This window comes from Pezoporus occidentalis, unplaced genomic scaffold, assembly GCF_034315485.1.
Source record: "Pezoporus occidentalis ecotype Australia unplaced genomic scaffold, CSIRO_AGI_Poc_V1 ctg121, whole genome shotgun sequence".
Taxonomy (NCBI): Eukaryota; Metazoa; Chordata; class Aves; order Psittaciformes; family Psittacidae; genus Pezoporus; species Pezoporus occidentalis.
Genome location: NW_026913006.1, coordinates 2,007,725 through 2,151,903, shown reverse-complemented (window position 1 = coordinate 2,151,903; position 144,179 = coordinate 2,007,725). Strand labels below are relative to the sequence as shown.

Below are 144,179 nucleotides of genomic sequence, written 5' to 3'. Positions count from 1 at the left end.
AGTACTCCAGAGGACACCACAGCCAACCCAAAGTAGCAGTGAGCCAAAGGATCTGCTGGATTTCCAGAGGTTACCATGGATCACCTGAACTGGAAATGTCACGTAACAGAGGGGAAGTGTTAGAAAACATGGTAGTGATGCCATGATGCCATACATAAAAAGATAATGGCAGAAATTATGGGTAAAGAAAATGTGTCCCTTACCTGAGTAATAGCAGTAGTAGCACCAGCAGCATGGAAGTAGGCAGCACAGGGTTGGAAATGTAGTTTGGCTCTTCACCAAAAGCTCAGTTAATCGCATCTTTCAGAAAAGTGACCTTAAAATATTTTAACAGGTTTCACGTGATTATATCTACTTATTTCTCTTAATGAAGTTACTAAAATACTGCTTAAGATCTCAATTTCTTCCTAGAGCTTTTCTATTATGACAACACATTGCTCCATGTCAAAACTCTGAAAGGGATTAAGCTCCATACACTGATGGAGACAGGAATAGAGCTCCCGAAACTGCCACAAGAGTGAAGACCTAACTTATTTAAATGCTTTTAAAATAACACCACCAAAAAAACTCTAGAAACCAAAACATGATCTTTGAGCATTGATGTGTGTATCAAAATGTGTCTAGCAACCACGCATTATTAACTGCAGAGTGCTCCTCAGAGATAACAAAGAATGATTGTTGCATTTTATTGACTGGAAACTGGAATGCAGCAAGTTATTTTTGTGAGGTCACACAGGAAAATCTGTGTCAACACCAGGATTAGAAGCGCGATCATCTGGCTTCCAGCTCCATAAAACCATATTTCCTCTGCAAAAAAAAAAATAAAATAATTGCTTTTCTAATAATAAAAGCCACTCCAGGAAGGGGTGGTCTTCTGGTTTTGTCTTTCAACTTCAGAAATATAAAGGATTCTCAGCTCCAGTCCTCCCTGCATTTGGACCTCCTAGATGCTGCCTGAAGACAGCCAAGGCACACTGAATGCAAGAAAGAAGTTAACAGCATCATTCTCATTCCTTTCCCTTCAAGGTCCCAAACCGCAAGTGACAAACTAGGATCTGAATCAAACTAATCCTTGGCACGCCCATTTTTCTCTTAGGTACCTTTGTGGAATCTGACCACATCACAGTATTCAGTATATTTTTCCAATCTACAAGGCAGGAAGTACTGCTCTGCTTCAAGAGGTGGGCAACAAAGGTATAAACCAGACACAAAGGTAGGCTTTTGAAAGCAGTTTCCTAAATCAAGGCTGGCGCTTTGCCTGTTGGATCCACCTTCATCTCAAAAGGCTGCAGGAGGTAACTGGGACTTGATGCAGATGCCAGGATCATCTATCTTATATTAACTCATCATATCCAGCAAGCATAAAACACCAATTATACATATCTTTTGGACATTCTCAATTACTTTTACTGTCTATTTAATGTAAAATATGCTATATATGTTTGGTTGATTTTCATATTTATGCAAAGTGTGCCACATTGGCATGAACACAACTAACTTCTGCAGGAATTACAGCTGCCATGTGAGCTTTCTAGCAGACCATGGGTATGAATTAAATATTCATTGAAATCTCCTTCTTCACTTTTCTTCACATAACAAACATTTTATAAGTTTGGGATTTTTAAAATAGGAGAAAACCAAAGAGCTTAGAGAATGTACATAAATGTCTTCCACAGAAAACAGAACATCAAGTGTATCATCATTTCTTCACAGGCAACTCTATAGTGCCCATAAACATCGTTAAAGTTTATGTGCATGCAAATGATCTTTGAATTACTTGTCATCGAAGTTAAAATCTCCTGTCTGAAGAGCAAACTTATTGGATCTGAGAGTGCATTTGGAAGCCATTATGGATGGTGCTTGTGCTCTATGTAGGGCACATTGCAGCTGAAGTTGCCATGTGTTTGTGCAAGCATGAAAGAACAGAAAAATATGACTGAAAAGGCAAGGGAAGGCAGAGGAGAAGGGCTGCTGTCTTTGCACTTCCCAAGGACTTCGGGTCTTTCTGCCCAACATCAGGACACTGAAATTTTTCTCATGGCAATAATCTCCAAGAGGAAAGAAAAGGTGGATTAAGAAATCTCCAGTGAACAGGTCCAATCCTGCACTTTACTGAGCACTGTGAAGAACTGTGCCTAGGCAGGAAAGGCAAGAGCTCAGCACTTCCCAGGGAAAGTCAGGGAAGCACAGGCATTTGCATAATATTTGTACAAACTGCTTCTGCCACAGATATTTGAGGGCCAGGGAGGACTTCCTCCTCCCTTCCTTGCCCCCTTGCTCCCAGCAGGTCAAGTAGAAGTCTGCTGCCCTGAGCTATCTTCCTCAGCAATCTGATTAACATATGGACACACTCTGGCTTACTAAAAACAGGAAATCAATCTGAAAGGCAAGACAAATATTATTTACTTTCTTCCCATCTGCTGCAATATGTGAACATGCCTGCTTTCAGCAGTGATACAGCCTTGTTGATTTAGGATATTTATAGGGGATATGCTGTTATCAGGCCAGCTATCAAAGGGCTGTAGGAAAGGCTGTTTGACCCTACACATTATTTTAATACGTAGTTGCTTAAAAAGGTCAGATTTTCTTATTCAAGTTGACAGCAGTACTATTTCCTGTCATGCCTAAAGATACCGTTTCCTGCTTTGCCATCTACTTCCGTTTGATTGCCAGTCAAATTAAAAATAATTGTAAAAGGTCTCTCCTGTCTGCATGGTGACCCCAATGCATTTCCAGGCTACTGCTTTAACCCTCTGGGTCTGCAAAAAGCTGGTTTTCACAGCACTGGTGCCTTTTTACCCATAATCAGGCTGAGTCATTTTGCTAGAGGGAGCACAGAAAGTCAGAGGACCCTTTGCCATAAGCATAGCCTGCCTCTTAAAACAGATGAATTTTAATAAGACCATATATAAATAATCCAATCCACTAATTCTGAAGTGGCCACAGATAGCTATCTAAAAAGAGATAGCACTTTGTGCTCCCAACAGTAGCCTGGGCTGAAATGTGAAATACTGGATTGCTGCTGAGAGTATATTAGCTATATCTTTCCTAATAATATTATATTCAATCCATAATCACTTCCCCACTTCACCCAAGCGTTGCTAAAGCAGCCACAAGTTGTCAGGAAGGCTTATTAACCACTTGAATGTGAGCCTCTGCTCATACACAGCTCCATAGAACAGCATGAGGCTCTGCCACGGGACATGATCCATACACACACAAATCACAGCATCTCCCACAACTATAAGCTAAGACATGCACTAACTTACTCGAGGCTTATGCCCATCTGGTCAAGAAGCAAAAACATAATATGAAATACATGCCCCAGAAAGTTCAGCTTTAGGACAGCCCACACCTGTACGGAAATCTTCAAGACTGCCCCATTTTCCCAAACTTTTGCAAGCATGATTCACATCCAGGAAAATAATGTTTTCCTAATTTGTTGACCCCTCATGCTTCCTACATGGTTAATGGTTCATACGACACATTTTCTGAATGCAGGTATAAATCTCTTCTTCTCCCTTTCCTAACTCCTTCCATGAACTTTTGCCATTTAACTTGCCTTCAGCTCAGAATTACAATTTCAGACTCTGTGCAGACTCAGGCAGACATCCACACTTCGGTGCCCTTCACATTGAAGACATCTTGCTTTTGACAATGCAGCTAGAAACTTGCTTGTTTGAATGAAACCTGGTTGTCTGCAAAACTACAGAAATACTACCAGGGCTTTTCCTGGGTAGTGGCATCTCCAGGGAGGAGTGTTCCACAGTTCCGGTGACCTTTAAAACTGATCTTGCCATTAGCCAGAACAGAGAGCAACTGGATTTGGAACGTTCCCATACCCACTTTGCCATTTTTCTGGGCACCCAGCCCAACACAATCATGGAAGACTCTCTAGCCCAGCAAGTATTCTTCAGAGAACAAGCACCTTTTAGGAACAGATCAGTATGGCTGATGCTCCTGGAAGTACTGGGCTGTTTATGTGATTATCTGTTGACCCTTACAGACCTTTTTCTCTATATTTTTAAGTAGAAAATAACTGGAGAAAATGACAGGGTACTGGAATATAAACTACAAATGAACATGGATTAGTTACTAAGTAAAGCATTCAATAACAATTGTTATATGATTTGCAATTGTGGATAGAAATTAGATATTGAACAAGTATTTCATGTGTCATTCAGATTAAAACACTCAGCTGAGGCACAGAAGATCTGTACGTGGCTCCTGCATATGCCTAGGATTTCCTACAATCATTTAATTTGCCTGTTAGGGTTGTCTACCAGGTGTAGGTGACTTTATCTTAAAAGGCCTGTCAGACCTTCCCTGCCATAAAGGATTTGTGGACCTGAGGCCTGCACACAGGCATGGATGGGAGTAGCCAAGAGAAAAATGTCTCCAGGGGTTCAGAAGAGACCAATGTCAAAGATGGGGCAAGGCAGAGCAAGTGATTTTTGGAGAGAAGCAGTGATTTTCAAAGCCATGTGGCTTAAGGCAACTTGGACAGAAACTGAAGTTTAGGAAGCAATTCTGTGCCTAGAATCTGAAGAACCTACAAGGTCATGATAAAGGGTTGGTTTAGTCAGCTTCTTCCATCTTCCACCTACCACAGCATCTTGCTATCCCCTCAGGCACATGTGAAGGACTGAAGTCTTTAATAATAAGCACAATTTGCAACAAAGCCCCCAAATTCATCTTCAGGGTCGAGTAACCCTCAGGTCTTAAGGGCTCTAAAACATTATCACAGGAACTGCTTCTTCTGACCAGAAGAAGCATGTAATAGGAAATCCTGACATCTGAAAGAGCACACCTGGCAACCATAATGTTTCCAAAATCACTAAGAGTCCTTGTCAGCCTTTTTTACACCAAATTATTACCAATCTCATGTTCTTTCTTTACAAGGGGTGCCTGGATCAGTCATGTTTATTCCATTGAGCAAAATCAATTCTAGAGTAATCACCTGTTTATGCACAGCACAGTGAAACTTAGCAAGATATTCCTGGTGCTGGTGAAAAGGCAAGAAGTTTACAGTAAGCTATTTCTTAGCTGTTCAGAATTATATGGCTGTTGAAAATATCCAGTCCAAGCTAATAAAAAGAGCATAGAAAGGAACATAAAAATCTTATGATTCAGACCTTAAGCCTGAATAGGATAGGAAGATGCCCTCATGTGTATTCAGATGTACTTGACATAAGGTTTCTTGTGTGTTTCTCTGGAGCATTCTGGGGTTGCTGCTGTCAAACATAACACAACATGCCCATAAAGGAATCCCTACGACACTTTTAAGCATCACAAGACCATCTTTCACACAAGGTAGAATAAATACATGGGGAAAGAAAGGATACCTCTAAACAGAGTCTATCAAAACAATGAGGCATTCAAAAAAATAAAGTTTCTGCAGCCCTTTTACCAATGTAAATTGCTTTGGTCATCAAAGGCACCTCATTCACTGGGTTATTGTGACTTTTCCTCTGTTCAAGTCCTTCCCTGTGACCATTTCCGCTTATCAAACCAAGATTCCCCCCTCCTGGCCTTAGAGTTCTCTGCCATCGTAACTCAGAGACTACCACCTCATAAGGGCTTGGAGCTCTCATCCATCCTGCTCCTCGCTGCCTTCCAAACCCTTCTTTTCCTTCATTGCTGCCCCATCTTGCCAGCATTTCGCAACTGGAACTGTACTTCTGGACTTGCTGATAAACACCTAGCACGATGTTTGCTGGCAATTAGCTGATATGTAAAATAACACATAGAAATTATGTCTCCCCTCTCTCTGCACAGCAACAAAACATACTGTTATTGCTCCAAACATAAAAGAAAATATTCCAAATCATAATGCTTTTTGCCAGGTTCTTTTTTGACTCATCTAATCAAGATTTCTCTTATGCCAAAATCAAAGTAGAACTTGAGATTGAACGTTCCCCATGCCTGGTCCAACAAAAATGATTTTTTTAGATGGACTTGAAAGGAAAAGAGCCATATTTACAACATTCTGTGCATCTGTGTGAAGCTCACCTAAAATTACAATACCTATGTGATGCTGACTATTGAATCACAGAGCCCTGAACTAACCATTTGGTTTCTACTCCACAATTCCAGAGAATTCTACTCACACGTTACCTTCAAGCCTCCATGCCTTGACATTTCGAGAAATACCAAAGATCCTTTACTTAACTCCCTGTGTGTTCCCTGTACAGACAGAGGGCATTTCACAGGAGTTGCTGGAACAGAAACATAAACAAACCCTGGTGTCCTGGTTAGGCCTCCCAACAGGAATGCCAGACACCTCCCCCTGCTCTCTGTCACTGATACCTCCATCCCCATGGGTCACTGCTGGCGGCCACAGCTTTTAATCGCATGCTGAGCCTCCAATGATTTATCACCACTTAATAGTTTTTGTTGAAGATTCCCAGTTGGGAGCTCAGCTTGCCTTCACCCCCACCATGAAGCATTACCCAAGAGCATCAAAAACAAAGCAGGAAAAGATGTTCTCCATGTGGAAGCAGAATTAACACTGTTTAAGAAAACTATCTATTACTGACAGGCATTTTTAGCAAATAATTAGTGATACCATCAAAGAGTTTAGGAATTATGCAAAGGTTATAAAGTTAGGCTGGAAATCTAGTATGGCATTTCCAACAGGCTACACGGCTTTCCGTTGTTCTCTGCTTGGTGCATTTAAAAACAGTCTTGCTTTTGATAGATCCTTGCTATGAGATTCACTTGAGTTTTTAGCCACAAACTGTTTCAGTAGAACTTCCTTCCAGCTTGCAGCAAACAGAAACACTGTGCACAGGAAAAACTCCAGCACTTACAGAGTGCCAGCATGCAATGGGTTGTTTCTGACCGCAGTAGATAACCAAGGTTTGCCTCACAGGGAACAATGATGTAGCATTTTTGATTTTAAGTCTCAAAAGTTTCATGCACTTACCACCATTTAAAGCTGAGCTGACTTTCCAGTTACCATCGAACCACAGAATGGTTTAGGGTTGGAAGGGACCTTAAAGCTCATCCAGTTCCAACCCCCTGCCATGGGCAGGGACACCTTCCACTAGACCAGGTTGTTCCGAGCCCCATCCAGCCTGGCCTTGAACACTGCCAGGGATGGGGCAGCCACAGCTTCTCTGAGCAACCTGTGCCAGTGCCTCGACACCCTCACAGGGAAGAGTTCATCTAAGGGTATCTAAATACAAACATGATTTATCTGCAACACTGCCTTACAAACAAGGGTGCCCACTACACAGGAGATGACTTACACAGGATAAAAGGCAATCCATCTCTTAACACAGGATTACAATCCAAGGCTTCCTTCTCGCATTTTTCTTATAGTTTTACCACTTGCCATAGACTGTGACAGAAGTGCTAAGATTTAAAGCTAATACACAGAAGGTTTGTTTATGGACATAAAGAAGTTCCTGCATATGACGCTGAAGGCAGAGTACACAAAAATTCCTCTGAAGTCTGCAGAGAGCATTGAACAGACCCTCCTCTGTATGAACCTCTCTCACATACCTGTGTTTTGAATTTTAACACAGCTGGGAAAGGCAAAAAGAAACAAACATAAAAAAACACCACGAATAAGCTTGCCAATTGGGCACTTAAATGTCAGAGACAAAGGGAAGTTTGGTAAGGAAATGAGTTTGCTGTGGACATTGACTGTGTCAGCCAGCCACTGACATCACTCCCTGTGCTGTCTCCATCACGATTTTCCAGAACAGGATTACAACAATGACAGATTCCATTCCAAAACTCCCAGGCAGCTCTTCACATTGATGTTAGCAGAACAAAAGCATTACACAAGATTTCTTCTCTCCATCAAGCAGCATTTAATGTTCTCTAATCCTCACCTTGGGAAAAGCACTTGAGACCCATATGGACTTAGTGAAATGACACAGGATGTCCTGTCTCATTGCTAAAATTCAGGAGTTAAGGAACCTCTGTGGGGCAGAGAGGGCAGGGAAAGCAGGCTGTGGTATTTATTTCCAAGAGGAGGTAGGGATAACTCCCAAAGCCGCACGCATCACAGGTGCAATTGCTACATGCTCCACAGCCCATATTCTGGTGATTTATAGAGGCATAACTGGGGGGGGGGGGAAGTATGAAGACTATCTGGTGTATTAGAGAATTCTTCAGTAACCAGAAATAAGTAACAAAGATTTAAATATTTCTTCAAGTTTCACCTTTAAAAGTTCAGTTCTCCGCTTGTACAGAATTTTCACCATAGCTGCTTCACTACAGAAGTGTAGGAAGTCACAGCACATGATATTTGGATGGAAACTTTGATTTAAAATTGGGGCTGGATGATCTTTGGAGTCCCTTCTAACCTAAAGCATTCTATGATTCTATATTCAGCATTCTTATGCATTTTAACCAAAACTGACCCATTATTTAAGAATTTATAGCTAATCTAGTAATCAGTTAATCTAGCTCCCATTTCTAATTCAATTATCAATTATCTTCTAGCACTGGCAGGAATCCATTCATATGTTTACTTTGCATATGGAAACTCAATCCTACTTTTACCTATTGCCAATTCAGGTCATCTTAATTAATGTAATCAGCACCAACTGTCTGCAGTCTGCTGTGTCACCCTTGACCTGAGCAGAAGTTCTTGCTTATCCTTCACAGAATGACATCCAATGAGCAAAGGAGCACTCTAAGCCACACTTTCAAAGTCTAATGTATGTAGTTGGGCACAGAATATTTATCCCATTTTCATGCTCTGTGTATTACAGGAATGATCAGAAGCTAAAAACAAATCAAAACAATAGCACACATTCTTTTAGAGTTACCATTTTTAAAAACTACCCTTAAAATGTTATAGAGCTCTCTTTTTCTCAGCCTTCCGTACTCATGCCTCTCTGCTGGTATTTTGTTAATGGAAAATCAAAGGAAGTTTAGCAGGTGTTATTGTAAAGAACCCTTTACACTTGAGACAACTGCTTCATAGTCATTATCTATGTATGTCTTGCAGTTTGGAGTCACACTTCAAAGTTTAGATTACTTACCTGACCCCGTGCTCCATACCCTGTGCCAGCCTCTGGTCTATTAACACCAGTGAAGACAAGCTGGATGTTTCAGGCATGCACTCACAGGAAAGTACCTCCTAGTTCAGACTGATTCAGGCCCATCTCTGCTTATTGTATAACTCTTTTGTCCCCTGTTGTATGCTGGGTGTATTCTGGTATTTCTGCAGAGGGATGAAATGAATTTAGATTAAGAGCACAGCTACTGGCATGCTGCCCACCCTAAGTGACTCAGGCACTTTCTGCTTTGCCACAGTGACCTCCCAAGTCCTCAGGAGTTATCTGTGTAGACAACACAACTATAATTCAGTGCAAGAAATAAGCAGTGTATTAGGGAAGATTTTTACTTTTAACTGAAAGCAAAGGGTTGTAATAAGAAAGTGTTACATGGCCTGGCATCAACAGGCATGTCACTGCAAGCAAAAACAGTTTTACATCTTGGGTAGATTGAGAAGCAGACAAATACTGCAACTGCCTCTTTCCTCTTACTGTCCTTGTGTAAATGATCTCAAGCTAGGAATTTTGCATTCCAGCAGAAGCCTGGATTAAAAACCTAGAAGAACAACAGTCAGCCATCAATCTTGAGGCCGTCTATCCTATCTGCAACCATTAACTATTTAGTAACTCTAAGTCTCCAGGCAGGGAGATCATCTTTCAAAGAGAATAAACGCTTGGTGCATATCCCCATTCATTCCTCCTGTTCTTTTGCTAATGTCCATCTATGACTCCCTCAGCACTTGCGGTAAAATCTCATGCCATTCCTTCAGTCATATTTATATACCACATCACTAAGCCTCAGAAAAGAACTAATTGTCTTCTTTTTCCAGATGCAATTTCCAAATTAAGTATGAAGTTTCCAAAATAATGCAAGTTAGAATACAGTAACACCTTCAGCATGCACCACTTCTCCCAACACCACTCCTGATGTGCAATGCAGCACCAGTGTTGAATAACTCCTCACAGTAGTGGTCCTTTCCCACTGCTGAAGGAGTGTAACACAAGAGGTTAGTTAACACAACCTTTCTACACTGAGACATCTTCCAGTAGACTGGATTAGAGCGCATGATCCCAAGTTAGTAGGCCAGGTCTACTGGGGGCTGGTGGAGCTGGTCTAGGGAAGAGCAGTTTTGGTAGAAGGCTTGCCAAACCGGACAAGGAGGCTTTAAACTAGATGCGCTAGGGGAGGGGGGCGTCATTCCATCCCAACACACCCAATCAGTTGCCAGCACCTATAATAAATGCTTGGAGCAATGTAGAGATATTCCAGCCACACCAGCCAATGAGCCGGCTCCATTTGGAGCGCAGCTCAGATGCCTCTATGCAAACGCACATAGCATGGGGAACAAACAAGAGGAATTAGAGATGTGTGCACGTCTACGGGGGTATGATATAATAGGCATCACAGAAACATGGTGGGATGGCTCCTATGACTGGAGTGTTGGAATGGAAGGTTACAGGCTCTTTAGAAAAGACAGGCCTGGCAAGCAGGGAGGGGGAGTTGCCCTTTATGTTAGGGATAGGCTGGAGAGTATGGAACTCTGTCTGGGGACAGGTGAGCAGTCAACGGAGAGTTTGTGGGTCAGGGTTAAAGGGAGAACAGCTCTGGGAGACATTACTGTGGGGATCTGTTACAGACCGCCTGACCAAGAGGACTCTGTGGATGAAGCACTCTATAGAGAGATAGGAACAGCCTCACACTCACAGGCCCTTGTTCTCATGGGGAACTTCAGTCACCCTGATCTCTGTTGGAGAGATGGTACGGGCCGGCACAAGCAATCCAGGAAGATCCACGATTGTGTGGAAGACAACTTCCTTCTGCAAGTAGTAGAGGAGCCGACAAGGAGAGGTGCCATGCTTGACCTCGTGCTCACCAACAGGGAAGGGCTGGTTGGAAATGTGATGCTCCAGGGCAGCCTTGATTGTAGCGATCATGAGATGGTCGAATTTGAGATCCTCAGGATGGTGAGAAGAGCGTACAGCAAGCCCATTGCCCTGGACTTCAAGAGAGCAGACTTTGGCCTCTTCAGGAACCTGCTTAGTAAGGTTTCCATGGGATATAGCCCTAGAGGGCAGGGAGGCCCAAGACTGTTGGTTGATATTCAAGAATCACCTGCTACAAGCTCAGGAGTGTTGCATGCCAACTAGAAGGAAGTGCAGCAGGAGGGCCACAAGACCTCCTTGGGTGGATAAGGAGCTCCTGAGGAAAATTTGAAGGAAAAAAAGAGGCTTATAAAAGGTGGAAGCAAGGACAGGTGGCCTGGGAAGAGTACAGGGAGGTTGTCTGGGAAGCCAGGGACCAAGTTAGGAAAGCTAAGGCCCAGTCAGAATTAAACTTGGCTAGGGGTGTGAAAGATAACAGGGAGGGATTCTATAGGTACGTAGCGAATAAAAGACAGACTAAGGACAATGTAGGCCCCCTTCAGAAGCTCTCAGGAGAACTGGCTACCCTGGATTGGAAGAAGGCTGAGGTTCTTAAAGACTTCTTTGCCTCGGTCTTCACTGGCAAAGGCTCTGACCAAACCACCCAAGTCTTGGAAGGCAGACACAGGGACTGTGAAAATGAAGACCTTAGGCCCACTGTAGGAGAGGATCTGGTTTGAGACCATTCTAAAAACCTGAACATGCACAAGTCCATGGGACCTGATGAAATCCATTTGCGGGTCCTGAAGGAGTTGGCGAATGAAGTTGCTAAGGCACTGTCCATCATATTTGAAAACTCATGGCAGTCAGGTGAAGTTCCCGATGACTGGAAAAAGAGAAATATAACCCCCATTTTCAAAAGGGGAAAATGGATGATCCAGGGAACTACAGACCAGTCAGTCTCACCTCTGTGCCTGGCAAAATCTTGGAGCAGGTTCTCCTGGAAGGCATGCTAAGGCACATGAAAAACAAGGTGCTCGGTGACAGCCAGCATGGCTTCACTAAGGGGAAATCCTGCCTGACCAATTTGGTGGCCTTCTATGATGGGGCTACAGAACTGATGGACAGGGGTAGAGCAGTTGATGTCATCTACCTGGACTTGTGCAAAGCGTTTGGCACTGTCCCACACAACATCCTTGTCTCTAAATTGGAGAGACATCAATTTGATAGGTGGACCACTCGGTGGATAAAGAACTGGCTGGATGGCTGCATGCAAGGAGTTGTGGTCAATGGCTCAATGTCCGGCTGGAGACCAGTAACAAGTGGTGTCCCTCAGGGATCAGTGCTGGGACCGGTCTTGTTCAACATCTTTGTTGCTGACATAGACAGTGGGGTTGAGTGCGCCCTCAGCAAGTTTGCCGATGACACCAAGCTGTGCGGTTCAGTTGATACCCTGGAGGGAAGGAATGCCATCCAGAGGGACCTTGACACGCTTGTGAGGTGGGCTGATGCCAACCTCATGAAGTTTAACCATGCCAAGTGCAAGGTCCTACACCTGGGTTGGAGCAATCCCAGGCACAGCTACAGGTTGGGCAGAGAAGAGATTCAGAGCAGCCCTGAGGAGGAGGACTTGGGGGTGTTGGTTGATGAGAAAATGAACATGAGCCGGCTTCAGTGTGCGCTCACAGCCCAGAAAGCCAACCGTATCCTGGGCTGCATCAAAAGGAGCGGGACCAGCAGGTCGAAGGAGGTGATCCTGCCCCTCTACTCTGCTCTCATGAGACCTCACCTGGAGTATTGTGTGCAGTTCTGGTGTCCTCAACATAAAAAGGACATGGAACTGCTGGAACAAGTCCAGAGGAGGGCCATGAGGATGATCAGGGGACTGGAGCACCTCCTGTATAAAGACAGGCTGAGGAAGTTGGGGCTGTTCAGCTTGGAGAAGATAAGGCTGCGTGGAGACCTCATAGCAGCCTTCCAGTATCTGAACGGGGCCTACAAGGGTGCTGGAGAGGGACTCTTCATTAGGGACTGTAGTGATAGGACAAGGGGTAACGGGTTCAAATTTAAACGGGGGAAGTTTAGGTTGGATATAAGGAAGAAATTCTTTCCTGTTAGAGTGGTGAGGCACTGGAATGGGTTGCCCAGGGAAGCTGTGAATGCTCCATTCCTGGCGGTGTTCAAGGCCAGGTTGGACAAAGCCTTGGGTGGCATCATTTAGTATGCGGTATCCCTGCCTATGGCAGGGGGGGTTGGAAGTACATGATCTTAAGGTCCTTTCCAACCCTAACTATTCTATGATTCTATCCAATGTGTGTGTTTAGCACATCAGTGCTCAGCACACATGGCCCACTACTTCCTAAATAATTATATCACTCAAGCTAATCTTAATTGTTCAGATAAAGTTTTCCAATTGTTCCCAGTCCTCTGAGGTTTCCTCATCAGAAATCTTGTTCCTAAAGAGCAACAATGGACTAAAGAAGCTTTTATTACTTTGGGACGGCTCATTAACGTTGCCACATTGTTTTTTCTTATTTTTAGATAACAAGTACAGGCTCTAAAATGTTATTTCTTTTAAGTATATTACACTGAGTCTGCAACATTCATTTTAATTAGCTTAGGATGTTTCCCTGAGTGAACCTTGTTGAATAATACCTCTGAAAGCACACCAGAAGGCACTGGCAGCACAGGGAACAGGACCTGGCTCTCTCACATGGAGACTTTGCTCCTCTGAATGCTCACAAGAGACACAACCAGGCACAACACTCCCATCTTCATCCTGCAATTAAGTCAACAGACACAGATCAACAATAATCAGTACGTTAGAAGTAAATCATATTACATTCACACTTCTAACTACATTTCTAAGGCATCAGGTTCACAATACTTCCTGTTAAAGCTAACAAATTGCTTCAAGAGCTGCTTTTCAGCTTGTTAGAAATTGAAATCAATTTGATAAGCAATCAGCAGTACTACGTAAAACATAGCAGAACATGTAGGTTGATTTATATTATATATGTGTATATTGATTTATATACATTGTGGCTGTGCCATCCCTGGCAATGTTCAAGGCCAGCTTGGAGAGGGCTTGGAGCAACCTGGTCTAGTGGAAGGTGTCCCTGCCCATTGCAGGGGGTTGGAATTGGATGATCCTTAAGGTCCCTTCCAACCCAAACCTATCTGTGATTCTATGATGCTATGATCAGCCCCATGACAGATGCAATTTTCAAAGTGAATGCAAATAATCTGGCATCTAACCATGTCAAAAGAGTCAAATCCAGCAGACCACACTTTAAATTCCCCATCTACACAGTCATATTCTTAGCCAGAAACACCAACAGTGGAGTAAGTAGGTGTAATTTTTTTTTATAACATGATAAAGCAAATTGATTTATTTTTTCATATAAGCAGCACAGATTTTCTGGCTAGCTTTACTTTCAAAGCATTTCATAGACGCAATTAAGATACTAAGCATGGACCAAACCATGCTGTTCATAATTTAAATGCACCAGAACTGACAATTCATTGGCAATTAATGGTTCTCTCTTTAAAATCATCATAATTTGACTTCAGAGCACTGCAAAAAGCTAAAAAAAGATTTTTAAGAGCTGGAAAATGACTTTTCTTTCCAGACTGTTCAGAGTACTGTACGTTCATTGTACTTTTGAAAGCAATGTGACTTGTGAAACTGGCAACCTTCCCATCCATAGCATCTTAGAGATGTTTATAGCACATGATATTTTAATTGCCTGACAACAAAATTATTTGGAAATACATCAGTTTCACAATGCATTTGCTTCATACCTTAAACAAAAAGTAAGATGTTTGAATTACACTAAGATCTGGGTATAAGCCCAACAAAACAACATAAACATTAAGGAAAGGTGTCTATAATCCATTACCTTCAATACATGCATGAACCTCTAAGCAAGCATAAGCTTATGTGTTGCTAGGGATTCAATCTGCCCAACACCCATCCAGGTGCTACAGACAGGAATCACAGGTGAAATTCATGGTCCCTCATCCATGCTTATTCATTAGGCATGAAGTTTATTCTAGGCCATGTCTTCTTAACAGTGGTCTGCTCAAGGGAGCTGCGGCTTTCAGAGACCAGCATTTCTGTATTCTGGTGAACAAATCCCTAGTAACTTCTAAACAACTCCTGTTGTTTAAAACAGGGAGTTACCGAACAAAGACAACAGAGTTACCCAAGAAATATATCAAGTCATTTTACAGTCAAATTACAAGAATATGGTCTGATTTGTATAAAGCAGGTAACAGAATTTCATCCAACTGCTCTTTTGCAACATATACAGAAGAATCCTTATTAATAGAGCCTCTCCTTAAAGGCTTTTTTTATATCTGAAGTGGGTGTCTACTGCTGTCTGAGCAAAGTTTCCATCTTTGTTTAGATGCATAAAATCCTAAAATGTTTTTTTCTGACTGACTTAAACTCTTGTTGCATTCATAAACCTGAAGTCTTGCTTTATAGAAACTAACTGACGTGATCATGTAGACAAACTCCTGTAGCTTTGGAATTAATTCCTTATTTTCTACAAGCACACACATACAGATAACTCAAGCTGTGAACCCCTCGTCAGTAGATTTGCTGCTAATATCTCACCTTTTCAGTTGGGAAAGCCAACTAGCTTAGCGAGTCCATTCAACAGAGAGGGGAAAGGAAAAAGAAAAAAAAAAAAAGAGGAAAACATTTTAATGCTCACATGTCGCTGCAGCTTTTTAATCGGGAAGCTCCTTCCATTTCCTGTGTTTTTATTGTCTTTCCTTTTTTCAATGATATTATCAGGGCAGTAGGTAACCTTACAAGACAAATTAAAGGTAACAATAAGGAAAACTTTCAATACAGCCCCCCATACCTTTGGAACTGTTTACACTGTATCCTGTCAGCACAAAGGCTAATTTCATGGAATCATAGAATCAGCTAGGTTGGAAAAGACCTTTAAGATCATCAAGTCCAAAGCTAATGGATTTTTTTATTTTACAAAGCACATGTAACATATACTGTAGTTAATACACGTACAACTCAAGACATCTGATCAAGTCCTATCAACTGCACTTAGCAACTTGCAAATTTAGATCTGCTGAAATAGCTGTAAAAGCAAATCCAAAAGCAAATCCTCTTGTATAAACTTGGTTTATAGCAGCTGAAGTTCCAACCTGTAGATGAGTCTCTCATAATTATTTTTATGTAGGAAAAACTTGTAAACTGAGATTTTACTGGAATGCTATTGTGGAAAAAGAATTACACCAGTGCTCCTTACTATAGTAGAAATCATGTCTTTTAAATGAGGACTATACCAACACTAGTAGGTGTTACTATAATTTATCCCTTAATAGGATTTCCTCCCTGTGGCTTCCTTAAGTCAGTGTCCTAGTTTATGTAACAAAACATGTACATATAGTCTACAATGTCCATCACACCCTTATGAGAAGCAAGGGTAGCCAGACACCCTGGAATACGAAATGTGCATTAGCAAGCATGGTCCATAAAATTTCAAAGCCTAAGATCTTTTCACAGCCTGACAGATTTTCCCATATAGCTTTCCACATTCCTAGTGTAACCCAATACAGGCACTGCAGGCTGAATGATAAACAGAGACTCCTTCAGGAAACCTTGGGAAAGTGGAGCCTCTGAATATTACCCTTTGCTCTAACTATTCCACAGGTGACTGTTAAGGCTGCATACCCTGCTTTTTCAACTCAATAGAAGGCAGGCAGAAAAAGGGAAAATGGGACAAAAAAGAAGACAAAAATGTCTGGCAATGAACTGCCACTGCCCTTGAACACTATCTTTTATGGAAAATAAAAATACCTCAGCACCTTCCAATCCTGGAACAGCCAGAAGCAGTGTTTCAGCAGATATATGATTTAATACTGCTTTTGCCTTAGGTGCACTGGTAAATGTTATTGTCAAATGAGGTAATACCTACAAACCACGAGGACTGTGAAAGCACATTTCTAGTACCCAGTTGTCTTCTATTCCTTCTATTTACCAGCTGTGCGCTTGCCAGCTATAACTTATACATATATTCATTGCAGCCCCAGCCACAAGCAGTGTGCATGCAACACATCCAAGTACTCAGAAAAGTAGAGCCTGGCCGTAGCCAGCACACCCTCACTGAGCCAAGCTCTCAGCAACATTCAAACTGCACAAGAACCCAGAGTGAAGCCAAGGCAAGTACAAAGTACTGGACGCTGCCAGGAGCATGAGGCTGGCTACCCTCCAGGTCAAATCCTAGTGTGAAGTGGAGCGTCTTCAGAGCTGTTCTGCTTTTCACCACCTGTCAGTGACTTCGAGCTAGTGCAGGTTTCAGGCATTGTTGAAATGTTTTGACCATAGTCCCTTTGCTTACAGCTTTGCGCCCTATGCAGCATAGGAGCTGTTAGGCAACAGAGTGGCCACAAAGGATTACCTTGCTCATAGATTGCCTTTCATGGTATAGATCCAGTAGACCATTGCAGACTAACTACAGCACAGCCAAGAACCGGGGCTAGGATGAGTATTAATGACCTTCCAAGCAGCCACAGCATGTATGAAGAGCACAAAATACAAACAAAATAATGCATAATATAGCACAGCCACTACATTGTGCCCATATTAGAGCTGGGAAAGCAGACTTTAGCTGTTAATGTTTTCAATAGCTGTTGCCATCAAATGAGGGAGTACGTAGCTCCCCATCTTACAAAACCTGTTATTCGAAATTATCTGTTAAAAAAACATATTTCTGACAATGGAACTGAATCAGAGTTCTATCAGCTGTTATTCTTGTTTATGAGTGGATAGCAGAATTGGACAGTATTTGCTCAATTCCCTCCTGTGACATGAACAGGAAAGTTTTCAAGATGGCTAAACAGTATTTCCAGGATGGATCTTTAGGCAGCCACAGTCTGCAGATTATTTTTAAAATTTATGCCTTTTTTTTTTTTTTTTGGTGGTTAAACAATGTTTGCAGGATATGAATTAAAATGCTGTGAGTGTCATTAAAAAAAGATATTTCTGTTCTTGAACATTCACTTCGCTTCAACGTTTATGCAAATGGAGAAAACAAGTTCATTCATTGTTAGATACCAAGTACAATTCTTACATACCCATGCTGGTGAGGTCAAGATGCTAAATGGCTAACCCAAAATTCTAATATTTAGTACAAACCATGGGTATGTCAACATCTGATTTCATCTGGGAAATAATATTCCATATACTACAAAAATTATTCATAACAAGAAGGAATCTCTCATCCCTCCTAGATATATTTCCTGTTCTGGATGAAAAATAATCCTGCTACCATCATCGACACAACACTGTTGTGGGAGGTTATTTATCTAACTCATGAACTGTCTAAAATACTGCCTGTGGTATATTAACATGGGAGTAAATATTGGGAAGTAACTGACAATTCAGAAGATATCTTTGTCAGTGATTTTGCTCACATAAGGAATGCAATGAGCTATTACTTGCATAAGAACTGACAGGATTTCCAGCTCTCCTCTAAACTATAAGAGTGTAATCTGCAGGCAAGGAAACTATTCAAGGGAGGTTCCTCTGTTGAAGTAATGGAAAGAAATATCACCACAGGCTGTCTAAACTATGCCACAGACTGCAAATGGCCAATATGTATTTGTACATATAATTAGAGCAAAAGGTTTTACACTTTAGAGCTGCTATGTACTGCTGATTTTTTTTTCTTGTTATTAATATTACAGTAACACTTACATGACAGAAACTGAATTCTTCAATGATACTCTTGCACTATTTTGCACCAAAAGTAAATTTAGCTGTTTTCACGGTATAGAACTACACTTTGAATAACTATATTTTTGGAATCCAGCCTAAAACCTAAAGACTTTCACCAAATGAAATTATGTTAATAAAAATCTCAAGCTCATCAGCACAGAAGTTACACATACTCTCAGTTAGAGAAAAACATAATGAGTAGAATTCAGGGAGATTAATTCCCAAAACACACCAAAAACACAGTAAGCATCTTTATCTTCATGTTCAGTAAACCTTTTTCCGTCTTACTTAAGAACAATAATCATTCTTGCACAATTGAAATAAATGTGAAATAGCATTTTTTGAAGTAATCCACTACTTGAGGTTTCCAGTTAATGCATGACAGCCATGAAGATGCCTCACATAGTTAACATTTTTAAATAATCTGTGGTCACAGAAGTGAACCAAATTAACATGTGTGCACACAAACCCCACCAGCAGTTGAAGATCAAGCGCCAGAACAGGTGATACCACCATGTGGAGCTTTGACTGCTAAACAAGGTCAACGGACAGGCATTATTCTGAAGCAAGAGGACAAAATGGAAAGAAGAGCTAAGGTTGGAGAAGAAGCTTTAGGAAGCTGAACAGCAGCATCATGGGCAAGCTTCTTTTGTGCTTGAAAACATTAAGGATTTGACATCTTGACTTCTCCTCAGAGAAACCCAAGCAACATCTCCAAAGTAGGCAGTGAAGCATGGAACTGCGCTACACAGACAACAAAGAACAGATGAACTAATTCACTCTGGAAACATAGATAAACAGATGCTTCCTGAACATCTTTGAGAAACCCCAGAAGATTCATACTATGAGAAATAATCCTTCTATCTCTCATGAAAGTTCTGAACTATCACTGAGACTGCTCCTAAACCCTTCCATTTCACAGCTCTCTCTTGTGTCTTCCTATAGTTTCTTGACCCACTTCTCCGTAAGACTTAGCTACATAAGATTTACTTAGCCAGGCCATTTACCCAGGCAGGTAGCATTTCCTTGGGTCCACCTAGGGCCAATCAGGCCATTTTAAGAGAGCAGTTAATGAACGCTCTTCCCCATTAGTATGGCTGATAAACGCCTCAGTCCAGAAGAAGAGGTGGAAGCATTCACTACAGACATACCCACTGAATCTTAACAAAATCCACGTTAATCCAGAGTGAATGTTTATTCTTCTCAAGCTACGTCCAGTGAAATGAGCCCATTTGTTCACCAACACACAACTCCCAAACTAGGTATTTTTCATTCAACAGATTTATGCAGTAGGGATTGCTTTGCTTATGTGGAAACAGTTACAACCACACTGCTGTAAGCTTCCTTCAAAGCAATTTATTTCATATTTTAACCATCATCCACTGAGCGCAAGCCGAGCATCTTCAGCTCCTCTGAAAACCAGAGGAGTTTTGGTACCTGAATTGTGAAACAAACAGGATTTGAACACCTGGATCAAGCAAAAGTACCCAATCAATAAAAGAATCTGAGCAGAATTGAATCCAAGGTCCTCACCCGTTTTTGGACCAGAAGCCCAGTGAAAAGCAAGTGATCAAACTCCACCACCTAGGGCTCAGATGAAGCAGACTTCAAACTGGAAGGCTTCTGAAAATGACTGGATTTCCTGCACCGATGTCTTTACTAGTTCTTCTGTCCATCATGTGACTCAAAGGCCTAAATGACCGAAGACTACTAACAGTGATAGAATGGTACAATAAATACAATACAATGATACAATAAATCTTCTGTCACACAGATTTTACTCTAAGATTCCTCTTCACTGCATTGCAAACATTCCCATACAGCCTGAGGAGAGGTAAGTAGGTTTCTTTCCTTTTTTTCCAAGTACAGTTGGCAGTGGATCCTACACATGGTCAGTTGCTTGGCAACAAGTTTCTTTGGCTACAAAATAAATATTCCACATCTGAAATATCTGAGAAAACACTGTTTTTCCTAACTACATTCCATAGTAGTTGGACCACAGGATTTCCCAGAATAATCTAAAATGTTAACAGGGTTACACAAAGGATGACCTCCAATTAGACTGTTACTCTAAGACAGGTATGTCCCACTACACAAAACTATTCACATAGTTGTAAAATAGTGATGTTAAATCTACTCCATGGTCTGGAGCTCATGTCAAGTATTTTAGCCACCTAGAAACAAATTAGCTAAGTGGATCCTGCATCCTTTCTTAAACGTAGGTGTGGTGGGAGACATTTTGCAGGGACTAAAAATCTGGAAGTCACTATACTCAGTCTGAGGTGTGTGCCAAAGAAAGCATGAGTAAAGAAAGAGTCAGAAAGCACAGACGTAAAGTCAGGTCATCAACTACCAGAGCCACAGAGGTATGCTACTGGAAGTGCCTGCTCTGGGATCGGTATAGAAAGTGTTAAATTCAAGTCACGCATCTTCAGGTACCTCATAATTCTCACTGATACCTTCCTTCTCACCCTTTGAGCATGACCTTGCTTTGTTAAGGACACAGGTAGTAAAGCTGTTTTTTCCAACCTTTGGAAAGCATTTGTCCCATTGACAAATTCTAAACAATATAAGGGACAGATTCTTATTTTTCAGATGTTCTAGACCAGTAGAGAAGAACCCTGCAGAATCAGCTAACTCTGCGCAATTCCCAGTCATGATTGACAGAGGATGTCTAAGAAGAAACTAAGAATAGGACAAGCATATAGTGATGCCTCCTTAATATCCACCTCAGCTTCCAACACTCTGGTGCACAAGGATTTCCTACTTTTAATAGACCGTGATGAATCCTTCCATGAATTTTAATACAAAGACTAGGGAGGAGAACCATTCCCAGTCACTCACCCCTATGCCTTAGAACTTCCTCAACGAAGAAGAAAAGAAGAGTAATTGTGGTGGGTGACTCCCTTCTGAGGGGAGCAGAAGGGCCCATTTGTCGACCTGATCCATCCCACAGGGAAGTCTGCTGCCTACCTGGGGCTCGGATTGGAGATGTTAAAAGGAAACTCTCTGATCTGGTGCAGCCCTCTGACTACTATCCACGGCTGGTTTTTCAGGTTGGCAGTGATGAAATTATTACAAGCAGGGCAAGGGCAATGAAGAGAGACTTCAGGGCCCTGGGACGGCTGGTTAGAGGGTCTGGAGCACAAGTGGTGTTTGCCTCCATACCTGTTACAAGGAAAGGTGAAGAGATAAATAGGAAGAGACTGCAGATCAATATATGGCTACGGGACTGGTGCCAAAGGCAGGGGTTTGGGTTTTTCAATCATAGGCTGCTATATGAGACATCTGGTTTGCTGGTGGCAGGTGGGATACATCAGTTGCAGAAGGGGAGAAGGTTTCTGGGGCAGGAGTTAGCAGGGCTCATTGACAGGGCTTTAAACTAGGTAGGAAGGGGGAAGGGGAGATAACTGGGCCTGTTGGGGATAAGCCCAAGAGAAACATGCTAGGGCTTGAAGGATGGTGGACTAGGGAGAGCTCTCAATCTATTGTTTCATTTGAGGGAAAGGGTAGTTGTTTAAACCCTGTCCTGCAGGGGAAAAAGGGTACCTGGGCAAGAGTTAGTAGAGCTCACTCACAGAGCTCTAGGTTCGATTCGAAGTGCGAGGGGGTTGTAGCTGGGTTTGAACTAGCAGGGCGATGTTCTAGTATGAATGAAGACCAGAAGGCCTCCCGCCTTCCAAGGGTGCCACTAGCGTGCTCAGCTCACTCCCTGAAATGCCTGTACACCAATGCACGCAGCATGGGGAATAAACAGGAGGAGTTAGAAGCCTGTGTGCGGTCTAAAGGTTCTGACCTGGTGGCAATTACAGAGACATGGTGGGACAGCTCACATGACTGGAATGTGGTTATGGATGGCTATGTCCTTTTTAGGATAGATAGATCAGCAAAGCCAGGTGGTGGAGTTGCTCTTTATGTGAAACAGCAACTAGAATGTATTGAGTTCTGTCCAGGGACAGATGAGTACCAAGTGGAAAGTCTGTGGGTGCGAATTAAGGGACAGGCTGGTACGGGTGGCACAGTTGTGGGAGTCTATTATAGACCTCCTGATCAGGACGAAGGAGTTGACGAGGCTTCCTACAGGCAATTGAAAGCAGCCTCACGACTACATGCCTTGGTCCTTATGGGGGATTTTAACTACCCCGATATTTGCTGGAAGACTTACACAGCCAGTCATTCACAGTCTAGGAAGTTCCTCCAGTGCATTGATGATAACTTCTTAATGCAAATGGTGGACGAACCAACTAGGAGAGGAGCGCTGCTGGATCTGGTACTCACCAACAAGGAGGGTCTGGTTGAAGTAGTGACGGTCAATGGCAGCCTGGGCTGCAGTGACCATGAGATGGTGGAGTTTAGGATCTTGTGTGGGAGGAATAAAATACCTAGCAAGGCCACATTTCTGGATTTCCGAAGGGCAAACTTTGGCCTCTTCAATCAATTGCTAAGGGAAGTATCATGGGTACTTGGTGGCACAGGGTACTAGATGGTAAAGGGGCTCAAGATAGTTGGTCAGCATTCAAGGACCACTTCTTCAAAGCTCAGGATCAGAGTGTCCCAATGAGTAGGAAGTCAAGTAGGGGAGCCAGGAGACCAACATGGTTAAACAAGGAACTGCTGGGCAAACTCATACAGAAAAAGAGAATCTATGGATTATGGAAGCAGGGGCTGGCCACTTGGGAGGAATATAGGACAGCTGTTAGAGGATGTAGGGAAGCAATTAGGACAGCTAAGGCCTCCTTGGAACTTAATCTGGCAAGTCGGGACAAGGACAATAGAAAGGGCTTCTTCAAATACATAGTGAATAAAACTAACACAAGAAGCAGTATAGGCCCACTGCTGAATGAGGTGGGTGCCCTGAAGACAGAGAATATAAAGAAGGCAGAGGTGTTGAATGCCTTCTTTGCCTCTGTCTTTACTCCTGCAGACTCTCCCCGGGGGACCCAGATTCCTATAGCCCCGGAAGGAGTCAGGATAAAGGAGGAGTTTGCTTTGGTAGATGAGGATTGGGTTAGGGATCAGTTAAGTAATCTGGACATCTATAAATCGATGGGTCCGGATGGAATACACCCTCGGGTGCTGAGGGAGCTGGTGGAGGTCATTGCCAAGCCACTCTCCATCATCTTTGGTAAGTCGTGGGAAACAGGTGAGGTGCCTGAGGACTGGAGGATGGCAAATGTCACGCCGGTCTATAAGAAGGGCAAGAAGGAGGACCCGGGTAATTAAGACCGGTCAGCCTTACCTCCATCCCTGGAAAGGTGATGAACAACTTATTCTTGACACCACCTCTAGGCATATCAAGGATGAGGGGGTCATTAAGAGCAGCCAACATGGCTTTACCAAGGGGAAGTCATGTTTCACCAACCTTATAGCCTTCTATGAGCAAGTAACTGGGTGGATGAATGACGGTAGAGCAGTAGATGTGTTTTTTCTTGATTTCAGTAAGGCATTTGATACTGTCTCCCACAGCATCCTCACAGATAAGCTAAGGAAGTGTGGGCTTGATGATCAGGTAGTGAGGTGGATCAAGAACTGGTTGGAAGGAGGAAGGCAGAGTTGTGGTCAATGGGGCAGAATCTAGCTGGAGGCCTGTGACTAGTGGAGTCCCTCAGGGGTCGGTGCTGGGACCAGTGCTGTTTAATATTTTCATCAACGACCTGGATGAGGGAACTGAATGTACCCTCAGCAAGTTTGCTGATGATACTAAACAGGGAGGAGTGGCTGACACACCAGAGGGCTGTGTTGCCATTCAGCGAGACCTAGACAGGTTGGAGAGTTGGGCGGAGAGGAACTTGATGAAATTCAACAAGGGCAAGTGTAGAGTCTTGCATCTGGGGAAGAACAACCCCATGTACCAGTACAGGTTGGGGGCTGACCTGCTGGACAGTAGTGAAGGGGAAAGGGACCTGGGGGTCCTGGTGGATAGGAGGATGACCATGAGCCAGCAATGTGCCCTTGTGGCCAAGAAGGCCAATGCCATCCTAGGGTGCATTAGAAAGGGTGTGGTTAGTAGGTCAAGAGCGGTTCTCCTCCCCCTCTACTCTGCCTTGGTGAGGCCGCATCTGGAATATTGTGTCCAGTTCTGGGCCCCACAGTTCAAGAAGGACAGGGACCTGCTGGAGAGAGTTCAGCGCAGAGCTACAAAGATGATTAAGGGAATGGAACATCTCTCTTATGAGGAGAGGCTGAGGGAGCTGGGACTCTTTAGCTTGGAGAAGAGGAGACTGAGGGGTGACCTCATCAATGTTTACAAATATGTAAAGGGTGAGTGTCAGGATAATGGAGCTAGGTTTTTTTCAGTAATGTCCAGTGATAGGACAAGGGGCAATGGGTGTAAACTGGAGCATAGGAGGTTCCATGTGAACATCAGGAAAAATTTCTTTACTGTGAGAGTGACAGATCACTGGAACAGGTTGCCCAGGGGGGTTGGGGAGTCTCCTACGTTGGAGATATTCAAGGCCCTCCTGGACAAGTTCCTGTGTGATGTACTGTAGGTTACCCTCCTCTTGCAGGAGGGTTGGACTAGATGATCTTTTGAGGTCCCTTCCAACCCTTAGGATTCTGTGATTCGGATTAGACATTAGGAAGAACATTTTTCTTTTGAGGGTGCTGAGGCGCTGCCACAGGTTCCCCAGAGAAGCTGTGGCTGCCCCACCCCTGGCAGTGTTCAAGGCCAGGTTGGAGAGGGCTTGGAGCAACCTGGTGTAGTGGAAGGTGTCCCTGCCTGTAGTGGAAGGTGTCAACCAAGGCCTCATCCAAGCTGGTCTTGAACACTGCCAAGGATGGAGCATTCACAACCTCCCTGGGCAACCCATTACAGTGCCTCACCACTCTAACAGGAAAGAACTTCCTCCTTATATCCAACCTAAACTTCCCCTGCTTAAGTTTTAACCCGTTACCCCTTGTCCTATCACTACAGTCCCTAATGAAGAGTCCTTCTCCAGCATCCCTATAGGCCCCCTTACAGATACTGGAAGGCTGCTATGAGGTCTTGAACAGCCCCAACTTCCTCAGCCTATCTTCATACAGGAGGTGCTCCAGTCCCCTGATCATCCTTGTGGCTCTCCTCTGGACTTGTTCCAACAGTGCCATGTCCTTTTTATGTTGAGGACACCAGAACTGCACACAATACTCCAGGTGAGGTCTCACAAGAGCAGAGCAGAGCCGAGGGGCAGGATCACCTCCTTCGACCTGCTGGTCACGCTCCTTTTGATGCAGCCCAGGATACGGCTGGCTTTCTGGGCTGCGAGCACACACTGAAGCTGGCTCACATTCACTTTCTCATCAACCAACACCCCCAAGTCCTTCTCTGCAGGGCTGCTCTGAATCTCTTCTCTGCCCAACCTGTAGCTGTGCCTGGGATTGCTCCAACCCAGGTGCAGGAGCTTGCACTTGGCATGGTTAAACTTCATGAGGTTGGCATCAGCCCACCTCACAAGTGTGTCAAGGTCCCTCTGGATGGCATTCCTTCCCTCCAGGGTATCAACCGAACCACACAGCTTGGTGTCATCAGCAAACTTGCTGAGGGCGCACTCAATCCCACTGTCCATGTCAGCAACAAAGATGTTGAACAAGTCTGGTCCCAACACCCATCCCTGAGGGACACCACTCGTTACTGGTCTCCAGCCGGACATTGAGCCATTGACCACAACTCTTTGTGTGCAGCCATCCAGCCAGTTCTTTATCCACCGAGTGGTCCACCTATCAAATTGATGTCTCTCCAATTTAGAGACAAGGATGTTGTGTGGGACAGTGTCGAACGCTTTGCACAAGTTCAGGTAGATGACATCAACTGCTCTACCCCTGTCCATCAGTTCCGTAGCCCCATCATAGAAGGCCACCAGATTGGTCATGCAGGATTTCCCCTTAGTGAAGCCATGCTGGCTGTCACCAAGCACCTTTACATCATTTCCTTCATGTGAACAAGAGTTACACATCCTTGATGGAGGAAGGGGGGATGGGAAATCATCTCCCAGAATGGGACAACTACATCTTTTCAGAGAAAAACATTGCCAGTATTTTTTTTTTAGAATGTGTAAAATAATGTATTTTTCTCTAATCTTGCGCTTGGAAGACATTAAGCTGTTCTGGCTGAAACTTTCTGAAGAGAATTCAGCCTGAGGCAGACACCCAATGCAACATGGAAAAATTTAGTTTGAAAAGCTACTTTGAAAGTCATGAAGACCTGAAAATAGGCCTTTACAGCTGGAAGTGCCTGGCAGCCTCAGTAATAGATGCTGTTACTAGTCCTGCCTGTAGTGAGAGTCAAAGGGCCGCCCTATAAAGTCACCCACTTTGGTGACAATCAAACACAAACCAGCTGCATTTGATGGAGTAACTCTGGGTTCCTGTGCACAGACTCAAGCCAAGATTTCTGCCATTTAACTGTCCAACAACTCGATGCCTACATCAAGTCTGATCCTAACAACACTTTTCCATTCCCTAGGGTGTGCTATTGAACATGAACACGGGCAGCAGCACTGGTTACAAGGTTTCCCCTGAGCCTCTATTTATGATGTGGCAGCTCATTATAAACACTTGGTGGACAAGCAATTGGGATACCTGCTGTTTAGATCCTTGTTTCTTCAGCTTCTCAGCTCTGAAGTTTGCTGTAATGGACCTACCTAAAGTAATGAGACCAATCTGCTGTATTGCCAGATACATTTAAGGGAGTCCTCCTGCCGTTTGGCTTATGTGATTTGACAGTAATTGTTGAAGTGGATGCCATTATTATGGCACTGCAAAACAAAACTGTAGAATTATTTTATCAATAAATATAATTACATGCTCATCAGGCCATGAGCTTATGTGCAATTAGTTCTCCATACCATAATGCAGTCCATAATGCCAATTTTTGCATGTTAGAGGATGCTGGACAGAAATGACACTTGCAGATCATAGTCACAGAATCACAGAATGGTTTGGGTTGGAAAGGACCTCGAGATCATCTAGTTCCAAACCCCCTGCCATTGGCAGAGATGCCTCACATTAGATCGTTATCACTCAAGGCTCTGTCCAACCTGGCTTTGAGCACTGCCAGGTATGGAGATAATGGCTATTTACAATCAAATGAGATTTTACAGCTCAAAGATTGTCTGTCACCATAAATCAAGAGTTCTAACATATAGAAATGCAAATAGCATCCTGTGACTTCAGTTACTTAAGCACCTAAATCCATCGCTCTTCTTTCAGTACTACACAAGATTGAGTAGCATGAAGTGAGAAGGGCTGTTACCATAAGTTACTCAAATATTAACACTGCTAAATGAAAATAAATGTGCATACACACACATACAAACATACATACTTCTACACACTTACTGCTAAGTGCGTGTAGCTAACATTCATCAACTCCCTACAACATTTATAAACTGACCCTAATATCACATTGTAATGCTGAACTTCTGGAGGAGGAAATTCAGACATGGAAGTCATGACAACCTTTCTAAGGTACTCACAGAATGAGAAACAGTACTTACATAAAGACTCCTATACTTCTGTTTAAAACACTGGCTAAAACCAAACCAAAGCACAATCCTATAAACATAAACATCATTACATTATCACAGTAACAGTTCTGCATCCATACATCAGTTTTACTCTTGGTTTATATGTATAAATATAAATGCATTGTACATACATATACAGACCTCTAGATAAGAAAAAAAAATCCAAAAATCATTTCACACAAAGGAAAATTCTTACGAGTAACAGTGGAATATTAGAGAGGTTTCTTTAATGGCATAACAAGTGGCTCATAAGCTTCTGTAATTACATATCTACTTTTAGTAGTGCCTCAACAGGTCCATGTCAGTTGTTGGTTACAATGGTACTGCAGTATCAAAGACAGCATGAGACAAAACCTGCAGTTAAGTCTGTTGGCAGAATAACAAAAATCTGATTTTCCAACAATAAATGGGAACAGAATCTAAACCCATCTTTGAGGTTCTTTGGGATAATGTCTTAAAGCAAAAAGTACGGTTTCTTGCCAATAAATTACACAGTAATTTTAGTTACTGTTTAGCATCTTAATGATATAAATTAGTAACACATACAAAATATATTTATATGCAGTGGATTTTAATCTATGTGCATGAAATGCAATTAATTTTACATTTGTAAGGACTTTATTATCACCACAGTATTTAGCTATTACTTTTTCATTTTTTAGACATACCTTTGTGTCACATCTTGAAAGAAGGCTCCATACTGCAACCTGCATTCCCACTGTCCACAGTGCTATTAAACACAGGCTTACTTTTAAATACATCCTAAAATGCAAACAAAATCAGTGGGATGTAAGTGCCTTCTTAAAGGTACCTAAATGAACATAATAAGTAAATGAAATGGAACAAATTCTAGAAGACTCCAAAGTGATTTCCAGTCAAGGCCATTGAAATGCCATTGAAATCCAGGCTTCAGGATGAATCTTAAATAAACATTAATTGACATGAAGCAGTTATTCTTCAAAATGTTTTCTCCTGCTGCACTCCATTCAGTAAAATAAAAGTTACTTGTAAGCACAGACACAAGCTAAATTTTAAATTAAAAAAATTAAAAATTGCTATTTAAACTAATACCTTTTTATTATATTTTCCTGAAGGAAAAAAAGTACAGTTAAATCAGAGTATAACAGCATAAACCCAATCCATTTATGACAAAATTTCTAATAATCATAAAGATACCATTTCAGATGTCAGAATTCTCTGAGGATACTTCAGGAAGCACAACTCAGCACTAATCACACCATTTGCAGTGAAAAAGAACTCCAGCCTTAAGTGTGGCTACTTTAGGTGGAAGGCAGAACAGAAGCTAGCTTCAGATGAGCTCCCTCCAAATCCACAGACCAGTTCTGGTTTGAATTCTGACTCCACACCCCGGCTCCTGGGAATACTGTGATGCTATCAGTGCCAGCGTCTCCCCACACTCCTGATGAGTTGGCTTTGCTTTTTGGGTGGTGGTGCAGAGAGAAGCCCCTTCCAGTTGTTTGCAAAGCCCCAAGGAATGCTCCTAAAACCATTTCTATTCTTTGCTACGGAAAACGGATGTGGGTCCTCAGTGCAGCAGTTCACAAGTACAACTGGTACTGACTAGAGGGCAATGCCAGCAGAAGCACAGTGGTGGCTTAGCACTGTGGCACAGTCCCAAAGGGACACAGCTTCAGGGCCAAGATTAGTCAAGGCACATTAACACAAACTAGAGGGAATAGAGCTGTATTGCTTTCAGCTCTAGAGCTGCCTCTCTCTCTCTTAATTCAGGCATCTTACCACAGTGCTCCATCAGATCACACCAGGATATATTAGTAGACACTCACATCACACCAGACCAACACTTAAAGAGACTAGATTTTTATTATCTCCATGAGAAGAGAAAGGGCAAATGCCTACAGGAATAGAGAGAATGATCATCCCTTCCTTTATAGTTGCACTCTTGAAGGTGTGATAGCCCCAATTTTGTAAGGGCAGCCTCCCATGCTGAAAAGGTCCTGCAGCACTGAATATAAACCAATCTGAATCCACAGAAGTATTAAAATTAGTTTGAACACATAAGGAGTTTAGTAGGCAACAAGATCCCAGGGAATTCTTTAATCAAAATATGTATTTTTTTTATTAAATTAAATGGGCGTCAAAACTTCAGTGTTCTAATAAACTCCTTAGGGCTCCAGCCAGTTTTATGTGTATAGGATGCAGAGCAATATTACGCCAAACATTGCCCAGACCAATCTTTTATAATCAATATAACCAATGAATCAACAATCAAAATCAATAATCAGAGTGAAATTCACCTAAAGTCACCTAATCTCCAAATCAAATTATTTAAAGAGACAAATCCCAACAGACCCAGCCCACTGATTGTTCACCCTACTGGGCCAGAGGTGAGTTTTGGGACAGGAGTCAGCTACAGAATAAACACCTAGCACTCACTAAGTCCCCAGACAGTAAGTTCACCCAGTAACAGCCCTCTTTTTCCCCCATAGTCAATAAGGGGAATGGTTAAGACATCTCAGGCATGACAACATTCTGAAACATTCCTTACTGACCATGCCATGGAGATCAATGAAAATTCAGCTTCTGTAAGAATATGGTCCATAACAAGACCACGCTCTCTGATTTGCATGGAAAATTTCAGATGCTGCTCTGCAGGGATAAAGGAATCTAAGCTGTGAATTCCATACCAGTGTTGGTTCTGTGCATCACCAAATGTTAAAGGCATTAACCCACAACTGTATCATTTCTCATTACTTTCACCGTTTTAAATACTTAATATATAACACTGTCAAATACAATTTCAACATTACTGAAGTAAAGGATTAAAAGGCTTGCTTCTTCAAGACACTATCAATTTATGTACAAGCTTTGTTTTGCATACAACAGCTAAGAATAGCAATGATTAACTTAAAAAAGAAGAAAAATGGATCATTCTGCCTGTTTTTCCAGCTACTTATTATCAGAGGTATGTCTGCACATCAAGTAGACAACATTTCACTTTTCTTTTGTGGTCTGCTGATGCTGGGAAACAAAAAAAAAAGAAAAAAAAAAGGACAGCATCATCACTAAAATTAAGAACCATGGAAACAGACAAGTGGGTTAGTTACATCTACATTTAATTTATTGTCATCTGTCTCGATTTCAGGTCAATGACATGCATCTTCAGGCATTACAGGCTGGTTTGCAGATTGGTCATCCACCATAAATAAAATCTGAGGCTGAAATCAATTGACCTGACATTTACCCTGTTCCACAGCCTAAACACGTAACAGTCCTTAGGGCTGAATTTTAAGGAGGCTTCAAAAGACAAAATGATAAGGGCTGATTAACAGTTACTAACAAGACAAGCCTGTGGGAATGTGAGTCATGAATGGGCCAGAAACATAGGCTTTTACCCAAGCTAAATTCTGATGTCATCATGCGAGCTACCAAAAAATACAGAAGCCAGGTTCTGAAGTAGCAACCTTCACTTTTAGATGACACAGAAAATTATCCACCCAAAAAGGACTCTTTATTTTTTTTTAGTATGTTTTAAAGGTGACTGGGACAAGGACACTGCATCTCTCATGCAAGGCAATACAGATTTCCTACTTTTACTGTAGAAAAATACAGTTCTTAAAAGTGGATGTTAAATTCATGTTGTGGTTTAAACCCAGTCAGGTAATTCGTTTGCTCACTTCCCCCCCCTTTCTTGCCCTCCCCCTGCTCTCGGAGGGACGGAGAGGAGAATTGAAAAGAATGCAACTCCCACGGGTTGAGATAAGAACAGTTTAGTAACTAAGGTATAACACAAATCACTACTGCTACCACCAGTGATAATAATGATAAAGGAAATAACAAGGGAAGAGAATACAACACCTCAGCACCAGCCAACCGATAACTTGCCACCCTCAGCCCGACCAAGCTCCGACCGATACCTCCTCCAACCCTGCAGTCTCCCAGCCCTTCCGGCTAACTCCCAGTTACATCCTGGGCATGACGTGCTGTGGTATGGAATACCTCTTTGGTCAGTTTGGGTCAGGTGTCCTGTCTCTGCTTCCTCCCAGCTTCCCCTCCTCCCTGGCAGAGCATGAGGCTCACAAAGTTCTTGGCCAAACCAAAACATCCTTGTTATCAGCTCTGTTCCCGAGCTGAAAGTCAAAACACTGCACTGCACCAGCTACCAAGAAGGAGAAACATGACTGCTACTGCTGAACCCAGGACAATTCAGCTGTATATATAGGAAGATTTTTGGATGCCTCTCTTAGTATAACATCTATTTGAAAGCAGACAGTTCACTTGGAACTTTAATTTTGCAAGACAAGCTAACCAAACTATCTTAAGTCATTATGGCCTTGGGAAAGCAGCCAAATCCTTTGGTGTCTTCGCTCCTTATCAAAGGCTAGAAATGAAAGTACCTTGCAAGACATTCAAGTCAAAACTCACTGCATGCCATGCTGTCATGTGCCCTCCTTGCTACTGAAGCACAGCTAGAGTCAGACAATCTCTGTGGCACAGATAAGTTCTACATGAAAGAGATTATTCCAGTGGTATCCAGCTCCTTCTGGCATTCAAATATAATGCTTGCTAAGAAACGTGAATATTCAGCAGGTCAGAGTCAGTTCAAAACATTCAGTCACCTTCAGATCCAACTGACCAGGAGGAACCACAAGGAATTTTAACGAACCAGCCAGTCAGGTAAAAAGCCACTCCTGCAAGTCCACGCAGTGGCATTTGGGTACTGAGTTTGGCCAGTGATCTTCAGCTTCCTTCAGGAGCCGTAAGTTGTTGCATCCAGGCAGACTGTGCAGCTGACAATGTACAGACCAGCAGTCAGTCCAGCAGGCAGCACACCATCACGTGCCACAGGTCAAGACCGGGCCACTGGCAGTCTTGGACTGCCCAGTAATAGGATTCCTTCCAGCTTGTCCAGAGCATTTACTTGGCACAAGTCCACAACTCTGGTCCCAACAACAAATTCATGCCTGAGTTTGATAGGAAGTTATCTGACTCAATCAATTGTAGTTTTTCTCCCCTCTGTCAGCATGAGGCTTTCTGAAGAATTTTCACTTCTGTTGCAGCCTCAACAGGTCATTTCTCTCTCATCAGATCCCAAGGTAAAATCTGCTGTACCTCTATTTACCTTACCCAGTTCCCCCCATTGTCAATTGAAATCCCAACAAGCCTTTTGATGTCTCTTAGTCCTCTTTTCTTGTGTCAGGAAACCTTCGGGACAGTTTATAATCTATGTAAGCACTAAGACAGGACCACAAAATGAACCGTATTAATATAATGACAACCAGTAAAATCATCAAAAGGGCTGATTCCATATTTAAGCTAGAATAATGAGGTAATGCAAAATAAAAAAATCTGGGAGGTCTAATTATATAAATGCAGTATTCAGTTCTGTGCGGCCAGCCCAGCAATTCCTGTAGCATTCCAACCAAAGTGATCTCACTAGCATGTGAGAGAAGAGTCCAGCTGACAGATTTGGGACATGTAACGTACTATTTAGTCAAGAGGCCCCATGTGCTATTCATAAAGAATTAACAACTCTTATATTGACAATGACAGTATTGTCAGAAGACCTTTGGAAGGGGAAAAAAACCCTCCATAAACTCATTCTCTGTGAAGTTGGACTTCTCTCTTCTCCTTTTTTTTTTTTGCCCCTTTTTTCCAGTGCTGATGTAATCTCCAAACATCTCCAGCAGCAGCTGCTTGGCGAAACCAGGCACCTTCTCCCCAGTCCCTTTCAGCAGCACACGCAGCACTTTCCAGCTCCCTCAAGACAATCAGGGCCTTTCTTTCACCAATTAGCTATCACTTCAAGAGCCCTGTGCTGTCCAACGAGCTCTGAAGAATGGTCTTTGCAGGAAACAACACTGGAGGAGCTGCTTTTTTTTTCCTAGACAAATTAAAAAGGGAAGAAGGGAGGGAGGGGGGAGATAAAAAAAGGCACAACAAATCAGAACATAGAAGCTGTCCAAAATCGCTCATTTAGTACATTGATAAATGCAGAAATGTCCTCAAGAGCCACTGCTGGAGCAAGGCGCACATAAAAAAATGCTCCTGCTTTCTTTAAGAGATAGTTTGTTTAGTTGAATATGTTAAACAGGTTTGATAGAAAGAAAGGCTTTTGTTACAGCAAGTCTCTGAGCTATAGAAATAAAAGGGAAAGAAACTCCTGTGAGATTCTGTTCTATTTCCTTATTTGGCTCTACAAGTGTTATTTAAAGTAGACATTATACGAAAGAACTCAGTGTACTTCACTTTAAATATAGATGGTCTGATGAAATGAGTAATTATCGGAACTGCTAAGATCTTTCTGAACACTTTTCGAACATACTCAATTAGCAAGCTCCTTTCCACAGAAACCACACTTTCCATCTAAAAAGAACTTAAAGCCTCTTTCAGAGAAAAAGCTCTGTGAATTTTGCATTCTTTTTCCTTTAAAATCAGGGAATAGGTACAGGAACACTTGGAGATCCTTGCTGAGGCCAAGTCCCTATTAGAACAAATTCAATCTCTAGGAACCAGTTCAAGAAGAAACCAAAGAACTTGTGTAGATGTTTGAACCTTTCCTGGACTTCATGAACTGGACCTGGGCAAGAGGAGTTGTGAAGACAAAAAATGTGAAGATGAGCACGAAGTGAAATGACTTGAACAAGGTCCAAGCAATACCACAGTGTCAGGACTGCTTTCCCAATTGTCAGAACTCTGCCTTGAACCAAAATGTCATGCCTAAATATTGAGTGTTAGTATTCTCTTACAGTACTATTTGCTGGTCAAATTTGTCCTGATTGGGTAACTTCACAAGATTACAACATGTTCTACAAGGGCAACACAAATAAATTTATATACATAAAAATTAATAGTCTGTTCCTTTTTATGACTGTGTATCAGAAGCAAAGATCCACGCATTGTAAACAGTTAAATGGCATGGCAAAGCAAATACTTTGAGGAGTTTCAGAAGTTTGTTCACATTAATGGGGGCTCTTAACTACTATGGGGATTTTTTTAATGGAGTTGAATTCACAACTGATCAGATTGCTTAAAAAGAAAGAAAGTGGGATGTATTACCCTAAGCGCATTTATGAAAGAATGTGAATGAACTCAAATTCTTCTGCACAAGAAGGCTCAACCAAAGGATGAGTACACACAATTGGGATTAAGAAGGAATCTTTGTGGAGGTGCACTGAACAATGAGTGTCTTTTTATACCTACAGACTTCAAAAGATGTTGAGTTTAAAGGGACTACTCCTTTCAACTAGCAAAGATGTTGCTGAAAAAATGCAGCAGGCAGGAGAGAACAAACATTTACACAGAGATGTTACTAGGGCCACCTCCAGTTACAGGAAAAAGGATGAAAGGGACCCAAAGGTCTACCAGCTTGCCCTGAAGCAAGATCAACTATGCCATTCCCGACAACTGTTTCTCTAACCTGCTTTTTTAAGAAACTTATATCCCCACAGGTGAGAAGAAAGGAAATCTTTACTTCATCTGAAAGGGATTCAAGAAGGAAAAACAGTTTGCCAAATTGTTTGGTGGCTTTATCTGTTACACTACAACCACTGTGAGCCCACAGCCAGGGGTTCTACTGTACATACTCACTTGGGCAGCTGGCTCATTCTGTAGCTGTAATTTTTTGGTTGAGGCAATGAGATCTGCTTTTTTCCAGAAAGCGCACACCTGTGCGTCTGTCTCCTCTGGATGGATGCGATTGCTATACCTGACAGTGCATCTTTTGTGGCAACCATCTTCCTTTACCCTGCTGCTGTCCTGCTGTCCACTCTCAAGCAGTCACTGACAACCACTGACAGGATTTTAGAATCAGGCAGGTTGGAAAAGACCTTTAAGATCATCAAGTCAAACCTTTACCCTAGGACTGCCAAGTCCACCGCTAAACCATGGCACTGAGGGCCTCATCTACATGGTGTGTTAACACCTCCAGGGACAGTGACTCCACCACTGCCCTGGGCAGCCTATTCCAATGCCTGAACACCCTCTCTGTGAAGAAATTGTTTGTAATAGCAAGTCTAAACCTCCCCTGGCACAACAACTTCCCCTGGCACAGTCAATGACAGTCCAATGGGACTGTCAGGTAACTCAGCACATCTTATGCCTTGGCCATCAGCTCCAGCTAAATCTGCTGGCAGTGAGAAGCCCAGTGGTTATTTAAGGGCACATGAAGTATGAATTGGGGGTTCACTCCAGTGCCAAGTGAACAGGTGCCTCCTCTCCAGCTCACAAGTGGTTCTCAGCTATGCCACCTCCAGCATTGCCCAAGAGGTGTCAAAGCCAGAACAGAAACTGGACAACCCTCACACCTGGTGCTTGGCTCTGCTTGGGACAGGCTGACAAAGCCGGGTAAGCTTCCACGATGGCTGCCTGCTCAATAGCAGGTTTATGGCTCCATATGCCACGGCTGTCAACTTGGCACTCTTCGTAGGTACTCCAGTTATTCACACAAAGGAATACTGCATTTCAGTTGCTGAAGATGGAAGGAGAGTGCTTTCCTGCTTAAATTTCACTTCTGAGGACAGATTTCCTCCCACAGAAAATGAATGGCACAGCATAAGAAAGACGAATCTACATGACAGATAAAAACACTAGGTGGCTAGAGTTTAAAAAATGCAGCTTGATATGGAGAGTTGCTCTTCCCTCTTTTGTGAGGTAGCTTGACAGTGAGTGAGAAAGAGCACTATGAAAGCCTAGATGTTGAAAATTATTATTTGGATTTCCCAAATTCTACTTCTTCACACAACAGATGTTCCTAATACCTGGCACTGCTTTTTCTGATTTGCCATTTTGAAGAATGAATGCTGTCTCACACATAAAAGCATCCTCTCTGTTCAGAGTTTATTTTGCTACAATCATTTTACAACTAATCATACCTCTAGAGAACAATGGCACGATAGAACAGTATTCCTGATGGGTGATATTTTATTACTAACATATGTTTTCATCGCGTAACCAACACTATTACTTCTGCTATAAATGTTTATTAACGTCCTTTCATTTGAAACTATGTCTGAGACAGATTCCATATTTTGCTTTTAAATTATCACATAATTGATTGCCCTGGTAATCAGTGCCCAATGAAGGGTAAAAAAAGATATTATGCATTCGTGCTGACCTTTAAAATGCAAGGCAACAGATTTCACATCTAATTTTCCAGTTCCAACTATAAAGCAGTCTATCTCCTAAAATATCACTCCATTCCTAAAATCTTAAAATTATCAAGTGAATTTACAAGCAACAAAGCAGACAATAACAATCACAAAACACCCTTATCATCAGTTGAAATATACCCCAAAGCATTATTATAAATTAGAGGTAAAAAACAGGCTATTTGACTTACTGTTTTTACCCCCCATTCAGAAGTCAGGATATCTACAAAAGAAAAACACAAAGAGTTGCAGGTGTTGGAATGGCTACTGAAGTTCTCAGTTCACTGCTAAGAAAAGGAGCAAAACCCAAGACCAGCACTTATCTCTCAGAATCACATGCCTCCTATAGTTATCAGGGTCAAAAAGGCACCTTGCTACAGTTTACATAGGTGAAAGCTCCTGAACAAGCAGTTCTAAGTCACATTGAAAACAAAATGCCACTTCAAAGAGGCCAAATCAATGTATTCTTACCTTTAGAGGACAAAATCTGGCAAAGTCAATCACTGTTTCAAATAACTTGTATTAATATGCACATATCAAGATCATTCAATGTTGCATTGAAACAAAGGAAAGCAAACACCTGCCTCACTGGTTTTCTACAGGAAAATCCCCAGCAAACATACTCCTCCCTCTACAGTCAGTTCCAAATGCCCACTGCCATGATCAAGAAAAAACAAGAACAGAAATAAGATACTTCATTTATTACAGATTCTTCTTTTAAGAATTACTTTAGTGTCCATAAAACCAGAAGCATTTGTAAAACTCTAGCTCACCCTCAAAGGCCTGACAGTCAAAAGTGAGATTTAAAGGCAAGAAAAGAACACAGATCATAGAAGAAACAATAATAAAAGTGAGAAAAGGACTAGGAGGAAATGGATTAAAACCTTACCAGTCTTAAAAGTGACTACCCGAGGACATCTGTATTTTAAACAAGACTTGATGAGACTTTCACTGTTACTGTTGCCACCTCCATACGTTGCTGCAGTGCTCAGCAGTAGGATCTTGCTTCCTTTTCACTGATAGGAATTTCTCACTAGGAGTGGGATCAGAACATGATCTACAAGTAGCAGAATAGACCACATGCATGCCATTATATTTAATCGCACTGATTAATTAAGAAGTGTATTCATGTCCAAAAAAAGTCCACCTAATGGTGAACAAACAGAAAAATACAAAAGTATTTAGCCACTCAAAGGAAAAAACAGCATAAATATTTAGAATTTATGTTTCCAAGTTCAGAATAGCTTATTATCAGGCAATTACTATATCCATTTCTCTCTTTAGCAGTCAGAGACCAACACAAGTTGCTAAGTCTTCACACTCAGCTGCATACCTTTTTGGTTGGAGAGAACCTCTGGAATTTTGCTGGCGAAATAAGGAATTCTCACTGAATGCTATCAGACATAACGGATCTAGCCCTAAACCATCCTTTCTCAGTGCTCTCATCAACGGGTTTTGGTTTGTTTTTTTTTCTCCCACTAAATTAACAGAATTTACATCAATCTACTAAAGATTATTTTTGACAAAACAGCATTTCAACCAAAATGCCAGTTTTTCAAAACTAGAAATATGGGAAAACATGCTCCAGCTCTGATGAAATATTTGCCAAGAGCTGCTTTTCAGACCCATAAAATTCAAGATCAGAACAAACCAGAAAGAAAGATCCAGCTCTTCAAAACATTATCCAGGCAAGGCACTCATGCAGCAAACCACAGCTTGAGTCTTTTGAGGAGTGCTGTGGCCACCTATTTTTGGCCTATTCCCAAATCTCTCATGACTTAAAAACCTTGCTTCCTTCTCACTGTGTATAGAACCAGACTGGGGCCTCAAACACAGGATGGAAAACCCAGTTCCCTCTCATCTGCAATGACATGTCTTTGGCAGATTAAGCCCTCACGGAAGAGGGCTGCTACATGCTGCATCTCCTCAAGCTCCGCTTGGACAATGCTCCTTCCATGCTCTACTAAGAAGAGATCAGATCAAAAATGTCTCTGGTCTACAGTTAAATTTGCTGTTTCTAGTCATTTGATTTGACAGCTTAAGCCACTATTGACAGAAATGAACAGTGACACAACCACCATTTCCACGCAAGGTCCAGCATGTGATAAACTTAACTATTAAATACAAGTTCAAGGGTAAAGTTTCATCTATATGTCATAGGCAAAATGTGCTCTGGCAAAATACAGACTTGAGGATGGTATCACACCACCCACAAAACTCAAAAAAACCCAACCTGTTTACTTTCTATCACTTATCAAGGATAACATTTCACATGCTGCACCGACACAGCTCCCAACCTCATTTTTCTCTTTCAAAATGCAATTAATTTCTTGAAAGGTATATTTGAAATATTTCTTATAAAGGTCTACTTGGAAATTAACAGATTTTTGGAAACTATGAAGATAGATGATCAAAAAATATGTCTGCATTCAGCAAGGTCCTTATTAAGTATGTGTGTAACTAGAAAAAAAAACCCTTAAGTTTATTTAAAACCATGCGAATAATAACGAATGATCAGACCTACTATTATCATACTAAATAAAAACAAACAAAAAAATGATGTGGGATTGCATGGTTTAGGCTTTATGCTTTGGCTTTGTCTCCTTACTCGTTTGCTTTCTTAAGTCTCCTTTTTGATAGCCACCCAACACCAGGTTTACAATAAGTACATGCTGCTCTGACTAGCTCTGATTTTGGAAGTTTCCATATTCCAGTCTGAACTTTGTATTAGAGGCTTTGTGGCCAGAGCAGAGTCAGGCATTCAGCAAACTATATTGTGTTTTGAACACGTTTTTCATTCTCCTAACAGGTCCTCCTGTTATTTTTCAAGTCTCTTTGCACACAAAAAGAAGGGGAGCTGAGGCAAACAAGGGAAGAAAAGAGTCCATTTGAAAAAATTACACTGCTAGATTACAAGAGTTGAAAGCTGGTATGTAACTTTGCTCCGGGTGATCAAACTGCTAATCAGGAATGCTGTCGGGAACAGAATGGAATTCCAAATAAATTAGCCATGTCCAAGAAGCCAATACAACACAGGATTAAGGCTCACAAAGAAAACAAATTTATTCAGCCTACTTTATCAGAATTCTTAATAACGTGTACTAGTTTTTCTCATCGCAGGCTGAGCTCTTCCACTGGAATAATGTGGAGAAGGAAAAATGAGTCACACTTCATAAATCTCCTACTTGTACAGACACCTAAAAATGTTATATAGCGCGAGACACACAATACCTTTATATAGAGATACATATGCACACCAGAGCTGCACGAGAAATGCGCATATTTATATCTCCAAATTTATTAACAAGGCACCTGACTGAAGAAAAGACACTACACAGTTGTGTGAAAATCCACAAAGTTGAAGAAAAAAGATTAGAACTGTATTTATTGCCACAACAAAACAAGCTTTGACACCATAGTACATAAACCATTGAATTAAATCACCAACTATGAAAATAAATCTCTCTCCTGCCTGAGCATCACTTTTTTATTAAGAATCAAGAGAAAAAAATGCCCACACAGTGCAGTGAGAAATACTATAGAAAAGGTACTGTCTGCAACTCAAATGCATATTCTATTTTGGCCACTGACAGCACCTCAAAGAAACATTTCAGAATGGTTTGTGCCAAAATCACAAGAACACTGAAATATGGGCTTCAGTTTTTGATTTTCCTTGAATTGGGATTTTAACCTTTATCAGACTGGTCCTTCTTATTGACAAAATAGAAATGCCAATGGGCTTTTTATCTATACAGGAAATTGAAGACAGAACTAGGTTTTTTGGAGCAGTTTTGTAAAAATCAAAAAATAAGTATTTGAAGGTTGGACTAGATGAGCTTTGAAGTTCCCTTCCAACCCAAACCATTCTGTGTTTCTATGGTTCTATTAAAAAAAAAAAAAGAAAAAAGGAGATAAAGTATTCACAGAAAGTGCTTCATGCAGAATCTAGGCACATTCTGAAAAAACAAACAAAAAAAAAAAAACAAAAAAAAAAACACTAAAAAAACAACAAACCAACCCAAACAGGTAAGTCATAAACATATTCTAAATTTCAAGCCATGTATTATCTAGTACACTTATTCACTGCAAGAGACTGAAAACCCCTTGCATGTCCATGCCTCTGCCATCTTACCTTGCAAATCCATGCATGTGCACACATGGATTTCCTGTAATAAAATTCATCAAGTAAACCACAAGTTGAACATGAGTGTTTAGGATTAATTTATCTGGTGGTTTCCAGACATGGCATTGCCCTGCTTTCCTGATGACCAAACTGCAAAACCAATTTGATATACATGGTTAGGTTGTCAGGTATTTTCTAAAGGCATTGTTGTCCCAGAGAAGGGGGACTCCTCTTGAGACACCACTTGCGTCCCCTCCCTTTCCCATACTGAAACAACCTAAAAATTATTTACTGTCATACATCATAATCATAGAATGGTTTGGGTTGGAAGGGTCCTTAAAGCTCATCCAGTTCCAACCCCTTGTCGTGCGCAGGGACGCCTTCCACTAGACCAAGTTGCTCCAAGCTCTGTCCAACCTGGACTTGAACACTGTCAGGAAAGCTTCTCTGGGCAGCCTGTGCCAGCGCCTTACCAACCTCACAGTGAAGAATTTCTGACTAAAATCTCATCTCAATCTCCCCTCTGTCAGGTTAAAGCCATTCCTCCCCTTGTCCTGTCACTACATGCCCTTGCCAAAAGTACCCCATCACTGTATTTACTGTCTTACTCAAGCACAAAAGTACATACTTCTACCAAGTGTGACTTAGGGTAAGATATTTTTTTTGCCTCACTGTAAGAAGATAATTGGACAAATGGAAAGAAAAGCACGTACCCCTCAAATCACCTTCTCTGGAAATGCACCTTCAGCGAGTGAGGGTCAAATGATGCTGCACCATCAAGGCGTGTGACTGGAAGGGTTCTTTCCATTACAGGCACATAAATAACCACTGGATTTGAGTGAAATATTTTAGGGGGAAATATAAATTATGTTGTTTTCTCAGGAAAAGAAACAAGAAAGCAACAAGCACAAACAAAATTTTCCATGAAGCCCAAGGTAAAGTGTTCATTCTAATTTTCAAGTCTCTTTAAATAGGAAATAGATTCATGTTATTAACTACTGAAAGAAATGTTTTGATCTTCAGAGCAGCAGAAAAGACATTTTTCCAGCTAAGCTTTGGTATACATACATAAATAGATTCAAATCACTGGAGATGGCAATAGAGGCAAATGAACTAAAAAAATGTTTAAATGGTCTAAAAGACATTACCCTGATCTACCTTGATGTGCCAAACAGTGCTGTATAAACCTGCATTAACTGCCGATTCATGCGCTCAACATAAGCATACATGCAAGTGCTTGGAGAACTGGAGTGGATTTCTGCATTTCCAGGCTATAGACACTGGATTTGTGATGGAAGAAAGGAGGATGCTCACTGGCAATGAGCAGCGCTGCTCCACTCCTCGCTCTTGGCTGACCGTGGTCTGGGTTACCACATGAAATCTTTGACTCGCCAAAACCATGTCATAAATTGTAGTTTGATCAGCAAGTGCAATCCTTTTGTACCCTAAAACCAGGATGCTTGGATTGCATTGGAGATTTGGGGGTTTCTTCTTTTAAAAACCACTGAAAATAAAGCAAGGAGGTGAAAGGTAACTGTATCACTTCACAGACACAAGCTACCCTCTGATTACAACTACTTAAGATATTCAGCCTTAAAACAATAGCTTTTTTTAATCAATGAACTCAGACGGCATTCACAGCTATTTGCGATGACAAATGCCCTTTGAAAGAGTTAATAGGCAAAGGTTTGTCCTGGCAATGAATAGGGCTACCTTTAATTGATCCAAGAGCCTTAGAGAGCCGTCTTCTAGCATGATGATGTATTTGGGTTGCAAATAGGCCAAAAAAAAGCATAAAGAAAATCTGTAAGACCATGAGACCTTTCATTTTTTCGTTTGCAGGGAGGGAAGGGGAGGAGGGAACTGCTGGGGAAAATGAGAGAACTAAGCTGGGATTATCTTTGTGCTCTGGCACTTAAAACAGATAAAACGACAGAAAATTTGAGGAAAAAAGAGAGGAAGTGATCAGCCCATATTTCTAAGAACAGACGTCAGGATCCAAGAAAACATATAGAACAAGGCTTTTCTTCAGACAAATAATTAAATAAATAAAGAGGAGATGACCTAATGGAATAAAGAAACATTGATTAAAGAAATACCCCAAGGGAGAAAGTTATTCCATCAGCTTTAACAAACACTGCATAGCCCTACACTCCCTCTAAACTTCTTAAGTGAGGAGCACGGGGAAATCTGTAGAAGAGGCAGTCACATGGATCCATTTATAGTTTTTCCCCTCAGTCTTTGTTCAGCTTTTACATGGTCTTATTCAAGATGCACAGGAAATTTGTACACAAGAAATGGCTCACAACATTAAACACGATGAGTTAGAAGGAAGCATTCTTTCCTAAACAGCCAAAGAAGAAACAAAAGTCCATATTTAGAAGCGATATAAAATCCATTTAGTCATATTTTTTCTTTATGAGACTTATTAAACACTAATATTACTGAATAATTATAAATAAATTAATTTAGTCATACTTTAACTAGTTTTTCATCACAAACTCAATTTTGGCAGCATCCCTCATTTAGCAATAGCTAAACTGATTTTCTTGAACTTTCACAGGTGCAAACATTATGCCAAGGTAGAATTTTTCTGGAAAGTCTGAGGCAAATCAGACAAGGAAACTCCTAGACTAAAAGACTATTTTAAAATGGAATTAATGTGTAAACATATTATCAGTAACGCGGGGGGGGGGGAATCAAATAGAAAGATGCTGGAGTCTGACATTTTCTTAGAAGACAGATGTGGGAGGAGCTAGGAAAAAAGTTGACACTGCTCCTTGAAAATAAAAAAGCAGAACAATAAAATATACTGCTCCAATGTATGCATCCAGATGCATAAGGAGAGCTAAGTCAAGTCTACTCTCAATTCACAACAGGGAAGAGAGAAACTGTTCTCAAATTCTCCTCATACAGTTCAGCCCACAGCCGTGAACAAGTCCTCTTCCAGAAGGAACACAGTCTTCATTGCAGGTCTCGGCAAAAATGAAGAACAACTGAACTTGCCTCTCTAGGACATTTTTTTAACATTACTCCAAGCAACACAGAATTATAACTATACCGCAGTAAGCACCGGGTGCAGCTTCCAAAACAAAGCCTCACTTCAAGGCACAAACATCAGCAGGTGAGCGGGAGAACCAGGACACGTGGACAGTGGCAAGAAACTAAGGAAAGTCCAGCTGGACTTGTTTACTTCTCCATAAAGACACTCCAAATATTGTGCAGTGGTTTTAGTTGTTTTAAGGAAAAAAAAACAGTAATTTTGAAAGAAAGAAGTGATAATTTTGAGGAAGTCTGCTCCTTGTTCTATTCACTTCCAATTCACACTGTTAGAATCTTCCTTTGTGTCCTGGGTTCAGCAGTAGCAGTCATTTTTCCCCTTGGTAGCTGGTGCGGTGCTGTGTTTTGACTTTCGGCTCAGGAGCAGAGCTGATAACAATGATGTTTTGGTTTGGCCAAGGACTTTGTGAGCCTCATGCACTGCCAGGGAGGAGGGGAAGCTGGGAGGAATCAGAGACAGGACACTTGACCCCAGCTAGACAAAGAGGTATTCCATACCACAGCACGTCATGCCCAGGATGTAACTGGGAGTTAGCCGGAAGGGCTGGGAGACTGCGGGGTTGAAGGAGGTATCGGTCGGTGCTTGGTCAGGCTGGGGGGGGGGGCAAGTTATCGGTCGGCTGGTGGTGAGGTGTTGTATTCTCTTCCCTTGTTATTTCCTTTATCATTGTTATTATTGGTGGTAGCAGCAGTGATTTGTGTTATACCTTAGTTACTAAACTGTTCTTACCTCAACCCGTGGGAGTTGCATTCTTTTCAATTCTCTTCTCCATCCCTCCGGGAGTAGGGGGAGGGCAAGAAGTTGGGGGGGGGGGGGAGTGAGTGAACGAGTTGTCTGGTTTGGTTTAAACCACAACACTTTGTAATTCAAAGCCAAAATATTTCCTCCCACAGTATCAGGTTAAGTATAAACTGTAGCTACCATGAGTTTTCAAAAAGAATAATGAGTACAATTCGGATGTCTTTAAAGGACATCAAGTTCTTGAGGAACACTTAAAAAATCAACTGTGTTTCGTGCACAGGACTCCAGAGAGATTACCCATCCCACTATCCCCAAGCATGGTGAAGCACCACTGTTTTACGATACAGAAGACAACCACAGCACAAAATAACCATGTCCAATAGCTCACTATTAGACATAAAAGCCCCAAATTATCTCAACTCTGTTATTATGCTTCCAGGTGGTAGTTCTCAGGGAACGCAACCAGGATTCCCTCATGAGGATAGAGCCATCAAAGCTGCAGACAAATTAACCCCATCAAGGCTCATGTGACAGCTAAGACTTGGACGGGACTTAAAGCAACCTGTTCTAGTGGAAGGTGTCGCTGCCTGTGGCAGGAGGTTGGAACTGGATAAGCTTTAAGGTCCCTTTCAACACAAACCAGTCTGGGATTCTATGATGATTTGATGTGTAAAAGAGAACTCTTAATGTCTCATCTCAATCTTCCCTCTGTCAGTTTAAAGCCATTTCCTCTTGTCCTGTCCCTACACATTCTTATCAAAAGTCCTTCTGACTGTGATTGTCATTTGGTTTTACTTTGTGAATCCCTCTACAGGCTCAACCTGACCACCAGTGCCAAAACTGCAAGAATCCAATGGATAGGAGCTTACCTTTCACTGACCAGACACTGCACAGATAAGGAACTGAGATGCAGAAAGCCTGAATAGAAATTAACCCAGATTTTCCAAGCAGCATCTATTTCACAGTTGCCTTATGAAACTAACAGCAACGAGATATTCTCAAAGCTAGTTCATGTTTTACTCTTAAAGGAATATTTCTGTACTTGGTTGATCTTCACCCCTGCATGCAGATGTACACACACACATGGAATAGCTGATACAAAGACTTAACAGTGGGGGAAGCTGATGCAGAGAGAGAAACAGGGTTTTCAGTGCCAGAGACAGACTCAGCTTCAGAGACAAGAGCAAAACCCATTATTTGTTTGGTCCTCAGGCTGGTGGTCAGACAAGAGCTTCCCAGGTTCCTTATAAACTGTAATAACCCCCACTAACCTCAACAATTTGTTAAACTAATCTACAGCAAACCATGCTTAAAAGCTAGTTGAGTTTCTTTGCAAAATGTGCTGTTCAACTGAGGTTTAATTACATGCTTATCTCCAGCCCCAGGCCCAAACACAGCACACAAGGAAATGAACCCCACAGTGGTTTGCCAAGGAGGCAGGAGGCATTTTCATGCTGTATCATAAGAAGCAACAGGCACAGATTGAGTTGTGCTTTCAGCTCCGCAAGCATAAATCCTCAGCAACTCCACATTGATGGAAAGCTCACCCCTAGAAGCTCCATGGACTCTCTTCAACTCAGCTGGGATACTAAAAAAGCCAACTTAGATCCTTTTTTTCCTAAAAATCTGTTTCACAACTCAACATCTTTGATGTAAATCTTTTAAAAGACTGAGATGGCATCAAGTCAGGGAAAGGATGGAGGGAAATGTGTTTCCGTCCATGGGGGTTCCCTCCATTAGGAGGAAGGTTAATAGCCCTGGGAATGAGATCAAATTAAGGTTTGTGCCAGTTTCCCCAGGGCTTCCCTTGCCATCACCAGCTTCCCCAGGCTGGGCAGCTCACCTTCATCTTCCTCCCAAAGACAGCCCTTTAACAGAAGCACAACCGCCTGCTGGGGGGGGGGGACGACAAAGAAAATCACAGAATTAACTTGTTCGGTTAAAGTATGAAATAGGCAAAGGGAGGGAGCCTTTGAGTTCTTCACCTTTGCAGAGCTACAGATTTGATGTACATATGACTTAAAAGGTGAGGAGGGAGCAGGAATTTGGCCCTTCCCAACATGTGGATTGCAGTACTGAGGCAAGCAGCAAGACTAAACAAGGCTGGAGTTATCATTCAGAGCACACAGCCCCACAGAGTATGGGAAAGGGATAGAGCAGCCCAAAGAGCTGGCGCCACTAACTGACGAGCAGAGTGCAAGTGATAAAGATTTACTGCAAGAGAGGAGGAAACAGTCCGCTGGCCCGATTAGAGCTGTGAATACCGAGTTGTTCAGGGAGGATTTTGCAGCTGACTGATCACAGGCTGTCGGAGCAGGCCTCGGACAACAGCTGCAAGGCTTGCTGGGCTGCAGAAACAAAGGGCGCCTCGCACGATGCAAAGAAAGAGTTGACAGGCTGTTGTTAGCAGTGGCAAATGTGTGAGGTATGTCACTGTGTGCGAGACAGGGTGGGTTGGGTTGGTTGGTGGGGAAGGAGGAGGGCAAGAAGCACAGGCAGCACTCAAGAAAGGGGGTTAGGGAGCAGGGGGAGGGAGCAGGGACGCAGGCTTGGGCGAAGCATTTCCCTAAAAGCAGGCCAGTGTTTGTAAGGAGGACAATCACAAGGTCTGTTTACTGCTGCCAAGATGAATTAGCCCATCGTCTCATTTATAGGACAAATCTGGTGGCACAGACTATATGGTGCATGGTATTAAAGAGACTAATTAGACAATTCCGGCAAATCTGAATTAAGACCCTTTATTTCTTTGAGAGCTGGAAAGCATTTCTCAGGACTCTAAGTCAGATGGGTTAGGTTTTGTTGGGTTTTTTCTCTCAGTTCTGAGAAGGGATACCTTCTGCAATTCCCTAAGTCTGCTCCAGCATTCTGCTCCGAGTTTCAAGAACAGTTGTTAGGAAGCTGCTGACATTTACATCATATCTAAAAAGGTCCAAACCAAAATCCTGGCTTCTGCAGGAATTCAGCTCCCAGTCCAGGGACAAACACTGCAGCTGGTCCCTCCTGTTACAGTAGGCTAACCCAAAAGCCCACATGTGAGCATACCTGAGCTAAGAGCCTACAGCTGAATTCCCACTCACTCACTCACACAAAACAATCTAGGTTTTTTCAAAAGCTGGCTTCTTAATCAGACACCCACCCCACAAACAGCATCTGTAGCCAGACGCTCTCCCCAAGCAACTCTTTGCTCTCTGGAGCCATGGTCCACTAAACTTGTGAGTGCTGGGTACAAATGTATCAATGAAACTCCAGAGGTGATCCAAGACAGTAGCTGGAGAACAGGAGAACTGACTCTCAGCTCCCTGTTTGGCAAGTTTAGGATGCAGTTCTGGAAATCTGGCAACCTTTTACTCTGATTGTGACAAAAACAAAGTGTTGCAAACACCTCTGAAGCAATGGTGCATGCTGTTTGCACACAACCTCTACATTACAGTGGTCACTATTAAAATGTTTTACAAGCGGTTAAGGTTACCATGGTACTCACAGGATACCAAGAGGAGGGAATACCATGAAAATCACAGAAACATTCAGCCCTGCAAGCTGCAAATATCAGATGTTTCATAGTAATTAGTGACACTTTGTAAAGCACAGGCTTCTCGCTTTTTTATGTATAGATCTACTAGTAACTGGCAAACAGGAGACGCTCAGAAAGTGCGGTGGCCTTTATAGTGCCTGATCAATTATACAAACAATCCCTAATTTGATTTTTCTCTTCTAAATGGTCTCTGGGACCCAGTTAGTCTAGTCCCAATAGGCAGCACTTGATACACTGTAAAGGGAATTCAGAACAAGAGGCATTTCAAGGCTTCTAACACAGCTTCATTCTCCCAAAATATAAAAAAAATAAAATAGAAAAAATAAAAAAAGAGTGTGCAGAGTACTCCATCTAGAGGCAGAAATGCAACCCCAAATTGCCTCTGCTTTGACATGTGTTAACCTCATTCTACCAGGCCTGAGCCCCGGAGAAATAATCAGACATTTCACAGAGGTTCCAAATAGTTCTTCCTCGGTTATTAGGCCATAGATTTTTACTTTTTATTGTTTTAAATACCGAGCTTCCAGCTTGAGTTTCCGCTCACAGTGATGAAGAACACAGGCGCTACTTTTATACGCCTACTAGCAACCGCACTATACTTTAAACTACAAATATTATGTTAGGAACAATTTATAATCCACCATATCCATACGCTCAAAGTTTTCAGCTGAATAAGGGTGGCCAGTGAGGTCAACTGCAAGTAATAATGAAATGCCTGAAGGACTGTTTAGGTAACTGTATTTTTGGATGTAATTAGGCTTGTATCGAAGTCAAAGCAAGGTCTGAATTTGACTTCAGGGGAAGCAGAAACGGCTTGTGGCCTACTTCTGAATCAGAAATTCTCTCTGTAGCTGGGTAATTCAAGATCATTTATGCTTAATATTAGCACATCAGATTTGTTCAGCACAGATATTTGAGAGCAATGTATAAAGCAGACAGAAGCAACTAATTTGCAGGCTCAGAAAAAACCTGAAAAGATAATGCCCAATTAAGAGGTTTTTGTCTTAAAAAAATACAGCAAGCATATCAAACCTTTCCCTCTAATTACATGTTTTCTTTATACAAATGGTTTTCAGCTGACAAGTCCACTGTGATTTTCTTAGCACTGGGTTAGAGTTTGTCTGTAACATTGCAGCTTTCCACTGCACTGTGATTTGTTCTTTGTCTCTCTGGTACAGAGAGGCTGCTTCTGAGGCTGGTGTAACACTTCGGAAAGCAATCAAATTACTTCCTACATTTGCTCTCCTGAAACACCTACGTTTGATCCCCCCCATTCTTCCTGCTCAGCCTCTCAGATGCAAACTTCATAAAGGCAAAGGTTAGAATTTTCTAGACACCACTTTAATTTTTCAAATAGCAATCCAATTACTGAGCAAATTGGCACAAGTGCCTAGTTACATAGTGACTTGGTACTGCCTCCACTCACTGCTGGCAGTAATGAATGTGTTCCCTCTCAGCCCTCCTCATCTATCTGCTCCAGCCTCAGAGCCAACACCAGTGACCACATAAGGAGAGTGCCTGGCAGCTGCAAGGCCAAGGTGCCAAGAGGCAGATTGTATTCTGTAGCAGCAGGATCTGGGACTGTGGCTGGCTTCCTGGCTAGTCTTTTGTAAGGCCTTTTCCATGGCCCCTAGGTTGTCTCTAATGAAGCCTGTAGAAATGCCTGCAGGGAACTGGTACAGAAGTGAGTTAAGTTAAAGGTTTAATTTAGTTTCTAAAGTGAAGTGAATGTATATTGGCCTTCTTTTTCCCTGCTACAATTATACTCCTGCCACATTTATGAGAAAATACAGTATTCAGTCAACAATAGGAGTGCATTCCTGGGTATGTCTGTGCTGCACACTGGGGCAAAGATCCCCAAGCCAGCCTCAATTAACTTAGCTGCAGAACCAGAAGCAATACAGCCATGTTTGCTTGGTATGACACCCAAGCTAATCAACTATGCATGGCAGTAACAGAGCTTTACTACTTCTGGCACCGAAACTAGTATCCCTGTGTGGTAATCTACTACAGAAATGCCAACTCACTTTGAGGTAACCTGAGGGCTCCCTAATCTGATGTTGCTTTGCACTGTTGAAATACATTTAGGACTATTCCAGGAACTGGCAGGAATTTGTTGACCTCTTTACATCATGTGAGAGTGATGAGGCTACAGATGTGGTTACAGTAAACCTGGACTGTTCCTCTTCCATTCCATTCACATTCTTTTATTACACAGAACATCATGGTTACAGAGCATCTTTAAGTAATGTGTTAAGCATCTTGAGCAGCATCTGTCACATGTGCTGCTTTCTAAATTCCTCACTTCCTCCTCCAGGGGCAAAAAGCTGGACAAAGATATCTTACAGTGTTTCTCAAACTTGCATTTGTTGTCTTTTCCATCCCCATTCCCACGAGGAAGTTTGGGTCTTAGCCCATAAGTGGACTTCTTTAGAATATTTAGAAAGCCATTTTTAATCATTTCGGTGCACCAGATAAGAACTTTCTCACACCAGGATATTCCCCCCCTCCCCCCCATCTGGATTTCTTACAATCTCCAAGAAATTAACTTGCTTAAAATAAATGACTACAGGTACCAAAGACTAGAGATGGACTATGATCCCTGTAATACAAACAGGCTTTAGAGAAGGTAAAAACAAAACACAGCTTGCCAGCTATTCCTCTTTTGGAATCGCACCTCAGGCATACCAAGAAGTTACTGGAGAGAATCAGAGTTATTTGTCCAGCAACTTTCTGATGCAGATGGTAGTCCAAGAAATATCCAGGTGGACTCTGAACTGCACACACCAGAGTTTGCTTGCTTGGACTTTACTTTTATAAGTCCAGTTGTTTGTAACTGATGGAACGCTTCTTTCCCCTTTTTATATTTCCTTTCCTAAGCCAAGTATGTTGACAGAGGCACTTAGTGAGAGCTGAGCTGTTACAATTAGATTATACTTGATTAAATTCTCCTTATTTATCATTTGAGAGCTTTATCTGCTGAGCTGCCTTTACTGATGCTCATCTTGCTTGAAATCTGTAGGTAGACAGGAAGCCTAAGATCTTCTAGTGATTTTCTAGATGATAAAACCGAGCTGTAATTCAAGAACCATCAGAAGAACCAGAGAACTTTCTCTTCAAATCTAACCACCCCAGCTCTCAAGACTGACTACACAAGCCAGTAAACACAATGATCAGTTTAACATACCTAACTCTCAGGCTGTCAGGCACTATGAACACACACACTGTGATGCAGCAGTGGGAATATCTGTGGATGCCAGTTTTTCCACTATGCTCTCTGCCTTTGCCACAGTTCTGCATGGGTTACTTTGAGTCATTTTCAGCAAACACTAAATTCTGCACAGACTGTACTGCTAATGTATTTTAAATAGTTATTTAAAACAGTAGGGGCCTTCATGGACAATCTCATTATGTAAACCTACTAATCCAATCTCTAAGAATGGGGTCTGTCTATCAGAGCCTAATAAACTGCTCTGGTGGCTTACAGACAGACACCTTCAGAAACACAAAAAAATACACTTTGGTTAGCAGATTTCAGACTGTGTCCAAGAGATCCCTGGGCATCCTTGGACTGTTTCTAAGGCACCAGGAAAGATAAAGTAACACACAGCATCAGTCAGCTTCATAATATAACATGGTTTCAGCCAGTTTCGTAATATAACAAAGAGGGGTTTGTACCTCCGTGTTTCAGTGATCTCCAAATGAAGGTTAAAAACCTCAGAACTCTAGGCGACATGGCCCTAATGTCATCTTCAATACCTTCTACAGGAGCAGAAAACTGAAGGTGGAAATTGGACCCATAGCCCTGGCTCCAGGCCTGTAGGACACAAGAAAGAGTTATCCAAAATGGTACACAAGCATGTGCTCCACACTAGGCATGTGAATGCCCCAAACGCATAAACGTTCACATGCCAAAGTTAGCAACATTGCTGCAGCCAAGCTGTGCTCAGAGTTAAGCATGCACTTAAGAGCTTTGCTGGACTGCAGCCACTTACAGATGTACCATCAGCACAGAGACATGTAGGCAGAGACTTTATTGGGTCCACTGAACCCTCTCCTTGAAGATACATACTTGGTTGTTTTGATTAACATATTTATAAACCCAAATATGCCTCTTCTGATTACATCTCAGACACTAGCACGTTTCATTTTGCCTAGAGTTGTTTATCACACTTCTAAAAGATTCAGGGGCAAAAACCAACTCAAAATCAAATGCAAAAAGGAGCTGGAATCCGATAATACAGAACTCTCTCAGTTCCTGTTCTCTTGCTTTATCCTTGATTTATTTGCTTTGAAGATACTGTTGGGTGCTTGTCTGCATGTAATTGTAAGTACTAACAGCAGCTTGATGAATAAAAGAAGAGAAAATGGAAGAAAGACAATAGGAAAGGCATTAAGGGCACTAGGTTGTTCTTTCTGGGATGGGCATTACACATATGCTCACTACTCTAGCTACAGTGCAATCAAAGCTGTCTCATGCCACTGCCAAAAACTGCAACAGGTGCCAAAGATTACAGCATTGGTTAAATCCACTCCTAAGGCACCAGCTCAGGGACTCGTCCAAATCCCAGAAGCCAACGAACATCCTTCCCCAGACATCAATTGCTTCCAAATAGTTCCCCTCTTATTTCCAGTGTGATGCTGAGGGCAGGCAGGGGGGATAGGACATAAATAAATTCAACTACCAGGAAGCAATCCTCTGATTTCACCACTGCAAGTCTGGACGGATGCCAAAGCCACGTACAGCCTCTCAAAAGCATTTGTAAGGTAATTAATATTTTATACTCACAACAATAAGAGATCTTCATTGACAAGGAACTATTAAGACAGCTTCTGATTCCGTTCTCCCCAACACATTACAATGACAACTCCATGCCAGCAGCAACCACATGGCCTAAAGGTGCCAAGCTGGCAAGGATACTCTCTCTGAGCATTTGGCACCTAACCCCTTGGCAAACCCCTCAGCAGTTGTGCTTGGCTGCTTTTGGATCTGTCATGTGGTTAGGCTGCTGATAGCATAGGAGGGTGCTGCGTCCTCTGGGCACCATTTCACTTTAACACCTGTCTGATTCCCAGGAATGCACGCACATGGAGAGCAAGATCCCAGCACAAATCCTCCTGGAGGCCCAGAGCACATGCTCCATTTGTTACTGAATGGGGTCGTTTCCTTACACCCACAACTGCCTTTTTTTTTTTTTTTCCTCCTCCTCCCTCCCTTCCCTTTCACATATCTGCATAGAACCCTTAGAGGGTCTTACATCCTGCCATGCATTCCACATGTGTTGGAGGTTTGCTCTATGAACCAAGAATATAAAAGGTAGCCTTTTCGTATATAATGAAATTTCATATTTTATTGTGCTCATATAAAGCCATTTCTTTGTGAATAAGACTTTTATATTTGTGACATTTTAATGATCTACAAATGTTTGGTATAGATGAAAGGAAATTATTATTGCCAGGTCACCTTGCAGAAAGGCTTTTTGATAGGCACCATAATTCCAATTAAATTGAGTAATAAGGGAGAAGGGGGGAAACCCTTCAAACATTTAAAGTGTAACTGAAGCAGAAATATGTTAAAAGGAAAACATAAAAACAAGCACATATTGTTTACCACAAGATATCAGAGAGGAGCAAGATAAGAAGAGTCAAAGCCATTTGTCCACTTCTCAAAAAATGTGGCTCTTACAACATGCAGACTGTAAAAATAGAGCCCTATTAGAGCACAGACACCACCCACTGTTGTCATGAATGCAGCAAGTTTTCATGTCACAGAAATGGGTCTCCCTTAGGCCACAAACTTTGTGAAATAAGCCCAAGTCTGGTGCCATGGAGGTGCTTGTCAAAGTCACAACAATCATCCCCAACTTGGCAGAGGTGCAGCGGGAAGTGTGCTTAGCCTTCGCATAGCACCTCTCCAAATCTGTTCCTGTCCCACAGCACTACAACCCACCTCACGTTTGCAAGAGCAACAGCCTGCACTGATTCACTCGGGACATTCTGACACTTTGGAGCAGTTATCTTGGGATCAGACACTCTCTAAGGCCTGTGAACTAAACTCAAGTCTTCCACTGCTAAGCTCACCATCACAAAATAACTGCTATCACTCCAGCAGGAAGGCCTTGTGTACCCATTTCACCCCAACTGGAATGTACAACTCAAAGCCTGGACTCTGGTGTTCTACTTCAAGCCATGCTGTTTGCCTGTCACGTTGTTACCCTGATTTTGTTTTGCATCCCACAGACACCAGCCAAGGCCTCCCTGTGCCAGGCAGGGCATTAGCATGGAATGCAAACCCTGCTCTCTGCACGTAGTTCTGCATCTATCACTACTCTATGTTTAGCCATCTGTGTTAATCTTTTAAAACTAAGGTTAAAAAAAAGGCAAACAAAACAAAAAAAAAAAAATCCAAACTTTGAGATCTTCATACTAGAATTAAAACAGGCTTAACCATGACATGGCAATCAGGTCACTGGGGCTGCCCATGTATATCGTTTTGGTTACGTGAACAGAAGACAGGCTAAAGCATTTACAAACTGACTCTTCCCCTGCCCTACTCTAGCATCAGGTAAGCAACTGATTTCATTTTGAGGGAGGTGAATTTGGTTTGGTTTTGCTGTTTGTTTTTTCTTCTTGAACAGTTCTTCACTGTTTTGTTGTTGGTTTTTTTTTTTTTGGGGGGGGGGAGTTCTCTCCCCCTCTCCTCTAAAACACATGCTTTCTTCAGAGCACAAGGGTGACAGATGGATGGACACTAAGACCATGGCAAAAATTAAGATCTGACATCTTGGAGGCTTTCCTAGCCACAAGTCAAACCTCTCTGTAACAGAAAAAGCATTCCAATATGGCATTTTTAGTAAAAATTCAGTATTTAACCCTTGGGAGGTAAGGAAATATCCCAATTTAACGTTTTTATTCAGTAACATATAAAAATGTTGGTTTAGGAGTTTCTGTAATTACATTATTTTCCATTTCTTTTTCTCTGTGACCTGGGCAATTGATTCCATTGTGATTAAAGCACCCTGGTTTTGGAGCAAGGGAGATAAAACCCAAGTACCAAATCAACATATCAAAGTCTCTAGCAACATTCCTGGCATAGTTTTTCTGCAAAGCTCATAGCATGCTCAGAACACATGATTCTGGAGTACAGATTTTATTGGCTTCACTGCTCAGAGCAGTCATCTCAGACACCAAAGAAACCTACCACACAATATTGTCATTTCTGTCTCTGTGTACACATCTGTTGTGTCTAAAAATCAAGCTCCCAATTCCTTCACACATTCACAAGCTGAAGGCATGTTATCATAAGTTCACAGACTGGTTTGGTATGGAAGGGACCTTAAAGCTCTTCCAGTTCCAACCCCCTGCCCCAGGCAGGGACACCATTCACTAGACAAGGTTGCTCCAAGCCCCATTCAACCTGGCTTCGCATTATATTACCTTTCCTTGAAAACGATAACCTAGGAACAGGATACTGTGTGTTTCAATTGGCAACTGAAGTGGGAAGAAGTAAGAACGGAACTTCAAAAGAGCCAACAAAAGAACAACATCCAGGGAGGAGGATGTGTCTCCAACAGGTTCTCACACCTCCTTTCTGCAGCAACCTGGTGTTCAGTCCCAGGTGCAGGCTTGTTCTCACATGAGTCTCAATTGGGCTGAGCCTTGGAATGACCACACCACACAGTATGGCTTGTAAACAAGTTATGTGAAAGACCAAGGAAAAAAACCTTATGTCAAAGTCAGAAAAGCCTCCAGTTTCAATTACGTATATGTAAACCTTCTGCATGAATAGACTTTGCCAGATGTTTCCTTATCATAATACACTTCTCTTATTAACATGACTAAATAAATACAACTTACCCAAATCAAATCCTGACCATTTCCCCATTTTAAACTTAATAAATGTTCTCAGTGTTTGTGCACTTTTTCAGCACGCAACCTAAAGTCAAGAGCTTCTTCATTAAAATATGCCCTACTGGGAAATTTGGGGGGGGGTGTTGTTTTACTTTGAACAGTTATTGTGCCATGACATAAGGCTAGAACACTGTTTTAAAGGGCTGCTGACTCTGGACAATTTATATGCTAATTTCAGAAATGATTCCTCTTACATTAAATAAGGAGCTAAGGAATGTTCCAAAGGTCTAGACAGACCACATCATTAACAGATTTCGTAAATCAACGCTAATACTGCCCACAGCATATTACATCGTGTGAACTTTCTTCACTGCACACACTTTACTAATTTTAGTTCCACGTGGTTCCTCAGCTAACTGGCCAAAATATAAACTACACTGGTTCCCTAAAGCCTCCCAGTGCCTATCTTGACCTTGGACTTGCCTTTAATATTAAACTTGAGGAAAAAACTGAATGGTCACACTTTTTTTTTTTCTTTTTATGCAGGGTACATTCATAAATGGTTTATACAGGGTTAAATGATTAATAGAGTATGAAAATGTTAAAAAAGTATGGACAACTACAAAGAATACGGGTAGCTGTTACACACCTACTACTAGATGATCAGCTATTTAGGCAAGTCCAATGCAGAACCGTATATTCTAGCCCAAAAATATGTGCAAAGGCTAAGAGTGGCAAACAACCCAAACACCTTCCAACTTGTTTGAGTACTGGCAAATCCTCCAGCATTTATTAGCAGTGTTCTGAGGCTACTATTGTTTTAAAGGACAAGTCAAATCTGGCTCCAAATTTAGACTTTGTATACATGAGCTGTTATAAAGCCTTAGAATAACAAAGTTTTCCAGTTTTTATTTTACTTCCAATAAAAGTGATCTTTAAACAAATTCTCATGTGGCATATGTAATCCTAACAATGCAGAACTGAAAAAACTCAAAATTAAACAAGCATCACTAAATCAAAATGAAAAGATTATAAAACACTAAGACAAATTTTAATTCTTTCTAGGTTTATAGCTTAGCTTACTAGCTCCACTGCTGAAACAAGGCATGGATGCAAAGCATGATGCTAAGTGCTTAGCTGTCACAGGAAAGAAATTAATCTCGCTAGTGATGAAATTTTGGTTTTAGAAATCAACTCAATTCATCACTCAGAGCATTTCTAGCATCTTGTGCATTATCTTGACATAACACGTTATTGCTGTCTCACTGATAAACTCTACAGTGCTAAATCCTAGAGGTAACTTCATATGACAAGAATTTGATTTCTTTTGAATGGAAGTAAGAGCTTCCTTATCCTTATGGTCTTTGTTTTCTTTTTCTTTCTACTTAACTGAGAATTATACCAAATGCAAATAACTTATGCAATCTCATAGTATCTTTCTCATCAGATAATGTAACATGTTGCGGACACAGAGCTGAATATTAAGTAAAAAGAGCACTGGGCACAGGCTTCTTCCCACTGAATTCAATAGCTGAACTTCCACTGAGTGTCAAAGAACTGAATTAGGTATTTGGTTTATAGTATGGGTGCCAGCAAACTCTGCCCCCTCATCTCACACCCACAGAAACTCATCAGTGCTCTACAACTTCATTATAACTATAGGAGCCATCTTTCAGCAAACTACAATCAGCGATGAAGTGCAGCCTTCCATAGACCAGTACAAGACCTCAAGAAACAGCTAACAGATCACGCATGCTCTGCTATACATCGGACACCTCACTCAAATGACTCCTGATAATCATCAATGATGGTAAATTGGCAGCTGAGCTACTGGAAAAATTCCAAGCTTCACCTTTCAGCCACAGGAACGAGGAGGATATATGTCAATATGATCTTTGGCAGGGAAAGGTATATTGTTTCACTGCTGTGGGAAAAATGCTTACTGCTCAAATATTTCCTTAACATGAAACATTAGAGGTAGCATTAGTAGCGATAATCAACTTTCCTGGCTAAGTGAAAAAATAACTCCAATCCACAGAAAAAAAATAATCATGTTTCATATCCTCACTTTTTCCTGAGCACTTAAGCAGAGATGCTTATTGCAAAGAGAACAGGCCCTTGCATGCTCTGGGGTTTTGAAACTCAAGAAGGTTCCCAACTTACCTTTCTTTTCCCTCCATCAACAAAAAAGGAGGTGGTTAATCAAAATTCTGAGGATAGACTATAACACTTCTGAGATACTGAAAACAGGAATCCTTACACTCCAAATCTATTTCTGAATGCTCAACCTTGTCCAAGAAATAACGTGTCTCGGAAGACAACCTTAATTTGGGAATCTCAGAAACCAAAGCTGTTGCTGAACTCTACAACATACAGAAAAATTGAGCTGTCTTTATAATCCTTGCGTCAAAACCATTGCCATAAAACACCCCATTGCTTACACCAAGTCAGGATTGCCCCTCAAACCACGTGATATTCCACCACTGACCATGTTGGAGCTTTGCCATTGCTGCCATTGGGAGAGTATGTCACCTTGTGGCCACAACACTGGAAGCACTACGGAGGCACTGGTTGCTACGGGAAGCCACATTGAAAAAGAGGTTGTTTCTCCAATACTGACTTTCACACTTTTCCCATTCTAGTACAATGCTAAGAATGTTGCTAAATATTCAGACAGATAAACTTCCTGAGAAAGCACTAGTAAAGCACACAAGGATGGATGCCTGCTACTGAGCATGCAGGTGCATACAATACACATAAATATATACATGTAAAAGCTCCCTATGCTTCCCAAAGGACAGAAAAGTGGTCCCCAGTTCAGAGCCACCTTTCTCCTCTCCTTGCTAATTTTTTTTCACATCAGCTTCATTCCATCATCCTTTACCCTCCTGTGCAGGTTCACCCAGCTCCTTTCCTGCATCAACCCACTTAGTTTCCCTCAGAAGATACCCTACCTCAAAAAGAACAAAACAATAACTGAAATTCTTGTTATTTTATTTTATCATTACTTCTCTCTATATCCATCTCCTCATGTTGTCTTTTTAGGTTAACATTTCTTTCAGACAGGGATTATTCACTGTTCTGTGTAATAATACAACACAGCCTGGACCATACCCAGACTCTAGGCACTACCATAAGAAACTGAGAATAAAAAGAAACTTTCTTTGCCCTAGGGTAAATGCTCTCCAGAGTGATACCAATCATAGTTATCCACCTCTGCAAAAGGAACCCCAGAAAGCACATAAAAACATGCCAAGCATTTTAGAACCTAAATGACTAATTCTTTGGAAAAACAGTTATTTCAATCAAATTTTATACTATGAAAAGTAATCACACTTTTACTCTAGGCATCTCTGAAATACTAAATCATGGTTTTATTCAAGTCTTGCCATGCTTTCAAGGGTACTTTGGAATAATGCATACCTGTTCACAATCACTCCTTTCTCCTCCTTGAGCTGCCTGAATACAAGTAGGAACACATTCCACTTGTAAAAATTGTCCTATGAGAGACCGTATTTATAGACCGATAAAGAACGAAAGACTTAGGATGACCCAATGAAAACCGTTTCTGAACATATTCAGCATTCAATGCTTTTTTACTGTAATTTTATAGCAATGATTTACTTCATTTCTTAGTGGCAAAGCACTTGGAAAATCTGAAAAGATAGGTTAGGGCTGCGTATCTGCTTTGAGGGTCAAAAACAAGACCCTCCCTGCTATTCTCATAGCACGTCACATGTCTGACTAAAGGCCACTGAAATCAGGGAAAATATTTCAGTCTCTTCAGTGCAACAAAGAACTTACTCCCTCTTCCGCAGAAGAGCTCAAAAGCAACTTAATGACAAATTCTGCTGAGTAGTAGATGCATTTCTACCACTCTTAAGAAAGCAGGAACTCAGAATCCCAGCCTTCTAGTCACAGAGAACTTCCTGGGCTATTGCAGGGACTAACGCATTCTAAGATGCCAACAGAATCTGTTTCCTTTCCCATGGAGCTCGAGTTTCCACCTTTGGCTACATTCTCAGACTACAAAGTCGTAGTTTTAACCCAACTTCATAGAGTATGCAACAAGGAGAGTGGAAGAACTTCCCTGAGCATGCACTGAGCTGTCAGCCAAGAGTGCTATAGAAGGAGACATCAGTTTCAGATCAAGATGGAACATTACAGTCACCTTATCTCATGACCTCCCTCACGCAGATCAGGAACTCAGGCAGATCTAAAAAGGTTAAATGCACATTCCAGAAAAGCATCCACTTGTCAACTCTGAAGTAGAACAATAACGCTTCAAAACGCCATCCTGCTTGAAAAGGTACATCAGACATTTTTGCTGTGAAAGTTACTCAGATACAGAGAGAAAATACTTCCTAGTTTAGCATAGTACACAGCATACATCATGCGTTCTGAAAGCAGAGTGATTCAGAGCCATGGCCAAAACTTGGCAGGAACTGTTCTTCAAGGAGGGTAGTTCGAGTAGTTTATCCCTGAATTTAAGCTAAATTAAGTTGGTGATAAATCCTCTGCTGGTGAACTTAGGGAAAGGAAACATGCAAGATGATGGAAACAACATTTAATGAATAATACATAATCATTCACTTCCTTTTATATAAGGCCACATGAAATTCCAACAGTCTGTGGTACACTGGAAAACAGGCATAAAGCTCTGACTCCTAATTGTTCAGTCTACAACTGAACAAGGGTAATGAGTGAGGACTTAACCAGAACATGCAAAATACTCAAGAGAAAGAAGCACAAATGCTTCTTTGGGCACCTACAACAGAATTTACCTGAAATGTCCTAGACTGTGTTACAGAAGAACTCACCATATCAACGCAGCCACACAGATTATTTACCACATGAAGAAACAGCTGTACCACTACCTGTCAACATTATAGCTCCTATTCAGTGTCGGTTCAAATTTCCCTGGGAAATCACTTCCACCATGAGGACACTACACATAACAGGACACTCAAATTGCCAGGTGTCACCACTACTCATATTGTCACATGTACTCTGAGTTGTCACTTCAGAGTAACTACATTTCACCTCAAAAAATACATGACTGCTTTGATGACTTCAGTTGCCCTTCTTCAAATGACAGTACCTTCTTTCCCCTTTCTTTGCTCCAGAATTTGTGTAGGCTATTTCCTAATTACACAGGCTTCTTAGCTTAAATAAACTTCCACTAAAATAGGCAAGTCACTGAGCCTAAAAATCACCCTTTTAAACATGTGAGGGTTTGGCACAATTTTGCTGAATCCCAGGAAGATCCAAGGAAAACTTCAGAAATTCCTGCTAGTGTTGCTAGCAGATCTGACCTTTGGTTGCAGTCACTGAGGCTGGAGGGACTATACACACCAGTCAGTGCTTATCTTCTAGATCCTCATGCTAGTTTGTTAACATGATGTTTTTGCGTCTCCTAGAATTCACCCTAAGATAGCATGCTTCACAACAGAGGTACACATGTAATTATTAGCCCACAAACTGCCCTTTTCCACCCACTAGAAACCATCAAATATCTTTGACACAGAGAAGCTGAACTGGGAGGAAACGGTGGTTATCCTCTTTAAGTAACCCCTAGAGAAGACGAGAATGTCGTTGCAAACTTGTGGGAAAAAGAAAGGTTTTACATTGTCAGCATATAAAACTGGAACAGGACAATAGACACTGTGTTTTTTCCGCAATCAGGTTGACAAACTCCTGAATGTGAAGAAAATGAAAGCCAGAGGCAATTTGTTCCAAAAGCCTATTAACTGAGGGTTACAAAGTTGAGATTTAGAGAACCAACTCCTCAAGAGTCAGAAGCTGCACTCAGTCTTGAACACAACATGAAACATCAGTACTAGAACAGTTATAATGACCTTTTAATAAATAGCTTTATAAGTTTTTCTATCAGCCTTTCTTAAACCAGTGTTTTCATCCAAAACAAAGTAAGAAAATTCTGCTACATGTGCTCCAAACTGACTGCAGCACTCCCAGTCACCTTCATGTTCTACCACCAATTCACTTAATCTCCACACGTTGACCTACTTCCAAAGCGGCTTCAAATAAATTTTCTACAGATCTAGGACTCATAGAATGGCTTGGGTTGGAGGGAACCTTAAAGCTCACCCAGTCCCAATCGCCTGCCATGGGCAGGGATGCCCTTCACTAGACCAGGTTGCTCCAAGCCACGTCCAACCCGGCCTTGAACACTGCCAGGGATGGGGCAGCCACAGCTTCTCTGGGCAAAGCTCAGCGCTCTTTCTACCATCATGTTCTCGCTGATGGCTGCATTCCTAGTATGCCCAACACAGGTATTGTAGTAAGAGTTTGTACACTTGACCTTCAGCACCATAATTCCCAGTCTACACCTTAGCCTTCTGCAAAAGTTCAAGCACAGAAGCAAATGATGAAAAAATTTAATGTGGGGACATATCCCCCTTCTACAGGCAAACACAAATAAGCGCAGACCTGTGTGGATGCAACAATTAACAAGGGAATTACTTAAGCTAATAAGAGAAAATGGCAGGGATTAACTGAATTTACTGTAGTTAAATAACTGCAAGTACATTATATGATCTTGTCTGTTGTAAAAACCTCATAACACCTGGTCCAATCATAACAAAAAAAGTTTTACTGCCATTATACCACCATTGCTATCTTTCCTCATGCTGTTTTGTGCCTTCCACTAGGCAGCTCCCTTGGCTGTAGTATCTACCTCCTAATTGCTCCCTAAGCAAAGTGGTGGCTTACATTTCCTACAGGAAGCACATTAAATCACTACTGAGATATGTGCTCATTTTGAACCTACCAAAGCAGTGCTGATGCCTCCAAGGCTGCCACCCTTCTTTGTGTTACCATGACAGAAAATCCCCTCACTACTCTACCACAGAGCTAAAAACAGAAGATGCCACAGAGACAGTTTTTATACGTACACATACATATATGTTTATACACAAATATATATTTTTAGAGAGAGAGATAGACACAGATACGTACAGACACACTCCTGGGGAGAAATCTTGTCTCTCAAACACATAGTCCTCTCTCACCATAGATACCATTCCAAGATCTCATTTGCACCTACCAGCATCAGAATTGGGCAGAACTACAGCTCCTGCTGCCTTTATTTTGTTGGGATGCCAAGGGAAGTGGTAAATGCTCTGCTGCCACCCAATGATTTTTCCTGGTATTGCCCATTTCTTAAGACGATGTCATCCTACTCCGTAACCAGGTAAAAAAAAAAAACAAAACAAAACAAACATCCAGTTAAATTAAAGGCAGCACCTAGAGCTGAAGCACTTACATACTTGTGGTGCCTTGTCCTCTGGAACACGGCACATCACTTCCTCTCTTCACCTGTATGCAAATAGCCTCAGTTCTTTTTATCATTCTGCCAACAGAAGCAAAACTTTATCTGAATTCCAAGTCACAAACACATCATTGTGCTCTGGCAGTTAATTTTTACTGGTTTACAATGTACTTTCCTTTACACAAGAGATAATGTCAGCTAAGCACAGCAAACCTTTCACACAGCTGTTATGCTTTATAGGTGATCAAAGCATTGATTTCACTGAATTACATCAATGCCAGACACACTGATTCCCTTTACTGTTTTCACTCCGGGACTGTTCAGTTCCTTTCTTTGGTCTCTACAAAGCACAACTTGTTTTATTCCTTACTACTACGTCTAAATTAATTTTGCAGTGGTATATAAACCCAAGTGCTAGCCTATCAGGTTTAAGTGAAAAGGCGAAATGCTATTACTTATAGGTGGGGTGAATAAAATACAAGCCTTCAAATGTTTAAACACTTCAGTTTTCATTGCAGTATAAATATACATTTGTAAAAAGCCAATTTAAAGAAATTCAAGAAACTAGCAAAGAAGTTTTTGTCACTATGTACTTCCACACAAGAACAAGCTGCTCAGTTTTGAAGAATATGCCCAGATTGCTAGGGCAGCAACATGTGCATCTGCTCAAATTAGTATAATTTAACATTTACAAGACCAGTTTGTACAATGAATTACTTTAAAGTGTGGTTTACATTTTCAGTTATCAGCTTGAGATGGTATAAAAGACCCTGACTGCTCAACGCACGAACGCTCAGTTGAGAGCTTATTGTTACAAAAGAACCACAATTACAGGTTGAAAGGAAGCCCAGCAGTGCTTGATTTATTTTCACATATTTCATTACTGTTCTTGCTTTGGCACATAAGATGTAGCCACCAGAACATGCAGGTCCTGGAATACACACTAAAAACCTAAAGAAAGGAAAAAAAATCCGTCTACAGAAAACCTGTCTACAAGAAAAATCTGATTACTGTATTAAAAATCTGAGATTATTTCCAGAATGTTTTGTCCACTACTGCTCTCTGGGGTTCTCAAAGATCAGAGATTGTTTTGAGACTCATTAGCAGTTACTGGTATTTATTTCATTCAGTTAGGACAATGAAACTTGGACTGGGTACTTTGCAAGAGGTTTAACCTTCTTACTCTTACATTTTCACACTTTAAGCACAACCCAGAACTGTTCCAAATACAAACATTCTGATACAAACAGATGTGTATTACCAAATATTCAGTGCCTGAAAACATACCTTCTTGTATTTTGCCATAAAAAACAAAACTCGATTGTATTCCAATCCCCTGACTGAGGCCTCACCACTTCACTATGCTGAGAATGTTCCATTAAGTGCAGCCAGAAGTGATGATCACCCAGCCCAACCCGCATGGTCAGTCTAAAGTGGGGTCTTGAACTCCCTCTGCTGGCTAAGATCACAACTAGAGAATTAAAAAGACCCTGCCATGCCAAGACAAAAAAAAAAAAAATATCGAAAGAGAGAAAAATAGTACATAAAACATCTTAAAAAAAAATATCTTTATATCTTCTTTGCTTGGAGCAATGTGCTCTAGTAAAAGATGTCTCTGCCCATGGCAGGGGGCTGGAACTGGATGAGCTTCAGGGTCCCTTCCAACCCAAACCAGTCTGGGATTATGTGATTTTCTGTAATACCTAAGAGTTGCAGTTCAGCTTACAAATACATACCAAACACAAATTTACAAGGGTAAGCCTTAAGTCCTGTACATGTTTGTGCTGCTTTTATGGCAAAGACTGTCCTGGGCTCCTGCTTGGTAAGGCTGTTAACTCACCAACATGCTCCTGGACACAGAAAATATAGCTGTAATGTAACACAGTTGTCACAAATCTTGTCAAATTCCTTCTTACACAAGGAAACTCCCTTCCTCTCAGTGGGACTCTTACATACAGATAAAAAGGGGTTGTGACCCATCAGTGTATCACCATCTTATCTATATGGGATTTAATTCAACCCTTCCTCATTTAGTAAATCGGATGCGGTCCTCCCCAAACACCTGCTCATGAGGTTCTGGTGAAAAGCCAGATAACACCTCTCTCAGCACACATCAGAAAACACACACATGAAACTTCGGGGCAGAACAGCTCCAGATCTAAATTTCACAGCACCCACTTATACAATGTTGGTGATTTGAACCCAAACCTTCAGTCCACTCTTGACTTTCCAATAATGCACAGAGCCTGCTATACAGATCTCCAAAGGACTGTATCAGGATCACTCAGAAGACAACAAGAGAACCAAAGACTTTGGAGAATGTCAGAGGCAAATCTTAATAGTCACTGTGGAGGGTCTCAATCAAGCAGATGTTTCCAATGTGTGCCTAATTTTCAAGTACTGAGTTCGACAGCAATAGATACTACATGGGCACCAACCCAAGGCAAAGTTCAGACTAGTGGAAAACAAGCAGAAAAGCAGAGCATGAAAAGCATTTTTTCATGTGCTCTATTAGCCCAAGTAATCTACCCTAGAGAGGCCCCAGCAAGCAAGTTAATTTCAGACCTCAATTACAACACATGGGCAACTTTACTGCCCAACAAAAAGTACATTAGATATTTATGATCTCATTTTATTAAATTCTCCTATTTATGACAATCACCACTGGGTGTGTATGTGCGCAAGGTTAACACAAGAATCTATACTCTATTTGTATATTAACAAGACTAAAAGCTCACTTGCATGGCAGGTGTTACAGTGGCAACATGCTTGGGTTATGGATTAACAAACTCCTATCACAAAGTGGGGTATATCAACCAAATCTAAAGCAAGAAAAGCAGGTGCCTTTCCTGCTGATCTAGCCGAGGGCCCCGACTGAATTACATCAGGAAAGAATAGCTTTGCTTTCCTCATGAAATCTGATTAGAGAAAGAGAGAGGTAACACCTTCCTCAACAGAGTGAAGGACAATCGGCTCTTTTGCAGGCCCCTGCTGCTGGCTACTTTGATCTAAGTATTGTCTGGCTTTAACACCTTCACCTTTGATTTTTGCAGAGAACTGCTTTAGAGCAGTTTTTCTATACCAAGTAATCGTTCAACTCTTTTTAGAGAAGCCACCAGTTATCCAGGATGCTGGAAACTAAAAACTTGTCGTTTTGGTGAAACACAAGATTATTCTCACTGGTATTAAGCAGGTAAGGGAAGACACATTAAAAGACTTAAGTTCTATTTTCTAAGACCATTACTTAATAAAAGCACTGGCAACAGCTCAGGACATTGTGTCTGGAACCTATTCGTTCCTAAATGCAAGAAGGAGACCTAATACAATAAAATAAAACAGACTAGACTTGCTTTCCAAACTCCCCTCAGTAGGATGCTCCTTGTACAAGGTCATAGTTACACTGCCACTAGCCAGTTCAATGCTATAGTGTTACAGTTCTGTATCACACACTAAACAGTCGTTCTTTTCTGGAAGCTAAGAGACACCAGTCTGAGCCGAGTTAGAATTTGAAGCATAAAAATCATAATCCCTTCTGGTCTTACCTGACATGACAGGCTGCATAACAAAATCCTTACAATTTGACTCTGTAATTACACATCCAGCCCAATAACCTGAGGTCATGTTAAAGACTGTATTTCACATTACACCAGCACACACCTGCTACACAACAGAACTTGGTCATAAAAATGCATTCAGTTCCTATTTTGACATGAATTTCCATTCTCTCAGATGCTGACGATCCTTTGTCAGCAAGATCATGGAGGGCAATTGGCCTCTTAGACAGTCTTCCAAATTCAATATGAGTTGGCAAGCACTCACCAGCTCTGAAAAGCCAAACCATTCACTCACCTGAAAGAACTAAACATGCAGTAGAAAGGTAGATGAGGCTAAAGGGAAACTCAAGCATTCTTGAAGTGAGTTTCAGAACTAACAGAAATCAAAGTTGGAGCTGTGAAATAACTGCTGTTTAGGATGGGCATCCTGTATTTTTGTACAGCTACAGTAGTACCTTTAACTACTGGTACTAGATTATTCACATCTACTCAAACTTCCAGAACATGTGCCAGCTGCAGATCATCCCTCCTAAATACTTATCAATCAGATGGCAAACCTGTCCTCTTTTGATACAGTGGGAAATAGAATGAGAAGTTTTGAGCTTCCTTCACTTTTTCTGCCATTTAAAAAAAAAAAAAAAAGCTACATACAAGAATAATAAGCAGCAGCAAAACTTGAAACCAATTGATGTGGAAATGTCAACATCATCTAATAAACACACAACTGAAGTTCACAGCTGCTGCTGCAAAAAAGAAGGCAGCATTGTCTGTTAGTAAAGGCAGTGAGCAGGGACTGCAGGTTTTCTTCTTAACTCTCCCACAGATTTCAAGCTCAGCTGTGGGCAGATCACCAAATATCTCAGCTGATCATCTACAAACTGAGGATAGTAATATTTTCCTATCCCACCAGGATGTTTTCAGGAAAGTACTTGGGAGGCACTCAAATAATGCAATGACAGGGACCATGAAAGTATCTGTACAGAACAAAGACAACACCTGCTCAACTAGCTTAATGGAAAAAAGATGACTGGAACTCGTACAAGCAGTTTCAAGCATTAAAGGACAACTTTTAAGTCTTCAACTTACAGTTCAAAGTTAAAAAAAGAATCAGCACCAGTAAATCATTTTTTATACAATCACTGTGGAAAAATTCTATGTATAGGACTAGATGTGAAGCTCAATGCAAAGAAAAAAAAAACACCACTACATAATTGGGCTGGGATTGTAAATCAGAGAAGACATTTAGGTTTTCCCTTACAGTAGGTAATATGGGTAATTTATGACAAAACATCATTTTGGCAAACAAGTGCATATATGATGGAGGTAACTGTATGCCAGTTTTTCCTTCAGAATTGCAACTATTTTATTTAGCCAAGACCCTTTTAAACAACACATAGACTTACTCTGCCTTGTGACTCCATTTTATACACATTCTTGAAGTTCTCATGTTCATCATTTCAGGAGGAAATGATAGGTAGTTCCTCCAGTAGTCTCCTGCACATTTCACTATGTACTTAGTATTTGAAGAGTGACATCTCAGCCTCAAGCATTTCCTGAGCATTTTCTCTCTTTATGCTGAAAAAATAGTACCTCTACAAATACAGAAAAAGATTTAAGTACAGAGTGAAATAAGAACTTCATCAGTAAGCAAGTGTGAGAATCTAGTGTTTATTCCTGAATTAGAAACAGATTTCCCATGACCTTAACTTCTATATTTTAACATTTTTACATAGATACTCCATGATCTATGTTATCTTTCAAAGAGAGAGAGATGGTATCTGTGGAGAATGCAGGAAAGCAGAGTGCAAAGTTACGAAATACATTAGCCCACACTTCTACAAACTGACTAACGATACTGAGCATGCTTAAGTCTCTGGACCGTGTCCTTTTCTCTCCATTGGAGTCTAAATGCTCAAGTCTCATTGGAAGGCTTCAGATCCAGTGAAATATCAGACCAACTTCAATTAACATCATTGCCAACAAGTGTTACTTTTTCTAAGATTTCCTAGCTGCTTCTATGCATTACACAGCATCACTTCCCCAGTAATAACTTTCAATTTCATTCACCAAAGTTGATACACAAGCTGAAGTGTCAAAGACAGAAGTATCACACATTTTCTGACAACTGGTAGCAAGTAGAGCAGACTGTACAGATTAACTTCATCTTTCCTTTGGTGAGAACACTTATCTGATGTGCTCAGCTTGTCAGTGAGCAAAGACAAACTGGGAAAAGGACATGTTCCTCCTCTTGCCCAAAAAGGTAAGGGGTGTAGAAATGAGATTAAAGGGAACTCAGCAAAGAACTGCATAGACAACTATGTAGGGACCGGGGGATGCTGGTCAAGTATCAGCCACAGGGATGCTGGTTAAATATCAGCCACAGAGCACATGGAACTAAATCTCATCTTCCTGCTTATAATGGGAAGCTGAGGGAGTTTCACTTTTTTCTCTCTATCCCTACTTGTAAAGTACATGCATGCTGTAAACATTTGTAAGCCATTAGCTAGAACCAAGAGCACATGTTGTAACAACAAAAGCTAGGTCTGTTATAGCCATGGGAATTCTTCCCAGTGAAACTCCCAGAAAGGGAGGCGGAACAGTATCTCGGGGACCAGCTGAAGTACCACCAAGCAGGGGCAGGTCCACAAACATCCAGACCAAGCTGCAGCAGCTGACTGTCTAACCCTTCCTAAAAGGGCACTCCAGTGAAGGGGAGTCTGCGACAATTATGCACAGTACAGTGCTCAGAGTTAGAAAGCATCCCTCACACCTAACCACTCTTTTTGCTGAAATCCAAAGCACAACTTGTTCTACAAGTGGCACACAGAAATTACACAACACCAACAGTTTGCTCCTCTCAACCATTTACATACTTAAATATTATTTTAAAAATTCTTTGCTTATCTTTTGTTTGCCTGAAATTATTTCCTTCAGAGTTCTTCCCAACTCAGACCTTCCAAATTACGACTTCTGTTACTGTCCTGTAACAAATGCCTTGCCCTACCTATTTTAAAATTCAGGGTCCAAAACAGGAACAGTGGGGCCTAAAGGGAAGTATTGTTACTAATTACATAAAAGCAATTTTCTTTTGATTTCTTTCAGATGCTGTTAGCTCATTTAATTGCAGTACATTTAGTAAGCCCTATAACATTTGTCTCCTAATACCACTTACTCCCTGCAATGTACTTTTGCATTTTGTGATTCTAAACTGTAACAGTCCATGTTTGTTTCTCAAATTTTATCTTGCTAATTTTGCCCATTTCCTCTAGTTTATTAAGATAATTTTGAAAGTGTCCTATATAATGAAGTGCTTAGCGTTGGAACAGAAACCAAATCTCACCCCTCCATCTCCCCACCTCCAAATTATTTCTACCCAAAGTTCACATCAACATTCAGAGCCATTTGTTATAAAGATTGCAGATAAAGTCAAACCCACTTGATTTGTGGAAAGCTTCTATTGGCTGAATGGGCTTTTAAATGAACTAAAATCTAGTAAAAAAAAAAAAAAAATGAAGAAAAAAAAACATAAAAACCTACATGAAAAAGCAGACAGATACCTATTTCTGTTTTGTTTTCAATAAAAACCCAAGGCAACTGGAGTACTGAAGTGACTTCATCTGACTAAAGGCACAACACTGAACAACAGCAGAAGCCACAGTAACACTGTGTACTGCTCATAATACACTATCAGGCAAAAAGAGAAACCATCTAGTAAGAAAGAGACACCTTAACCTGACATTTCAGAAATAACTACTCTATACCCTGCGTTAGTTTCCCATAAGCCCCATTTCTTCTAAAAGCTTTGTATGTCCTTGTGCTTTTGTGCATATTGAAGTGTTGGAGGGATGAAAAAGCAACATTCCCAAAACATGTGTTAAGAGACGTACAGTCTCGCCAACAAAGAGAAGCCAAGAAGGCATGCCTCATGCACTTTATCACATAAAGCCCTGACACCCAAGGCAGTATTTCTTTTCTTGCCTGTCATTTCTACACAGTTGCTAAGTTATTCTATCTGCCCTATTTGCAGCTATGACCAATATGAGCTCTTTAAGTTCCTTCATACTTAAATGTGCTTGTGAGGCCTGACACTGGTTTTCTGGATTTCTACTGAAAGAATCAAGAACATTTAAATTGTGTCCATCCTCTCCTTCCACTCTTAAATCTTGAAGTAATACATATCCATAGCAAATCAGGAAGGAAAAATGTAATACCTGAGGACACAAGTTAGCCAACAGTCTGGTGATTAAGGCCCCCCTTCAGAAGCCCGATTTTGTCATGCAAGATGATCTTCTAGTTGCTTTTGCTTTCACATGCTTCACCTAAGCATCCGCAACAGTCATTGTCAGAGACAACAGCAAGTTTAAGCCTTTAGCCTGACCTAGAATTGGTTTTGTTCTGTTCTTAAATAAATAAATAAAATAAAATCTTCTAAACCAGAACCTGTTTCAAAAGAATGCCATGGACCCTGCTGAATTCTATGCAAAATCTGCCCCGTTTGAAATGCTACGAGAATGCTTATTGCACTGATCTTTTCAGGACCAAAAATTGATGAAGGAATACCTAGTTTGCAGATGCAAAGGCTGAAACACAAATGGAAATCAAGCTGTTCCAACACTCTGAATGCCCACTTCTAGCGAAGTTTCACCTTAATAATTAAGCATATCAAATACCTACAGATGCTGCTATGTGTTTCTAGAACTGGAGACTAACAGCAGCACACTTGAGGTCCTGCATTTTGAAAACAGAGAGTTGCATCCCACTTGTATTTAAATTCTTTCATGGCCCCAGCCTTTCAACGAGTAAAGATAATGGGAGCACAGATGCTGAGCACAGCAGAAATCAGTCACAAGGGGAAAAGCGAAACCAAACCACGAGAATCATTTCAACACCCCAGTTATTTTCATATTTTATGAAGGAACTTTTTTTAATAATAATGCAAACCTCAAAGTTCACCCAGTTACATACATTCATTTTCATGATTTATACAATTATTGCATAAGACTTGTGGTCATTTACATCTTCCAGTTCAAGTGACATCAGGTACCACAATTCTGTGTTAAATTTTAGTTATACTTTCAGGCAATTAAATGTGAAACAGAACAAGACTAAGACAATTCCGTTCAGAAAGCCTTCTTTACATTTGTCCAGATGGAAAGGCTGCATAATGGAGACACTTGTGATATTTAAAATAATCCCAAACCAATCTGAACTGCTTTGGTAGACTGCAGTGGAATGTAATGATAAAAAAAAAAAATTATAAAAAAATCCCAAGAAAAACACAAAAATCCAAACAACCTTAATAAACAAAAACAATTAAGCTTGCAGGCTGATAAGAACTGGCCACTTCCTTTCTGGCAAGGCAAAGCTACTTCTTCAAGTATTTAGAAAAATGGACATTAAAAATAGTATTTCTATTAAAAATAGTAGAAAAGTAAAATAGACTATTTAACCTCTGCTAATAAGTGCCAATGAACTGCTGGCAGTGATGACACCATGCTAGGAGCAGAAACCATCTTGATGTAAAGCCACACGAAACAAAAACTCAGATCTAGCAAAAAAAATGTGGGTCAATGCTTCTATCTACTTGCAACAACGTGTTTTGCAAGTGCATGGCTGAAAATAAGCACGGTAACACCTCAGAAACCAGTGCAAGTGAGTTACTGGGTGGATTATTCTGGAACAGAAACAAGAGACCAAACACATACAAGAGAATGGCTTAAGGGCAAGCCTACAAGAGTAAAGAAAGATTGCAGGGGTAGCACACAGCTCCATTCAGATTTGTGCCACATATATGCAAGCTGCAACACATTTTGTTTCGTAGCACAACTCAAACAGAAGCTGAAGATAAAGGAGACAAGAATTATTATGCAACTTCTGAACAGTGAGACATCACAGAACTATGCTTTTGAGATCAAATGCACCAGCATACCAGCATTTTTCTCTCCCTTACACAGAAAAGAAGGAAAAGATGGAAGGATGAGGAGAAGGAAAAGTGTCTGTGCTTTTATCAATGTAGAGATCATCACAAGAAATGTCAATTTTGGTGACCAGAGTCTCAACGAGAAGGCAGCACCCCAAAGGGTAGTTTCATTTTTACACACAGAAACAGTAGTTGGGATTGATTCTATTCTTCATAGTGATTTACTATTTATGTGACAAAGATTCAGGCACACACACCTTTTTTTTAGAGTAATACTAAGGAATAATGAAAAGCACATGGCCATGGCTTACCATTCATTCTCCACTTTAGATTTGTTGACAAAGTTATTTACCTAAAAAGCATTACCCAGATGAAAGTGAGTGGAATACAGCATGTGGTTCATTCTTGCAAGTGGTTGAGCCCTTTCAATTCCCACAGACACATATGAAAATTTTAACTGCTAAGCACCTTGATTATCCCATTCAACCTTTTCTTCTCTCTCTCTTCTTCTCCCCCCCAACCCTGAAGCAAGAGACTCACAGTGCTACATTGCAGCCAAAGTTCATTCCCCTCAGCTTTTTCACAGAATATGATACAGCATAGAACAGGACTTGGGAGAAAGTAGAAAAGGTTCACTAAAAAGCAACATGAGAATACTTACTCTAAAGGAGAGCTCTATTTTACCACACTGAGAACAAGTGCAATTGCTTTGTTTGAAGTTCTAACTGCTCACAAAGTTACCAGCATGATGCAACCCTCAATCAAAAACAAAGAGATTGTGTTCTGACATGATGAATAGATTTCCAGGAGGTGGTAAGATGTGCTGGTGTCTCATTTCAATAAAAATAGTTTTTCAACTCTCACTGCAAAAAGCTGACGGATTTTGTTCTGGTCCTGCCTAATCCATTCCTGAACTGCAGAGCACAGCCCTTGCCACACGGGCCTACCAGAAAAGGCAGTTCCATTTTCTTGTGATGAAAGAAGTAGCAGTCTCAGTGGTTACAAAGTTCATGTTTTAAAGTGCACAGTCATTTTAAACACACTTTCCCTTCTTCCTTAAATAAAAAAAAAAAAAAAGCTGCAAAACTTCGCTAAAATCACAACTTAAAATCAAATCCAATCAGCAAGATTCAGATCTTTCACATTAAAAAAAAAAAAAAAAAAAAGAGATGAACCAGAAATAAAACCCTCTTTCTGCAGTGAATTGCCACGCCAAACCTCACATGCTGTCCTACAAGCCTCTCTCCTAACAGCACCTCCCAGAAAATCCGTTCAGTTTCTTCCAGCTGACAACCTCAAGAAAACAGAGGCCTAAATAAGTCAGTCCTTCCCAGCAGTCACCTACACAACCGCAGGTGTGGATGCTGGTGCAGTTTTTCCATCAGCTCTTCCTCTGTAGGTTCTTCCAAAACATCTCTACAAGAAAACGCACGAGCTGTTAGGGGCAGCAAAGCAAACTTCTCAGCATTTATTTTTGCAACGCACATACTGAGATGTAACATGGGCTTGTTTCAAGAATGAAACAAGGAATTAAAGTTACAATAAGTTGATGCTCCCTAAAGATGCATCTCTTTGCATCTCTCCTTTGTGATCCATCCTTCACAGATGTGTCATGGAAACCAGCAGCTGTTTTCCCGTAAGAAGCAGGGAAGCAATTTCCTGCACACAGTACAATGCAACTGAAGGTCAGGAGATGTGTTTTCCTGAAGAAACTCCCAAACGAGAACATGTTCCCAATGCTACTGTTGAACATCCAATGTGCACCAGAAGTTCCATTTATGCATGATCATCAAGTATCAACTCACCATCCACAATTTCCTAATAAGCCAACAATGTGCATCATTTTGCTCATCTTCCCTTTTCTTCTCCCTCCCAGCACAATTACCCCCATCCCGCCCACCCAGTACCTCTTCTCCCAACATGCTATGGTCAAAAACCATATGAAGGTTAGGTGACCAAATCAGCTGAAGCCAGGCTAAAGTACTTACTGTACTTTTCGAAAGTAACAGATGACAGTTTGCTTCAGAGGGAGGAAATAGAAGACAAGCCTTTTACCCTCTTGCAGCCAGCCCACTCTCTTTTGTTTTAAAGACGAACATCAAACACTAGATTGATTATCAAGCCCATGTCAACTCACCTGAACATCAGATCAACTGTCCTCTGGTATTCAATGTCTGAAAGAGGCTCTCGATGACAGCGACGGTCCCACTTGTGAATAAAGTTCTGAAGTGTAAAAAGAATAGGGGAAAAAAAAAAAATAAAGGCTACTTCTGGTCATATCAGAACAGAGGTTCTATTAGGTCAGTATGCTTGTGGGTAAGGCTTGGGACAGGGTGAAGTTTGACTTTAAATGCAGAGTGTCAGAGCAGTGATTTATTTGGGCATATTTTTTGGCTGCTTTAGTAGAGCGCCTCTTGTTCAAGAATGAGATCACTTTCTCTTCACACACTGGCAGAACAGCAGAGCAAAAACAGCCCTGCTGCCTTCTACTCTTAGCAAGAATTCCCTCCCCAGGAAAACTGTGTGAACTACCCACATGAGTTCACCTGCTTGGAATTTTTGCCTCTTATAAAAACCCAACCATACATAAACATACTCCTAAATCCAGACATCACAACTTAAACTCAGCTTCTGGTTTTGTCATGTTCCCTTATCCACTTTGAACTACTCTAACAAATCAACACCTAGGGAGTACACAGACAGCTGAGGCAAAGAAAGGGAGAAAACCAGTGACATCCTACTCTCCTGCTACAGAATGCTGCATCTTGGCTATTACAGCAAACTTAGGCCACAGCCTTGCAGAAGCAAGCAGGTAGAAGACTTCATGGGGTTAGCCTCCAGCTAGAACTGAAAGTCTTTTCTGAAACACTCATGGGCAAGACTAAGGCTCCACATGAGACTCGTACCTAAGTTACTGTCTAAATATTTGCCATTCTGCCTACAGTAGTAAATTTTATTTCTCGATGCAGATGAGCATCTTCAAAAGAAATGTGCATGGTCTTAAGGTGGTATGAAGTGCCCTCTACAGGTACTTTCCCAAAAAGTTGTCTGGGTTCTTTTCATTCTCCACACAAATCGGAACCTGTCTTTAGTATCTAATACCAAATAAACACATTTCCTTACCTCTAGAAGTAAAGCTACAAACAGATTAACCCAGATGACAGAAGAGATCAACCACCAGGCTACAAAATAGATTTTTGCCCACCTGAAATAAAGTAAAGTAGGCAGTAAAGAACCTCAGCTCGAAAACAACCAGAGCCATGAAAACACATTTTTCCTTGAAATATAATGTATAATGAATCTTAATGTATAAGGAGGTCTGGGACAGAAAAATAAAAAAGTCTTAACCTTTCATTCTGTTAGCCAAAGAGACTTGCTCCCCCCATTTAACATACCTAACTGAAGCCTGAAGGGACAGAAAAGCAGCTCTAGTAGAAACTGTACTGGATCACAGCAAAAGATCCATCTAGGCTAGTATCCTCTGAGAGTGGTCAAAGCAGAAGTGCAGGAAAGAGTGCAAAATCATGGCCAAATACCTAAGATGCTACCTCCTAAGCGCTCTCCCGCTCTCCAGCCATTTGCAGTTCAGAGATTTCTTGACCTAGAGGTAGCTTCCACTAACTGCAGATCCCAATGGATTTCTCTTTCACAACCTGTGCAGTCTTCACCAGACCATGTTTAACCATTTATCACACACAAGATGTAAATGAGCACTCCACAACTTCACTATATGCTGGGTTAACCAGCCAAGGACCACTGGAACAGCTTAACCCAGAGACTAGCCAGTCTTTTCAAACATTCCCATAAAATAAATACCAATGAAATACATGTCCAAGATTTTAACTCTACAAAAGATTGTTCACCCACAGGGAAAATACAGTATCAGCCCAAAATGAATTAGTGATTCGCTAATATCTCATTTCTATGAGATTGACTCTACAGAGAGCACCACCCATCCAACACGTTGCAAGTTTATAGCCCGCTTAAGTCATCCACTACTGTTTTTTTTTGGAACAAGATGACTCCCAATCAAGTTTCCAATCCCTTCTACACGTGACAAAGCATTTCATGGCATCCAACAAGTACCAGACCAACATCAAGTTACTCAAGTTAAAGAACAGCCATGAAGTATTAATTTCATTTCCTGTATACCTGAATTGACACAGAAGAAAGGTAAGCAGGACCCCTCTTCACAGATGTAGGAACTGTGCTATGTGTATAATACTTGTTCAGTTATTTTATAAGCTAGATTTATAGACTTCTTTAGTATCATTACTGCTACTTACGGACTTGAGTATCTTGAAAACGCTTCCAGAAAGACTTGCCAGTTGTTCACCACCATCACATCCCAAAGGGTCACCACTGCTGCCTAGATAGCACAAATAAAACAGGAGTTGAGTGGCTATATTACACACCTAAGGCTCAGAACATGAGGGGAAAGGATAAGCAGAGAAGGGAAAAGGGACAGACTCCATTGGTGATCAGACTCACAGCAAAGTCATCAAAGTTGTTTGGCCAATATTCCAGCTGTTCATAGGTCCCACACTGCAGAGTCCCATTATCATATGTTGTATTGATAGCACTGTAAGAGAATTACAGGATGATGTGAGCATAGCTTTCTATGTATTAGACCTTAAAACCAAGATTCTTCCGAGTGCCTTATATAAATTTAAGTATCTCATATGGGGGGAAAACAAGGGAAATAGTTCAAGTATTTAAGCTACAGAAGGGTAAAATTTCAAGATACAGATAAGCATTCTTGTAATTCCAATACAGCAAGAAGAAACAGAAGGAGTAACAGCTGAAAAGTCTATGTAATTCAACATTAAAAGAAGGGTGACTCCAAGCTAAAAAACAACAAAACCAACCAGAAGCAACTCAGAAATACCGAGCTGCAGATCTGCTGAAAAAAACAGATTCAGAGTGGTGATGTTACCTGATATTTCCAAAGGGAACAACAGCACCTTTAAATAGCATTATACCAGATATAGCAAACGCATAGAAAACCACCTGGAAGATATATAAGTAGGTATCAGATTTGAGTATTTCTGTCACTAAGCAACAATGCAATTAATATGGAATTCTCAATGTCTGTATTAAACTGTTTGTTCTTCTTTTTAATATCCTATTTAATTTTCAGTTGTTAAAACATATTAGATCAATTTACCATCTATTGTAATTTCCTGTGTCTCAGAATGATGTTATTTAGCTTTTAACACTGCAGAATAATGACTTAAAACCAGTACCTATATTCCTTAGGACTAATCTAAATATCTGAGGAGCTTCCTGCTAGATTCAGTGAAAATAAGCTTCAACTAAACTTAACCAAGAACAAAGCTAAGTATTTAAATTTACATCAGCAACTTCTTTAATACATTTCTGTATTTTGCTACAAAACAGACCCAAGGGGGAAGTCTGGGCACAGTAGAAGAGGAACAGCCCTGACTTATGAACCACAGCACTTTGAACACTATCGGAGTAAGTTGAAGCTGACATTCTACAGCCTGCCAGAAGATGGGGTATCTGGCTTGGCAGTAATAAAGGTAATTTTATTCTTTCAAAAAGATTATTTAACACACTCACTGCTTGAGAAACTAGGTAATCAGTGACTTCCTCAGCACATGTTTCAGGCTAACCTTATGAAAGATGCTTTGAGTCAGCAAGTAATGGAGTCAGACTTCAGTATAAGCTCAGTGACAGCTTCCACATAGCCTCAAGTAAAAGCAATTTTACTTTAAATTAATGGAAGTGGCAGATCTGCCTCGTGATTGGTGCAAAACTACAATTCACACTTCCAGCACTAAGGATAATTAGAAGCAGACATTTAAACCACTTCATAAGCATTGTGTCTTACATATATGGATAGGGACACCTCACTGAAACATGCTATTTCCTAAAAATAAAATCAAGCCTATTACTACAGGTTCATGCCATCTTTCTAGAATGCAATTTAAGGTCCCTGCCATCCAAAAAAAGCAGAGATTACTAGTGACAAAACTAGCTACTCTGGGTAAATTGCATGCTAAGTATATAGACTAGAACAACTTTTTAGACAATACTAATACAAGGCCAATCCTTGGCCTCTACCCATTACCTCAAATTAAGATATCCTAAAAAACCCTACAAGCAACAGAAAAACTACCCAGGCACTTATTTGCTCTACCAGGAAGACAACGTTGCAAAGCCAGAAACTCAAGAGTTGGGAAATGGAGGATTTCTGTAGTGGACATGTTGTGATGCACCCTTTAACCACACATACACATATTCTACACAGCTACACCAAAAACAGGATAGCAGAGGCTTTTAAAAATCATGTCCAAACATGCCATCTCAGGACCTTGTCAACTGAAAAGAATGTTAAAGCTGTTTTGCTACTTAATATAACATAATCAAGCCAGAGTAAGGAAAACTAGGCTACTTTTCGCACTGGATTAATTTTTATTTGAAACTAGAGTATCCAGCCTGAGGCAGGCACTCTGAGGAAGTTGCAATCTACTTTTTAAAGGCACTGCTAATGGAAACTCGTAACTGAGATACTGTCACTGTGCGCAGCCCATAACAAAACAGTAGTTTGTTGGGGCTTTGCAAGACATGCCCTGGAGAAGAACTGGTTGGTTAAGGTGCAATTATGACCATTCACGGTTATTGTCAAAGAACTTTAGTTTGCTTTGGTGATGACATACCCTTATTACACTGCTAACTATAAGAAAGGAAATTACAACCTCGCATCATGACTTACCACAAGAATTCCTGCAAAGGCTCTCAAGTTTTTTACCAGATCCAGCAACGTAGTAACAACCAAAGCCATGAACTAAAACAAAACAGAATTTTATATGCAAGACAGGGAAAACTGAGTTTGTGAAGTGCTGTGCAGTAGCCTGGAGCAGTAGTTAGAGCTGAGTTATAATCCCACTCAGGTGCAAGAGATTGTTACATTATTTCAAAAGGTTTTAACACATTTACAGTTTGACCCACAAAGAAGTGAGAAGTGCGGAGGGATAAACACACACCTTCATATTAGGAATAATCCGCAAAAACCTGAACACAATTAACATGTTCACCAATCGCACCATATCCCACAGGGACAGTAAGCCCATGAACTCGGGTCTCCTAGAAAAGACAGAATAACAAATCAGAGAAACAGCTCATGACAGAAAGACACAGTAAAATCTGCTCATGCAGGTAACTTTAAACTCCCCACAACTTTTGGTTAATTTACTCAGCAGCAATCTCAGCTACAGTAAACTCTAATAATTGATGAAGAGGTCCATTTAGCCTGGGCTCTTAAATATGCATACAGTGCTCTTTAAAGGGCATGTTTGTACTAAAATACTTGCATAAGTGGCCTTCCTTCTGCTGGGGGGGGTGCAGGGACCAAAGGGGGTCCTTTCAGAAAACAAAGCAATACAAAGATATTGCTATAGTGAGATACTGAGGAGCCTGCACAAAGATGTGCATTAATCCTTCAGGATATGCTTGGCTGAAGTTAGAAGTACTAATTAGAAGGCTGTCTTGACAGCCTTCTTCCCTATATTCACAGTCCACAGGTGATACACATACACTTCAAATGTCAACCTGAGTTTTAACAGACTTTTACATTGGCATGCTGGATGCTTCTTTGCTGGAAAGGTGGGGGGATGGAAGATGTTAATGGAAAAAGGTCCTTCATAACACAGATCCTAAATCATGATTTGTAGCATTAGTATCTTCAACTCTAATAATGGAAGAAATTATTTAAGACAACATTACATAGACCACATTCTAGAATACAGTCACATATTAGTCCTGTCCTGAAGATGTTAACCTACAGACCAAGCAATTACCACCAGCGTACACAAGTACTACTGGTGCTTCAAGATACTATTATAGAGCAAACAAGTGTCTACAACAGAATCAAAGGGCAAAAATCAAACCCAAATATAAACAACCAAAAGTTAGGTTAATAGTTAATGCCATTAGACTGTTAGCAGCTAATATCAAAGATTCAGGAAATCTTCCCGAAGCCCTTTGCTTTCCTCTTTCATTGTGGTGGCAGTTTTCAAGTTTTAAGAGACAAAACAATGATTTTTATGCTTGTGTTAACACAAACAATACAGGATAGGTATCCAAGAACTATCTGAACTTAAGAAAAAAATCAAAATATAACTCCTTGCTAATGTATTATAAATGGTTTAAGTCCATGGGAATTCTTCTTCTAAATTTTACAGCACGAAACTCAGACTTCAAGGGGTTTCACCAGCTGTTCAGGAAGTCGTAACTGATCTTATAGGCAATCCAATACTGAAACATACTAGGTTAGCTGGTTGTGTACGCTGTACTAAATTCTCACTCCTGCACCTTCAGTAAGCATAGATCTGCTAACACTTCATTTTACATCAGACTGCAAGTAATACAAACACATCCTTCTCAGAATAGCTAAAGAGAACTCTAAATTTCTTTTTTAAAAATTTATCATTTTCTTTGACTCATCCATATTGCATGGCCAGCAGCAACTAAACTAGTGAGAAATTCTCCTAGGTTTGGTAAATTAATGCCTGCACTGACAATCATAGTGTCATGACATGAGTGTGTTTGCACTTGTGTTTATATTCCCCTGACCCAACCCAAACAACACACAAAGTGCAACAGTTCAGAGATTACGTACCAACCAGGATGAGGAAATCCATATACAGCAAAAGTTGCAACCTCCAAAACCTTTATTTAGGGAAGAAAAAAAGGCAAAAACCTTAATTTGTAATTCTGAGTTTCAAAAGGTGCGTAAGTTACTTCACAAGAAATACCTTCAAGAGCTTTAAACAACTAAATTCACCCACTCTGAAGCACTGAAATTGTCATATTTGGCTAAGTATTTACCAAATTAATACAACACACACACACATCATCCAACAGTGACACATAAAAGGACATATAGTGCATCATTCACCATGACTTTAGCCATCCGCCATATGGGTTTCAGGTTTTTACAAAATAACAACAACAAGAAGATAAAGAAGAATTCAGGGGGTTTTAATTCAAAAAGTGATTTTTAGCCATGTAATTACTCCAAGAGCTGAATTTTTCCGAACAACATTTAAAAGGTTGGTTATAGGAAAGCTCACCTTTTCCATGAATGTAAGAAAAGCCTACCTTCAGAAAGGAGACCTTAAGAGAAACAAATGTTCAAGCCATTGCAAACCACAACACTGTCTTATGATGCTTAGCTGAGCATATTAGTGTTGAAGCAAAAGCAATCCCATAATTCCTGCAGTTCCTAATCATCCTAGTCAATAAATCCAGGAATACAGAAGTCAAAAAGAACTTACCAGCAAAATTACGGTCAGAAGTCCATCAAATCTATTGCTTGGGTAGGACAAGTATCTTTTTAAGCCCATTGCTAGGTTTTTTAGCAACATTTCCAGCAGATAGTACAGGATAAAGAAGCAGTTGATAGCCTTCACCCCCAAAAAATAAAAATAAAAATTAGAATTACTGACACCTCAGGGAACAGAACTAACTGTAGGAAGATGTTGTATCTTACCCCCAGGAAGAAGTCATCTCTTTTGGATGGCTGCTTATCTGCATCCATAACCAAAACCACCTAAACCAACAAGAAATATTCTATGAAACCACCGTTTTACTTCTGTAGATTTTTGAAAACAAAAACAGTTTTTCATGCCCTGCAGAAATCTTTTTAATATCTATTTTTTGTGTATTTTTTTTAACTGCAGGTATTCTCTTCTTAGACTTGGCATGACTAAAGCATGCCAACATGGACATTTGTAAAAGTGGTATTAGACTAAGGAACAACTGAATTTTGTAGCAGGGAAAAAAATAACAATCAAACAACCCCCCTCCCCCACATAGACACCCTTTTACTTACACAGATAGAAACTATGTTTGCAAGGGCTACAACATTCCCCAAATACCCAAAGTAGGGATGGCCAAAGGCAAACTGCATTTTCTGCATAAATTGTGATTGGTACTCCGGACTGGGAGGATGCTGGAAAAGAACACAAAGGATTTGCTAAGGCACAAAGCATAAGCATTTTAATGATATTAATAATAATGCAGGAAACACACATCTCCTCTGTAAGAAACAGACATTTTCAAAGCAAAACTTAACAGTCACAGGCTAATTTTGACATTTTAGTACAAAGATGTTTTCAAGCTGTGGCTATGAGCAGCAAGAGATCATTTCTGATTAGCAAACGGGTTGACTGTTATAGTATAATACAAGATAATGGCAAAGAAGGGAGATAATCCAACCTCTCTCCAATGCCCCAAGCATCTGAACTGAACACCAAGCTACTAATTGCAAAATTCCTACCCTATTTCTCAACATTTTATCTCCATTAAAAGATTCAGAAGTCTTAGTTACATACAAGCAGAGAAGAGAACATTTCCTAACCCTTGAAAAGTTTGATTATTTTTTTTCTTTCTTTCCCCAAGTGGAGAATGCATTCTGCGCATCTTCATCTGAACACTTAGAGAACTCGCATTTCATTTTTCAGTCAGGGACCGGAGGAAAGACTTTGCCCGAGTATATTTAAGTGTTATCCTGCAAAGACTAATATATAGCAGAGATGCATTGCTTTAATATAGGAGTGTCACAACAAGACAAATTCCTCACATTTCACCAAAACAAGTTTACTACAGAGGTATTAATTTCTCCACAATGCTTTTCGGAAAGTCTATGATATAAGGTCTAAATCCTATCCCTCATTTCCTTGCAATGAATCTTCCCAACATAAACCACCATGCTTTTTGTATATTTAACACTACCTGACAACCATAAGCCAATGCTAAAAGCCCCCAAAGCAATGCTGCTTGTGACTGTAACAACAATCCATGAGCAACTTCAAAAATCAGTAAGTTCAAAAAGTTGTGAAGTTTGCTTATATGCTTTATAGCAGAATACCATCACTTACGTTTGTGCAAGACCATACTCAACTTATGACACTTTGTAAATGATTGTCAGATACATACTTGCTTAATGGCATCTTTGTCTAGTTCTTCAAAGAGCTTCTGAAACTGGGCAGCTGACAGCTGGTCACAGGAGCATGTTTTGAGCGACTTCACGTGAAAGAGAAACATTCAAATCAACAACTGCAATAGATGCATCTTCAAAGAGTGCCAACACTCTCAGACTATCTTAGAAGTCCAGGAATAGAGATGTAATAAAACCTACACCAGGTATTAGAGTGAGCTTCTAGCAGCAGACTTCAAGTGAAATCACTGCCTGGACACTGGTTTTCTTCTGAGAGCAAACACTGAGATGGCCCTCTGCTCACACTTGAAGTAGCATTAATGAAACTGAGCTGAAAGCTCCTACATCAAACGGTGTGATTAAGGAAACTTCAGTTTCTACAGCTGTCTCATCACAGGGTTTGCTAGCCACCAATATAAAGGCTAAGAAAATACGGTTCTTACTCTCATGATGGCTTGCTTGCAGCGAGAATCCATTTCAACTTTCTGCAGCACTTGTAGTAAGGCCCCAGTGCCGACATGTAACCTATTGAAAATAAAATAGAGTGGCCCAAGGAACAGGTAACTGTCTTGATGGCAAAAACAGCTGTTCCAAATGCATTCCTGCTGCTTCTGGCGCTTTTTTGGGGTTTTGTTTTTTTTTTTGAAAAGCAGATAAAATTAGAAGTAAAAAGGAAACAGACCCCATAGGAGTCCCAAACAGTGTGTTATAAATACCCAGTTAAAGAAAAAAAATGAGAGATAAGCAAACTGACATTTTTCCAAGACAGGATTTTCAGTAATTATACTAAATAAGATGATAAAAAAAAAAAAATCTGCTCTTTTCTCTTAAGTAACCTACTGTTTCAACATTCTTCACTTACTGTTGTGCATTAGTAGGAGTCTCTCTGAGGGAAGAAAGCACTTCAAACGCAGCCCGGATTCCCAGTCGCCTCCTGAAGAGGGAGGACTGAACTGATTTCTGGACAGTCAAAACACCAGGGGAGACAACTTACTCACACTTGTTTAAAGGAAACCCAACTAGATGATATAAGTAAGACCAGTAAATTATTTGCCCGGCTCTTTGGCAGAACCTACTGCAAGCCTCAGAAAGAGCCATACGTGTTCAACTAGAGCAATTTTTCAGGTAGGAAAAATACTAGGGTTTTTTTACCTGCTGCTAAAGTCCCCATTATCGGCCACTAGATCTAGCTGTCTAAAGATGAGGACCAACCAGACAGACACTCCACAGTTTAAAAGGAATACCATGAAGAGTCATGGGCCGAAATCAGCAAAACCCACTCCTATACTTAAGAAGAACTTCAGGAAGATCAGGGCTACCCAGCTCCTCATGCAGTGCTATGTCTTATGGTCAGAAAATATACCGATCCTCTAGATTTACGATTAGAGATGGGAACAGGAGACTTCTCTAGGCCTCGCTGCCCTCAAGAACTCCTTGTATAAGAAGGAAGGAAGCAAGCAAACAAGTCTCTGGAGGTCAAGTAAACATCCAGGTCATGGTTTATTTTTAATTCTGGATTGACATGCCAGTTCTCCAACTCCAGCTTCTTGCCAAGCAAAAAGAAAGCCAGAGCCACAGCTTTTCATGCTGCTTTCCCTCCCCTCCCCCCCCCCCTTCAAACTTAACTGCCTTATTAAGAGTCAGATTCTTGCATACTCTCACATGGGAAAGCAAAAAACTGATACAGATTTTTCTTAGAAGAAACCAAGAAGGAAGAAAAGTTTACAGGAATTCCTCTTTGTATGTATTAAACACCCCTCTCTCACAAGAATTCCTTTTCTGTAATACTCCCTTAGGCTCACTATCCAACAAGCATTACATTCTGTCTGTAGCATTACCAAAGCAGCTATTATTTCACTTTTGCCCCCAATCCCTCAACTCCACTCCTCTGAAGGACTGAATGAACTATAAGAGTATTTATGTAAGAAGAAGGAACTATAAGACTATATATAAGTAGAAGGGAAAAGAAGTAATGAAGGAACTATAAAACCATATGTAAACAAAGGCAGATGATACCCAAAGTCAAAGCTACCAGTTTCCCCTGACACTAAACCTGAAGGAAACTATAAAACGTAAGAAAAGACCAGTTGGAACATACACAACCAGGAACCACTGCTCATTCCAAGCTACAGAGACCCATCCCTATACTGGCACAAAAGGAAAAAATCTTAACCTACAGCCCAGAGGTTTAGCTGTCAGCCTCCAATGTTTTCGCACAGCATTACCCTGACTCAGCTTTACCAAAAACATTGCTGCTGAGCTGTGAAGTTCTCTAAAATATGCAAGAAGAAAGTAAAAAACAGAGATGGAATTGAAACTGCTGAAGAACTCGGGGGGGGGGGGGGGGGAATCACCATGGAAGTTACAAAGCTTAAAGAAAACTCTCAAAACACTTTGAAGATAACACCACAGAGAGATTTGGCCTGTTCCGAGCAGCAAGAGACCAACAGCTCCTCTTTTGACTGATGACTGCCTGACCAAAGATACAGCTGTGTGCCATGAGTGTGATGAACGTTAATACTTAGCCTAGCACTGTGTTCTTTCTACTAATCCACCATGTATGTTAACTGCTAAGTAGCTGGTATGTGCCTTGGATGTTCTGTATTCATTGCTGGAAATAAACCCAGTTCTGGAGATCTCCGGATGGATCCATGCAGCCAGTCAGTTACTTCTTTTTGGAATAACAATAGGAAAGTCACAAATTTAACCTCCTGCATGAAGTACATTTTACTGGAAGTAACTGAAATGATTTTTCATTTGACTTACTTTGTCCCTGCTTTCCAAAATATTCTTACCTCAGCTCATTAAAATTCCTCCCAGATTGTTTAACTGCACTATCTTGTATAGAAACAAAAGCAATTACACTGTTTCCTGCTAAGGGAATCCAGACTGCACTCCCAGCTGGAAAATAGACAAACTCATGTACATAATGCAACAAAGCACACTGCACAGCTTGTTAGTAAAGGAAAAAGAACTTTTAGTGATGATTTTAATTGTCACTACAGATTGCACACTCCTTGAACAACATGCAGAAGTACACTTACTTTGTCAGCTTCTACTTCTCTAATATAAATACCTGAGTCAAGAGGTCATTACACTGTACTTCAGAATCACAGTGCACAAAACGGGGGAGAATCATGAATGACCAGGCACCTTTCAGAATCACATTAAAGTATTACACGAATAACTGGCATTGCATGGACAGTAAGCACAGGTTCCTTTTATTTAACACTGAATACTACCAAGAATATCTACTATGCCTACTGGCAACTGCTCTAGTACAAGTCAACCACAAGGCTCAACTCAAGTCCATCTTTCAGTAGCAGTAGACTGCCTTAATCATTCTAACGTCACATCCACCCACCATAGTAAGGATGAAGTGAAAAATACCAAACACAAATACGTTTTAGTCAGCAATTCCGTTCTACTGAAGGTTTCTAATGCTGTGCTACTCAGAGAAAATAACTGCCAGGGTTTGCAACAATAGCTATTTAAATAGTACAGCAGGTTTTCTTCCCAGAGGCCAAGTCTAAGTTCCTTGTTCACTTGTCCAATTTTATAATAGTTTGGGGTATTTCCCCTCTATAATATTCAAAGTATATGGACGTATACAAGCAGGTAATTTTGTCACGGAAGGGGTATCAAGCTACAGCAGCATATAAGGGAAAAAGTATCTACATCAAAGAATATTTAGTATCTTAAAACTGTATCTACAACCAGGGTGGGCATACTGCTTTAAAACACAGTTGAAACTTTTAATACTCAGGGCTTCACAGTTTAAAGGTTATGGTAGAACAGAAATTAGGAATGCTTTACTCACCAAAAGGTAACCTCGAAACTGGTTGTATATTATTGCTGTAAGCAAGTTCATTAAAAATAAGTTGCCTATTGGAGAAAAAGAGGCAATAATTATAAAAATAAACTGAAACTTCTTTGACAGATATGTACATAGTAAGTCAGATGTAAAACTTAAAAAGGATTAGTCTTCTTGTTTGGTTTCCAAAATTTTTTTCATATCTGAATATGCTGTAATGTATCCATTCCCCTATCACCTGTTGCTGACAAAAACCCAAACCAAAGTACCTTCCATGAAAGTTATCTCACAAGCCACTACGCAGTAACTGGAGACACTACACACATACATACACACACACACACAAACAAAAAAAAAAAGGGGGGGGGAGGGAATTTTACAATTAAACTTTCCTAGAAAACACTGTAGCTGGCATGCACAAGTGTCAAAATTAAAGTGCATTTAAATGACTGAGGGCAGGAGGCAGCTTACCTAATACAGTGAAAAGTATGAAGAAGATTGAATATGCTCGATTCTTAGCATATGCAGGAATCATCACTGTAGAATTAACAAAAAATATTTAATGCTTAAGATAAAAACTAGATATCTCTATCAATTTTTGGCAATTGGTAGAAGCTCTTATATAGCTCCACTTTAGAGATGCACATAAAATTACACCAAAGGAAAGGTAAGAAACAAGTTACCAAAGGCATGAAAAATGTCTACATAGCCTTCCTCTAGCTGTGCTAAGAACTATCAGCTGAAAGAATAGTTATAGTAGTCTGAAGATAACCTTACTCTATTATTCTTTGAAAAGAGATACAAAAGTTACTTCTGAGAGACTGCTCACCATCAGGATTATTTGCAGTAGTCAGCAGGACCAGCAGGGATGTCAGTGAATCTGGCAAATTCCGGAAATACCCCACCCACTCCTTATCCTGCTGGCCATCCTAGTCAAAGAGATCAAGAAACACTAAAGAATCACTCAGATTGTTTTACCAAAGAGGGGAAAAAGAAATTTTAAATATATCGATCAATCAATGTCTTCAGAAACACAATCACATCTGCCCCATGAAAAAAACATGAGAAAAGCATAAAAATTAGGATAATGTGTAGGAATACAGTGCAATCACTTCATTTATTAACAGTCATTAAAGAACCCAAGGAAGAACAGCAAGCTAAGACAGACACAAGAAGCTCATTATAGAAATTATGTCTAGTTAGCACCTCAGACACAGGAAGGACAGTAATGTCACAAACAATATAGAAATCTGAAGCCACCCCTGATATAAAAAGCATCACCTCTTAGCCCGCAAGAGATATTAGTGTATTGGAGATACAAGGACTCCCTAAACAATCACATAGTAATTCAGTCTCAACTTACATTATAAAACTAGCATAGAGTAGTCAACCCTGAAATGTACACTCCAGGACTACACTCCAGGATTTGTCCAGAAGTATAATACAGTTTGAGGACAATATTAAAATAGATTTTGTCTATACTGAAGAACAGAAACAAAACAGCTTCCTCAGTAATGAAGAGCTGCCTCAACAACTACCATGCTACAAAGGAATCTTCCCTTTACATTAGAAGCAACTCTCAAACACCTGCAGCCCTACTAGCACACTCACTGAGGAAGAACTGTGTCTCTCACTTCACCTTTGACTTCCAAATAGGAAGCTTAACATCCTCTGCATTAGTTACTTGCACAAATGTTACTACCACTACTCCGAACAAAGGTTTTTCCCTTTCTTCAGTTATGCCCTTACATACTCAGGGGGTTTTGTTTAATTAAAGTAAGATCTACACAGAACACAGCCAGAAAAGTTTTAGGACTCTCTTCAATAACATACTTGAAGGTGTACTTAAAAGAAGAAGTGCAAGGATAGTCCTCATCTTATCTTAGATGAAATAAATATTTACACAAGTTAAGATTACACAATATAAAGCAATATGTTATAACTAGAATTAGAGCACATTTCAGGAGCTGTTGGGCAGCTAGAAAACAGGGAACTGTTCTGTTTTCAAGAGAATAAAGATTCAAAATGCTATGTACACTATCAATAAAAACATCACATAGCACTTAAACTCCTTCATGGAGGAGGGGAGAAGCACTGCTATAGCACCCAAAAATTATTTCCAAGTACTTTGGTGACTAAGGTCATCAAACTTATTCTGTGGCTCAGTGGTAGCAACAGCTGATATGCTGAAGCTCGTATTTCATCATAATTTTCATCAAAAACCCACTGGGAGGCTGATCTTGGATCATTCACATATTTATCACACCCCCACCCCCCCCCCCAAGTTCAAGCAGAGACAGCTAAAAAAAGATGCAAACAATACAAACATTAATCATGCAGCACAGAACAAACAGCCTTTGAATCTGCTGCAATGACAAAAAATGTACCTCTAGAGGACATACACAAGACAATGCAAAATCTATACGCATGAATTTTACTACTAAATTTTCAGAACTTGCTTCCAGTGTTTTGCCTTGTTAGGTACTATTAGTTTGTAATGGTATTAGACTAGCAATTCAAAAAAGTAAAGAGACTGCCCTCTAATTTGTTATTGTTCACCCAGATGTACACAAAATTGACTGGTTCAGGTGTACAAGTCATATTCTCATCTGCTGTGAATGCTCATAACTGGTATTAGATGTGACATACAAAGATCAAACAAAGATCCAGTTTGCAGCTAAACAAAGGGGGGAAAACAGAACTGTGCTTTAAAATCAGAACAACTTTAACATGGAAATTCAAGGAATTTGCCTGTCACAAAGGAAACTAGAGGCAGGCTCAAGTGCAAACTGCAGTAAGAATGAAGGTGCAAAACTGAGGTTAAGGAGAGGACTAATATTATTGAAAGAAGTGTGTGACTAATCTTTGTGCTCAGAGGAACAAAAAGCAAGGACAAAAAGTAAGGACAAAAAGAGATCTGCATGATATATTAACACACAGGAAGATTAGGAGAGAGGCAACATACCAGAAACACTGGGACACGAAAGTGATTTTAACCACAAAATTTCAAATTTGCTTTCTGGAAGCAGAAAGAGGGGGAAAAAATAAACAAAAAACACAGAGGAAAACACAGAGATCAGAAAGCCTATCAAGGCATGGCCAGGGATAGCAGTATTGGATGATAAAAGAAAACACAGAAGAAACTAAGCTTAGCAAAAAGCTAGATAAATGAGTGATAATATAAACAAAAAAGTGACAAGATGAAGAGCTTTGGATACAGAACAGCATAGAAGTTTTCAACAAAAGCAGAGAAAGTAACCCAAAGGATTAAAATGGAGAATTGTACAAGGAAGCCTCTTGTATAAACAGACTTTCAACTTCTTACCCATGATACTGGCATCAATACCAGTAAAATGCAGGACCATAAAGACGTGAACCACGCTTTAGCACTGAACCATCTGATTTCACCCTGAGCAGCAGAGGTAGACTAATAAAATAATATGCAACAACCTACAGCAAGAGTGAAAGATTTCACCTATGGAGTAGGAAGGAGCATTATCACTTCAGAAGTAAAGCACAACATGAAAAATAAATTCTTCACTAAAAGACAGAGATTCTAACACTATTTTGAGGGGCCTTCTAATGCACACTTACAGAAACAACACTCTACGTGAACACTATGCACACCTTAAATCCCTCCAAACGGACTTTAAACTCATCTAAGTTTGACAAGTAACATGACCTTTTCAGGGGAAACAGATTTCACTAGTTTGATTATAAAACTAGACATGCAGCAGCTAAGTGAGTAAAGAACAAAAAAACAACTGAGATGTATTAAAGCATAAATATCATTGGTTACCTTTGTTCGAGCAAACAGCAGCATGGCAAACATGGCAAAGAGAGATAGATGAACAGCTAAAAGAAGAACAACACTGTTGGAAAGAAAACATACCATATGCATTAATGCCAACTTGATCTTATGCTTAATACCTTTGCTAAAAGTGCAAAAGGATGCTGTACAGAGAAAACCAGGGGTAGTTTCAGGAAGCTATATGGAGATAACAGAAGATGACCTGAGTTTTGATTCAAAGAAAGAATCATACTTGCTCAGGACTCCTCAGCATGAGCTGAGACAGTTGTGAGGTCAATGAGATTTGTTTCTCAAGATCAGGACTACACTTACACACCCCAACCAAAATACAACCTGGCTTGCATACACCTTTTATTCTCCTGGGACTTGTTAGTTAAAAAGTAATAGGCATGGACAGCAAGTCTTGTAAGATGTACACATACATGACCCATGTCACAGGAAGAGATCTCTTTCAAAAAGCATCATGCTGTCTTGGTTAAGAACGCATCTGTTGCTAAAACCATTTAGAAACTAAAAAGATGAAGTAAAGCACTTTAAAAATGTAAAGAAAGAGATCTTCTTGTCTGGCACTCATGACTGGAAGACATGTCTGTCTACCAATACCTCCAAGAGGCCTTCTTAGAAAAACAGAGCATAGACCTTTGCCCAGATGATGCCACAGTTCTCACCTTACAAAAGGGCTGCATGTAACATATACAGATTTAAAAAAAAACACTCACTTAGCACCAAAAATCTTATCCGTCACATACAGACTCACATCACATGCATTCCAGAGAAATTTTACATATTAAAGGAATCAAAAAGTTAACACAACCTCCATCCACTGCTACTTCTCTCACCAGCCACTTAGCTGGGCAGTCAAGAAGGAAGCTACCCACATGTCACACACCAGAATTCTGAGGGTTACTATATGCTTGCTGTGAAAGAAGGTCTTCTACACTGTTACCTACCTCCCCATTTCAGGCAATGTGCTGTTGATACTTTTTAATGTTTTCTTCATCATAGAAGAATTCTGAAGCAGAAAGAAAGGCCGAAGAATTCTTCTTATTCTCACACTCTGCAAAAGCCAGGAGATCAGATACTCAGTTCCCATTAAGACTAGCACCACAAATCTTTTTAATATAAATCTGTTGAAAACCACTAATACACATATCAACAAAATCAGCAGTTTAACATAAAAAGGCTGTGCTCATAAGCTCAAACTGTCACACTGTGATCACAAAACTCACAAGATTTTCTGTCTATGGGTGCCTCATTAAAAGAGTAAGAGACTGCTTTTAAAAAAGCACAGTGACATTTCACTAGCCTTATCAGGCCACTGATTATAAACTAACTTTACTGCTCAGTAGACATAAGCAGCTCAAGAGAGGACATTTTCAGATCTTCTGCCAAGGCCCACTTCAAGAAGGGAATAGCAAGCTCCTTTCAATAAAAACAGATTCCCATTCTGAAAATAAGTGCTTGAAAACAATTTTTAGACGCTTTTTTTTTTTTTACGACTTTTTATAATTAAAGGGCCTGCTTATTACTCAGCAATTTCTCTCTCCAGCAAGACTCAAACAGGTGATTGCCTTTCTCTTCCTTAACATGCACTAAAGCAATTAAGCTGTTTGATTCTTGCATTCAAGACACTTGCCAGCCTTCAAGATATTTCTGTAACTTATCTGCTACTTCAAGTATTTCAGCATCCTGCATTCAGCATCAGCTTTCTCAGTAACAGCAAAGAAAAAGAGTCACTTTCTTTTTTGGTATTTCCTTGTTTGTGCATTGCAGCAGTGAAACTGCTCCTTCTGCCACTGCTTTGGATGGAAGGTTCCTGATCAAACAACTTGTTCACTACAACACCTAAAGATTTTACAATCATTTCTTTCCAAATCACTTTCTCCATGTTGTAATTAACCTCTTTCAGCTGCATTATATTTATTTGGCTTGAATATGAAAAAGACATATGCATTTTTCTTATAGTTAGATGCTTATAAGCTTAACTGACATATTCTTTCAGCATTTTAAGATCATCTCTGAAACTACATCACAACCTTGTCAGCAGTGTCCAGTGGTCAACTATGGCCATTGAAGTATGCACAATTACATACTGAGTTACTAATAGTAGCAACTTCATCCAACCTAACCCTGGCTAATACAATTATTTGAAATAGGTTTGAAAGTTGCCTGAAGGCAACAAATAATGGCTTTGACAAAAGAACTTAGTCAAGCAGCAAAAATTAGGATTCCTGCCTCACTTCCCAGCATTTTTACCATATTAGTATTTTCTTCATTATGACTGTAAGTGAACAACTAATTTTATGCAGATTTATGTCATAGCAAAGACCACCAACTGGGAGATTGCATTATTCCATAAAAGTGGGCACTTGAAGAACAGCTTCACAAAACTGACATTCCTCTCAGGACACAAATGTTTCGAACACAACACAAGCTCATCTTAGGAAACAGTTGTTAAACTGTACAATTACCTTTTACTTATATATGTCACTACATAGACTCTGCCATTGAATCAATGCCCTCCTCCTTTAACTCTCCAATAAACCACCACCAGTTTGCAGGTTGCTCTCCTCTGCCATTCCCCACAATGAAGCTGCTGCTTGTTTCTGCAGAAAGCAGTTCTTACCTCTGTGCAAAAAAAACTCAGCGAAACTATCCAGTCAGCAAGGGAAATAATTAATGTCAGTATATACGCCATTAGCCATTTATTTTTCCAAAATTCTGCCCATCCAATTAAGTAACTCTGGGAAGGGAAAAAAAACAAAAAAGCCAACTTACTTTAATAATAAATTCCAATACACTAAAAAATAAGCACCAATTGTTTTTCAAGTATTTGTAGTTTTACATTAATGCTCATAAAGAAGTCCCCAAAATGAAAACCAAAATACACTGATCAGAGATATTTTATACAAGAACTAAATAAAGGTCAGTAGAAGTGAGAAGTGTACACTGGCCATGCAAGAGGAATCCCCTGAATGTAAGAAAAATGTCAATTTCATAAGCATAGATTTTCCAGAAATAAGTATCCAAATAAAGGTTCTGTTTCTGACTTTTCATTAAGTTTAAATGAGCTAGCATATATTTGACTACTATATACACCAATTTTTATAACCTTATAAAAGCAGCTAAGCCAAAATCACTATTATTAGCAAAATTTCACTTTTTCCACACAGAGGTTTATATTTCTTAGATTTAAAAAAAAACAATTTTTTAAATTTAGAAAATATGTATTTTATAATTTCTGCTGAAAGTAAGGCTTTAATAAAGCAAAGCAACCTCATCATGCAAATCCAAGATTAGGATAACACTTCTAAGGTATTTCCTGAAATATAAAATGGAGAAAAGCCACACTGCCTACACCTACTGATCTGCCCAGTATGTCTGGCATTTCATTCAACACCGCATGAATGTGATGCTCACCTTCACAGATACATCAACTGTGAATACAAGAAAGCAAAGGAGCTCAATGCTTTCCGTTACGCCACATGGAGGATTCCACGCAGGAAGGCGGTATCGTACATCCGATGTGACCGTAAGCGAAGAAGGGTTTTCAATGAAAGCCAAAGCCAGGATTATAGTGATGGTTAAACTCAAAATCCTATTTGGATAGAGATGAAACACAACCCCCCAGAATGAGTCAAAACAAAAACAAAATACTTACAGTAAAGCAATTTTCTTAGAAGTAAACCAAGCTTTATAATATCACATTTAACACAAATGGGTTTGGCAACAATGCCTCACTTGCTTAGAATAATATAACTGCTGACCACCAAACAGAAAAAGATACTTGGAAAACTCTAACACACAGTGCTGTAAATCATGCCAACAGTCCATTCACGCACCAGCCCTGTTTGAAAGGGCCATCTACATGATTACACTTTAATATAATTTGTTGCTTTCCACTTCTATCATGTTCACATATAATCAATCCACTTGATTCCTATTGCAAGTTCTTAGAAGGATAAAAGCACAGTTATCTAATTATTTATCAACAATGAAAGATGAAGAATATTTTTTTATTAAGACTTACTCCTAAACAAAAAAGCAAAAAAAAATACCAGGGTCTTACCACTGGCAAGTTCTTGAATAATACCATCGATAAAGCCACAGGGATTTGGAGTCCACACGGTGATTTATAGATCGATACTGAAAGCAAAGCAAAAGGGATAATTCAGACATTATATTCAGTCAGAACCAAACACAAAGATAAGGTTACCAAAATAAACCAAATTCTAATCAACAAATATCAAGTCTTGAGATAATTCCCGTTTCACAATAAGATAAAGAAATTATTGCATAAGTTATTAAAGTATCAGTCACCAACTACAATAGCTGTACTCTACATGCATGGACTGAGATAATATTCTGTGCTCAGATAATCAAACTGTGTGACAGTCATCTGAAAGAGCCGTTACCATCAGTACAAATAATAGCATCTATAATAATTCAGTGCCTAGTCTAGATACTCACCAAAACAGTCCACCTATTATAGCATTCATTCCATTCGTGGATCTTTTTTCCTTTGTCTTTCTTTTCCAAAAAGCCATAGGATGCAAAATAATTCTGAATATTATAGACCTCAATCAATATCTTTCAATAAAATGTGCTTTAAATTCAAGAAAGTACCTGTGATTCTTTAGAATGGGCCCCTCCTCTGTGACTGCTCCTTGACCACTGTTACCCTGCCTTTGCTAATAAATACCCACTTACAGAAAGGGGTCATGCACTTTAAATGTATCTGATCCACAGAAATCTCCCAACCAAAAGTAGCAAGAGAATTCAAGAACTGCACTCCAGCATTCCCATTGCCTGCAACTAGTAACTGGGAGATAACAGCATCTAGTAATCTGCAGTAAACGCCAGTAAAGGAGAGACAGAGAGAGAACACAGACTTCCAGAGACACTAAGTTTAGCTGAAGCAAAAGAGTTCCAGCTTAGTGGCTGAAGCTAGCCTTAAACTCAATCACCTCTTAGCAAGTAATCAGATTTAGAAGCAAATTCCAGAGTTTGCTCAGCTTGTTCTAGCAGTAAGGCCAGTCACTCTCAAAAAAACTAAAAAAAAAAAAAAAAAACAAAAAAAAAAAACCAAACAAACAAAAAAACAACTACCCAAACAAACACTAAACAACCAAAACAAAAAACCACCCCATAAAACATTATCTCTTTTAGACAACCTTAAAGAGAAGACACTATCTGTTTTACTATGTGGACAAACATGTTTCTCTCAGGCAAAAGGTCACTGAAATTTGCATACCACAGGAATCCTGAATTCTGATTCTGCTTTGTACATCAAGAGGACGTGAAATGTTGGTTGCCTGAAAAGACAGACTCAAAAACTAGCAGAATGTTTGACAAGTATCTAGCATGGGAAATAGCCAGGAAACAAGTTATATTTACCTGTATTGCATCTTCAATGAATACTACAGCTTGGTTTATATAAAGGTCATTAACACTAGTACCTGCAAAGTTAAAAAGAAGAATCATTTGGGAGTTTGGATAAAGCCTACAGCTTGCTTATTAGTTAATATAAGCTCACAACCATGGCTCTCATGACAAATGACACTGTGCAAAAAGCAGAGACACAGCTCCTGCCACTGTGCTCCAACAGTAGCACCCTTCATTAATTAAAATAATCATCATCATGCATGTTTCCGTATTTTGTGAAAAGGTTCTCTCTTACGTTTAGCTTAACTAACTTAGGCAACTAGATTACATGAGTAGTTAAATAGCTGTCAAAAGACTGGAATATTTCTATACAGAGACAAGTCCTAAGTAACAGGCATTATAATAGAGCTTCAACCAAAATATTCCTTAACAAAGCATACAGCAAACTGAAGCTGGAACAATCAAGACAATAGTATTCTAGGAATTTTTACTTCTGCTTAATAAAGGTACTGAGGTTTACACTGATCTCATTCTCTCCAAAACCAATGCAAATCTCCAGTCACTTGAGAATAAAATTAAATCCTCTTTCAATTTGTCCTGAGAATTATTATTAATGTATCAAACAGATCAAGACAACGTAAAGGAGTGAAAGTATACAAAGTGAAATAAAATTATCACCAAGTTAGTTACTATGCAATGTTTCAAAGGCCATTACTAGGAAGTCTGTATGAAGAATAAAGGACAATCATTTGAATTCACTTGAAGGACCTTTGAGTAACTAATCTTTTAACGAAACCAACAAGAGAGACAAAGACAACTAAGCCCCAAACGTGAAGGAAAAAGAAAAAAAAACGGTGAAGGAGTGGGAAGAGAGAAAACTGACGGAGATAGAGATATGAAAACAGGTGCTACTGTAACCTTCCCACAGAGGGGAAGAGTCCCGAAGAACACTTTATACCATCTTCTCCCAGGAGACAGCAATCACAGACGGGATACAATGAGGCAGAATCAGTCCCACTGCCAGCACAACGCGCTCCAGACACCAAGCAACACCAGAAATACCACTTATCTTGCATCCCATATGATTTTATCTTCCACATGATTCAGCAGCATCAGTTTTCCACAAAGACTGCAAACAGTTTTTAAATGTCACCATTTATCAGAGCATGAGCAACAACACAGTTTTGTACCAATTCTGATATGAATCACAGTGCAAGAAAGACTGAGCATAAACAGGAGACACGCTAGGCTCATGCAGTGAAGATCCTATCTTTTCTGAATCATGACACACAAGCGAGATGAAAAACAAAGTTGTTTAAATGAAGAGTAGCAGTTAAAGGAATAGCAGGAACAGCAAAAAGTTTAGGTTCTGGGAGCACACAGAAAGCCTGGCATTGATCCCAACAATTCTGAAAGGGCAGAATCTAAGCAGCTGTTCTTAACACAAAACAGGGAAATTATCAAGAAATGTTGACTTGAAAAATTTCATTAAAAAGTAAAGACCAACCAATCAACCAAAAAAAAAAAAAAAAAAATCCCACACATTCTCCAGGAATGCTATCAAGAACATCCAATTTATCTTGCAACTCTTAGTCACAGCAAGTGACACTTAGTCACAGTGATGAATGAAATACTGCTCAGCTTGGGTGTGCAGGATCTACCAGAGACTCCACACCAGTTTTGACACCAAACACGCAGGCAACAAAAAGAGAAGGTTCACTTCAGTGACGCGATACCCTGAAAACAGAGAAGCCGAGGTGTCGAACGATCCTTTCCTGAACTGAGAAATGAAACCTCTAACATTTACGAAGATAGAGAAAAAACTTGTCAGAAACTTTAAACAAACAACAAAAGAACACCAAACCTTCTGAAATGAAAAATAAATAAGAACAATAATCAGCGTGAGGCCAAATCGGCACAAGGTTTGCACCCGAGGTCAGCCAGCCGGGGCTGCCTGGCCGGTCCCTCAACACAGTCCCAGACAAAACCGCAGGGAGCCCCACGCCGAGACCCGACACCCCGCGGGGTTCCCCTTCGGCGCCCGCCCCGTTTCCCGCGGAGGGCAAGCTCCGAAGGAAGGGCAATAGCAGCGGCGCCGCCCGCCTCAGGCGCCGGCTCCCTCAGCACCTTCCACCCAGCTCGCGCGCCCCGCGGCACTCACCGTCCTCGGCGGCAGCGGCGGCACCGGCCCGCCAGAGCCCCTGGCCCACTCGCCAGCTCCGTGGCGGCAACAGCGGCTCCGCCTCAGTGCCGGCCTCCATCACCAAACACCGCGCTACGCCCGCGCCACCGCCGGGATGTGAGAGCACCGCCCGCCGCACGTGACCGGCTGCCGGGAGAGGGAGGGAACGGGGCTCCTCCCGCCCAGCGAGCAGGCCCACTCTGTTCGGCGCCGGGCGGGGAGGGTACCAAGTCTGTGGTACAAAGTGCGTTTTCTTCACCTGAACTGAGGAGAGGAGACGCCGGGCGTCGTTTACCGTGTGAAATAAACATCGCTCGTGAGGAACTGGAGATTTTACCTCACGGCAGCTGTAAATCAGTGTCCTCGGCTGAGCGCTGCCTCAGGGGGAGCTGCGGGACAGCCTGCCGCCGCTCAGGAAACAGAGGAAATAATAGCTGCGTCCTGCCCGTAGGCACATTCCTCATCGTTTACCTTCCTGGCCGCAGAAAGCATTTAATTTGTGTTTAATTACTTAGCCCAGAAGCAACTATATATTTAGCTCATGCTGGTTTGACTGTTAAAAGATGGTTCACTTTTGCTGCTCCCCCCCTTTCCTCACGGTCCCCTTCATATACAATATACAATAAAGCTGCGATTTCAAAGGAAGATGATTTTACAACTACACACTTTTCTGTCACATGGTGGGAGCTGTGGCAGCATAATGATGAACAGGAAAGTTTATCCATCCCTCACTCTAGTGTTCCAACCCAAGCACCAAAAATAGGTGCATCCTCTAGTTAGCGGTGGGGTAGTTCTTACCTTCAGTTAGTTACACAGCCAATGAGTCAAACACCAGTTTTACACGGACATCTAAATAATTCACCCTTTTTAAGAAGCTTAAGCTAAAAGGAAACCTCCATAACATGACCTTTATCATAATAGCCATCACTACTGAACAGTGAATGTCAGCAGCTACGTGTTACATTTATTTCCTGTTCTCAGCGCAGATAAAATAGTTAAGTGTTGATAACGGCTGAACTAGGGGCTATACACTACAGTGAAAAATTCAGAACAGTAAAAGGAAAGTAAGGGTGGGCTTGTACAATCTGTATTCAGCACTAGCAGGTAATAAATAATATGGAATTTGCATACATGGTATAAGTGCCATTGCAAAGAAGCACAACTGTTTAATCACTGAATGTCTGAAATATTCAGGATAACAAAAGTAACAGGGAACACATGTAAACACTGGGGTTTTTTTGCTTTTTTTTTATTTAAATGAAAGAAAATGTTTCCTTTTTTCCTCTTCTGTGATTGTCAGGAAACAGAATCAGTAACTTCAGGGACTTAAAAAAAAAAAAAGGAAGAAGCCTTCAAATGTACAGTGAACTTCTGTTCAAAATTCATCCACTTCCCTCTGTCAGGAACAGGAAGCAGAAGTGCTCAAATGATGGTGAAGGAAGATGAATCGCAAACATCTTAGTACCAGCAACAACCACTAAGGTCTAAATGCATACCATATAACAAACCCACCAAGAACAGTGCAGCACCTTTAACTGCAACTGAATTAACTCTGGCTTTCTGGATTGTGGAAAACAAATGTGGAGAACATGCCCTTTTAGCAGGCATTTTTCATTAACACAATATATGACCAGTTTTAAGAGTCTCACTTGGCCTAAGCTCTCCTGCTGTCGCAGTCACAGCATTGTTTGCTCAGAACCTCAGAAATGCACTTCTAGTTTTCCCTATTAAAAGCACAACTTTCAACTCTTTTTTTTTTTTTTTTTTTAAAGCAGAAGAACTGGCCAAACATTAAATGAATGAGCAGAAGAGAGACTCATGAGAAGGAACAAGCCTATCCTTGTACCTTTTTATTATTCCATAGCATGGGACACCGTTAAAAGACTGATGAAGCTGTGAAGTTAAAATAAGTTTTTGCAAACAGCAGATGGAAGGTGCTGAAAGGAAGCTGGCTTTATACTTCATTCTGCAGTACTAACTCCATTTCCAGAGGCTTGATTCAAACAGTAAAGGGATTATGTGGACAACTCCAACCACTCACTGCTGGCATGGTCACTGATAACAGATCACACCTCCTGGACAAACAGCACCAGAGCAGATAGGAACAGCAACAGTGGCGTGGATACCAACCTTGTGTCCTCTCTATTCAAGATATATTGCACCAGAAGATATTTCAGGTACATCAACTACATTTACACATCAAAAATGCCAGGAGGGAAATCACACCAAGCCAACTTTATTCAAATTCCTTAAAATACAACTGAGGATCTTGGTGAGCAGTAACAATGAAGCAATTCGCTAACCATCCTGATGAAGTAGGTATTGCTCCTTTCTGAGAAAATTAAGTCAAAGATTTTAAAGTTTTTTTGTCACAGGTTACACAGCAAGTACATGCAAAACAAGAAGCTGAACTCTAATTTGGATCCCAGTAACAATGGGATTACCCATCTGCTTCAAGTTAGACTTACTTCCTTGCCAAATTACACCTTATGTGGCTACTGAAAACACTCAACCAGACTGCATGGCCCATGCTAGCTAAATAAAAAATACATAAAGTAAGAACTGAGCCAATTAGCATTACAAAATTACAAGTTTATTGCAAAGTAAAATGAGTTTTTCCCCTCTACAGCATATGCCAGAGCTGTTAAAATTTTATACTTTCAGCTAAATGTTTTCAAAAATCATATCCCAAGTTGTCAGAACCAAGCTTACTACTTGTGTATGTATTCACTTTCACGGAACAGTAAGTACCCTGCATTTATTTATGGTTGATACCCAAATATTTTTAATTAAAGGCTATTAACTCAAGAAGTTGAAGAAAATCCTTAATAAATGATTCCTTAGCCAAACTACAGTGTAAGTATATTGGGAATAAAATGGGAAGTCAATCAAAACAAAACAAAAAAAATTACAAATACCATTTACTATGGTCATGTCAACAACTGTTTGGGTCATCTCTGCCCATCATCACAATATTAGTCCTGTTTTGAACATTCTGCTATTCTGCTTAGCAAGTTAATTACCACAGTTAAACAAGACAGCAAATCAGTCCGTATCTTCAACTAGAGAAATTTCTTCCTTTTTTTCTAGCTTGGATACCTGCAAGTTAAAAGGAAATTGATTCAATAACAACTGAAATAATTATATATATTTTATGCATATATAAAAAGTAATAGTACAAGTAAGTTTGCATTTAATGTCTCTGGTCCTCTCAGATTTCCATCACAAAGCAGTGTAGAGCCCAGATTTCCCAGTAACTGACAGCAGGGTATGCTCTAGGGGACAACTGAGCTAAACAGGGTGTTGCAGTCAAAATGTAAGATCAGACTTTCTTCCTGCCTACCTCCCCAACCTTCCCACATCCGAGTTCTCACTTTCTGTGTTTTGGTCAGTTTGGCAACTTCAGACCAGGCCATAACCTGAAATCCTGCCTCTAACAGAGAGTCTAGAGTAATTAAAACTGAGAGGAAATGCTTTTCATACACACATACACAATTTTACAACACTGACCTTCACTGTTCTTAAAACTTAAGAAAAGCAATTACCTTATATTAAGCTTATATTACCTCTTATTAAGCTAAGCTGTTGTTAAGACTAACAATATAAACAGTTTCAGAAAGTATTCTACAAACTCAAACAAGAGCATGAACTAAGCACAGTGCTTTCTACGTTATCTGTAACTCTGGAAAATCCAGTTCTACATTGCCCAGATCTGTGGGGATATACAGGGAGGGTCGTATTAAAAATTCCCTGTTCTTATATTCTTCCTTCAACATCTGCTACTGGTCATAAGACACACACAAAGATACTCAGGCTGATAAATCTTTTGGTTTGACCAAATGCAGCTGATCTCGTGTAAGCACTGGAAAAAGCAGAAGACAGACTTGCAGATACGTAATCATCAGGGGCAAGCATGCCAGCTTTCTTCTGCGCTGTGTCACTGGTCCTTCATATTATGCCAGCTATTAAAATCCCAATGAACATTCCGGCACCTAGAAAGTGTTAAAGTGCACGCTCTGACCACATATCCTTTATGTAAGGTACAACTCAAAGGCAGAAGCTACTGGAGTTCCTAGGGCTTCTCTATACCCCTAGGAATTTATCACCCAGGTGGAACCTTCAGCTAGCTAGAGGTTAATAATATTAAGACTCCGAGGGCAAATCTGGCAACTGCCAGCAAACGCTATTATCTCAACTTCCTCTTACTGCTGTTCCTTCTGCAGCAAATACAGATGCACTTTTGCACTTCAAAGAATGGGTAACTACATTGGCTTGACTACAGTACAAGCATCCAAAGCAGAAAAGTACTTTTCACAAATCCAACGGATTTCTCTATCATAGGCGCTCCAAACCATTTCCCTTCACACATTGGCTTAAGATTTGATTTGACTCTTCTACAAGAAAACCCAGCATTACCTAAGTAAAGGTGAATTTTACATCATTCAGAGTTTATGCCTTATTTTCAGTCCTGTTACTACACCAAAAAAGCCTTAAGTGCAGATTAAGTCCCAAGAGCACAATTATAAGTGAGACACTGTACTACAGAGTGCTTGTCTTCAGAATTACAGTTGTGCTGGATATGCACAGTAAGCGGAAACACTTACAGTATTCCCTTTCTTGAATAGGGAAGATCTGACTCATCTAACTGCAAGTCACCATTTTCCAGTCTTGCAAAAAGCTAACTCATCGTTATGGATATCAGTTCACATTACTGCTGCCTACATAACAGATTCTTCCCCAAACTTGACTCCCAGTTTCCAGGAATAAGTTGCAATGGCTAGTACCCTTGCACAGTACTACTATTACATAGACGTCTAGTTAAAGACTAATAATATCCTGGATCACGAAGAGATCTTTATCACAGTTACTGTAAGCATTAAATAATTACATTTTGGTCCAGACCCTACAAAAATATTTTACCCAACTCCCATTGAGGCCAAAAGAACTTTTGTCACGGACTTTAGTGGGAAAAAGTCCAAAATGATGGAGAAAAATCTTCCACCATACAGACCTATAAAACACTGCTGCACATGGCAGGTTTCATCCTACGTTTAAAGGTAATAAAACACCATTACAACATGTCTGGCATTTCACAGACAAGGGAATTAATATTTTATTACACATATAAACATATTCTTAAGAGCAACTGAAGTGTAAAATCTCTGGCAGAAAAAAAGAACCTTCAAGGTGCTAAAATTCTTCAGCACTTTTGCCTTTAAAAATGCATTAAAATAACATCAAAGGCATAACTAAAAAATACAACGTTAAGCACAGGTCTGATAATTGCTTGAGCCCCTCCACACCTCACAGTGCTCAAACTAAGCACTGTACCACTACTATTTCTGTATCTGAGCAAACATATTTGTGAGTCAACTGACTTAAGGTTGTAGAAGCAGGTTGGAGAAGCTTTCACAACAAATTGCTGCCTTCTACTGGCTTTTCCTACACAGTCGCAGGTCAAGTCTTAATCTCATAATTAAACAAATCCCGAACTGAAACTGAAACACATAAACTCGTTCTCTGCATTAGCACAGTGAGTATGGGTACACCTATTAGTTTCTGGCCTCAGTACATATATTCTCTTTCTTTTCTCTCTTCTCGCTTTCACAGCATTACAACATGCTGTACTTAACAACAGAAACAAAACAAAACAAACAACATGGCCTACACTGAACCCAGAGAATTCTGAGCCTCACAGCTATGTGAAAAGAACACTCACAAGAATTTGTTATAACTATTACTCCTAAATGCTAGCAGTCTTCTATTGGAGATTCACTGGAACTGAGCTGGTCCCATTGTGAGGGCTTTAAATACAAAACTACACAAGAAGCAGAAGGCATTTACCTCTTCATCTATACACCTAAATTGCCAGGACCATGTACTGTTATAAAGGAAAGGCCTCAGGTCAAACCGGTTGTCATCTGGACTGTAGTTTTCAGCATGGTAGGAAGGAGTGAGGGTGGTCATTTTATGTCTGTTAAGTGAATACATCCTGAAGAAATGCTTAACCTTCCATGCCACCTGGTGTACAAAGAATATAGCTTTAAATCACATGAAGATTCTTAGTATTTAAAAAAATCTAGAGAACGGTATTTTGGAGACTGTACTCTAGCTTTACACATCCATTTTATTCCATTAACATTTTCATAAATTATCTACCACTAGTATGAATCCCTGTGGATGACCCTGCCTATAAGAGGCACTTAAGACCATTTCCAGACACTCAGAAGTACACACCAACCTCTCCAATTCAGGTGAAAATCTGACCTTGTTCCTTTATGCACAAGAAGAGAAAAACTACGTAACAGCAAAGCAGATAGCTCTGCAGCATAGATATTCTTTCAAAGCAAGAGCCAAGTTCTGTCTCACAATACACAACCACAAGGCTTCAAGAGTAGTTAGCCATGTGTATTGCAGAGAATACTTTTCCCCTTAAGGTATAGTTCTGAAGTAATTGTTTTCAAGTTACCCAATTACTGTTCTAACAACATGCAACACAGACAACAGACTGCATTAATTTAGGAGACGCATACCAATTCTTCCAGCATATTATGCTACAGCTGTAGAATAATCTCTAAACACAGAATAATTAAACTATCTTTTTCCATTCAAAGGAACTCTACTCAACCTTTCTCCAAACATACTCTATTTGGCAAAGACATTATACAATTTGATTATTTTTTTTAATATTACCTCTCTTGGAGCACAAATTTCCTTCCACATATTAATCAGCTTACAGAACATACTGTATGGTCCAGCCTTTGCAATTTTTCTTAATTTGCCATAGATGGAGAGCTCTGCATATGTCGTTCCCATATCCACCTGCAATCCGCACACACAAAGACACTGAAAATCTTAACTATGCAAATTATAATTCACAGTTTTATGAATTACAATAACCCAGTTTAAGCAAACACCAAAATGAAATAGCCACTGATCAGAAAGATAATCATATTACAAGAAAAAGTACCTACTGAAATCTCTCTGAAATAGGAGATGTGAAATCTTTCCATGAACGTATCTGATTTGTATTTGATCTGGCCAGTGAAAACATCTCTTTTCTGACAAATAATTGTTCATTTTCCCTTCTAGGTGGCTTAAACATAGTGTATTTCAGTAAGATAAGGCCAAATAAAGAAAGCCACTAATTCTAGTTCAGCAACCTACTGCTGTATCATAAAGACCTTCAGTCTTTAATAATTAAATTAAGACATTTTACAACATGCTGATCAATAAGCATGGATACAGACAAAAGCAAACAGTAGTTATTGGACAAAACTCAAATTTGGAGATAAGGCTTACCAGAGCATTTTAAAGTCACTGCCCATTACCTCATCAGTTTGAGCCACTTGTCCATCCACCAGGGGCTCTAACTCTGCAGTGGGTGGAGCTGACATGATACTGTAAGAAAAAGGTAAAAAGAAAAACGTTAATTCTATCCAGCTTTGTGAATACTAGTTAACAAACTAGTTTGCTAAGCCTGGTTTGTTAAAAATCAAATGCTTTATTCAAAACTTCTTCAGGACATAAGCTACTAAAGAACTAGATAATGCTAAAGAAGTGACACTTGCAAGCTGTTCCAGGTTTAAAAAGCAATGCTTTATACCAAAACGTAAAGCATCTGGTTCACACAATATGAAGACAGGCTAAGAAAGTTGGGCTGTTCAGCCTGGAGAAGAGAAGCTGCGTGGAGACATCAGAGCAGCCTTCCAGTATCTGAAAGGGGGCCTACAAGGATGCCAGAGAGGGACTCTTCATCGAGGACTGTAGTGATAGCATAAGGGGTTACGGGTTTAAACTAAAAGAGGGAAAGTTCAGGGTAGATATAAGGAAGAAGCTCTTCCCTGTGAGGGTAGTGGGACATTGGCACAGGCTGCCCAGAGAAACTGTGGCTGCCCCATCCCTGGCAGTATTCAAGGCCAGGTCAGACAGAACCTTGGGCGACATGGTCTAGTGGGAAAGTGTCCCTGTCCATGGTAAGGGGTTGGAACTGGATGATCTTAAGGTCCTTCCTAACCCAAACCATTCTATCAATCTGTGATTCTATGATTAACACCACCAATGTTTGCATACAGTAACTCCTAAGCCTAGCAGCATTTTCAACACCCAGCAATTTACATTGTGTAAGCCACACAATCATTTAAAAACACAGCAATGTGCAGAACACTCTTCTTCACTACCATTTGCAGTATTACTGTAGCATAACTCTATTAATAGAAAAAAACAAAACACCAAAGCATATTGTCCACAGTATGCTGCATACAAATGCAGTCACCAAGCACCACTGCTTCACTGCTCACCTTCTGAGGGCTGTGAGGTGAAAATTTTCAATGCAATACTGAATGAAGTTCTTCAGATCAGTCTTGCTGATTCCACCAATGGGATTGATATCAGCACTTGAGCAATCATACTTTGTCAGGTAACCTCGGAGACTGAGTAAAAGAGGACATGTTAGAGAGGAATAGGAAATAATAATGTGAGTATAATCGATAATAGTTTATACTATAGAGAATATATATATGTAGTATGAATACAGGGAAAACCAGACTGCATGTTATTAATGTATTTATACATCAGAGGCAAACATGCTCAGCTGCAACAGGGGTATTCTAAAGCTAGGAAATTGCCAGGAGGATGAAAATGATATTTTAAACCATTCCGAAGCACTTCAAAACTACCCACGCTAAAGTAATGGATCTGATGCAAAACACTCAAAAAAAACCCAAAACATTCACACCAAAACACTCACAGTACCAGCACATACTATTCTCATAGCTTTAGAGGTTATCAATCCCACATTCTTATGGGGATTGCTTTAATCTTCAAATAGTCAGCTGTAAGGTCAATAGCCCAAGTTTCTAAAGGATCTTTTTTCAACTGATAATTCACAGCTTAATTGCTGATACAACAATTGAAAGATACAACCAATAAGAGATTGGAAAGTTAACCTGGTAACTACACAGGCAAGCTCTACTGAAAACAGCTAAGGAATGAACATTTCAGTGGAAGACTTTGACAATACTTTGGCTGAATTGCTGAAAATTACACATTTTTCCATTGAGTCCGATCCAACTATTTTAATTTCACTGCTATCAGTGTACTTTTAGCTTGTTACGTGTTCTTGGTAACACTACACTGGGATTGGTAGAGTTGCAAGAAAATGCAGTGACCTGCTCCCCATTCACCTGGCTTTAGGTCTCTAACTCTTACCAACCTTTCATCCACATTGGCTGATCCTAGCACCAGAAGTCCCCCTGGCATCCCCCGAGTCCATAGTGTCAGCTGGGCAAACAGGTAGGCAAGGACCATTCTTATTCTAGCCTGCAAAGCAAAATGAAAAAAAGCTGACTTGAGAAGCAGAATAATTCCTCCCAAATCACTTTTCTTAATCAATTCCCTAAACAAACCCACAAGGAACAAAATACAAGAGAGGCAAGCATTACTGCAAGTATGGTCTTGGGGAGAAGATACCAAACACATGTAGAAAAGCCAGACTTAAGTATCCACTACTGCCACAGACTTCCATCACCAAGCAAGTTCATTCTATTACAAATTGCAGAATGGGGAATAGTTGCCATTTCCTTACCTCCTGCAAGCTTCAGTAAGGATCCATGATAGATAAAGCATGCAGATAACCCATCTGTCTACTGTACTCTTTTATAGAGCGTTAGACTAAAGGGACTTACTTACATAAAATATGTAAAAAGTTCTCTTTGCTTTTGTCCCCTGAAACTCAAACTTTTCTAAGGGTGATCTCATGGTTTAAGCCCAGTCAGTAACTCAGAACCACGCAGCTGTTCGCTCACTCCCCCTGTTCTTACTCCCCCCTCTCCCAGAGGGATGGGGAGGAGAATCGAAAGAATGCAACTCCCACAGGTTGAGATAAGAACAGTCCAGTAACTAAGGTATAACACAAATCACTGCTGCTACCACCAATAATAATAATGATAAGGGAAATAACAACGGAAGAAAATACAATTGCTCACCACCCATCAACCAATACGCAGCCTGACCCGAGCAGTGCTCTAGCCCTTCCGGGTAACTGCCCCCAGTTTATATACTGGTCATGACATGCTGTGGTATGGAATACCTGTTTGGCTAGTTTGGGTCAGGTGTCCTGTCTCTGCTTTCTCACGACTTCCCCTCCTCCCTGGCAGCGCATGAGACTCAGAAAGTCCTTGTTCAGAGTAAACATTACTGAGCAGCAACTAAAAACATCAGTGTTATCAGTGTTGTTCCCAGACTGAAAGTCAAAAACACAGCACTGCACCAGCTACTAACAGGAAGAAAAATGACTGCTACTTCTGAACCCAGGGCAGTCTCCACCCCTTATTCCATATCATTCACTTCATGCTCAGATCCCACATTTTTCAATATACCATTGCTTTATCACAGGAGCTGGAGTAAAATCAGCTCTTTCACTCCATCTGGGAACCTGCTCACCAGAGACTGAAGGCACAGCTTTCACGGGATGATCATCCTTGACCTTTGTTCTCCTCTTCAATTCACGCACCCGTTCCCCCAGAACTGAGGTAGGTTTTCCATCCCACTTTCCCATGTCTTCTCCATGATCCCGCAGGTAAAACTATAAGGTGGCCCGTGGCATGTACCTCCTGTATCTTCTCTGTCAAGCAGTAGGGCACCCTTTGTTAATAGCTGAGACGTGGGTTGGTACACGTAGGGAGCTGAATAGATCAGATAGATAGTCTCTCAATTGTTTGAACTCCTGGGACAGTTTTTCCACAGCTGAAATGATGCAAGGGGTGACACTGTCTTCAAACTCTCGGAGTTGATGAATCACTTCATCCACTGCTGGTTGTGCTACGTCATGCCAGGTCACTGATGACAATGAGTGGGTATATGATGATGATGCACTCCGTGTGAATTTCTGCCACATGGGTCGTGTACGTTCAAATTCATCTGGATCTATGGATGCATTCTTGGCATCCAGCCTGCAATAGATCAGCTCTATAATGGCTGATTCCCTCAGAGACTGGATGCCTTTCTCTGGAGTAGTCCACTTGGCTGAACAACTCATAACATCATCCTTGTAGGGAAACCTTTCCTTCACAGCTGCCAAGAGTTACCTCCAAAAGCTGAGGGACCATTTCCCTTTTGGAATTGCTTAGTCAAATCTCCCTTCCCTAGCAAGTGACCACAGCTGCTTAGTTTTGCTACCTTCTAGTTCCTGACCATCAGCCCCATTCTCCCAGCATCAGCAATCAGGTGATGATGTGCTCCCCTGGATGACGGGTGAAATCTTTTTGCATATTGCGTAGCTCAGTTGAGGTCTGGGGTTGAGAAGTCACCTCTTCTTCTCCCTCTGATCCACATAATAACTTTTGTGCAGATGCTGTCCCATCTAGTAAGCACATTGGTTCTTCATCTTTCTTCACTGAACAGGTTGCTTTTTTGTGCCTCTTGTTTGCTTTTCCCCTTGTGTACAGGCGCAACCAACATTGGCATGAACTGGTCCTTTGGCTTAGCTGCAATGATTATCACTGTGGTTGGAGTGGCTGCACTGTCTGCCACTAGGGTTGGAGTGGCTGCAGTATCTGTTGTCAGGGTTGGCGCAGCCACTGTTTTTGGGGGTTGAGCAGCACAAGCACCTGCGTCGTCTGTTGCTGTCGGGGTTTGAGTACCTGCTGTACTTGTCGCTGGGGTTGGTGTAGCTGCTGTGCTTGGAGCTGGAGTAGCTGCGTTGTCTGTTGTGGTCAGCGTTTGAGTACCTGCTGTACTTGTCACTAGGGTTGGTGTAGCTGCATCGTCTGTTGCTTTCCCATCAGATCCAGAAACATCTTTTTCCCTTTGAAGGTGCGGGATAGCGTTGAACAGGGCTCTGTAGGTATCAGCCAAGCTCCAGCACATTGCCATGATTTGTCCCTCTTTGGTATGACCAGGATGGCAACACACCTCATTTAAATGTTTTACTAATTTTTCTGGATTTTGCACTTGTTCAGTGGTGAAGTTCCAAAGCACTGGAGGGCCCCACTGGCCTAGATACTTGTCCATACTATCTCACACACCCTGCCACTCATGGCTGTCCAGCCTTGGGGAAAATCTCTTGGCCCTCCTTGGGTTTTACGTATGTCGTCTAACCCTAGACAAGACTCAAACCTGACTCTGCTTAACTTTTGAGATCAGACGAAATGGTCATGGGTAAAACACACTCTGTGTGCCAACATGATGATCCCCATCACAATCAGCAGGCAGGTCTCAAGGGTATTCAAAGGCTATTCAAAACCTTCAGAACCCTCAGATGATGCTGTAAATAGTTTGGTGGGGGAGCTGGGAACATAAGGGAACGTCTTCTTCACAGGCTGACCACCCGAGGAGGGGAAAAAAAGACGTGTAATTGCTAAATACTTCCATTATATACCTCCCATAGTATAGAGGTGATGACCACACTGGGAACACAAGCCAGACCAGTTTCATGATCAGTAAGTCTATTGTATTACAAGTCACTACCGTAAAGTACAGCGAAACAAGAACCTTAGCCCAGGCCCCCCAGACAATACACACTAAAACAGCAAATACTGGCTGCAAGTAAGGTACGACACACTGAAACTCCGAGATCAAGAGCAACAACTTTGAGAGCCAATAAATCAGCATTGTGATGAGTGACTATTAATGTGAAACAATTAATGCTCTTCACAAATACGATTAGACACACTCTGGTCAGATCTGTCATTATCTCAACCCTTTGTGCCCCTTGTTGGGCGCCAAAAAAGAACTGTCGGGGTTTAAGCCCAGTTGGTAACTCAGACCCATGCAGCTGCTCACTCACTCCCCCACATTCTTACTCCCCCCATTCTTCCCCCCCCCTCCTCTCCTGGAGGAATGGGGAGGAGAATCGAAAGAATGTAACTCCCACAAGTTGAGATAAGAACAGTCCAGTAACTAAGGTATAACACAAATCACTACTGCTACCACCAGTAGTAATAATGATAAGGGAAATAACAAGGGAAGAGAATACAACTGCTCACCACCCATTGACCAATACCCAGCTCGACCCAAGCAGTGCTCTAGCCCTTCCAGGTAACTGCCCCCAGTTTATATACTGGTCATGACGTGCTGTGGTATGGAATACCCCTTTGGCCAGTTTGGGTCAGGTGACCTCTCTGCTTCCTCCTGACTTCCCCTCCTCCCTGGCAGCTCATGAGACTCACAAAGTCCTTGTTCAGAGTAAACATTACTTAGCAACAGCTAAAAACATCAGTGTTATCAGTGGTGCTCCCAGACTGAAAGTCAAAAACACAGCACTGCACCAGCTACTAAGGAGAAAAATGACTGCTACTGCTGAACTAGGATAGGTGGTAATAACACCAAACACACCCGAGATTCAGCCTTCAGCTCTAGCCACAGCTGTGTGCTGTTAGGCAAATCATTGCACTCCTCTGCAACTAAAGCCTATCCCATTGCCAAAAAGCTCATGAAGTATTCAATGTTTACTCCCAGGCAAGACAGCTGGATTTATCCAGTGACAGCAGGGGGAGAGAGATTAAGTCTCCTGCTACCAAAAACAATCAAAGATGACAATCAGCATTTAGCCAGAATCAATAAAGAAGTGCTGGTTAGGTTGGGAGCTTTCAAGAACAGGCCAAAAAGAAAGCCATCAAGACAACAAAAGGTACAGGAGCCAGGGACTAGAAGTCACTAGGAAGCTGTTTTCCATGAGTTTATAGGATATGTATACCAGCACTTCCCAGGTACAGTACCAATCTGTTCCAACACAATGAAAAAGCGTAACTGGTAGTGTGTATTTAAGTTGTTTTTTGATGAGTCTATCAAAGATTAAATACCTTCCAATGTAAAAAAAAAAAATTCTCTTCTTCCTTCTAAAACAGAGGACATCTAGGAATTGGGATGGGTAAACTTGACACCTCACACAGAGCCTTTCAAAGGCTGCTAACATCCACCAGAGGAAAGTCTAGTATCCGTCAGCAATAATTTTGAGTCTTGACCTGCCATCATCCTACTGGACTTCAGACTTGTCTCTTAGAATAGTTTGCTGCTCATTTTCCTGACCTGACAATTCCTTTCTATTGGGATGTTCTTCCAAACAGCATTTGTACCAGTGCTACTGATGAGCTATAGGCATGTACTATTTCAGAAGGAGGGGGTAAATAGAAGGGAAAAAGAAAAGGAGAAGAAAAAAAAAAGGGGGCGGGGAGGGAGAGAAAAAAGGCAAAAAGCAAAGGTCTGACCTGATGCAGCCCACATGAAACCTACCTGAACATTCTGGAGAGCCAGGTTTTCTCTTTTGCTCCCTCCAAAGACAGAAAACAGGGGAGTTCGACCCGTCACCATGCTGAAAATTCCCACAATAGCTTTCACAGCCGCATCTATGTTCAGATTGATGTGGTAGCTGAGAATAATTCAGGCAGAAGTGACTCAATGGCACCATCTGGCCAGATAACACAGCATTAAAAAAAAGGCCAAAAACCCAGCCATCAAATGACATTTTAAAGCTGCTACCATCTCCGATTCGGTATGAAGAAACTTAGGAAAGAATAACACTTTCCAGACTCTGTTTCCAAATATCCATATCCTCCACCAAATGCTTCTAAGTTTGCCTCAAGTTTACACACTTAATGAGTCATGTCTATAGTACTGCTGTTTAACATACCTACTTTCCCACTTCTATAATTTCCCATTTTAGAGTTTGAAAGTTTTGCATTAAAGTCCATGCCACAACACAATTTCCCACCCCCAGCACTTTTCAACTTGTACCTGCCTATTTGCTCAGCCAGGAGTTTTGCCCTGTTGCAAGTATCCTGGGACGAGTTCTCACTAGCCATATAGCAAGTGGTAAAGACACGCTTGCAAAACTCTCGAGGATCCTCAGGGACATAGGTCTCATCATTCACAATCCTGCACACGTCAGCCAGCACATCTGCATCTGAGGACAGAGCAAAAGAGATAGAGCAAGAGCAGAAATTGTGCTGCTGCTAGGCAAATTATCTCGTATGTGTCTTGTATTCCAATTAAGCTTTACACTGCCCCTCACAAGTCAGATGACTCCATCGTTTAACTTCCCAAACTCATTTTCATATACCAAATAAAAGAATGACTGATTCTGCTCCTAATTTTGAACATGTTAATATTAAATCCTTTTGTTCTATGCCTTAAAGAAACTTCATACAAAATATGATCTCATATGTACAAAGCATAGCTAAATGCATATAGCCTACTTAAAGCCAGTTTCAGAGCTCTATCCATATCTAATCATGTTTTGTAGTGCCAAATTCAACAAAAGGAGTAAATGCTCATGATAGACTGAAATCCTAAAACTACAACAGCCAACATTTTGAATACCCTAGACAGAAACTTGTCTGAGTTCCACATCTAATCCTTAAACCCAAAATGAAAACTACTAAGCCAAGTCAAAGAATTGAAATTTGGAATTTCTGAAGAGATACACAGGATTCCATTAGAACAAATGGGCAAGAGTCCACCACTAATGACCTCTTGCAACTACTCTTAACTTGTCCATAACCATTAGTAAGCATAGCTAGCAAGACACACGTATCTACTTACTTCCATTCTTGACTGCGAGGCAAACCTGGTGACACATAGAATATACTATGCAAGCTGTAGCAGAGCTGTCAATTCCACCACTAAGAGGTAGGAGGAATCCTGCCTTGAAAACAGAGCAAGAAAGACATTCCAAATAGCAAAATTAGAACAATATATATTGTACTGTTCAGAAACATACTCTTGTAAAAAATTTACACATGCATTGTTCAAGTCTACTTATATTCCACTAGGAAAAGGCAAACTAACCAGACCTAGCAAACTCTCTTAAACTCTCATCAAAAGGATAATCAAACAAGTAGTCACTGTAAACCCTTGCTAGAAAATCTTTCATTATGTCTTTACCCTCCAGTAAGACAGAAAAGCTAATACTACATTTTTCAAACATATTTCACTGTTAAACTGAATTACTAGTTCACGTCACTGGGTGTTTTAAACGTCACCATTATGCCACTGAAATATCCTACCTGGAAAAAAAAACAAAAACAAACCCACCAAAAAAAAACCAAAACCAAACCAGTGTTTCAAAGGAAAATAAATCCCCTTTATTAGGTAAGCTTGACTGTTACTTTCAAAGAAAGCATGTCTCCTAAGGAAAAGGTCTGAACAGCATACTGATTTCACCCTTTCCATACAAATTTTAAGTCTGATTGAGCTACCAGTGAAAAACTCAAACCTTGCACCTCGGACTAACATGACTTTCCATTAACAGCAGAAAGGGTAACAATGTGTAGTGTCCCTATAGCATAGAAGATAATGCGTATGCCAAGACAACGAACAGAAACAATTCTTACCTGTTTGCTACGCCTTAAATAATCCCAAAGCCAGCATGCAGGACCAAGGCTGAAATCAGAGAACAGGCTTATTCCAAGAGGGTTATGGAATAAGATGTAAGCCAGTCAACATTTTTAGTGTGGTCTTCCAATTAGATATTTTCTTATTTAAATATAAATAAGATCTTATGTTTATCTCTCTTGTTTGAGTTTTGGGGTTTGCTTGTTTTAAATCAAAATAATTTTCAAGCAACAGATTCAGTATGTACTTACCTGATCTCCTCCTCAGGACTATGGTGTCTCCACTTGATTGGCATACAAGTAGGTACAGCTATATCATCAGAACTTGACAGAGCAAAATTCACTTTTACTCTGGGATAAGGATTTACTTTACTTGCCTAAGCCAGACAACAGAAGAATTAGGAAGGCATTGATTTTAATGTAACATATACTTGCAAAACATCAGATCTATAGAATACTAGGAAAATCAAGACATGCAAATACATTTAAAATTCAACAACTGTTCTAAGTTGGCAGAGTTTACAAACACAACCTTCCATCAGGAATTCTTACCGCTAAGTTACGAGAAGAAATCTCTGCTCTGTAACTTCGAACATCTTCCAAGTCCAGAGTGGCCACCAGCACCTCCTATGGAAAGGTTTGCAACATTAGATTGCTTCTACACAAACAGACACGCAATGTTTGACATGCCTGGACTACAAAAACTGTTGGGGAAGAAGAATGCATGCATTTTTTTTTACAATACAGATTTTCATGCTCACTTCACAGGTCATTTCTGACTTGGTACAATTACTTACATTACCAAGAGAGTGCAACTCAGGGAGGTTTAAGTTGGATATGGGGAGATTTAGGTTGGACATAAGGAAGAAACTCTTCACTGTGGGAGTAGTGAGACCCTGGCACAGCCCCATCCCTGGCAGTGTTCAAGACCAGGCTGGATGGGGCTTGGAGCAACCTGGCCTGGTGGAAATTGTCCCTGCCTGTGGCAGGGGGATGGAAGTGGATGAACTTTAAGGTTTCTTCCTACCAAAACCAGTCTCTGACTCTATGATTCTAACTGACTTTCCTCACTGAGTACACCAGGACACTCATAAATCACAACAAATTTACAGTGCTCATCAGATGGCCAAACAACAGGTTCACCATCAGTGGTGGCAAAAGACAAAAGGAAAAGGCAATAAACATACTGGGGAAAGAGATTAATTTGGCACATACTGTGAATAAACCTAGAACTTGGATAACCAATCCACTGAGAAAGGGTTTCTTGAACTAAAACTCAACCTATCAAATCTTTTGTCTACCAAACCAGGTCATAATCAGTAAACTGCAAGCTTTGACCATTTATTTTTTATTTTTTTTACAAGGGAATACAAGTTCACAGGGTTTCTCCAACACACAGTGATTGCACACATTAACATTTTCATGAGGTTCCTCCACTGTGACAGCTCTTCCTTGCTCACAAAAGCAGAAGAGCTACTGCAGATCAGGTCTGGGCAATTTTACTAGGAAAAAGCTGAGATCAAGTGAAATAGCATAAGAAAAACACATCTTCTTTAGTGTAGAGACAAGGAACTAGTATCTGGAATGTCTGGAAAATGTTGAGCATAAATATACCCATACTAATTTCAGCTGTAACTAGCAGCTGTAGGTTGAATGTATTACCACATCATCGAGTGAAAACTGGGATCCTTGTGCAACCGTTTCTCCATTCATCGAAATCATGGCACAGCCATCATAATACAGACGATCACCGTCACAGCCTTTCTGGTTAGCTAAAATATATATTCCACCATTCTGTGAGGAAAACAAACATGCAGACAAAAAAAGTGCTTTTCAGAACATTGCACATGGCAGAATGTTAAAAGGCGAAATGTTATTTCTCTGTTCCTAACAATTTTGTGCTACAGACAGGGCACCTCAAAGACACACAGTGCCCCACAGCTGGTTCAATTACAGAAGGTAATTGCAGGTAAGAAAACAAGAAACTTAACAACACAGACCGTCAAGGCCCCCACACTCACTCATGCTATGTCCTTGTCACAGAAAACCGCTCTGAGAAAACAAAATAAATGAGATGCATAACCAAAACTGGTTGGGTTTTTTAAGCATATACCTTTGCTGTGGCAGAATTCACCAAATCCACCCTGGTGTGAGCCTTCCGCAGCACATGGTGACTCCCTGAAGAGTTAGCAAAGATTTCCACACCATCCAGTCCCATTTCAATATGAGGGCTGCCAAAGCAAAAGGCAGAAATAAATTGAGCTGGTGATACTGTGCTGTGAGGTATCATTTAAAATCACTGGCAATTAAAAACATCTCTGACAGGTTTCTGCATGTCTTAGCTCAAACAAGGACAGGATTCTGAAAAACATCTATTTTCTTGCACTGCCTCACTCTTCTCTCGAAGAGCCCTAGCGACTGCAGAGGACAGAAGGGCTTTTGCTTCTTCTGCTCTAAATTAAATGCCTCCTACTTGATAGAAACAGAGATCTCAAAGAAAGAGAGAACAAGACAATCCTGGTCTGAAAGGGCAACACAGAGATATTCTTACAAGGTAAGTTGTCACATTTTCCTTCTCTCAGTAAATCCAAAAGCATAAGCAAACAGAACCATGAAAAGGAAATTTTTACTGTTCTTTTTCTTTCTCCAATGTTAAAAGAACCACTGAACCCCCCACCCCCACCCCCACCCCCATCCTTGTCTGTAACATATCACACCTGCAGTTACAGGGAAATGCATGTCTGTAACTGGAAAATCTGGAACATCATTGGGAAGATATCGTTTATTTTCTGTTGACTGCAACAGCTTTCATGCAACCGCATCTCCACTCACACCAGACCTTTGTGAATGGGATCTACTTTGTCATTGGGAAGAACTTCAAATTGCAATAGGAACTAAAATAGCAACACGAAAAACTGCTTAAGGGCACTAAGTTTTGTTTGCCCTCAGTAACCTTCTGCTGTTTCCTGCTGCATTGTCTGATGCTGCTTAAAAAGTAAAGCAGAAGGATTAAGCTAACAGCTAAACAGAAGAAATATAAGTGATGTACCTCAAAGTGATACTGTCTAGAAGCTTATGCTCTAGCTTGTCAAATCACAGAATCACAGAATGGTTTGGGTTGCAAGGGACCTTAAAGATTATCTGGTTCCAACCCCTCTCTGTTAAGTGGAATGCTTTGGAGGAGTTGGTCAAAGCGAAAGATAAGAATAAGGTAATTAAAATAAAAAGAACTTCTATTAGTCTCAAATTTCTGAGACTAGGTACAGTAAGTGGGAATAATACAGGATTATAATTGCTAGGAAAAAAAAAAAAAAATCAATACTATAAACTGATACAAAATAACTTCATCATTTTGACTCAATATGGATCCAAAGAGGACATTTCAACCTCAGATAGAACTAAAAGCTGAGCAGTATCTGGAATGCAAGCACTATAATCATTTGTCATTTGTTTCCTAAGGTCACCTTTTTCATTCTGCTTCTCATTGGTATTTCTCTCTTACTTTCTGTTTCAGGTGAATTTAGCTTACCCATCCTGCATCTAGCCTAGTGAAATCTTTCCCCATGATGTATTTATCGTCCTTAATGCTATTTTAGCTTGCTGGCACTTTCTGAAAGTTATACTACATGGAAAAATAATAATCATATTTTTTCCCCAAACATTTAATTTGGGCAGGTCCAGGGTATGTTTTAGTTTACTTTTCATTTCGTCTCCTTTACCTGTTTGGTGCCCAGAGTTCTTCACATATTTCTGCTCCCAGGCAGGTATCTTTGGTTGCTAGCACTGCATCCCCAAAAGGAACAGTTTCCTGAGAAAAAAACAAGAACACATAGGTAACAGAAAAATCAGTTCAAAAAGTTAACCACAAATCTTAAAACTATACAAAAATTGAATTCTTATGTGGAATGAGTAACACATTAATTGCATTATAGCTTCCTTCATTTTATACCAAATAAAGGAAAAAAAAAGCTCTAAACTGCAAACTTCTGGACTGTACTAATATTCTGTGTTGACAGTATTCATATCCAGTGCTTTGCTCTAGGACATGAAAACTGCTTCCAAAATAAACAATCAACAAAACAGAGACTGTCTTTTGCTAGGAATCATGCTCATGCTTTAGTTGAAAACAACCCAAGTTTTAGAGCCTTCTGAATCAAGAAGGGTATCTTTTTTTACCTCAAAAGACATAGTCATCTCTAGCCTCCAGCCTAGATAAACTCAGAATTGTGCAAAATGAGATAATCAAGGTCCAGTATATACAAATGACTGAGGCAAACTTAAAGTTTACTTGCTTTGCTGCCAAATGCTAACATAAAGAAGGTTAAATTATGCTCTTATAACTTAACCGAGAACTCAATGAAACCTGTGAAACTGCAACACAACTGAAAGAAGAATTTGTTGTACTACAGTTTTTTGTCACCAGTTCTATCCATTTAAATTGCTGAATCTGGAAGATGCTAAAGTTAAAAAGAAAAATTAAAAATTTCTTTTAACTTACCTGACCAGTTACTTCCTGAATTATCCTGGGTAGAAAATACTCCTCTACATGCCTAAAGCAGATTTATAGGTTGTTAATATACAGAGTTATATCACAGCATACACACTGATTGTCATGTCCACATTTTGTCACCTTCTAACACTGATTAAAGAAACTGTACTTCAGCTCTACAGAGCCATGTATGTTTAAAAGTAAAAAAAGAAATAAAATTCATACTGTGAGATTAATCAGAAATATTAAGATTATAAGATAGCAACATCCCACTTTGCTTCAGAAATGCATGGTAAACACTACTGCATCCTAACTATAAACTAGACCTAACAAAGAATCAGTTGTACCATAGAATCATAAAATCCCAGAATGGTTTGGGTTGGAAGGGACCTTTAAGCTCACCCAGTTCCAACCCCCTGCCATGGGCAGGGACACCTTGCACTACAGCAGGCTGCTCCAAGCCCCATGCAACCTGGCCTTAACACTGCCAGGGATGGGGCAGCCACAGCTTCTCTCTGCAAGTCAAAAACCAAATAAACATTTCTGTTTTTGCAGTATTACTACATGCGTAACTCAGAATTCATCTGGAATTGCCTAAGGTCAAGAGGACAGATGCTCTGGGGCTCTCTCAGAAGTACTTCACCAACACAATCATGTTAAAACCATTCTCTGGACTACAGGATAAGTGCACAGCATCAGAGACAAGCATCAAGCGTATTTTGGCGTATCCCAAGGTATGCAGCTTTCATCCACTGCAGTCATTTAAGATTCTGACAGAGCTAATCCATTTCACGTTGCTTTCCAGTTTAATTGATATTGAAGAGGATGCAGCAATTGAGCAGATAAACACAGGCTCTTCCAATCCCAAACTACGTATAGTTAAAAGTAAACAGAAAGAAAATGCTTCCTTCCAGCTCAGCAACAAAAGAGTTTCACTGCACTTAAGTTTTCTAACTGACCTTCAATTATGCAGCTGTGCTGACTCTGCCCTGCTGCTCACCCTGCAGCAGCACTCATCATTGCTATAGAGATTTCAGTCCTCCTGCTGGGGCTGCAAGCAGCAAGCTGTGGTTTTAAACACCATTTTAATGCTAGCCAGCCTACCTTGTTTTGGTCCACGGGGTAAACCATCGAAGTTCCCTGTAGTTTCCTGTATTTGCCAATGACATTTTTGGTCTAATCAGAAGAATTTTTCTTACAACATAAAACAAAATAGAAAGGGTGAGTTAAGACCTGATGTACAGTAAAACAAAATAGAACATTAATACCAACTCTTTTTAGTAGTAGTATTACTATTTACATTAAACAACTACCACATACAGTAATTTTTAAAGCTTCCGTTTGTAGAGTTAATGGGTTTGTTTTGTTTCTGGAATCTTTCAGAGAACAGTGAACATTTCCACAAATTCAGAAAGGAAAAAAGAGATAAGGGAAAACATTAGCTGTCTCTCTAAAATGTAGCAGGTAGGAAGACAGCTCTATCACTCTACATAGCACTGAAGAATCTTTCTTGAAGGCCACACAAGTCTCTGAAATTATATACTAATGTATTGTCTCACAAAACTTACTTATTTAAAAAGATCACTCGACAATTGTAGCGAACATTTCTGTGCAGAACAGGCCTGTGAAGATAAGAAGCAATGTTACCAGCAGCTGATCTCATTAAACAAAATCTAAATAAGCCACGGAATCTATTTCACCGAACAAAACCTCTTTTTAAGACAGGACTCCTACACTAAGTCACAAAAGGGAATTAAACAAAACAAGATACTGAATTTTAGCTTTTAATTCTTTAACTCAAACAGCTGTTTGCAAAAATCAGAGTTACAACCTTTCAGTCAGTCTCAAACATATCAGCTACCACCAGATTACTACTGCTGCCAGCACCAGGAACAAGCAGACCAGAAGAATCACAGTATCACAGTATGCTAGAGATTGGAAGGGACCTCAAAAGATCATCTAGTCCAATCCCCCTGCCGGAGCAGGAACACCTAGATAATGTTACACAGGAATGTGTCCAGGTGGGTTTTGAATGTCTCCAGGGAAGGAGACTCCACAACCTCCCTGGGCAGCCTGTTCCAGTGTTCCGTCACCCTCACCAAGAAGAAGTTTCTTCTCAAGTTTAAGTGGAACCTCTTGTGTTCTGGTTTGTACCCATTACCCCTTGTCCTATCATTGTTTGCCACTGAGTAGAGCCTGGCTCCATCCTCGTGACACTCCCCCTTTATATATTTATAGACACTAATAAGGTCACCCCTCAGTCTCCTCTTCTCCAAACTATACAGACCCAGCTCCCTCAGTCTTTCCTCATAAGGGAGATGCTCCACTCCCTTAATCACCTTAGTTGCCCTGCGCTGGACTCTCTCCAGCAGCTCCCTGTCCTTCTTGAACTGAGAGGCCCAGAACTGGACACAATATTCCAGATGCGATCTCACCAGGGCAGAGTAGAGGGGAAGGAGGACCTCTCTCAACCTACTAACCACCCCCCTTCTAATACACCCCAGGATGCCATTGGCCTTCTTGGCCACAAGGGCACAGTGTTGGCTCATGGTCATCCTGTCGTCCACTAGGACCCCCAGGTCCCTCTCCCCTGCACTGCTCTCTAACAGGTCGTTCCCCAACCTATACTGGAACCTGGGGTTGTTCCTGCCCAGATGAAGGACTCTACACTTTCCCTTGTTATATTTCATCCAGTTATTCCCTGCCCAACTCTCCAGCCTGTCCAGGTCTCGCTGGATGGCAGCACAGCCTTCTGGCGTGTCAGCCACTCCTCCCAGCTTAGTGTCATCAGCAAACTTGCTGATAGTACACTCAATTCCCTCATCTAAATCACTGATGAATATATTAAATAATACTGGTCCCAGTACTGACCCTTGAGGCACTCCACTAGTTACAGGCCTCCAACTAGACTCCGCCCCATAGACTACAACTCTCTGGCTTCTCTCCTTCAGCCAGTTCACAGTCCACCTCACTACCTGATCATCCAGACCACACTTCCTCAATTTAGCTGTGAGGATGCTGTGGGAGACTCTGTCAAATGCTTTGCTGAAGTCAAGGTAGACCACATCCACCGCTCTGCCATCATCCATCCACCATGTTATTTCCTCATAAAAGGCTAAGAGATTGGTCAAGCATGATTTCCCCTTGGTGAAGCCATGTTGACTGCCCCTCATAACCCTCTTATCCTTGATATGCCTTAAGATGGCACCAAGGATAAGGTGTTCCACCACTTTCCCAGGGATGGAGGTGAGGCTGACCGGTCTATAGTTACCCGGGTCCTCCTTCTTGCCCTTTTTGAAGACTGGAGTGACATTTGCTTTCCTCCAGTCCTCAGGCACCTCTCCCGTTTCCCAAGACTTGGTAAAGATGATGGAGAGTGGTCTAGCAATGACTTCCGCCACTTCCCTCAGCACCCGCCAGTGCATCCCATCTGGATTTATGGATGTCCAGATTGCTCAACTGGTCTCTAACCCATTCCTCATCGACTAAGGCAAACCGCTCCGTTGACCTGACTTCATCTAAGGTCTCAGGGGTACAGGGCTCTTCAGGACTGCCTGCAGCAGAGTAGACAGAAGACAAAGAAGAACTCTGCCATCTCTGTATCTTCTGTACCAGGGCACCCATCCCGTTCATCAGTGGGCCTACATTGCCTCTGGTGTTAGTTTTATCTGCCATGTATTTGAAAAAGCTCTTTTTGCGGTCCTTGACCCTTCTCACCAGGTTTAATTCTAAGGAGGCCTTAGTCATCCTAGCTGCCTTCCTATATCCTCTAGCAGCAGCCTTATATTCCTCCCAAGTGGCCAGCCCCTCCTTCCATGACCTGTAAACTCTCCTCTTCCACTTGAGCATACCCAGCAATTCCCTATTTAGCCACGCAGGTCTCCTGGCCCTCTTCCTTGACTTCCTACATGTCGGGATGCTCCGATCTTGAGCTCGGAAAAAGCAATCCTTGAATGCCAACCAACTATCTTGGGCCCCTTTACCTTCAAACAGCCTTGCCCATGGGATTTCCCCTAGCAATTGCTTGAAAAGGCCAAAGTTTGCCCTGCTAAAGTCCAGGGTTGCAATTCTACTTGCTATTCTACTGGTCCTACCACACAAGATCCTGAATTCCACCATCTCGTGGTCGCTGCAACCAAGGCAGCCCTCAACCCTTACTGCTTCGACCAGACCCTCGTTAGTGAGGATGAGATCCAGCAGCGCTCCTCTCCTGGTTGGCTCATCCACCATTTGCAGGAGGAAGTTATCATCCATACACTGGAGGAACCTCCTGGACTGTGGCTGGGTTGCTGAGTGGTCCTTCCAGCAAACATTAGGGAAGTTAAAATCCCCCACGACGACCACGGCCTGTGACTGTGAGGCCTCTCTCAGCTGCCTGTAGAAGGCCTCGTCAACTTCCTCACCCTGATCTGGTGGTCTGTAACAGACACCCACAACAGTATCGCCCCTGCCAGCCTGTCCCTTAATTCTCACCCACAGACTCTCAACTCACTCGTCATCTGTCCCTGGACAGAACTCGGTGCATTGTAGCTGCTCTTGCACATAAAGAGCAACCCCACCACCCCGCGTGGCTGGCCTGTCTTTCCTGAAAAGGACATAGCCCTCCATGACTATATTCCAGTCATGTGAGCTGTCCCACCACGTCTCTGTAATTGCCACCAGATCATAGTCTCCTGACTTAACACAGGTTTCCAACTCCTCCTGCTTATTTCCCATGCTGCGCACATTGGTGTACAGACATTCCAGGGAGCGAGCTGAGCACACCGATTTCACCCTAGGATTATAGGAGGCCTCCCAGTCTTCATCAGTTCTAGAGTGCTGCCCCACTAGGGCAAGCCCAGCTACAACTCCTTCCCCCTTTCGAATCTAGTTTAAAGCTCTCCAAATGAGCCCTGCTAATTCGTGCCCCAGTATCCTTTTGCCTCTGTGAGATAAACCTTTCCCACGTGTCATTGTCCAGACTGGTGCCCTATAAAACCAGCCGTTATCAAAGAATCCAAAGCCCTGCCTGTAGCACCAGTCTCGAAGCCAATCGTTTATGAACTGAATTTTCCCATTCCGTCCCACATCATCAGTGGAAGATGGAAGGAGTGAGGAGAAGATCACTTGAGCCCCAGACTCTTTCACCATCCGCCCCAAGGCCCTGTAGTCTTTCTTCATCCCCCTCAGACTGCGGGAAGCAGTTTCCCCCTCACCTGTCTGGAAGACCAGCAGCGGGTAGTAGCCTGTAGGGTGCATCAGGCTGGGGAGCGCCCTAGTGATATCCCTGATCCGGGCTCCAGGCAGACTACACACTTCCCTATGATGAGGGTCAACTCTGCATCTCGGGCCCTCTGTTCCTCTCAGAAGGGAATCCCCTACTACAATGACCCTTCTTTCTTTCTTATCAGAGGCAGTCTTGAGGTGCGAAGTCGACCGCCTTTTCCTATGTGGCCTTGTAGGCTGGCCTTGCACCACATCCTCGCTTACCTCTCCTTCAAGATCCAGGGCCTCGAACCTATTACAGAGGGACACCTGGGGAAGCAGGGCAGGAAGCGGGGAGGGTTTCCCACGACGCCGAACTGGAACTCGCTTCCAACCCTCGTCATCTTTTTGGTCCCCTACCTCTGCGCAACAGCTACAGGGCAGGGGCTGTCTCAGGCCATCCCCCTCTGTGTGAGAAGGCAGATCCCCCTCGCTGGGCTAATTTGGGCTTTAAACTAGAAGAGAGGAGACTGAGAGATGAGATTTTAGGAAGTTCTTCCCTGTGAGGGTAGTGAGGTGCTTGCACAGGTTGCCCAGAGAAGCGCGGCTGCCCCATCCCTGGCAGTGTTCAAGGCCAGGCTGGACGGGGCTTGGAGCAACCTGGTCTAGTGGAAGGTGTCCCTGCCCATGGCAGGGGGTTGGAACTGCATGAGCTTTAAAGTCCCTTCCAACACAAACTATTCTGGGATTCTATGATTTAATCAAACCTGACTACCTATGATAGTACCAGGCTAGTTTGAAATAAAGCTAGCTTTACGTGTTTGTATTAACACTAACAAGCAGGTCTTTACATGATAACTATAATTCATCACTCTTCACTGTCAGCATGTGACTTGCAAGAGTTTCAGCCATTCTGACATACATTGATGTTAAAGATGTCTGCCAGTCAAAGCCAGCTATGTTAGCTCTTATATTCCTGAAGGAGAATCAATTAATAACACCTTTGCGTTATATGTAGTACAGAGTTCTACCCATGGCATTAGGGTTCTACTTGTCTCTTGAAGGGCTCTACCACCAGAAATCTTTCAAAGGATCATCCTTCAAATAGTGTTTTGCCTGATGCAGTCCTAGTCATGTATTTATACCTAGTCATGGTATTTATAAGGGAAAGTAGTGCTGGTCCCAAGATATTTAAACATTTGGTGCAAAGCCCTCAGCATCCAGACACACAGCAGAGGCAGCGCTCCCCAAAGACCTAACCCTTGACGACATGTACACAACCAAACTTACATTCCCACATCGCAGATAATATCTTGGGTAGCTGGAGACTCCAAAAGTTTTGCCAGAACTTGAAATGAATGCAGGAGTGTGTCAGACTCATAGTAGTGATCCAAGCACCCATAACCACTGCATTTAAAAAGAGATAAAATAAGCCAAAACATCACCGGAACGAAGGGACCAGAACTTCCTCAGGCAAGGTACATCTCATCCACACAGGGAATTTATGTGGAACAGGAAGAAGCAGCACTACCAACACTGTCCCTGCTGACAGCATTTAAAACTCCATGGCATTGCTGAGATATTCCTTCCCAGAGCAGTAGCGTGGGTGGAATTCAGAGCACTACAGTTTCTGTGGAGGAAGACTCGCTGGAGAGGTCAAACAGAAGTGGTTGGTACCAGCCACGTTTCCAAGAAAAGAGAACCAATGTTGTGCTTTCAGCTACCTTGGTTTTCTTTGCAGTGACAGCTGTGTGCTCTAAGCAACATCTCGGGCGATAGAAAGACCAATGGTACGGCTCATTTTCTTAGTGATGGACCTTCAGTCATCAACTGAGAGTGAACCGAACCCAGACCCAACCAGGCAATCTTACCAGATCTCCAGCTCCGGACCGAGCCGGTAGCGGGCTCCATTGCTCTTTGCGATGCCAATACCTGGAAGAAGCTTGGATCAAACGCCATCCGGGGGCACCACATCACCCCACTCAGTACCACCCACAGCTCCCGCGCCTCCGGGAACCGGACGGCATAAACCAGGCACTGCTTCCGCTACCGCCCCGACAAGGAACGCGTGAGCGGATGGGCGCACACACACTCACTTCTGACGATCCTCTTCAGGTTGCCCTCAAAATCGAGGGCCCACTGATTGAGGGCGCACGCGGCTACTGTCACAGCTCTGCCCATGGCGACTCCGCCGCTTCCGGGGCGGAGCGGGGCGGTGAAGTCAGCACCCCGCCGCGACGCCCACTCCGTCCCCTCGGCCCATGGGTTGAGCGCGCTCCACCAATGGGGTGGCGTGGAGGGGGGAGGAGCGCGGCGGGGATTGGTCAGAGCGGCGGGGTGGGGGCGGGGCTTCCCTGAGGAGAGCTGGACGGCCGTCGGTGGTGGCTCAGGTGAGATGCGCTGAGTAGAGCCCGTTGGTGTAATAGGAAACGTGGTGCTGGCTGGCCGGCCGGCCGGGCTGTGCCGAGCTGTGCCGAGCTGTGCCGAGCTGTGCCGAGCTGCGCCGAGCTGCGCCGAGCTGCGCCGAGCTGCACCGAGCTGCACCGAGCTGCACCGAGCTGCACCGGTAAGTTGCTCCCGCACCGTTTTCGGGAAGTGGGTAGTGTCCGCTGGGCTGGTGAGCTCGCCCGTGGGTGCGTACCTGCCGGTTCTTGGCGAGGGCAGGTACGGAGCTCACTAAGTGCTCCCTGACTCCGGAGGGTGTTCTTAACGTGCGACCCCTTCCCAGTAATAGCGCCGGTGTCTCATGAAGGGCTTGGTGTGTGGAAAGGTGCTGCCTTACCTGCCTATGTGGGCGTGCTGAGCCCCCCTGCCCCGAGCAGCCTGCTGCTCTGATCTTCTGTGTAAAGCACGGGGCTATGTGGCATATCGCATGTTGGCAAGGGACTTTTCTTGAAAATACATAAACAAGAGTCTGCCTTGGTTTTGTAGGACAAAATGTGGGGTTTTGCCATGCTTCCTCATCGAGGTTTCCTTCAGTGATTTTAGAGCATGCTGATTAAAAGCATCAACCACGTGTATTATTGTTTGCAAGGGCTTCATGTGACATTTACTTTGTGAATTGTATGTTAGATCTGCAGCTTAGGCACCAAATGGGGAAAGCTTCCAAGTGAATTGTGTGGTTGCCGTGATTACTAGTTTAACACAATGTGAGCAGTAATGCAGTACTTCATTGTTAAGCCCTGAGGTTTGGACTCTGGGGAAGAGTGCATCTCTGGAGCTCTCTGTGCAGGTGATACATTAATTGCGAATTTTGTTTCATGCTCTTGCTAAGAAGCTGGTTAAATGTATTGGGTTTGCGTGCTGATGCCAGCCAGCTCCAAGATGGACTGACCAAGGGTGAGCCCATCAGTGACAGTGGTACCACTTCTGGGATAACATTCAAGAAGGGGGGAAGGGGAAAGCCAAACTATAAAATTTCAGCTGGAGAGAGGAGTGAGAATGTGCGAAACAACTTGGCAGACCCCAAGGTCAGCACAGAAGGTGGGACGAGGTGCTCCAAGCACCAGAGCAGAGATTCCCCTGCAGACCATGGTGAGCTAGGCCCCCACGTGGGCCAGCAGTGGAGCAGATATCTACCTACGGCCTGAAGGAGGCTGTGACCTCATGGGAACTGCTCTGTACACTGGAGCAAGCTCCTGGCAGAACCTGTGGCCGCATGGAGAGAGAAGCCCATGCCAGAGCAGGTTTGCTGGCAGGACTGGTGACCATGCAGGGAGCCCACACTGGAGCAGTCTATGAAGAACTGCAGGTTGTGGGAACAAATGCCAGCACTTCTCATGTAGCTCGTTCCCAGTACTAGTAATCTGGTGATTATCCTGTCTTTGTGTTGTCTGATAGGATTAATGATACACACATCATTATCATTACACAGAATGGTGTAGCACCAAATGCCACGTGCCTGCCGGCTGCAGGCAGGCTTTTTACACGTGCTCAGCAGGCTGGGCACAGCTCTCACATAGAGTATGCTGAGCTCAGCAAAGTAGCTGGGCTATTCGGCTACTACAAGCCTAAACACTCTGGAAATTCTCAACCTAGGATTTCTTTTCTGGGCCTCTTAGAAAAGAGGCCTGCTCTTTCTCAGTAGGACTGACAAGTCGTGGGATCTTTGAAAATACTCAAAATCTAACCAGGCAAGGTGCTGAGCAACCTGTTGTAAGTTGTCCTTGCTCTCAGTGAGGACTAAATGATGTCAAAGGTTTCATCTGAACCAAATATTTCCAGCTCTGATAATTCCCGAGTAAGAGCCTTTCTGTCTTGGTAAAATCTTTATTAGTATTCTAATTGCTTATTGTAAGAATTTGGACTACTGTTATAAAGCAAAACCAGCACAAATAACTGGAGTAAGCTCACACTGCAATCTTGATATGATTATTCTCCTGTCATTCCCGTTTCTTGTACATGATCAATAACCTCCTCCAGAGGTTGTTTCATTGCTTGCTTGAAAAATCTTGTTGTGAAAGTATTGATGCTGAGGAAGATGTAGACTTCTGGCTCAAAGTGAAGCAAAAGTTTGACTGTATTTTGGAACGTTTCTGCTGAAGGATAGGGTGGTAGCACTTACAATAACTGAAATAGTAAATAACTGTAGTAGTAAGTAACATAGGCTTCTTGCCACCCATGTATCTTCTTGCATTATTTGATTAGGATTTCTGTCTGACCAGGTTGGCAATGTTATCTTTAGATTGTTTCTGAAAATAAGCACTTCTGTTGAAATGTGTGGAGGAGATCGCTGCAGAGTAACATACCACGTAGTTTTAATCTGAGTGTGGTGCATTATCCCTGCAGCTGGCCTGATCCTGTTTGAGTCCTTACTTTATCTTAACGTGAAATGCTGCTCCCTAGGGGTCTGGGAGCTCATTGGGGATAACACAGCTGTAGGCAGGGGGTTGCCTGTCAGTCCATCCCATAGTAACTCCTTGAGGTGAGCAGCAAAGACCCAGAGATTATGGCCAGGTTCAACCAAGAATCCAGATAGTCAGGCAGGTTCATGGTGAAACAGCGGGTCTATAGGTCAGGGTCTGGTCCCCTGGTTGCCAGGCAGTCCTGTGGCGATTAGGCCAGGCCAAGGCCAGCCAAGTGCCCATCAGCACAGGGGGGAGGGTCAGGCCTAGGGAGGAAAAGCAGTGTCAGACAGGGACCCAGAATGGCCAGACAGGACCATGGGAATGAGACTGGGCCAGGACATCAGGCCGTGGGACATCAGCAGGACCCATGGTTAGGCAGGGCTCTGGTGGAGCTGGAGTCCAGTACTCTTGTGTTATCACTGGGGCAGGGATTGATGGCCCTGGGGTGGGCTGAAATGGGTAAGGGGAGGCCCTGGGCCAGGCTGGTCAGGGACAGTAAGGCCTGTTAGTGTGCTCAGGGCACTGCCAGTGTTGTGTTATATTATAATTTCTGTTTCAATGGAAGTAACTGCTGGTTTCTGGTTTGAGTTGAAATATTAAAGCCCAAAAAGGTACAAAACTAACAGCTTGGCAAATGCCCCCTCAATGGCAAACTACAGCTCTCCTTGTGTCTTAGAGTCTGTCTTGTCCCACAAGACCTTTTTCTTTTTGCTGGAGGGGGGGTTACCAAATATTTTGTTATGGGACAATGATTTTTAACAACAGAAGTATGTGGGCAATGCAAAAGAAAGCTGTAATGCATGTTCCACAGAGAGAATTAGTTCTGGCCTTGTAAGTCCTTTTCCATTGCCACTGATTTCTGATTTAGATGGGATTATAAACTGCTGTCTTGTTTTCTGTGATGTAGCTGACAGGTATGGAGCAAGGGGTCTGGGGAAAAGTACATAATATGCCAAGGTCCAGTACGGGTAATGTTGCAACAGTAAGAATTTCTCTAATTAAGAAAGGCAGTTAGTTACAGATGGTTATTTTCAGAGCTTTGTAAGCATGTGGCAAACCAGGTTTTTTTTCCTCTTTGCATCTCACAGGTAAGTAATAAGCCAGCTCTTATACAATATATCTTAAAATAAAATTTCCTGCTAGGAAGACGTTTAATGGTGTTAATCAGTGTTCTGATTATGTTTTGCTGAATATCAGATCGTAAGGAAGTAGGAAGGATTTTTTTTCCTTCCTATCCTCTTCGCCCAAATTTCTTGTAGTCAGAAGGCTACATATTTTTTTTTAATAACTTCTATTTGTGTTTCTCTTCTGTAGAGCCATAAGAATTACTGAGAACCAACTGGAGTAATACCATGAATATTTTCTTTCATACAGGACATCATGGGAGCCCAGCAGGAGAAAAAACCTTCTGAAGAAAGAAAATACAAAAGTACCCAAAATAATACTCAAACATCTCAAGTCCAGTGGGGAAGAGCATGGTGAGAGAAGCTGATGACTCTAATTAGTCATTTTATCTCAAATTGGTTCACACTCCTATAGATGCTATATTCCTTTTAAACTTAACTCTATTAATAACAGGTTGTTGCATTGCCCTCCTCTTGAAAGCTCATAAATAATAAGCTGTAGTAACAGATGCCAAAGAAGAGTCCTTGAAGATTTTTAGGACAGACAGCTTGCCAGATGGCTTGGGTCATCCTTGCAAAAAAGCAGATCATAAAAATCAGTCAAACTTCTAGTTCCTTTAAGACTGGAACTTTAACCTCAATTTTCCTGAGATTTGAAGAACAGGCATCCATCTGTGATGTTGCCAGCTGACATCTTGTGCTGCAGCAAGACTTATGACTGGTATCCTTGTTCTCAAGGAGTTGTGCAAGTGTTAGTACTGCGTTGCAGCTGGAAACAGCCATGGGTGTTTATATGGGTTGCCGCTACAGTGTGTGGTAGAACAAGTACAACTCATGGCTGCCCAAGGGGTGTCTCTTCTGTGTTTCGAAGCTTTGCACAATATTCTGGTATTCCGCTGGGAGTGGTAACAAGTTGTACCTATGATTGCCATATCATAGGTAATCTTATGTGATTTTATTGAAGGTTGTAATAATAATCTGCTTTTTGGGGAGGAGATATTATCTGTTCTGTTGCTCTGATCAACTAGCATAGTTTTATAACAGATTGTGGTAAAGTATGTAACGCCCTATTTGACCCAAAGAAATATAAGTGCCCTTAAAACATTTTCAGTTTTCATCCAGTTAGTTGAGGAGGTCTGCTGAAAATATTGCCTGACTTCATCAAACCCCTGTTCTAACTGAAAACTAAGGGGGTAAAAACTTCTCCATTTTGGATTACAGGGAGGTGGACTGGTTTTCCTTGGCAAGCGTCCTTTTCCTGCTTATGTTTGCACCACTTATCGTGTATTACTTCATAATGTCCTGTGACCAGTACCAGTGCTCTCTGATGAATCCACTCATTGACTTGCTAACGGGGAATAAACATCTGTCTGACATCTGGAACAAGACTCCTATGCTGACCTGTAGGGCTGCTGGCATCTATGCCCTTTGGGTCACTTTCCAGGTATGTTATTGAGTTAAAATCTAAATGTAGTGGCTGTTTCTTCAAACAGCTGCTTGATGAATCCTTTTACATGACGGATAATGGAATGTCACAGTGACATCTACTTTTTCTGTGTTTCTTGTGTGCCATGGCTTTTTGGAATCCAAATGCCACTTATGCATTCAAAAAATAAATATGTAGGGAATATACACAAATATTCCTCGTGTGATAAAACCTTGATGTGGTTTTTAAGAAAAAGCAACTATATATGACCAATACCCATTTGTCTTAAATTAATACACAATAAATAATCATAAACTAACACTGCAGAAGGGGTGATATTTTCTACAGACAGGCTGTGAAAGAACACTGACATTACATATATTTGTAAAATATCTTCAAACTTAACCATATCACTACTTTTTTTTTTTTTTTTTCCCCAAATTGGAGAACTACTTACTTATAATACAGATAAACTTCAAAGTAAAAGGATAAGGAATCTAGTTACCAAGTGTCCTGCCTCCCCACCAAAAAAGGGATGCCAGCTATACATGAAGTACATCTTTAGAGCTGTTTAATAACTAAACAGCAAAATTGTGCTGTATTTGCTTATCCAATCCTTATTTGAAGCTGCCATGTGTTATATTTGGTATGTACGTGAAAAGGGCAGTGGTTTGGGGGGTTTTATCTTGTCTTGTTTTTCTGTTAATATGTTCTCCTTCTTCTAGGTGGTTTTGTATATATGCCTTCCTGACTTTTGCCATAAATTTCTTCCTGGATATGTAGGAGGTGTACAAGAAGGTGCTGTCACCCCTGCTGGTAAGTTCTTTCTTAAAATACCTGCCAACCATACAATCTTTTAAAATGATAATATTTCTGTACTTACTCTTTATAACCCATGTGGAGCTGAAGGAAACATGGCCATAAATGCTTTCACCTTCCTCACGCTCGCTACAAAGGAAAATAAAAAGCAATCTATGTCATCTTTTAGGATAAGTTATAGAATTTCCATTTCATGCTGTTAGTAAAACTAATGATGTGGCAGGCACTGCACCAGCAATGGAAGAATACAGACTGGTAGTTTTGGCTCTTAGAATCAGCAGTGGACTACTGCTGGTATTTGACAATGAAGTTAACCCATGGGACTTGAACAAAATGTGTGATGTGAACTTCGCATGTGAAAGGGTAACTTCATACCTTAGGCAATTTTAAGGGAGACAGTAACTTGACTGCTTGAAGAGAAAAAACTCAGCCTAGCAGAGCCTGATGGTTACAGTGGAGTCTAATGAAACTTTCAGGTAAGTATCTCAAGATATTTAATTGGGAGGCTGAGGAGAGTAAGGTCATAGTACTTGATTAAGCTTCTATATATTGTATGCATATGTCTAAAATAAAAAGCTGTATTAATGCAATGCCACTAAACACTCATTTTCTTCATATTTTAGGTATAGTGAATAAATATGAAATAAATGGACTTCAGGCTTGGATCTTTACCCACATGCTTTGGTTTGCAAATGCCTATTACTTCCACTACTTCTCCCCTACCATCATTTTTGACAACTGGATTCCTCTCATGTGGTGTGCCAATATCCTGGGATATGCAGTTTCTACATTTGCAATGATTAAAGGCTACCTTTTCCCTACCAATCCAAAAGACTGGTATGTGATTTGTAACAATAGGACATATAAATTGAATGCTGTACTGAATAGCAATAGAATATATTTTACTGGCACAAATAGGCCGATATATGACTGGTGTTTTGCTTCGTTAGCACCTTCCTCTGTTTCATGCTACATATCATGTGACTGGTAGCCTCAGTGTCACAGATAAATCCTATTTGTGACAAATAGGGAAGGTTGTAGTTAAACTGTTCAAAAATGTTACCAAGAAAAAAACTAGGGTATCTCTGAAGGTAAAATTTCTCTCTGCTAATGGAATGCTTTGGTTGAGTCAGTTTGTGTTGTCTTGCACAGCACTATATGGTTTTACAGTTTTATTATCATTACAGCAAGTAAATCTGAAATGTGCAGTTAGAATAGTATTTGTATGTAACTGCATATATTTCCAATTTTTTATGCTTTCTAGCAAATTCACTGGCAACTTCTTTTATGACTACATGATGGGGATTGAATTCAACCCTCGAATAGGAAAGTGGTTTGATTTCAAGCTCTTCTTCAATGGGCGCCCTGGTATTGTAGCTTGGACTCTAATTAACCTTTCCTATGCTGCAAAACAACAGGAGCTGTATGGCCAAGTAACTAACTCCATGATCCTTGTCAACGTTCTTCAGGTAAATTCAGAGCAGCAAAGTAAGAATTTAGAAATAAACTATTTTTATTAAACTAGAAAAAAAAAAATTGTATTGAAATTGAATTTTTTTTTTCCTTGCCCAAACAACCTCTTTCAGAGAACATGCACTGGAATCTGATTTTTTGGACACTTGTGTTCATTCAGAGTGCCAGTGTAAATACTCTGCTGTATTCATGCAGTGCCAGTACTGGCATGGTCATACCTGTACCAGCAGATTTCAGTGTGAACTTAAGAAATGCTTCTCTGATCCTATGTTCTGGAAACAGGCATAGCGTGATCTTGAATCCAAAGAGAACAATCACAAATTCTATGGCTTTAGTTGGAGCTAAATTGGACAGGTTTTTTTACTGGGGGCAGCACTGCACCTAAATTGGTGGTTTGTTTTGTTTTTTTTTGTGTGTGTATGTGTGAGACATGCAGAACTAGACATGTCTCTACACCTAAAAACAGCCAGTCTGGTGCTATGCTCTATATTGAAGAGACCCCAAAGTCCAAAGTACATGTAATAGTTTGTTATTTATCCATTGATAAGTGTAAATAAAATCTCACTCAATGGGATCTCTGTTTCCCCTCTCTGAAAGCATAAGGCTCTTGCAAGTTGAAGAGAGGTATGGGTGGTCAAGTGCGAGTATACTTCTGAAGTCTGTGCCCTTATGTAGCACACTTGTCTTAATCATAGAATGCTTAAGATCATCTAGTTCCAACCCCCCTGCCATGGGCAGTGATGCCTCGCACTAGACCATGTCACCCAAGGCTGCGTCCAACCTGGCCTTGAACACTGCCAGGGATGGAGTAATTACCACTTCTTTGGGCAACCTGTACCAGTGCCTCACCACCCTCACAGTAAAGAACTTCTTCCTGAATTCCTTAGTCATCTTGGTTAATATTGCTTTGCATGATTTATTATTGCTTTATACTTCTGGATGGAGTATATTTGTGTGATGTGTTTCTCTTACTACCCTATTTTTGAGGTGCTAACATAAAAAAAGTCAGTTTTACGCCCTTATCACAAGACAGCACAGAAAGATGAGGCTGATGCTGTTAAACAGGATAATTGGTGACTGTGCTCTATTATTAATGTGAATAATGTTGTTGGTCTGTTTCAGGGTATTTATGTTTTGGACTTCTTCTGGAATGAAGCCTGGTATTTGAAAACCATTGATATCTGCCACGATCATTTTGGATGGTATTTGGGCTGGGGAGACTGTGTTTGGTTGCCTTACCTCTATACTTTGCAGGTAAAAACATGGTACAATATGTGTTGGGGCTAAAAGGAAAGAAACTTTCCAGAAACATTCTCCTTGACAGTATGATTTGTATCTTCAACTGTTTCTAGACAGTTTGAATGTAACCATTACAACATCCTTTGTAATGATGCACTTGTAGGAAGGCTTACTGTGCTTGTATGGACTTGATATCTTTTCCTCTCCCCTCCTTCAGTGTTTTCTTCTATCACTGTCTTGTGTCTATATGTTTTTCTAAATCCTTTTAATTCCTTTTTGCACTCCAGCATGTTGAGGTTTTTTTTTGGTGGGTATTGGTTCATATTTTAACACAAATTCATATATGGGAGCATATATTTAAGGTAAATCACTAATTGTTTCTTTTCATTCCCCCCAGGGCTTGTATCTGGTTTACTACCCTGTCCAGCTGGGCACAGCCAATGCCATAGGCATCTTGATACTGGGCTTCATTGGCTATTACATCTTCAGAATGACCAACCACCAGAAGGACCTTTTCCGTCGTACCAATGGCAACTGCAAGATATGGGGGAAGAAACCAGAGTACATAGAGTGCTCCTACATGTCTGTAGAAGGCACCAAGTACTACAGCAAGCTAATGACCTCAGGATTCTGGGGGTGGGCACGTCATTTTAACTACACAGGTGACCTAATGGGTTCCCTGGCCTACTGCCTGGCTTGTGGCTTTGAGCACATCTTGCCTTACTTCTACATAGTTTATATGACTATTCTGCTAACCCACCGGTGCATTAGGGATGAACACCGTTGTCTCAGCAAATACGGGAAGGACTGGAAGCGCTACACTGCAGTGGTCCCTTACCGGCTCCTACCAGGAGTGTTTTAAAGCTAACACAGAAACCAAGGGACAGATAAGAAAGGCTTTTTGGAGGCGAAGAGAGTTTATCCATATTGTTAAACTAACAAAAACACTTTGTGAAGGACACTCATACTGTTCTGAAGGAGAAGGGGTGGCTGGATAATAATGCTTACTGTACTAAAGGAACATGCAGGTGGACTGTATTTAAAGTAAATAAAATTAGGTATTGGAATGTCCTGGGTTTTGAGAGGACTTTTACCTGGAACTTTCTTTTTTCCCTCCTATTCAAAATTAACTTGGAATTGAAGAAAAAGTTCATGTATTGAGACTCCTGAAATATCCCAAAGCTGGAAGAAACAGCAGAGTTCTTCCTGGAATCAGCTTCCTGTGACTTAGAAGAGGAGGAAAACGGTTGTGTGATCCATGTAGGAAAGAAGTTGTTTGACATGGTTGGTTGTGATGGTCATACCTACAGTCACTGACTCCCCCAAAGGAGGTTTTATTGTCTTTTGCTTTTCAAGAGGTTAACTGGGGTCTTTATAAACTGGTGTGTGGGAAGGTTGTTATAATCTAATACAAATGCTTGTGAAAATTGGTATAAATTGGTATAGTTCAGAAGTTAGTTTAGTTTACGGTACCTGATAATATGGTGCATGACCAACTGAGTGTTATTTTGAGACTGAAACCAAACTTGCTTTGTGAAGATACTGAGCAGTGCTGATTTTTGGTTGAGATAGTTAATTTTCTTCATAGTAGCTGGTATGGGGTGATGTTGTGTATTTGTGCTGAAAATAATGTTTTTAATTCAGGGATCTTTCTGTTATGCTGGGCAGTGCTTGCACAGAGTCAAGGCCTTTTCTGCTCCTCACCCCACCAGTGAGCAGGCACAAGGAGTTGGGAGGGGACACAGCCGGGACAACTGACTCCGGCTGACCCAAGGGATGTCCCATGCCATAGGACATCATGCTCAGCATATAAAGCTGGGGGAAGAAGGAAAGGGTACACGTTTGGTATGATGGCCTTTGTCTTCCCAAGTAACCACTATGCGTGATGGATCCCTGGAGATTGCTGATCACCTGCCTTCCTATGGGAAGTTATGAATGAATTTCTTGGTTTTCTGGTTTGAGCCTGTGGCTTTTGCTTTACCTATTAAAATGCCTTTATCTCAAACCACAAGTTTTCTCGGTTTTGCCTTTACAGTTCTCCATCCCACGGTAGGGGGAGTGAGTGAGTGGCTATATGGGGCTTAGCTGCTTGCTGTGGTTAAACCATGGCAGTTCGTTTTAGTGCCCAATGTAGGTCTTGAAGGGTTTGAGATAATGACAGATTTGTCTGGAATGTGCTAAACGGAAGCTGTAGATGTTATTGCTGTTTAGCTGTTCACTGGCAGTCTTCTGTGCTTGCCATGGGGCTTGCTTGTTTTACTGTATATTACAGTCTAGCGCTTGTTAGTGGCTGCTTTTTTGCTTTCGGTGCTTGCTGTAGTGCTTATCTTCCTGTGCCGTGCCTGGGAACGGTCTGATAACAGCAATGGCCATGTGTCTGGGCTGGCAATGGCCAAGCATGGCTCCTGTGTCTGTGCTGCTCTACTGGACGGGCTGGAACTCTGCTGTGAACTTCAGTCAAAGGGACTGTCACCTGTGGATAAATCCACATGGGAGCAGGATGCCCTGAAGCATCTGTGGCCATGGATAAGCCCATGCAAGAGCAGGTACATCTACAAGTGTCTGTGACCATGGTTGTGCCGCAGCAGGTATACCTCTGAAGGGATTGTGGCCCAAGGATAAGCCCTCACTGGAGGAGGTATACCTCCAAGTATCTGTGGCTGTGCATGAGGTCACACTGGAGTACCTCAAAGTATATGGCCATGGATAAGCCCATGACAGAATAGGTATACCCCTGGAGGAGCTGCAGCCATGGGTAAGGCCACATTGATTTCTTTAGTGTGGATAGAAAACTGTTCACTGTCATTTGTATGAAATAATAATTGTAAAAAAAAAGAAATAAATCCTTGGATTTAAGACAATTAAAAAAAAAAATACTGCTTTCAGCTATTTCTTTTCTTATTACATAGTTGTCTTTCTAAGTTACCAGATTCAGAAGGAGCTCTAGAGTGAGTATAATTCCAAGACCTGGTTCAAGAATGTGTAAAGGCCACAGAAATAAAGAGATATCATAGTATTAATCATTTATCTAGTAACAAGCTTGGTAGTTATATTCAAGCTAAAAGACTTGATTATTTTTTTTGATTCTTTTTTAATTTTTTTTTTTACACAAAAGTTTAGTTTTTACTGTAAGTAGATAACTATGTAAACTGGGTTGGGTTGGGTTTGTGGTTTTTTTTTTCATTTTTTTTCCCTTTGTAGGAGTTGCTAAATGCAGTGATCTTCATGGTGAAAAAGCTAGTAAGTGTGTGTTGGTTTTGTTGCAGTAATTCCTGGAAGGATCGTTTTGGCAGGAGAAAAAGGGCCTCCCCAAATTTAGAAAACAAATATATGTTGTAGCTTGGCTTTCACAGCTGGATGTACAAGGATTTATAGAGATGCCTTCTGAGAGAGAGTTCTACTAGTTACCAGTAATATCTGCAGGCCTTGTTATCCACAAAATTGCAATAAAACAGTTACAATTTTAATACATTAAGGTGCTGTTAATAACAGAGAGGGAATGATGGCTGTAACAATAATGCAGTCACTGGCAACACATATATTGCTGTGTTAGAACATTTGAACTTTGAACTCCTATGGATTAAGAGGACTTTTAATACTGAAATGGGGAAGGAAATCAATGCAAATTGCCTTTATAGAAAATATAGAGCCCAATCTCATAACAGTTCATCAAGGCACAATGCTTGATTTGAGAGAACTCCAATTCAGAAGAAGGGAAAACTTGAGGGGTGGGTTTCTAGGACTGTTGGACCCCATCAGTCCCTGGCAGTGCATTACTTCAGGCTGCCCTTGACTTTGCTGGAGTAATTGGATAGTTTCTTTTCTCAGCTTTTTTAAGGCCTCATACTTGTATCCTTTTCTTATGTTGCCTTGGAAATTGCACCGTCAGTTTGCTGTTAATGTCAAGGCTACTTAAATATTGTAAGGTAATCTGGACTTGAAATCATTGTAGCCTTGCGTGGCACAGTATGCTCTCTTTTTATCACTGATAAATCCTGGATTATTAGTGGAAGAAACTGCCCATTTAAGACCAATGATCAGCACTTTCAATTGGGGAAAATTGAAGCAGAAGGGCATTATTGTGAGTAATAAAAGCCTTATGCATTCAAATGCATCTTTTAGGTGATTTCTGTTAAATCTAATATTGTTCAAAGGACTTTCTGTACTGTCTGACATTGGAGCACAGAATAAGCACTTTTATCTCCCTGATGCAGACTGCTACTCCTGCTGAGAATACTCTACCGTGCAGATAGCCTAGTTGCCCATGTGAGAGCTCATTGTCAGCCAGATTGTTAAACTCATAGTAGGAAGCAATTAGTCACGTTTTTTTCAAGCAAGAGGCCATCGCCAGGCTAAACTCGCATCCTGTTTGTTGTAGGGATGACAGATTGTGCTTCTTCAGATTTGTCTGCTGTCCATACAGATATCTTTCTGTTCTACCTGTGTGGAGTACAGACCAAGTAAGTATGTACTATATGTATAAAGGGGCCTGTATCAGGCTGGAAAAGGAAGTGTTAATTCTGTTCAGTTTTGTATTTCTTACAAATAAATTATTTTTGGAGAAGCATAAAAAACACTTGACCTATTCTGTTAGCTTCATCCTACTATAAGCAATATGTAACCAGTACTCTAAGCAGCATCCAATTATTGTTGTCCTTTAAAACTTAATCATTTGAATTACTATCAACTTCCTCAACTTCCCATAGGGTGACGCCTGTGTCATATTTTGTTGTATGCATGGCAGTGCTGTTAAATTGGCTTCCTCTATAATAAAATAAAAAAAAAAACAGAACTGCTTTGAAGGTTTTGAGGGTGTGTGTATTAGATTTAACTTTTGTCCTGATATTTAATATTTGATACTATGCTTTCAATATCAACTATTGAGTTTTGAGAGCTTATTTCTCTAGTAGGTTGGGAATTTCAAATGCCAGTGTTTCTGAAATGGTACTTGTTTAACTTGGGTTGTAACTAATGGGAGAATACAGCAAAAGCTTCTGGTAACAACCTGGAGCAGTAACAAAGTAGTTTGGATTATTGTAGGAAGAAAAGTAAGACATGGCTACCTGAGCAGGGCCTAGCAGGCAGAGCCACATATCCACCTAAGGGGAAAAAATAACTGACAATTTTCTACTATATAATCACTAACATTGGATCTACAGATGGAGGGGAGCAGGGAACTTCCAATACCCGGAGAGAGGGAGGATGCCTTCCCATATCTGAAGGAGACCTACATGAAACCTGGAGAGGGGCTTTGGACAAGGGCCTGTAGGGACAGGACAAAGGGGGAATGGCTTTAATCTGACAGAGGGGAGATTAAGACGAGATTTTAGGAAGCTCTTTCCTATGAGGGTGGTGAGGCGCTGGCACAGGTTGCCCAGAGAAGCTGTGGCTGCCCCATCCCTGGCAGTGTTCAAGGCCTGCTTGAACGGGGCTTGAAGCAACCTGCTCTAGCGGAAGGTGTCCGTGCCCATGGCAGGGGGTTGGAGCTGGATGAGCTTCAAGGTCCCCTCCAACTCAAACTACTCTGTGATTTAAACTTCCTGTCACTAGATGGCATCACGATACGATAGCATTTCTGAGATCACAGCTCCGCCTTTCAGCGTAACGGTTGTTAATCATTTATAACTCTTCATGCAAAGCTGCAGCTCAATTTATTCCTATCCAGCCTGCAAGAATGCTGACACCATTCAGTGGAGGACTATCACATATATAATGTATTTAGACTTTAAACATGTTCATAAATTTGTAAATTCCCTTTTTAAATCTAGGTCTCTGAGCAATTTGGTGCTTAGGGTGTAATGAGATGGGATTGCTCAATTCCAGTTTTAGTCAGATTATGTGAATAACAACTGAATTACGTGCTGTTCCCTCACAGTGGCAGTCACATAATATTTGCTGCTCTAAATTATCAAAGTTCTGATCATGTGCTAAGCTTAACCTAGAGCTGCACTGCATTACTTGTTGTTTTAGATAATGCATTGTCCTCATTGAAGGTTGAAAGAGATGTGCAGTTGAAGGTGAAACTCTAATAGTGTATTTTTCTGCTTCAGTTCATACGGGGGTTGAGGGGAGGAAGTCTAAATGTGTGTCAAATCAAGAAGGGTGGAAAGCTGTTTTTGATTTTTGGGTTACAGATACGGACCTACTATATGATAAGTGGATAGGTAAATAAACTACTATTTTTTTAATTATTCTATTCAAATATTTTCTGGTTTAATCTTTTCCCTTAATTATGTAACAAATTTGCAATTCAGTGTAATTTTAAATACATATTTCATCCTCTTAGCTTAAATTAAAACAAAAAAGTAAGAAGTACATGTTGAAAGAGCCATGTATGTCTAAAGTATTGTAGAAGGATCAGAGAATGATTACAAGACTAAACCATAGGAAGGCTCTTCTGGGTGAAAGTGAAAGCTGCAATGGGATTAGTTGAGAAGGGAGAAATGCAGAAGGAAACAAACTCACCATGCCTTTGCAAAACTTGAAACTAACAAGTGAAGTATCTTTCTGTGATTAGTATGGAGCTTGTAACTACTGGAAATGAAGAATTTTAATTTTTGATTGTGTTTATCTGGACAATCCAGATAACTAAATGTAGTAACTCTTGCAATTCTGTTATTAGTTCATAAACATGGTTTATAATGCAGGTTAAGTTAAAGATTTTGACAGAGAATTTATATATATTTTTGTAAGCTCAGAAGTGTTACGTAAGAGTTGATTAATTCAACGGATAAAGAACTGGCTGGATGGCTGCATGCAAGGAGTTGTGGTCAATGGCTCAATGTCCAGTTAGGGACCAGTAACAAGTGGGGTCCCTCAGGTATCAGTGTTGGGACCGGTCTTGTTTAACATCTTCGTTGCTGACATGGACAGTGGGATTGAGTGCGCCCTCAGCAAGTTTGCCAATGACACCAAGCTGTGTGGTTCGGTTGATACGCTGGAGGGAAGGAATGCCATCCAGAGGGACCTTGACACGCTTGTGAGGTGGGCTGATGCCAACCTCATGAAGTTTAACCATGCCAAGTGCAAGCTCCTGCACCTGGGTCTGAGCAATCCCAGGCACAGCTACAGGTTGGGCAGAGAAGAGATTCAGAGCAGCCCTGCGGAGAAGGACTTGGGGGTGTTGGTTGATGAGAAAATGAACATGAGCCGGCTTCAGTGTGCGCTTGCAGCCCAGAAAGCCAACCGTATCCTGGCCTGCATCAAAAGGAGTGTGACCAGCAGGTCGAAGGAGGTGATCCTGCCCCTCTACTCTGCTCTCTTGAGACCTCACTTGGAGTATTGTGTGCAGTTCTGGTGTCTTCAACATAAAAAGGACATGGAACTGTTGGAACAAGTGCAGAGGAGGGCCACGAGGATGATCAGGGGACTGGAGCACCTCCCGTATGAAGACAGGCTGAGAAAGTTGGGGCTGCTCAGCCTGGAGAAGAGAAGGCTGCGTGGAGACCTCATAGCAGCCTTCCAGTATCTGAAGGGGGCCTACAAGGATGCTGGGGAGAGACTCTTCATTAGAGACTCTAGTGGTAAGACAAGGGGCAACGGGTTAAAACTTAAACAGGGGAAGTTTAGATTGGATATAAGGAGGAAGTTCTTTACTGTTAGGGTGGTGAGGCGCTGGAATGAGTTGCCCAGGGAAGCTGTGAATGCTCCATTCCTGGCGTTGTTCAAGGCCAGGTCGGACAGAGCCTTGGGTGACATGGTTTAGTGTGAGGCGTCCCTGCCCATGGCAGGGGGTTGGAACTTGAT

The 144,179-nt window shown here is 41.1% G+C and overlaps 4 protein-coding genes and 2 long non-coding RNA genes across 9 annotated transcripts; 1 reads left to right on the top strand and 5 right to left on the bottom strand.

Annotated features, from left to right (window-relative positions):
• Positions 1-9,011: 9,011 nt before the first annotated feature.
• On the bottom strand, positions 9,012-15,687 carry LOC134157835 (uncharacterized). Its single transcript, XR_009962485.1, has 3 exons — positions 15,608-15,687; positions 13,539-13,662; positions 9,012-9,187 (listed from the first exon to the last, which is right to left on the bottom strand). It is a non-coding gene; the product is annotated as an uncharacterized LOC134157835 (long non-coding RNA).
• Positions 15,688-32,330: 16,643 nt separating this feature from the next.
• On the bottom strand, positions 32,331-34,321 carry SMIM38 (small integral membrane protein 38). The gene has a single exon (XM_062607264.1). The coding sequence runs from the start codon at positions 33,536-33,538 to the stop codon at positions 33,299-33,301; it is 240 nt and encodes a 79-aa protein (XP_062463248.1). The 5' UTR covers positions 33,539-34,321; the 3' UTR covers positions 32,331-33,298.
• A 3,136-nt stretch (positions 34,322-37,457) lies between these two features.
• Positions 37,458-38,697, bottom strand: LOC134157834 (uncharacterized). Its single transcript, XR_009962484.1, has 2 exons — positions 38,179-38,697; positions 37,458-37,493 (listed from the first exon to the last, which is right to left on the bottom strand). It is a non-coding gene; the product is annotated as an uncharacterized LOC134157834 (long non-coding RNA).
• Positions 38,698-74,416: 35,719 nt separating this feature from the next.
• Positions 74,417-99,771, bottom strand: TPCN2 (two pore segment channel 2). Its single transcript, XM_062607272.1, has 25 exons — positions 99,481-99,771; positions 97,332-97,393; positions 96,004-96,080; positions 95,355-95,532; positions 94,561-94,677; positions 92,885-92,991; positions 91,923-91,995; positions 88,953-89,052; positions 88,595-88,660; positions 88,130-88,194; positions 85,172-85,269; positions 84,753-84,834; positions 84,309-84,395; positions 83,203-83,322; positions 82,861-82,920; positions 82,646-82,774; positions 81,988-82,037; positions 80,354-80,453; positions 80,083-80,154; positions 78,280-78,353; positions 77,835-77,925; positions 77,630-77,712; positions 76,467-76,548; positions 75,481-75,566; positions 74,417-74,759 (listed from the first exon to the last, which is right to left on the bottom strand). Exons 1-25 carry the CDS (start codon positions 99,578-99,580, stop codon positions 74,681-74,683), a joined length of 2,238 nt encoding a protein of 745 aa, XP_062463256.1. The 5' UTR covers positions 99,581-99,771; the 3' UTR covers positions 74,417-74,680.
• Positions 99,772-101,793: 2,022 nt separating this feature from the next.
• DHCR7 (7-dehydrocholesterol reductase) lies at positions 101,794-138,438 on the top strand. The gene is made up of 8 exons (XM_062607281.1): positions 101,794-101,816; positions 131,727-131,830; positions 132,698-132,920; positions 133,628-133,718; positions 134,345-134,558; positions 134,986-135,190; positions 136,317-136,448; positions 136,831-138,438. The coding sequence occupies exons 2-8, from the start codon at positions 131,733-131,735 to the stop codon at positions 137,293-137,295; spliced, it is 1,428 nt and encodes a 475-aa protein (XP_062463265.1). The 5' UTR covers positions 101,794-101,816; positions 131,727-131,732; the 3' UTR covers positions 137,296-138,438.
• On the bottom strand, positions 102,073-127,714 carry NADSYN1 (NAD synthetase 1). Of its 4 annotated transcripts, XR_009962492.1 has the most exons (22): positions 127,602-127,708; positions 127,377-127,437; positions 126,796-126,912; positions 121,890-121,943; positions 121,426-121,515; positions 120,331-120,382; positions 119,552-119,640; positions 117,946-118,063; positions 117,495-117,626; positions 116,385-116,459; positions 116,085-116,209; positions 115,833-115,881; positions 115,042-115,144; positions 114,235-114,403; positions 113,734-113,869; positions 108,716-108,822; positions 107,802-107,933; positions 106,833-106,902; positions 106,195-106,323; positions 105,346-105,522; positions 103,396-103,493; positions 102,073-102,600 (listed from the first exon to the last, which is right to left on the bottom strand). XR_009962492.1 is itself a non-coding variant. In XM_062607273.1 (21 exons), exons 1-21 carry the CDS (start codon positions 127,684-127,686, stop codon positions 102,547-102,549), a joined length of 2,124 nt encoding a protein of 707 aa, XP_062463257.1. In that variant the 5' UTR covers positions 127,687-127,708; the 3' UTR covers positions 102,073-102,546. The 4 variants fall into 4 exon arrangements, 2 of the variants coding, with proteins under 2 accessions (XP_062463257.1, XP_062463258.1); XM_062607273.1 differs by lacking the exon at positions 103,396-103,493; XM_062607274.1 differs by lacking the exons at positions 103,396-103,493; positions 127,377-127,437 and having other exon boundaries at positions 127,602-127,714.
• Positions 138,439-144,179: the final 5,741 nt, after the last annotated feature.

What these genes read in the sequence shown, in the direction of transcription:
- TPCN2 (XM_062607272.1), bottom strand. Translation starts at nt 99,580, where the DNA reads ATGGAGGCCGGCACTGAGGCGGAGCCGCTGTTGCCGCCACGGAGCTGG. An exon ending in CAAACATAGTTTCTATCTGT is followed by an intron (nt 82,921 to 83,202) that starts GTAAGTAAAAGG and finishes TTGTTGGTTTAG; the next exon opens with GTGGTTTTGGTTATGGATGC. An exon ending in GTTCCCTTTGGAAATATCAG is followed by an intron (nt 77,926 to 78,279) that starts GTAACATCACCA and finishes ATTCTCTTACAG; the next exon opens with TGCTATCAATACAACATATG.
- SMIM38 (XM_062607264.1), bottom strand. Translation starts at nt 33,538, where the DNA reads ATGCTACAGGAATTGCTGGGCTGGCCGCACAGAACTGAATACTGCATT.
- NADSYN1 (XM_062607273.1), bottom strand. Translation starts at nt 127,686, where the DNA reads ATGGGCAGAGCTGTGACAGTAGCCGCGTGCGCCCTCAATCAGTGGGCC. An exon ending in GAACTCTGGGCACCAAACAG is followed by an intron (nt 118,064 to 119,551) that starts GTAAAGGAGACG and finishes TTGCTTTGGCAG; the next exon opens with CCCTCATATTGAAATGGGAC. An exon ending in AGTCCTGAGGAGGAGATCAG is followed by an intron (nt 115,882 to 116,084) that starts GTAAGTACATAC and finishes CTCTGATTTCAG; the next exon opens with CCTTGGTCCTGCATGCTGGC.
- DHCR7 (XM_062607281.1), top strand. Translation starts at nt 131,733, where the DNA reads ATGGGAGCCCAGCAGGAGAAAAAACCTTCTGAAGAAAGAAAATACAAA. An exon ending in GTCCAGTGGGGAAGAGCATG is followed by an intron (nt 131,831 to 132,697) that starts GTGAGAGAAGCT and finishes TTTGGATTACAG; the next exon opens with GGAGGTGGACTGGTTTTCCT. An exon ending in CCCTTTGGGTCACTTTCCAG is followed by an intron (nt 132,921 to 133,627) that starts GTATGTTATTGA and finishes TCCTTCTTCTAG; the next exon opens with GTGGTTTTGTATATATGCCT.